At 33.8% G+C, this 144179-nt stretch overlaps 10 protein-coding genes, 1 long non-coding RNA gene and 2 pseudogenes across 24 annotated transcripts in view; 8 read left to right on the forward strand and 5 right to left on the reverse strand.

The window, feature by feature from the left end:
• The first annotated feature begins 5770 nt into the window (after positions 1-5770).
• On the forward strand, positions 5771-8252 carry LOC112711050 (uncharacterized). Its single transcript, XM_072203568.1, has 5 exons — positions 5771-5960; positions 6340-6527; positions 6612-6718; positions 6845-7332; positions 7429-8252. The coding sequence occupies exons 1-5, from the start codon at positions 5771-5773 to the stop codon at positions 8250-8252; spliced, it is 1797 nt and encodes a 598-aa protein (XP_072059669.1).
• Positions 8253-15165: 6913 nt separating this feature from the next.
• On the forward strand, positions 15166-16405 carry LOC112790707 (probable serine/threonine-protein kinase WNK11). Its single transcript, XM_025833242.3, has one exon. It carries the CDS (start codon positions 15284-15286, stop codon positions 15956-15958), a length of 675 nt encoding a protein of 224 aa, XP_025689027.2. The 5' UTR covers positions 15166-15283; the 3' UTR covers positions 15959-16405.
• A 1473-nt stretch (positions 16406-17878) lies between these two features.
• Positions 17879-27961, reverse strand: LOC112711057 (CBS domain-containing protein CBSX3, mitochondrial-like; annotated as a pseudogene).
• Positions 25575-25973, forward strand: LOC140175384 (uncharacterized). The gene has a single exon (XM_072203572.1). The coding sequence runs from the start codon at positions 25575-25577 to the stop codon at positions 25971-25973; it is 399 nt and encodes a 132-aa protein (XP_072059673.1).
• Positions 27962-28105: 144 nt separating the features above from the next.
• On the reverse strand, positions 28106-28667 carry LOC140175890 (uncharacterized). The gene is made up of 3 exons (XR_011866919.1): positions 28571-28667; positions 28440-28478; positions 28106-28167 (listed from the first exon to the last, which is right to left on the reverse strand). It is a non-coding gene; the product is annotated as an uncharacterized lncRNA (long non-coding RNA).
• A 557-nt stretch (positions 28668-29224) lies between these two features.
• LOC112790745 (26S rRNA (cytosine-C(5))-methyltransferase NOP2B-like) lies at positions 29225-37765 on the forward strand (annotated as a pseudogene).
• An 861-nt stretch (positions 37766-38626) lies between these two features.
• LOC112788926 (probable serine/threonine-protein kinase WNK11) lies at positions 38627-41491 on the reverse strand. The gene is made up of 3 exons (XM_025830990.2): positions 41142-41491; positions 39605-40108; positions 38627-39215 (listed from the first exon to the last, which is right to left on the reverse strand). The coding sequence occupies exons 2-3, from the start codon at positions 40106-40108 to the stop codon at positions 38817-38819; spliced, it is 903 nt and encodes a 300-aa protein (XP_025686775.1). The 5' UTR covers positions 41142-41491; the 3' UTR covers positions 38627-38816.
• Positions 41492-51886: 10395 nt separating this feature from the next.
• On the forward strand, positions 51887-59038 carry LOC112790755 (FRIGIDA-like protein 2). 3 transcript variants are annotated; one of them, XR_011881177.1, is made up of 4 exons: positions 51887-52820; positions 54517-54680; positions 54785-57707; positions 58239-59038. XR_011881177.1 is itself a non-coding variant. In XM_025833298.2 (3 exons), the coding sequence occupies exons 1-3, from the start codon at positions 52196-52198 to the stop codon at positions 55316-55318; spliced, it is 1323 nt and encodes a 440-aa protein (XP_025689083.1). In that variant the 5' UTR covers positions 51887-52195; the 3' UTR covers positions 55319-59038. The 3 variants fall into 3 exon arrangements, 1 of the variants encoding a protein (XP_025689083.1); XR_011881178.1 differs by having other exon boundaries at positions 58244-59038; XM_025833298.2 differs by having other exon boundaries at positions 54785-59038.
• Positions 59039-60169: 1131 nt separating this feature from the next.
• On the forward strand, positions 60170-64390 carry LOC112790769 (probable pectinesterase/pectinesterase inhibitor 39). Its single transcript, XM_025833316.3, has 2 exons — positions 60170-60545; positions 63468-64390. Exons 1-2 carry the CDS (start codon positions 60242-60244, stop codon positions 64154-64156), a joined length of 993 nt encoding a protein of 330 aa, XP_025689101.1. The 5' UTR covers positions 60170-60241; the 3' UTR covers positions 64157-64390.
• An 11222-nt stretch (positions 64391-75612) lies between these two features.
• LOC112790787 (ribulose bisphosphate carboxylase/oxygenase activase, chloroplastic) lies at positions 75613-81210 on the forward strand. Of its 7 annotated transcripts, none has more exons than XR_011881201.1 (11): positions 75613-76124; positions 76754-76763; positions 77132-77194; positions 77573-77686; positions 77883-77944; positions 78387-78441; positions 78554-78755; positions 78954-79082; positions 79179-79234; positions 80166-80258; positions 80342-81210. XR_011881201.1 is itself a non-coding variant. In XM_072235680.1 (11 exons), exons 1-11 carry the CDS (start codon positions 75666-75668, stop codon positions 80737-80739), a joined length of 1263 nt encoding a protein of 420 aa, XP_072091781.1. In that variant the 5' UTR covers positions 75615-75665; the 3' UTR covers positions 80740-81210. The 7 variants fall into 7 exon arrangements, 4 of the variants coding, with proteins under 4 accessions (XP_072091781.1, XP_025689144.1, XP_025689153.1 ...); XR_003196907.2 differs by having other exon boundaries at positions 80767-81210; XR_011881202.1 differs by having other exon boundaries at positions 80743-80855.
• Positions 81211-81487: 277 nt separating this feature from the next.
• On the reverse strand, positions 81488-89038 carry LOC112790773 (vacuolar cation/proton exchanger 3). Of its 2 annotated transcripts, none has more exons than XM_025833329.3 (12): positions 88539-89038; positions 88082-88440; positions 87932-87999; positions 87827-87855; positions 87269-87465; positions 86947-87159; positions 84791-84922; positions 83964-84080; positions 83835-83888; positions 83407-83523; positions 82436-82529; positions 81488-81803 (listed from the first exon to the last, which is right to left on the reverse strand). In XM_025833329.3, exons 2-12 carry the CDS (start codon positions 88436-88438, stop codon positions 81793-81795), a joined length of 1389 nt encoding a protein of 462 aa, XP_025689114.1. In that variant the 5' UTR covers positions 88439-88440; positions 88539-89038; the 3' UTR covers positions 81488-81792. The 2 variants fall into 2 exon arrangements, with proteins under 2 accessions (XP_025689114.1, XP_025689122.1); XM_025833337.3 differs by having other exon boundaries at positions 88082-88444.
• A 44377-nt stretch (positions 89039-133415) lies between these two features.
• Positions 133416-139496, forward strand: LOC112790801 (probable WRKY transcription factor 20). 3 transcript variants are annotated; one of them, XM_025833373.3, is made up of 6 exons: positions 133416-134078; positions 135495-135674; positions 135994-136543; positions 136651-136816; positions 136896-137054; positions 138701-139496. In XM_025833373.3, exons 1-6 carry the CDS (start codon positions 133815-133817, stop codon positions 139182-139184), a joined length of 1803 nt encoding a protein of 600 aa, XP_025689158.1. In that variant the 5' UTR covers positions 133416-133814; the 3' UTR covers positions 139185-139496. The 3 variants fall into 3 exon arrangements, with proteins under 3 accessions (XP_025689158.1, XP_072091764.1, XP_072091761.1); XM_072235663.1 differs by lacking the exon at positions 133416-134078 and adding an exon at positions 134793-135028; XM_072235660.1 differs by lacking the exon at positions 133416-134078 and adding an exon at positions 134854-135310.
• Positions 139497-142391: 2895 nt separating this feature from the next.
• LOC112790810 (scarecrow-like protein 21) overlaps positions 142392-144179 on the reverse strand; it is a 3464-nt gene continuing 1676 nt past the window's right edge. For all 3 annotated transcript variants that reach the window (XM_025833384.3, XM_025833392.3, XM_025833401.3), the window contains exon 2: positions 142392-144179. This exon is cut by the window's right edge and continues 259 nt beyond it. In XM_025833384.3, coding sequence (XP_025689169.1) covers positions 142631-144179 — 1549 coding nt within the window. In that variant the 3' untranslated portion in view covers positions 142392-142630.

Consider the following 144179-nt stretch of genomic DNA (forward strand, 5'->3'; position numbering starts at 1 on the left):
TATGTACATTGTTTTGCTCATAGATCACAATTAGCACTGGTGGCAGCTTCAAGAGAGGTACTTCAAATTCATGAAGTTTTTACTCAATTAAACTCTATTATCACTATTGTTAGTGCTTCTTCAAAAAGACATGACCAATTAATTACAAGAAGCTCAAGCAATTGAAAATGCAAACTTGGTCACTCAAAATGAATTAGAAACAGACAAAGTTGCGAATCAAGTAAGCACTTTACAAAGAGCTAGGGATACTCGATGGAGCTCTCACTTTAATCCTATTTGCAGTTTGGTAAAAATGTTTACTGCTACCAACATTGTTCTCAATAATATCATCAAAGACGGGACAACTTATGCACAAAAAGATGAGGCTTATGGTGTTTAATAAAATATTATTGTCATTTGAATTTGTTTTCACTTTGCACTTGATAAAAGAGATTATGGGAATCACTAATGTTCTTTTCCAAGCATTGCAACAACAATCTCAAGATATTCTTAATGCAATGTATATTGTTTCTACATCAAAGTTACTTTTTCAACAATTAAGAGATGGTGGATAGTGTAATTTTCTTGCAAATGTTAAAGATTTTTGTGAAAAGCATGAAATTGAAGTCCCTAATATGAGTGCACAATTGACTCTTAAATACAAGAGTTGAATAGTAGATTTAATGAGTAAACAATAGAGCTTTTGACTTTGAGTTGTGCTTTGGATCCTAAGGACAATTTCAAATCATTTAACATTGAAGAAATTAGCAAGTTAGTAGAGAAGTTTTATTCCTTTGACTTTTTTCTAATGAGCTAAATATTTTGAAATCTCAGTTGCAACATTATCAGTATGATATACCAAATCATTTGAAAGGCGTTGGTACATTTTCTGAATTGTGTAACAAGTTGCAAGAAACGGGAAAATCAAGAACTTATCACATGGTTGATAGATTAATACGTCTTGTTTTGACTCTACCAGTGTCTACAGCAACAACAGAAAGAGCTTTTTCAACAATGAAAATTGTTAAGACAAGACTCCGAAGTAAGATAGTTGATGAATTTTTTGCAGACAATTTGGCCATCTATATAGAAAAAGAATTAGCAGCTATTTTTGACACAAATTCAATAATAGATGATTTTGAAAATAGAAAAAAAGTTGAATAGCCTTTTCATGATACAAAATTGTAAGTGGTAACTTTTATATATTATTGTCTTACTTTGATTGAGATTATATATTTATTTTTTTTTTAATTTTATCATTAGAAATAGTAATATAAAATATTTTTAGTAAATTATTAAACACCGCTCCCCCTAAATAGTTAGTCTAGCTCCGCCCCTGGTCCAACCCATCCATCAGCATTCCTGCTCTATAAGGTGCAGTTAGGCAAAGTTATCACTTCAAACCCTCGTACAGAAAGGTCTGAATGGCGAAGCAAAAGGCAATTGCACAAATATACGATGATTGAGAGAAGTCATATAATAAGGTGTCAAAGTTGATGCAAGCATTGCAGAGTTGTTGTCCCGAGATAATATGTGAGTTGAGGGTCATACCGTACTATGATGGGCACCTTATGGTGCATGACTATAGTATGTTTGATAAGGTATTCTAGGTCTTTCCTGTCTGTGTGGAGGCTTTCAAGCATTGCATGTCATTCGTCTCTTTCAATGACGTGCATCTGTATAGCAAATATGGTAGTGTTTTGTTTATTGCAGTGGCATAAGATGGTAACAGCAATATCGGTCCTGTTGTAATTGTTGAATCTAAAATCATAGAATCCTGGTCTTTCTTCCTTACCAATTTGAGACGACATCTGACCCCACAAAAAGACTTATTGATTATTTCTGATAGATCCCAGGCGATCAAAACTGCACTGAGAGTCGATGATAGTAGTTGGCAGCCTCACAGAGCGTTCCATGCTTATTGTATCAGGCACATGACGGCAAACTTTATGTCTCGTTTTAAGTCTGTCGAGAGTAAGCGACATCTCATAAATGCTGCTTATAGTCCAAACAAAGTTGAATACAAATGATATATGAATGCCTTGAGAAGTTTGTCGCGAAAAATAGCAAATTTGATTGGTAGGTTCAACAAAAAGATATGGCTACGACAAACTAAATTTATCACGCTAAAGCGGGTTAATAGAATAACTAATAATTAATAATAATACTATGCATGACCAATAGATGTGAAAATTCTTGTTTTTAATAAGAAGTTGTAGTAGATAACGCATTATTTTCTTGCACTCATTGGTTGAGGGTTCAAATTGTTCTTTGGGTCAAGTTCAAGAAAGTTTTACCATAAGAGTCAAAATATCAAAACGTATGTTCAAATTTAAGGGAAAAGTTGAATTCAATATGTACAAATCCGCCCATTAGATTTTTGAAAAAGCGACATGTTTAAAAGCTACATGTCACGCCATCTATTTTATCGTCAATTTTTTATATTATCGACAACAAAATCGTTAATTTTTTCGTCAATTTTAATAGTGTTTCTCGCAGTAAATAGGAATTGCGCATAGAACTAGAAACAAAGATACTTGCATAAAGTATTATTAATGTAAATCTCATTAGATATCTATTATTTCTATTAAATGTCCAAAACCAGATTCACGGAAATATTAATTGTCAAAATATTATTAAGGTAAATCTTTTTAGATGTCTATTATTTCTATTAATTGTCCAAAACTTGAATCACGAAAATATTAATTGCCTATTTCCGCTAAAATATGATTCACGAAAATTTAATGAATGTTTATTATTTCTTTTAAGAGATATTCTCCACATCCAAACAATTTTGGCATCCAAGCAATTTTAGGTCACTCGTTTTTCCCGTTTTCTTCTTTCCTTATGCTTCTTCTCTTCTTCTTCTTCTTCTTCTTCTTCTTCTTCTTCTTCTTCTTCTTCTTCTTCTTCCCCGCGCTTCTTCTCACGCTCGTTTATGCACGAAGCGTCTTTTTCTTCTTCGCCTTCTTCCTCCTCCTCATTCTCCTCCTTCTTTTTCGCGTTCCTTCTTCTTCACGTACTTTCTCTTTATCGTCATTCTTTTGTTGTTATTACTGTTGTATATTTTTTGTCTTTTTCTCCTTCTCTCCCTGGTGAAAAAGCAGTAAAAAGTGAGGAGGAAGAGTTTTGAATTGTGCAGAACAGAAATGAACCGAACATGTTATTATAGTGAAACAATTGTTAGTACTAAATAAATTGAACATTATCCATTATATAGCTTTTTGCATAATGAACCGAACACGTACTCATGGTAAAACAATTGTATAGTACTGAGTAAACGAAACATAATCCATTATATAAAATCAAATTCAAACAGCTTTCTGGATAATGAACCAAATACATACTCATGGTGAAACAATTGTATTGTATTGAGTGACCGAAACATAATCCATTATATAAAATAAAATTCAAACAGCTTTCTGCATAATGAACCGAACACGTACTCATGGTGAAACAATTGTATAGTACTGAGTGAACGAAACATAATCCATTATATAAAATCAAATTCAAACAGCTTTTTGCATAATGAACCGAACACGTACTCATGGTGAAACGAAACATAATCCATTATATAAAATTAAATTCAAATAGCTTTATGCATAATGAACCGAACACGTACTCATGGTGAAACAATTGTATATACTGAGTGAACGAAACATAATCCATTATATAAAATCAAATTCAAACAGTTTCTGCATAATGAACCGAACACGTACTCATGGTGAAATAATTGTATAGTACTGAATGAACGAAACATAGTCCAATATATAAAATCAAATTTGAAACACCTCTGTCTATAATTTAGATATCATCAATTCAATAAAATTCAATTCAGATTCAGAACACTTGCGTCCATTCAATTCAATTCAATTTAGCAATTACATTCGATTCAATTCGATTGAAAAAATAATCCATTAGCAAAATATTGGTATTGTTGGTGATGACGACAACAAAAGAGGAGAAGAAGAAGAAGAGGAGGAGGAGGAGGAGGAGGAGGAGGAGGAGGAGGTTTACGTGAATTTGAAAGAAAAAGAAGATGACGTATGCGTGTATTTGAAAGAAGAAGAAGAAGCACAGGGGAGAAGAAGAAGCGCGGGGGAGGAGAAGAAGATAAAGTGCATGTAATGATGCTCTTTTAATGAGAGTGGTTTTTGTTGGTGTTGGACCTATTTGAATAAAAAAATACTTGGATGTGTAGCATAACCCTTCTTTTAATTACTAAATACTTTTTGGTTGTTATCCACAGTATTTCCGAGCTCGACTGGTTAAGGACTAATCTGTCGCAGATATGAGCTTCATTTAAAGGTTTGCAACTGGCTAATGGGTTGCTGCATGCACAAGACGAAATTTAAACCCCTCAATATTTGTTTAAACAGATGAGTGGGCTGACAGTTCACACTACAATTAAAATGTTTATATTTCGTATACAATCAATTACTTAATATGTAATTATAAACATATTTATATAATTATAAATTAATTATAAAGATTTTCATAATTTAAAAAAATACAATTTCAGAGAATATTTGAAATTTGATAGTAATTCAATCAAAACAAGCAAATTTTAGCTAGCTCCCTATCAATGATAAAAATCAACATAATTATGATTCATATATTTGATGTGTGCATTATTGTTTGTAGGTTTTATTTCTTAATAGACATTTGACTAATTACTAAATAAAGAAGGAGATGTATATGTTTTTTTAGTTTAATTTTAATACAGTGATAATGTAAAATATTTTGTATAGCCGTTTAATCACATTTATTATTTTGGATGATTATTCACATAATTAATTAAAAAAATAATTATTTTTGTTGATGTAGTGATACATTATTGGATGCATGTGTAAATTTATATTTTATTTATAATCACATTAATTAAGGTTGATACTTAAAAAAGCATAAAAGGGCTAATTTTTATCGATATGGAACCTACAGGGGAGCTTTTCACAGATATGGAAGTATGGGGGAATACACGCATATGTGGGATAGCTTTCTGACACTGTGAGGGTGGAGAAATCTCACCGTGAGATTTGTATGAGAAGGAGAAATGAAAATTTATGCTACATGAAATCGCACATTGCGATTTGTATGATAAGGAGAAATGAGATTTTCTGCAACTGAAATCGCACCCTCCGTTTAAAGTTGGGTGTGCTACAACGGTGCAACAAATCGCATGGTGCGAGTTGTAGGGGGTGGATGTTGGTAGGAACTCGCACCCTCCGTTTTGAGTGGGGATGAAGTTTATTCCAGGAAATTGAATAGGAAATCGCATGGTGCGATTTGAGTTGTAAATATTTAGCTGTGTCATGTTAACCTAGTCGATGGGTGCGAGTTCCTTAAAATGGTCCATATAAAAGCACGCAGTAAGGAAGTAGGTCACTCGCGTCTTCTTCTTCCCCAACTTGAACGGCCGCATACTCTTCTGTTTCTTCTTTCTTATTTCCTTATTATTATCTGGTGATTCAAAATTGAACTCTACTTGCCAAATCTATGTTCTTTTCTTTTTATATGTTTGAGAGAGATGAGTGACCGAGTATTATTAAAGGTGTATTATTTTGGTCAGATTTTACTACAAACTTCGGAAGGAGTAAAATTTATATGTGAAAAACCCTTAGATGTTGTTATTCCCTTTATCATCTCATTTGAAGAGCTGAAAGGGGTGATTTCTGAAGCCATTGATTCTGAGAGAGCAAGAAAGATATCATGTATTCTATACAGATATCCCATACAGGTATTTGGTGGATTCGTCCAGTTTCAAAGCAGATATGTGACGGACGAAGCGAGCATGCAAGAGATGTTTTCAATGTATATTGAAAACCGGGCTCAGATCTCCTTCATCGAGTTGTATATTGAGTTTGAACAATCTGAGGCCGACCGAAATATTCTACGAGAAGATTATAATACTGACAGCGAAGAAGAGTTCGAAAGTAACTACCAGTTTGTTGGTCCAGATGGAGATGGAGGTGAAGATCAAGGTGAAGGAGCTACGGCGCCAGATGTAACAGAGGTGGCAAATGCACTCGCAAACGATGAGCCGTTTGAGGAGCCATCATTCATGCGAGTTTTGGATTTGGAAGCCATGCATGTTCCGGAGTTTCCGGGATATATGACTGCAGGTAGGTAAAATTTACATGAGTTTGTAAATATCATTCGCAGTTAACGGTTAAAATCCAGTGAACCGGACCGGTTAGGTTTCGGTTCATGTCGTGCGACGGTCGAACCGGCCTTTATGGTCTAATTTTTACATGACTTGCTGGTGTTTTTGTTTTAATTAGAGTGACATAATAAGGTGTTGTCAGATTTGTAATATATGTCTCTTTATTTGATTTTTCCTATGCTGGTTGTCAAATGCAGAGATTCCTATTGTCGCAGATGGTGAGTTTGCCGTTGGTATGGAGTTCGGTTCGAGGGAAGCTGTTATTAAGGCGATAAAAGAGTATACCATACGACGAAGTGTAGACTACCGGGTGTATGAGTCTGAGCCGTTGACATTTTATGCCAAGTGTACGCAGTACGGATCAGGGTGTGATTGGCTTATCAGGGTTAGCATGATCAGCAGGAAGTACTGTTGGGTTATAAGGAGGTATAATGGTAGTCACACATGTACCCGAGCCATGATTTCACAGGACCATTCGAAGCTGGATTCTCTCACAATTGCAGAAGCGATAAAGCCATTGGTTGAGGCGGACCCGTCCTTAAAGGTAAAGTCGGTTATAGCAGAAGTGCAATCGAAGTTTAACTACACCATTAGTTATCGGAAAGCATGGCTGGCTAAGCAAAGGGCAGTAGAAAAAATATTTGGAGGTTGGGAAGCATCGTATGAAGCGTTGCCTATATGGTTTGAGGCCATGTGTCATAGGGAGCCGTCAGCTGTTGTCCATTTTGAGACTATGCCTGCTTATCAAGGGGATGAATTGGTGGGTGATATTCGAGTACTGCACCGAGTATTCTGGAGTTATTACCCCTGTATTAGGGCATTCAGACACTGTAAACCAGTTGTCCAGGTGGATGAGACTCACTTGTATGGAAAGTATAAGGGTTGTCTGCTAGTGGCAGTTTCACAAGATGGGAACAACAATATTGTCCCAATTGCGTTTGCTGTTGTGGAGGGAGAGACTTCTGATGCATGGCACTTTTTCCTAAGTAACCTTCGTCAACATGTTGTCACTCGGGATGGTATTGGTCTAATATCCGACCGACACGAATCCATCAATGCAGCTGTGGAGCGCAGTAATGGAGCTTGGTCACCTCCTAGAACTTTTCATATGTTTTGCATCAGGCATATTGAGTCAAACTTTCTGCGGAAATTCAAGGCACCGTACCTCCAAAAATTGGTCGTCAACATTGGTAACCATTTACTAAATTTAGTTATGTTATTAATAGATTCCACCATCACGCGATTTCTTTCGACAGCTAATTTTTTTTTTTTTTGCTTTCCTCCAGGATATTCAAGGACGGTGCGGGAGTACGAACTGCGATACCAGCGATTGCGGGAACGGGGCGAAGCGTATACAGACTGGTTAAACCGAATTCCTCGCGAGCAGTATGCATTGGCATTTGACGGTGGATACCGATGGGGGCACATGACGACGAATCTTGTGGAATGCATCAATTCAGTGTTGAAGGGTGCACGCAATCTGCCTATAACTGCTCTTGTGAAGGCAACATTCTACAGGCTAAACGAGTTGTTCACCCGAAAAAGAGCAGAGGCAGAAGCGCGGATTAGTGCGGGGCATGTGTTCTCAGATGTCGTGAGTTCGAAGTTGCATGCAAACCAGCTTGCATCGGGGAACATTCAGGTCAGTTGCTTTGACCGCCTGAATGAGGTCTTTGAGGTGCGTGAGATGCCAAGTGGAATGGAATTTGCAGTTGATCTACGAGGACTTCGATGTGACTGCGGTGAGTTCCAGGTGGATCGGATCCCTTGCAGACATGTGTTCGCTTGTTGTGCTAACCAACGACTGGATTGGAAACTATATGTCCATGATGTGTATAAGATGGACCAGATTCGGCGGGTGTACCGAGCAAGGTTTAGGCCACTAGGTAATCCTACAACATGGCCAGCTTACAATGGACCTCGGTTCGTACCGAATCCGTACCTTAGGCGCGTCACGAAAGGTCGCCCCAAGATGACTCGCTTCTTAAATGAGATGGACACGCGAATGTTACGTCGTCCTAGGCGATGTAGGCTATGTGGAGCTGAGGGACATACTCGTAGCAGATGCCGTCAGTCATCTGGTGCAAATGCCGGCGAAAATGCTCAGTAGATTCACAGTCTCAGATGATATGATATGCGTAGCATTATATAGCATGGCATAAGTTGACAATGTGATTTAAATTGACCTGATAAATCTAACATTGTATAATATCACTCGGAAACTCGTATTTATGTAACATTGCATGACGTTTTTATGTTGCTTTTATGTTAAATTAGTAACTATTTTTAACTTATAATAATTTGGTAAGTAATTAATATGTATTATATTAATATCTACTACAAGTATTTATTAATATGTATTATTTATTAATATCGACTACTTAACAACACCAAATATTATATATGCTCGAAAAATAAAGTTGCTATTTTTATTCATCTCTTTAATGGAGAACCATCAACCATGTGTTAAAGTATTAATGGAATCTAATTGAATAAGTAGAAAACCTAGTTGGAATCTCAGTAGCAGTTTGGATCAGAGAATGTGTATGTTCTATTTCACTTAAAGCTTTTAAAGATTGTTATGTTTATTTCTTATATGTATTTTTTAATTACTATATCCACGTATGTGTTGTGCATTCCATGAACTGACTTTAAACAAAAATTCCACTTAACTAATAAAAAATAAAAAATCGGATAAAAAAATTATTGAAGAAGGTAAGCTCGTCAACAAAACAAAATTATTATTAGCAAGATTAATTATGGTAGCATTATTAAAATTTAATTTACTTACTGAATTCAATAACTATATATACATATTCTTTCTAGATAGAGCCTATATAATAAATTATATTTTCCATATAAAAAAGAAGTGACTCCAGTAATTCTATTTAACACCTGTAGCATGTAGACACATGAAATATATTTCATAATAAATTCATGGATACTCTAAAGATACAATAGATATCTTAGCAGCCTCCAAGTCAGTAGTACCTAATGTCCAAAACAAGTTCAAATCTGGCTAAACAAAATCGAAATGCTTAAAACTTAAATAAATAAATTAGTACCTAATGTCCAAAACATATAAATTATTCTAAACATAGTCGACATGCTTAAAACTTAAATAAATACATTAGTACCTAATGTCCAAAACATACAATACACCACAACTACTTTCTAATTGACCACTTTACATCGTTCACCAATTTCTTGCATTTCTTGGCCGCCTTTTTGAAAACAGATGGAGTGTATCGATTAGCGCTACGACGTGGGGGATCAATCCTAAGGTTGTAACCTTTGGCTTGGTCATCCGGAGTGCGGGCCTGACCTGTTCACAATAATATATAAACAATTAAATATAGTACAGTAGGTTCTCAAGTCAACAAAGATACCACATATTATCCAAGAATACACAAACAAATATACCATTTATGACCACACAATAAATAACTACCCTATCATGTAAAGCAAAATACAAAAAATGAATACCATCATTACGGGACTCTTCGTCCTCATCGAACTCCTCTATTTCATCGTCCTCATCATCATCTTCGGCATCCGGGTTGTCCGCTATATACGCATCGGTCTCCTGCTGGAGTGTGTTATCATTTTCCTCAATGAGTCCCATGGAAACAACGTACGGATTTTGGCTATTAAAAACTCCGCGTCCACCGTCACTCCTACTAGAGTCAACAGATACAAATCCTCCAGATGCAACCGATGAAGTATGGCCTGGATACCTCGCATCCAACGAATGCCTCCCTGGCATTAACTCATTTTGATGGCCAAATTGAGACTGTCCTCCTTCTCCAGCCATAAGCCCAAGCAACTGGCTAAAAGAACCGCCTTCGCCTGGATCAAACTGTGACATACCCCAATGTTGTTGATGATGCGTAAATGATGGGTTGAAGTGTGACTGCGGTACATACTGGCCTGAGAACTGAGGTTGTTCTTGTGGAAGCGGATTCGTAGGTGGTACCTCAGGCGAATGTGGCTCCTGTTCATCATTGTCATCATCCATATCCTGACTACCCTCATCCATATCATGATTACCACCATCCAAATCCTGATTACCTTCATCATCCTCTTCACCCACAAGATTTGACAAACACAAGCGGTTCCCATATTCTCCTCGGTACCAATGCATATAAGTTTCCAACTGAGGCTGTGAAGGAATGGGAAGCTCGGAAAGAACGTGATGATACCTGTTGGTCCAATGCATCACCCACATGTAATGAGTAGGTGCCGTGGCCCAGTTAAAATTCTTAGGACCAGTGAGGACTTCTCCATGCGCCTTATCTAGATTCCGCACCTCCTCAGGCACTCCCTGAACGAGTCCGAATTGTCGCCTATACCTATCGGTAGCATGCCACTCAATACATTCAAATGATACCAAAGGCACTGTAGCGCTCCACACAACCGAGTGCATATAGATTTCAGCAGGAATTATGTTAGGATCCACACGATCCACAGCATACGCAACCCAGACAAACTGAAAAAAAAATAAAGGAAATTCATGACTACGCCCGACATAACAGTCATCATCATCTTTGGTTCATAAGATTTACACAGGCCCTAAATAGGAAAGTAATACTACTTTAATAAATACTCACCTCGCCTTCCTGAAGTTCATCAAAGGCCTTCCTAAAGTCAGCTAGCTTCATATATCTATATCGTCGGTCACCCCGCTCCCAGTTTCGCCACCTTATACGATACATTTAATGTTGATAATTGAGTTATAAATATAAATAAAGTGGTACATTTAAAAATTATATTACCTGTTTGCTAGCGGGAAACTGCGGGGCTCCCTAGGAACCGGCGATAGATATGGGAGCCGCATCCAAGCCCAACCGAGAAGAAGTGTTAGTGGGCCATCTATGCCTTTACAGTCAACTCGAGATGCCCGGCATAATGCCCTATAGAGGTGTGCTAGGCATGCAGATCCCCAACTGTATTGTATAATACTACCAAATTCACGTAGCAATGGAAGAAACTTCCAGTGCACACCTGCTGCACCTGATTTATCCCCAAACAAGATCGTCCCGATAAGCAACATAATGTGGCATTTGACATACCTCTGTATACCAACTTCATCAGTCAAGGGTAAATTTTCTTTAAGGTCCCGAAGCCAACTCAATTTAATGCAACTGCCTCTACACTCCGACTTACGCGGTGCAACTCCGAATTGATGCAAACACTCAGCCTCCAACGCTTCGAAACTACTCAATGTCATCCCTGTAACTGGAAGTCCGTCCGTTGGAAGACCAAGTATTAGAGCAACGTCTTCAAGAGTGACGGCACATTCACCAATGGGAAGGTGAAACGTATGTGTGTCGGGGTGCCACCTCTCGATTAAAGCATTCACCAATGCCTTTTGACATTGGACTACCCCAATCTGTGATGCATGGTAAAAGCCAGTAAGTCGTAGCTGCTCCTCTACCCTATCATTGTACCGATCCGGAGGAACAGGATGCTCACATGTCAACATTCTTAACTTCTGCAAAGTTCATAACAAAGTATTACTCAACTTCTTAACACTTACTAGGTTACTACTAAAATAAAAATATTTTATACCACAACAACTATTGATAATAATGATAACTAATACATAAATACCTAATCAAATCTCTCCACAGTAACACATTTATCTTGAATAATATGTAATAATACCCACTAACCACCTACTACTGCATATACCATTAGTTAACTAAAGATATTTCACTGAATTATAAAAAACATTTATAACAATCACTCTATGCCTAAATTCTTTTTGGAACATCATTCATACTAACTAATTAATAGTTTCCCAAACTAAGACTAACTCACAACAACAAGAACATTTACCTTCATTCATTACAATATACCTACTTAATAATTTAAATAGAATTATAAAAATTAAATTAAACCTATTTTCAAAATTAAATTAAACCGTTGGGGCTCCAATTTTTTTTTTAATTTCCTTATATTTATATTTAAACATAAACATAACTATAAAAATTAAATTAAACCTATTCTCAATATTAGTTACAATTATAACCGTTGGGGGTCCAATTTTTTTAATTTCCTTATATTTATATTTAAACATAAACATAACTATAATAATAATACAAAACATTCAAAATTCACATTCTAAAATTTCCGTGCTCTCTATAAAAAACGTCCCAAACTTACTAAATAATAACAATAATTTCACTAACAATAATACTTATATTCTAAAAATTAATTCCAAAAATTCTATAAATCTTAAAAAATACATATAAATCCTAAAAAATAGTAATAATCATTCTATCCTATGGATATTTCTAATTTGCACTTCTAATAACAACAATCATAACAAATAAATATTTTACATTAATACTTTTAAATAAAAAAATTTAAAAACCTTAAAAAAAAACTTACATAATCAGAGTGACTGAGATAATGCATGATATGAAGCTCAGGTCGATCAACATCTCTAGTTTTATTTTTTTGGGCATTCTTTCATGTATTGAAACATGCAGAAATGAGAGGAGGAAGATGAATAACAATGGGGGCTTCAGGTTTGAAAACGAAAGCTGGGAGAGTGATGTCTCGGAGGGTGAGAGAAGTTAATGCATGAGTGAGGGAGCTGTTATAAGGGCACCGAATTGGGGTGGCTCCTGCTACGCGACACGTGTCTTCGGTGGTGGCAATCGCACGGTCAGATTTGCTGGACGGAACTCGCACGGTGAGATTTGCTTAGTGGAACTCGCACGGTGCGAGTTGGGTGGTCACTGACACCACACTCTCGTCATTCCCCTCCCTCCCCCATAACGGCGTCTGTTAGAAGTTTCGGTACCATATTGAAATTAAAAAGCATAAAAGAAAGATATAAATTAGATCTATTAACATGGTTGACAATGAGTAGAATTTTAGTCTTTAAATATCAGTTTTCATATAATTCCAAAGAAGATATTTTTTCTTTTTAAAATAAATTGGTGGATACTTCAACAAGGGAGTCACTCAGATAAAGACGTTTAAAACGTCTTATTTTAAGGATATTTTTTAGTAATTAAAATTTAACACATATAATCGATTAAACCGTATTATTTTTGTCAAAATTAGGCCAGACAAATTAATTTGACCAAAAAAATAGTGAATCAAATCTTGAACTGGTCTAAATTAATATTATTTTTTATAAAATACGATTACAATATCCTTATTATAGAAAATGACTAAATACTCTTATTATATATATGAATTTTAAGAATCCTAAATTCTAACCCTTTGTTTCTCAGTTGTCATAGGGTTAGGATTTAGAATTTTCAAAATATATATATATATATATATATATATATATATATATATATATATAAAATAGGAATATTTTAGTCATTTTCTATAGTAAGGATATTTTATTTATTTTTTATAAAAAAGATATTAATTTAGACCGGTTTAGATTTGATTTATTATTTTTTTCAGTCAAATTAATTTATATGGCCTAATTTTGACAAAAATAACACGGTTTAATCGATTATATGTGTTAAAACTCAATTACTAGAAAATATCTTTAAAAAAAAGACGCTTTAGACGTTTTTATTTGAGTGACTCCCCTTCAACAATGATGTCTTCGTACAAAGATAACGGTATAATCATTTAGATGGATTGACATATTTAACTATATATGACTAAATTATTTAACAAATATGCATAATATTTGATTGAATATTTTGTTTTGTTTAACAAAATATTCTGTTATTTTAACGTTTTTGTCGCAATATGGACTTAATTATAAAATCTGAAATAGTATTGAAATCCAATTTAAAAAAAAATATATAAGGACTTAATTGAAAATTCGTTGAAACTATATAAGGATCGATAGAATAATTTAATTATAATATAATAATAAAAAATATTATTTATACATTAAAATTAATCATTAAAATTAGTCATTATATATATATAAATACATATTTTATTTAATTAATTTTTAATATATATTTTATATTTTAATATATATTTTACATTAGTAGTAACTCATTTTAATAGGTGATTCTAGTATACAATTGTAAAATTATACATGAAGGAAAGGTTAAAATTAGCCCATTAAGTATAAACTATTTTCTATGACAAGCTAAATTTATCACGCTTAAGTGGTTAATAGAATAACTATTAATTAATAATAATACTATGCATGACCAATAGGTATGAGAATTCTTGTTTTTAATAAGATACTGTAATAGACAACGCATTCTTTTCTTGAACTTATTGGTTGAGGGTTAAAATTGTTCTTTGGGTCAAGCTCAAAAAAGTTTTACCATAAGAGTCAAAATATAAAAAAGTATGTTCAAATCCAAGGAAAAAGTTGAATTGAATATGTGCAAATCCATATAGAGTTCCATTCAATATTAAATAAAGTACTACTACCATTTTAACTTATGCTCTTAGATTTCGATATAAATACTCAATTCACGTAGCCCATTTTTCATTGAGCTTTTGTCACAAATATCTCATTCTACTCATCACTTGGCACCTTCATTCTTTTTGCAGAGAAAGCAATTGGATTTTCATGGTAACAATCAGTGTGGGGTTCATATACTTAAAAATGTTCCAACACTCCAAAAATGCATACAACTTGAATTCTCTGTGCTAATCAATTTGCCTCCTATGTTAGATCACAAATACCATCCATGCCACCATTTCTTCTGTCTTAATTTCTTAACCAAAAAAATGAAGGAAAATAAAAATGTAGAGGCAATGTAGGAGTTGAGTATATCTTGTTTAAGTACTTTGTGTCTTTGTTTCTTTAGACAGTAATATTTTCTACTTTGTTTGTTGAACTTTTTTTTCATTTTTTAAAAAAATGTAGAATCTTTGTATGAAATGATGATGAATTGCTAGCCTTTTATTTCCAGAAAGAATGTTTTATCTTATTTCAATTTGATTTCATTTTGATGATGTTTGCAATCAATGTTTTGGTGGTAGATGCCTGGCGTTAAAGTTCATCCATCGTACGCAGAGTCAGAGACATTCATCGAGGTGGATCCGTCGGGAAGATACGTGAGGTACCCGGAGCTTCTAGGATCAGGTTCAGTGAAGAGAGTGTACAGAGCATTTGACAAAGAAGAGGGAATAGAAGTGGCCTGGAACCAAGTGAGGCTCAAGAACTTCAAGGATGACCCTGTCATGGTCGATAGGCTTCACTCCGAAATCATGTTGCTAAGAGGCTTCTCGAACGACCACATCATTTCGCTATTCGCATCCTGGAAGGATGACGTCAGCGACACTTTGAATTTCATCACGGAAGTGTGCAGCAGCGGCAGTCTGAGGGAGTACAGGAAGAGGCACAAGAATGTCTCTATGAAGGCTGTGAAGAAATGGTCAAAGCAGATTCTAGAAGGTTTGAATTATTTGCACACACACGATCCCTGCATCATCCACAGAGACCTCAACTGCAGTAATGTGTTTGTCAATGGAAATACGGGCCAGGTTAAGATCGGTGACTTGGGCTTGGCGGCGGTTGTGGGGAGGAGTCACTCGGCGCATTCGGTTCTGGGGACGCCGGAGTTCATGGCGCCGGAGTTGTACTCGGAGAAGTACACGGAGAAGGTGGACATATACTCGTTTGGGATGTGTGTGTTGGAGATGGTGACGAGAGAGATTCCGTACAGCGAGTGTGAGAGTGTTGTGAAGATATACAAGAAGGTGACGTCAGGCGTGAGGCCGCAGTCGCTGAATAAGATTAACAATTCCGACCTCAAGTCCTTCATTCACAAGTGCATCGCTTACCAGCCCTCTGCTAGACCTTCTGCTGCCCAGCTTCTTCACGACCCTTTCTTTCATGACCTTCATGAGTCATGACCAACATTTAAAATGCTAACTCTGCTTATTTATGTCCAACATGTATTATATGTGTTCTTTTCTTTCTGTCATAACATCGTTGGTGTCTTGAAAGGTTGGTTTTAGTCCCTTTTCTTTTAGGTTGATAAGTCAATCAGTCATAGGCTACAGCATGTAAATTGTTTTTATTCTTTTACACAATGTAAACTTGTAACATAGGGGCTCAAGATAGGTGAAATACAGAGCAGTTTTTTTAGGAGTTTTTTTTGTAAAGATTGTATTATTATTGGACGTGTTAATGTATCGGTTATCTTTTAATTTCTTAATAAATCAGAATAAAATTGATTATTTTATAACAATAATAATAAACCCAATTGTTATCAGATTCGGTCGAACCGATTAATTTATAAAATTCAATGGACTATGGTTTTTTTTTGTTTTCTTAATAAAAATCAGGAATATATTTGTCTTTTTATCAAAAAATTTAAACATGATTCAGTTCAAATTATGTAAATCGATCGGATCAAATCGGGTCTAATAATTATAATACAAACAATTAGGTTTATTATTGTTACTATAATAACCCGATTATGTTCTGGTTTATTAAAAAATAAATTATTAACCAATTTAATAAAGGTGTCAAATAATATCATGACATATGTAAACAGTCTTAAAAAAATATATTTAGTATTTTTATCAAAGCAGTCTCTTTTTTTTATTATTTAATGATCTTTCTTTGTGAATGGAAAGGATTTTTTTTCTACTAGCGGATTATTCTCCTCAAAACAAATGGAAATATTAAAACGTAAAATCTGCTCATCCTATTTGAGAAAAAAGAAAAAATGTAGTAAAAAAGTTTCATTAACGTTTGAGCAACGTGATATAAGTTTCCCAAACCAGCTTGGAGATAATAACATGAACATCGAATGAAAATTGGGCAAATAATGTGGCTCTTAAAGTAGAGCTAAGGTTAATGGTGAAAGAGTGGTCTGCAATCAGTCTCTGTTTTGTTAGGAGACTTTTGTGGAGTCAACTGTCTCCTGTGTTTGTGTTTTTTCTTGATAGAGTTACACTTTGACTTGGAAATTCGCCATCTCATGATTGGCACAGTTCCTATATTCTTCTATTTGTTCTTTTGTTTTTGTTTTAGACTTTTAGTTAGTTGGTAGCGTTATGTAATAATATTGAAAAACTTTGGCCAACAAAAAAAATAAAAATAAAAATATTATTTTCATAATTGACAAGATTATTCATTTGATTTAATATTTTGTATTAATATTTAGATAATTATTTAAAAAAGCATGCAAAAGCTAAGACAAAATTCGATCTCTCACCCTTTTTCTATTTTTTTTTAAATTTAGGCCATTCATGTAGCAATACAATTGCAAGGAAAAAAATTTACTGTACATAAAATTTGGTAATGAAAATTTGACAGATATATTTGCACCAATCTAAAATTGGCAAAATATGCATATAAAATCCAACTCTTTGAATTGCAAATAATAAAAGGGGTGTTTGTTTTGTTACGATAATAAATTTATACGTATTGATACGATAAAAATGTGGACAAATTGAAACACGACATGTGAATTATATTTTTCACGTCAGTAATAAATTTTTCTTTTTTAAAATATATATCATATCAATACTTTTATTAAATTATCCTTATATTTTAATAAAAATAAAAAAATATTTTTATTTAACTTTAAAAAAGACTTAAATACCTTTTTTTAATATTGGACAAAAACTATCCTAATCCTTATAATTTAGTTAAAATTAAATTAACTTTAGTTTTATATTTTTAAATCTAAAACAATTTAAAAATCAAAGTTTAAAACAAAAACATATATAAAAAATCAAAAGATAAAAAACAATGTTGATCTTGTTTAGAGTTATGAAAAAAGAAGAAGAAAGAGGAGGTGTCTCCATTAGTCCACTCCTCTATGCTCTTCTTTTTCTAAAGCTTTCTTCGTCTCGTCTCCATTCTGGTCTTCTTTTGCTCACTACCGTACGAACCACGTCTCCGACGAACACCATGCCCATCATTTCCTTATCATTGATCACAGGAATGTGTCTAATTCTGTTATCTGGAGAAGAAAAATGAAAGATGAATCTTATCTTAATTGTTCATTTTTATTTTGGACCAAAATAGTTGTCAGTTTAAAAAAAAATTAAGTGGCATTAATTATTGTTTTCCAATAATAACTCAATTAAATGAAGGAGTAAGGATGAGACAAGAATTAATGAGGACAATCTTGTACAATCAGTTAAATGAATCTAAATCTACAACTGTTTCAACCATTTCCTTAATTCATATGTGTAACTAGAATTGGACAAATATTTTGTATTAGAGGGGTAGATGACCAAAATCTTTTGCCAAATATTAAATCCCAGAATGATTCATGCATGATTGTTGACTATTCTGGGTAAATTAATATGTGCACTATGGTTATTTCACCAATTCTAGTTATATTATTCTAGTTTTGCAATTTTCAACCAAGTTATAACATTTTATATTCATTAACTTTTCTCATGAAGGATCATAGAGTACCTGTCATCAGTTCCATTGCCTTTAGAACTTTAGTCTCAGGTGTGACTGTGATGAGCTTGTTCTGCAGCCACCAAATCACAATTATAGTTGTTGCTACACATTTTAAATGAAAACAAATAAAGAAGGCTTTCATGGTTTGCACAAACTCTTGCATCCAAATCAATCTAATGCATGCATATTCCTATTCGGCAGGGGATCACTAATTAGATGATCCATAAAGTTCTAAAAAGTGTTAAATGAATAAAAGAAAAGGAAATATAGGGAGTAAATAGAGTATCTGTACAATGTGTACAATGGGAGTTTATGGATGTTCAGTACGATATCAGATGTTTATTATCCTTAGTATCCGGATGATTATTCTAGATAGTATGGGTGTATTGTGTTTGAAAAATTAGTAGTATTTTACACTGAATGTTCATTTTTTAACTTATATTGGGCCAAATAAATAGCTCATTGTACACATTGTACAAATATTCTATTGACTTCCTAGCGGGATTCATAAAATAAAGGAAAATTCTATGGCGCCTATCAATTGTTGCCTAACTTTTGCCTAACTTACTTTTTGTAGTAAGTTTAGAATTTTTAAAAATAATGTATTTTTATATCTTTTAAATTAAATATTAATTTTTAACTCTTTTTAGTAAATAGATATAACTTTTTAGACACCATAACATTCACCTAAAAGAAAATGTAAGTGCCAAAAACAAAAGATATTCCCCTAAATAATAAAGGACAACAACTTATACCTCCTCTGTCATGATATCTCCAACCTTAGTTAACTTGGATGATCTTCCCTGCACGATAATCTTTATGAGGTAATCTGGATAAGATGATGATAGAACTTGTTATATAAACAATCTAGTGACAACTTCAATTCACTTTTAATGTAGTATATTATTGGATGACATGAACTGTCTACATTCAAATACATATCAAAGTCTGTTAGGTTGCGTTTGATTTTGAGAACAGAATAAAATAAGAGACCAGAAATAAAAAAAATTTAGAATAAATAATAAAAAGTATAATTTACCTTATTTTTTTTCACACAAAATTTAGAAAGAAAAATAGGATATAAAAAATATAATTGTGAAAAATTAATAGTCATAATAATAAAAAATATCTCCGTTCAATGTCTTTGTATCCTTTTTATCAGAAAAGGACACAAAACACATTAATCCAGTATTTTAGAACACAATGTCTTTGGTCCATGTCTTTGTGCCACACACAATTTTGTCTCTGGGTGTCTATGTCTCAATGTTCTGTGTCTATAAGATAGTGTTTGGTTGATGTCCATGTCTTATTAAGACATGGACACAGTAACACATGTCTACTGTTTGGTTTGGTGATATACAGATCTTCGAAGGACACGGGAGGATACGGAGACACTAAATTTGTGTACCTCCAATTTGGTGAGGCATTGAGACACAACTTGTGAGACACTGATTTTTTACTCTTTTACCCTTATTAAGTTTTTAAAATTTGTCCTCTTATCTCTCCAAACCTTTCTTTTTTCTCTTCTTCTTTTAGATTCTACAACCAAATTTATCCTTCTATTTTTTTCAAGAAAAATTATATATTTAATATTTAAATGATAATTTAAGATGATATTAGAAGAAATAAAAAATATTAGAAAAAATAAAAATTTAATGGTGATGATATGTAGTGTTTGGGGTAATGGGTATACAGTGATGGTGATAAAACTTGTAGTTGAATAAAGGGTAATTCAGTCTTTTTTAAATATGTATGTCTTGTTCCTTATTTTTGCCAAACACAATACATAGACACAAATATTTTATATCCATGTCTTTAATATCTGTGTCTTTGTGTGTATGTCTCATCATATACATCAACCAAATAGAGCCTAAACAAACGCAGTCTTAGTGACTTGGGTATTATTGAGTGTCCATAGTCTCACATTGGATAATATAGAATGCTTGATGTTGTATTTAAGAAGTAATACTTCCCATTTAACAACTAGCCCTTAAGATGTGATTTTTCCCATTAACAACTAGCTTTTCAGGAAGTTAGAAGACTTAGATAGCTATACAGGAGAAAGCAATGGTTCAGAAAGTACTTTTCTGCTTTTTGTCTTTTCAACATTATTTACAAAGTCTCATTGTTTCCATATAGGTTTAACAGATTTTGTCCCATTTTATGAGCCATTTCTTGCATGAAATCCTGAAGAAAATGTGATATAAAACAAAAACAAGATGATATTTTTCTATTACTATTGAAAACAATAAAAAATCGTTTTGTAAAACCAAACAGATCCATAGTCCTCCCTTTATATGTTTGCTCCTAAAATCCAGCTTCATTTTCCACAATTTATATGAATTTTTCTTAGTGCATTAACAGTCACAATTTAATCACTCAAACAATAACTTCATTTTCCAATTGACTTCTGTTTATCAGGTCTCACAACAACCAATGCTCCCACATTGTGCTGGGTCATCTGCAACAAATGTAAAATTTAGTTAAAAAACACTAGCCCCTTACATATTCCAGATATCAGTAACAATTACAATGAGGATCGGATTCATGTACCGATTGAATCGCATCGTAAACAGAGTCGTTCGTCATGCACCAAAGCCAAGAGCCATCTGCACTTTTGCCCTTTGCCTCCAAGGATGTTAGAAATTGTGGTGCCTTCAAAGCCATGCTCCTCCATGCGTGCTGGAGCAGCATAGGACTTGAACCGTGCAGATTTTTTGAGAATTGCACTCTTGACAATGTTCCCAAGAGATGAAATCGCACGGAATCCTCTTAGCATTTTCTTCCAACTGCGAAGAAAACACCAAGAGTTACATTAATTCACCAATTAGGTAGCGTGTTGCATACCAATTTATCTGTGTACCGTAATGCCATACGTATATTTTCCAGATAATATTTTACAACCATTCCCGTACTAGAATGTAACTATGACACAGACAGATCATAGCGTACCCCTTAATGCTTTGTCATTTCAATATTTTCAGCTGTTTAAGCTTTATGCAATAGTCTAAACACTAACATCCATTTTATTTTCTTAAACAGATCTTATATCGTGACGCTAGAAATAAGAATAAAAAAATGTATTAGACAGAACAACAGGGAGACGAGAGTTATAAATTCAATCCTCATCAAATATAATGAATGAGTGAAAGAAAGAAACGATCGTTGAATTTAAAAAGAATAAAATTATACATACGAAAGAGATCTGATGAGAAAAGAAATAAGAATTACACACATAAGAATTGATTGATTTACACGTGCATAACAGAATCATGTAAGTATATATAAGCCTACTACATTCTTTCCATGTTTCAAAACTAAAACCAAGCATCACGGATTCCTTAAACATTCACAATGGTCCCACGTGAAATTAATATTACACAAAAAATTGGAAATGTGCAAAAACATGCAAGTTTTTAAGAGAGAAAATTATTACCTTAATTCTTAACTAAATAAATAAATAAAACCTTCCATTCAAGTTTTGTAAATGTAAATATTGTGTTGTAGCTAATTTTATATAACTTCCATGAAGTTAAACGAGAGTTAATTAAATTTTTAATGATGATAAAAATACAATAACAACACAATAACTAAAATAAAATAGGAACAAAGATCAAACAACTAAAGTAGGCAAAACATGAAGTGAATCAGCATAATCAATTCTAATAAAGACAGTTCTAAGTAAATAATAATGGCATAAAGACTATTTCTAAGAATGGATAAACAATAAGATTATTTTCCATTCCTCATAAAGGTAGTCTTGTAATTTTAAAGCATTTGTATCAGAAAAATGATACAAAAGTTATGTCAACTTGCATAACACACAACAGAATATTTTTAACCAATATCAATTGGAGATATAAGCAATTATATAAGCTTTTAAAATGAAAATAGAGGGAAAATTTTCACAAAAACTCACCTGAACATAGCTTCCTTGGGATGGAGGCATGATGAACACCATTCAAAAACTGTCAAACAAATTATTTCATCAAAGCCATAGCCATTAGTTTATGAACTGAATAAGTTCAAAAGGGTATGATAATTTTTAATAATAACAACATATAGTGACTTACAAAAGGAATTTGGATATAGTCGAATAACAAAAAGATAGTTACATATCATTGCCAAATCTCATAAATTGGTCTAAAACGTTAATAGACACTTCAAACTCAACTGACCACACGTTAATAAAACAGGGTTATCTCTTAATTCCAATGAACTAACACACAAAAAATATTTCCAAATAAAGTAACCAAAAGATGAAATTGACACAAAATCAATTCATAATCATTGCTAGCCAAGAAATTAGGAAGAGTTCAAGCCAATAAACACCCATCCCATCAAAAGTTGTATACAATTAAATCTTGAGAAGGGTCAATGATAGAGAGGCGCCTACTACTAACAGGTTTGGATTGTGTTACAAAAGGAGAGGTAAGTAGAGGTCAAGTAGAAGTGTTTTAGGAGTTGTTAGGATATCCAGCTGGCTGATAGGTTATTATAAATAGCTAGCTTATAGTGAAATTAGGGAGGATAGTTTTTCTGTTATGAATTCTGTTAGAAGTGGGAGAGAATCCCTCTCTTTGAGCTGGTAGTTCCAGCTGTGTAGAACCTTATAGGGAGAGCTAATTAGCCATCACAGTGTATCAATAAAGCTGATCATTCTGCTATTACTGGTCTTATCAACTGGTATCAAGAGCTTGAGGATCCCCACGCTGAATGGTGCAATCGAGATCAAGGAAAATGGAGTCACGATTTGACACAATTGAATCGCGCATGGAGGAGATGTTCCGATCGATGCAGGAGACGCTACAGCGCTTCGATTCCCGAATTGATGCGTTTGAAAATCACGCGCCTAATCGAAATTAGCGTGGTTCACTGGGATCGCACCTGGCCGCAGGCTCATCGGCCAGAAGCCGCGGCGCGCCGGAGCAATGGCGAAAGCTGGAACTTCCGATCTTCCGCGGAGACGATGCGGTGGTTTGGGTTGAACGCATGGAGCAATTCTTCTTGCTGCGCACAGTGCCAGAGGAGGAATGGCTCACGGTTGCCACCTTTGTAATGGAAGGAAGGGCATTCACGTGGTTCAGGTGGTGGGAGGCGACGTCGCCGGTGCTGCAGTGGCGGTTTTTCAGTGCGGCGCTGCTACGACATTTTCAAGGGGGAATATAGAGCTAAGCGGGCCAAGGGGGAATGCTTCCTCTGTGACGAACCATACACTGCAGATCACAATTGCAAGAATAGAGAGTTCAAGCTTTTAATCATGGAGCCAGACTTTGAAGCGGATTGGTTACAGCATGAGGCAGTTCTGGAAACAGGGGAACAGGAACAATTGGAGCTCAAATTCATGAGCTTGAGTGGACATCACAAGTCAATCAAAGCCTGGGCAGAGGTAAATGGCCGCCGTGTACGCGTTCTCATAGATTGTGGAGCTTCGAACAACTTCGCGACACCAGAGATTATCACCGAGTTGGGCCTGAGAATTGACAACACCCCTAAGTTCCAGGTCAGGGTAGCGGACAGTACCAATGCAGGGGGACAGGGAAGGTGTTTGGGTGTCACTCTCCAATTCAAGGAAGTGGCAATCAAGGAAGATTTCTTCATCTTCCCAACTAACGAAGCGGAATTTGTCCTGGGACTGGCGTGGCTAGATAAGTTGGGAGACGTTCTCGCAAACTTCAAAAAATCATGCCTTCGATTTTGGAATGGGGACAGCATGGTTACATTGCAGGGGGACCCGGAGCTGTGCTATGGAGGTATGCACCTTCAATCTGCAGTTTTGTCCATTCAAGAAGGGGGAGAAGGATTTATGGTCCAGCTATGGCCTATGACTTTGCAAGCGGCTACGGTATCGCAGATGCCGCAGGTAATCGAATCAGTGTTAGCTTCTCATGCTAAGGTGTTTCACACATTACCGGGGCTGCCACCACATCGCTGCCATGATCATGCCATTCCACTGATAGAAGGAGCTTCAGTTCCGAATATAAGACCTTATCGTTACTCGCACCATCAGAAAGCAGTAATTGAACTAATGGTACGAGAAATGCTGGCCTCATGGATAATTCGGCCAAGCTCCAGCCCCTACGCGAGTCCGATATTGTTGGTGAAGAAAAAGGACGGCAGCTGGAGATTTTTTGTCGATTATAGGGCGTTAAATGGTATTACGGTGCCGGATAAATTTCCTATTCCCGTCATTGATGAGCTACTCGATGAATTGGCGGGAGCTACAGTTTTCTCTAAGTTGGATTTAAAGTCGGGGTACCACCAAATTCGGATGAGGGATCAAGACATCCACAAGACCGCCTTCCGCACTCATGAGGGCCATTATGAGTTTCTAGTCATGCCCTTCGACTTGACAACGCCCCTAGCTCCTTCCAAGCCTTGATGAATGACATTCTTAAGCCTCTATTGCGGAAATTTGTCTTAGTCTTTTTCGATGATATCCTCATCTACAGTTAGGATATGGCTAGCCATACCCTTCATCTCCAACAAGTTTTCCAGATTTTAGTGGAGAACCAGCTGGTGTTGAATGAGAAGAAATGCACATTCGCAGTGAGCTCGGTGGAGCACTTGGGCCACATTATCTCGGCACAAGGGGTCTCGGCGGATCCTAACAAAACCACAGCGATGCTAGAGTGGCCGGTGCCTACGGACCAGCGAGCTTTACGGGGATTCTTGGGCCTTACCGGCTATTATAGGCGATTTGTGCAAGGATATGGAGTAATTGCCAAGCCGATAACGGAGTTGACAAAGTGAAATGCGTTTGAATGGAATGACAAGGCACAGGAGGCTTTCGAGAGATTGAAGAGGCTGATGGCAGACCTACCGACTCTAGCAGTTCCGGATTTCAATCAGGACTTTGTTTTGGAAACGGATGCATCGAGTGAGGGGTTGGGTGCGGTGCTATCCCAGCAAGGCAGACCAATAGCATTCCTAAGCCAAGCACTATCTCCAAGGGCCCGACAAAAATCTGCATATGAGAGGGAGTTGATGGCCATTGTCTTCGCTGTCCAAAAGTGGCGGCATTACTTGTTGGGTCGCCATTTTATTGTTCTCACAGATTAGCGAAGTCTGAAGTTCCTCACGGACCGACGACTCATGGACCCAACTTACTTGAAGTGGACCATTAAATTGTTAGGCTTGGATTTTGAGATCCGATACCGGCCAGGCCTTGAGAATAAGGCAGCAGATGCGTTGTCACGGCAAATGATGGCAAGGGCGATTTCAGTAGTACATATGAACCTCTGGGAAACGGTGGAAGAGGAGGTGGCTCACGACCAAGAGCTACAAAAGATTGTGGTCGCCTTGCAGCAGGGGCTGGATGACTATCCGGTGTATTCCCTACACAAGGGTTGGCTGTTTTATCAAGGGAGAGCAGTGTTGCCTGCAAATTCTTCTCAGATCCCACTTTTGCTGGCTGAGTCTCATGACAGCGGGGCGGGTGGACATTCAGGCTTCTTTCGAACCTATAAGCGGCTGGCAGCGGCGGTTCATTAGCGCGGCATGAGGCAACGGGTCAGGGATTATGTTGCGGGCTGCCACACTTGCCAGCGAAACAAGCATGCAACAATGAAACCGGCGGGACTGTTGCAGCCACTACCAATTCCGGAGCGAGTTTGGGAGCACATTACGATGGATTTTGTGGCGGCATTGCCAAAATCCAAAGGTATGGACACCATCCTAGTAGTGGTCGATCGGTTAACTAAATATGCTCACTTCATCCCCTTAGCTCATCCATTTTCAGCCAAGGAGGTGGCATTAGCCTTTATTAAAGAGGTCGTTAAACTGCACGGGTTCCCAAAGTCAATCATATCGGATAGGGATAGGGTGTTCATGAGTAAGTTTTGGTCCGAATTGTTCCAAGCAGCAGGGACAAAATTGAAGTACAGCACGACATTTCATCCGCAAACCGATGGCCAAACTGAGGTGGTGAATCGCTGTTTGGAGACTTATTTGTGGTGCTTTGTGGGGGGCTACCCAAAGAAATGGTTGGAGTGGCTACCATGGGCGGAGTTTTGGTTTAATACCTCCTACAATGCCTCAGCCCAAACAACTCCATTTCAAGCACTTTATGGGGTGCCGACACCTATTCTTTTCCGGGGAGAGATGTTTCCCTCACATGTTGAGGAGGTGGCAGCATTGACTGCAGCCAGGGATGCGGTGTTGGCAGAGTTGAAGATGCACTTGGTGCATGCTCAGCAGCGGATGAAACAAGCAGCGGATAGGCATCGAAGAGATGTCGAGTTCAAGCCGGTTGAGTGGGTTTATTTGAAAATGCAACCTTATCGGATGCGGACACTGGCGCGGAAGGTAAATGAAAAGCTAAGCCCTCGGTACTATGGACCGTTTGAAGTGGTTGAGAGGATAGGGGCAGTGCCATACAGGTTAGCCATGCCTCAAGGGTGTAGACTTCACCCGGTCTTCCATGTTAGCAAGTTGAAAAAGTCTATCCCGCCGCAACAGCAGGTACAGACGCTTCCACCAGGGCTGGTTGAGGATGGTGAGCTGGTGATGCAGCCATCCCAGATTGTGGCGTCGCGAACCGCAGAGGATCGGGCCTTGGAGTATTTGGTGCGCTGGGTGGGCCTATCTCCTTGTGAGGACAGCTGGGAGCGAGCGGCGACATTGCGGGCCACCTTTCCGGAGCTCCACCTTGGGGAGAAGGTGGTTGTCCAAGGGGGGAGTATTGATAGAGAGGCGCCTACTACTAACAGGTTTGGATTGTGTTACAAAAGGAGAGGTAAGTAGAGGTCAAGTAGAAGTATTTTAGGAGTTGTTAGGATATCCAGCTGGCTAATAGGTTATTATAAATAGCTAGCTTATAGTGAAATTAGGAAGGATAGTTTTTCTGTTATGAATTCTGTTAGAAGTGGGAGAGAATCCCTCTCTCTGAGCTGGTAGTTCCAACTGTGTAGAACCTTCTAGGGAGAGCTAATTGGCCATCACAGTGTATCAATAAAGCTGATCATTCTGCTATTACTGGTCCTATCAGTCAACTTTAGAGGAATTAGAAAGAGAAGACATGATGGATTTTAGTCTAATAATTGTTTTAAATCTATGATTCATTTAATATGATAATTGTTTTAATCAACAGAAAATAATTCAAAAGCAATACTTTGAGCTAAATCAACATATGAAGGACTAAATATCAACAGAAAATAATTAATATTATGTAATAATTCAAACCACACGAAAGCCTAAGACTGAAAATATTAGTCCCAAAAAAAAAGCATAGTTAATAACAAAATCAATACATTCATCACAACATTTTTTTCCAGGTCTTCAATAACATAATCTACTTTTCTGCTCTTCAACAATTTATTGGAAGTAACTCAACAACAGAATATAGTGTTGAAGATCACTGTGTCTCACCTGTTGAATTAGTTCTCTTCTCCAAAGCTTTGTTCGAACATCAAAAAAATACTAACTGTACTGCTAGCTACACATTAACAGATATGCCAAAGTATTCAAAGATTGAAAACACCTGTGCAAATATAGAAATATAAAGACAGAAAGGTATTCATCAAATAGAAAGAAATATTACATTCTGATTTACAAACTGTACTTATACCATTTCTGAAAGAAATCATACATTCTTTTGCCAAAAATGATTTCTCAAAGAAGAAGTATACCTACCGAGAGTCCATGCTTCTTCCGCCTTGGCCGATTCTTTTCCCTTCCGCAAGAAGACCTGCAGTTGAAGAAATAGCTGAACTAACATAGCTATTAAAATATTTCCTTTTTCTTTACTCTGAACAATAAAGAAAAAATATTTAGCTGTGGAAAAATATCTAATAAGAAAAGCAAAACACAATTTCTTAGAACTCTGCTCTGTGCTTTGTTCGTTGCTATGAACAGCAAAACTTAAAGTTTAATAAGAACAAAAATACACAGTTTCATAAGAATACCTGTAAATAAACACTGTTAAAAAATGTAAAGACCTCAGAAATTTAAAAAACTTACCATAAGTTTAGCAAGATGTAGGACTCTGTTTTCAATTATCTGCTCCTTGAGGCCAAAAATGAAAGCTATTAGTTCAGAAAAAAATAAGACTACAGTTGGTGAGAGAAAGAGGAAGAGGAAGAGGAGTGAACATTGGTGATGAGCTCCTTATGGGACTCTTTTATCTCCTTGAGTGTTAGTGCTGACTACGAACTTTGCGGGTTTTTCGGCGAGCTTCTGCTCCTTCCACAGCTGACCAATGAAGGCAAACGAAAGGCTTCATCTGCGCCGCCATGCTCCCGTACCTCATTGGAAACCGAACAGCACCCCATCTGCCGTCACCAGCGCCCTTCCCTTGTCAAAAGGACTATAATCATGTAGTTAGGAGGAGCTTTTGGCTGTCCAAGTCTCTCAGTATAACTTAAATTCATCATGAGCTAAGCCACTATGAGTTAAGGTCAAAGTGTTTGGAGGACTGATCTTCAGGTGCAACCCCTGAACTGCCTTCCTCATAGTTCGAATTCGAGCTGTTTACCGGGTAAGGTTCACCGCCGGAACTGCTACCCTCAGGCTTGGGATTTGGGTTGTTTACTTGGTAAGGTCCTCTAGCAATGACCCTGGCAACAATTCAAAGCACAACTTAAAGACTCATCTCATAGTTGATGATGATTAATAGAAACCAATTTCACTCTATAAAATTGCTAATTTATAGAGGGATAAAAAAATAATTTAATTATTTAACCCAAAAATAAATATGGTAAATACAAATCTAATTCCTAAAAGTTACCTTTCTTTTCTCTTCTCAAGGAATTTTTACAAGTGAAGCTCTCCTTGGATACCTCATATCTACTTACACAGAAGTTGAAATCCATATTAGTGTATCAACACAGAGAACATGATTGAGAAAAATAAAGGTGTTTTTGGTTTGTATTCTCATTTTCAGTTTTCATTTTTAGCATTTCTTGAAGGAAAAAGAGAAAAACAGAAGGTGTAAATAGAAAATTTTGAAAATAAAAACGCGAATCAAACAAAGAGCTCAAGCTATGGGAGGTAACTGATCATTCTCAGATTCGACGGAAAATAAACCTACTTTTTGCTTCTTCTTTATTTCCAATTATCATATTTGCTAAAGAACAAAAATCGCAGAAATTAAAATTTTCCACACACCTCTAATATTTGACTTAAATAGATTAATATATATATATATTAAATAGATGTATATAAACAAATAAACACACAACCCTAGCATGTTCAGTCCACTTACCCATTCCCACTAGCAACGACGCACACCCTCAACAGTCACCCCTAAACCCCTCATTCTTGACCTGTTCTCTCCGGCCTGCCGTCACTTCAGCGTTGTTCTTCTTTGCTGGCTAGGTTCTCTAACTTCTGAGTGCTCTGCTCCGCCTGCTTCTGCTCTAACGCCTCCTTTTAGCGCCTCTGCTCTGCTGCCTCCTCGACTCCGCTGGTATGCTCCACCTCTCCGCCTCTGCTTCCCCCTCCTCTTATTCTCGCTGTTCGTTAAATGCTAATGTTGCTTCTGCTATAAGTGAAATTCTACTATCACTGTGTTACTTTGCAGATGGTTGATCAAATTAGGCTAGCCTTTTAATTTTATTTAAGGCTGCTATGTTCAATTTTACTGATGATATATCCTAATGCATAGGTCTTTTCAAACTACTGCATTCTGTCTTTCTGCTAAACCCTAAACCTTAGCCTAGTTTAATTTTTTTCTCGGCGAAGAAGAGAAAACATTCTCAACCTCCGAATCAGAATCTCTGATACACTCTGCATACGTAGATTATGGCTCCGGCAACTGCAACAAAGAAGAAAGTTTCGAAGAAGCAGAGCAATGCAAAGCCACCAAAAGAAGCCATGAAAAAGAAGAGCAAGCTTTTAACCCCCAAGCATGATTCCAGTGCTTCAGAATCCGAATATGAAGAAGAAGAGATTCTGCAGCAGCCACAGAATAAAGATGAAGCACCTGGTGACTTTGACGTCAATTCGGGTTCTGAATCGGAGCTATCTTCCGATGGTGATGGTGATGATCCCTTAGTTGATGATTTCCTCCAAGGATCTGATGACGAAGCCGAAGGTGCTAGTTTATTTGCGTGTGCATTTTTTGTTGTTTATGTCTTGTTTTTAAACTTTTTTTTCCTTTTGGTTTCTTGTTTGTTATTTGTTTGTTGTTTGTTATGCAGAGAAAGACTCCGCTTCTGATTCAGGTTCGGGTTTGGATGTTGACTCGGATGACTATGACATTGAAGAGAAGTCGAGAATCATTGATGAGGAAAGGAAGAAGGAAGAAGAAGATGCCGAGGCTGAAATGCAACTCAACATCAAAGAGGAGTCTGATGAGTTTAGATTACCAACCCAAGAGGTTGGTTTGTTGGTTTCTTTATTATTATTATTTGAAATTTTATTGATCCCTTGGCAGTTATGCTTAGCTTTCTAAATTAATTGGTGGTAGTTCTGGTAAAAGTAGTTATTTTAGTTCTTTGGTACTTTTAGGAACTTGAGGAGGAGAATCTATGTCCGCCTGATCTTTCCAATCTACAGAGGAGGATTAAAGAGAGTGAGTTGACTTCCATTGGACTATGCTTGACTGTCTTCATGATTCATTCAATGCGCTACCTTGTTTGGTTAGTGTTGTGATTGTGTTGGATGTTTGTTTTCCTAGTTGTTCGTGTTCTTTCAAATTTTAAGGCCTTGAAGCAAGAAGGGTCAACGAGGAAGGATTATGTTGAACAGCTTAAGAAAGATATATGTTCATACTATGGCTACAATGAGTTTCTAATTGGTGCTTTAGTGGAGGTTGGGATGAATTTCTATATTATTCTTAGACAATACTGCTGCATTTGTGAAGGGTTAGCATGAGAAATTATAATTTTGTTTTTCTCAGATGTTTCCCGCTGTTGAACTTATGGAACTAATTGAAGCCTTTGAAAAGCCCAGGCCCATTTGTCTGAGGACTAATACTTTGAAGGTAACATATTCACTCTCAATGTTCTATGTTTAAATGTTATTATTGATTGCGTTTATGTATTTTTTGTGCTCCTCTGTACAATCAGACGCGCAGACGGGATTTGGCAGATGTTTTAATAAATAGAGGAGTAAATCTAGATCCTTTAAGCAAGTGGTCAAAGGTATGAATTCTTGTTTTAATTTATGACTTAATGTTTCTCGTACTCCTCTTTTGGTGAAGAAAATACAAGTAACAATTTAAATTTATGACAGGTTGGACTTGTTGTGTATGATTCTCAAGTACCAATTGGTGCCACTCCGGAGTATATGGCTGGTTTCTACATGGTGCGTAGTTTTCCTATTACCATTTTCCCTTTTTGCGTTTAGTTTACTATTGCATGATGTGCATACTTAGGTCAAGTTATTAAATTGTTTGCAGCTTCAAAGTGCAAGCTCCTTTCTACCTGTGATGGCCTTAGCTCCTCAAGAGAAGGAAAGGGTTGTTGATATGGCGTAAGTAATAATTATTGGTGTACACATTATATAAAATCTTTGTATGAAAAATGTTAGTAGGGTACTATATTGACAACTTACATTAATTCTGAAACTTGTGCAAATGTTTCAACCACATGTTCTTAGACAAATAGAGCTGAAATGAAAGACATGGTTTATTTCCGATTTGTATATTCATTGTTTTACCTTTATTTGTTATAACATAAAATTCCAAAGCGGAAATTGCATTGATGTGATTGTTGTGCAAATATACACATGATGAACATCTATCTCCAAGTACAGAAATACATATGTTAGCTCAAATTTTCACTCTATTTACATTATGTCACAGACAAAATGGAGGAAACAAAAAAAAATTTGGTAATGCCATACATTTCTAAATTTTAAACTGTACGATTGAAAGCATATCTGTGTTGCAATGATATATCTTTGCCTCAATTGTTGACTTTGTTTTGGATCCTCATTGTTGTTATCACTGAGTATGAAGAATTGAAGATGACACTTATCTGTTGTTATGGTCCTATAGCTATATTCTGTCTTTAGAATGAGCAACTAGGACCAGGAAAATTCTTATGGATGCCTTAGAATTGCTATGTGCCACTTTTAATAGCTAAATTACAAGATTGAGTGCTTTACCTATAGCTATATTTATACATATTGATTTACACATTTTTCCAATTGAATAATCAGCTACTAGGAAAAACAAACCTGTCAAAGTTCAATAATCAAATCTGTAATAGATGAATAATCGAGCTTGTTTATAGTAGTATAATATTTTTTTATGAGATGCCAAATACATGTTTCTATATGCAGTGGCTGATTAGTGGTGAACATGTAGCATGATTGTATTTTCAAATAGATTCTTGAAAAATGATATACTTGAAAGCCTGAATATAAGCACTTCTTGATTTCAATAGCGATGCATAACCCACTTTGCTTGCAATACTTATGTCATAATTCTGAAGCTAGTTTATGCTCTATGCAGGGCTGCACCTGGAGGTAAAACGACTTATGTCGCTGCTCTTATGAAGAATACAGGTGTCTATTAAAATTCATGAATCTTTTTTGTAGTTTCCTAATTCCTGTGCATTTTGGGCTGTGTAATTTTTATTTTTTGCATTAAACAAGTAACTTGTTTCTTCATGTATTGGTATTTTCTCTATGTGTATTAAACCTGGTTGGGATGATCTGACTATTTGCAATATTAAGTAATGACCAAGAAAGAGGAACCATATATTTTTATAAAATTTAAAGTGGTTGAGTTGCTTATGCTCCATTAAGGCTGCTATTTGCCGGCTCATTAAGCATTAGAGAACTTACTGCATCGATAATGAACTTCCCTAACAAGTTGACACTAAACATCATGAGGTGTTAATTTGTTGAATGTTTATGCATGTATGTATGCTCTTTCCGTTGTTTTTGAGTTGGTATCCCCTAGTTTGTTTTATCTAGTAATTTGAATAACTGAATAAAATTGACCATGCTTTGTATTATGTTAGATCCTCTAATTTCTGGTTTCAAATTATTTTTTGGTCATAATATATTTTTTTATTACAGGAATTGTTTTTGCAAATGAAATGAAGGTACCGCGGCTTAAGTCACTTACTGCAAACTTGCACCGAATGGGTGTGTCAAACACTGTAGTCTGCAATTACGATGGAAGAGAGGTTAGCATCTTCTCTCTGATCAATTATTGTTTATAATTTCTTACCAAAAGATTTTGAAGTTTGATGTCTTCACTGCTACTAAATTGTCTTGTTTGGTTTTGCATTTTTTTTTTACTGCATCTGGCTTGTGTGATGGCATGCATAATTTAGTATTTTGGAAAATATTGTATGGCTATGGAGTTTTGTTCAATATAAAGCAATACGTACTTTCTGTTATAGTTGTTGCTGTTCATTTTCCTTTTATTGTAGATGTCTGTCTTGATCAAACTCTTCCAAAGAGGAGAATGAATGATTTCATGTATAATCATCATATCAACCATGCATGCTAACATCTATTCTGCATTTCTATTGTTTATTTCAGCTTCCAAAGGTGTTGGGTGTCAATGCTGTTGACAGAGTATTATTGGATGCTCCTTGCAGTGGAACTGGGGTAAGAAGCTGGGGATTTATTTGTGATTTCTTTGTGTGCTTCTCTTTTTTCCTCTAGAAACTAGAAATGGAATTGGAATATTTTCTGCCGACAGGTTATATCCAAGGATGAATCAGTTAAAACCTCCAAAAGCTTGGAAGACATACAGAAATGCGCGCATCTGCAGAAGGTAACTTTTCTTCTTTACCCCTTTCCCCTTCTTCGTCTTCCTCTTTTTCAGAGGGAAAGGGATGAAAAGAAGGTTTTGAAGAATAAAATGGAGGTTTAATTATTCTGTTAGTCCTTGTAGTTTCACCAAATTTTCAATTAGATCCCTATACTTTTTTTCTTTTCAATTGAGTCCCTCAACTATTTTTTTTCAATTAGGTCTCCCTTGACAGCAAACGTTAAAAAACATTAAGAAAGAATAAATTTACTATTATACCTATCCTTTACACTTTGAATCTCTCATACTCAGTAGAGATCTAATCAAGGATCTAACCAATTCTGTTATTTCCAAAATGTGAACCTTATTTTTCTAGAATTTTCAAAGATGAATTATTCATTGTTTTATCAGAGTGTGACTGAGATAGCAATTGCTGAGAGATTGTTTGTAACAGGTGCTTTTGATGAATTAAAGCTTTGCTTCAGTTATAGTTGTCAACAATAATTAGCTCAGAACAAAAACAACAACAATCCGCCCATGTTAACAACAATAAACAATCCAAAAAATTAGCTCAAAAAACAATTAACTCAGAAAAACAAGAATCAACAATCAAGAAAAAACAACAATTAGCTCACAAAATTAAAACTGAAGAAGCAGTGGAGGGATGGAGGTTTATCGGCGGTGAGGAGGAGTGAGCTTGGAGATAGAGAGAGCTTGAACAGAGAGAGATGTCGAGGAGAGGACGAACATCAATGACGCAGGAAGAGAACTGCGACGCAGCGCCGGCAAAAAAATAACTAGTGCGAGCGGCAGGGAGGGAGAAGTCCGCAACAGATCTGAGGCGTGCCGATGAGAGTCAAAAGTGAATGAAACTGATTAGTCAATGTATGGCATGCTAATATGGGTGAGGGTGGGTTTAGGGTTTTCTAAAAGAGGAACGATGAAGAGGGTCAAGGACCTTCAACAGGTGATGACGGCACCCACGGTTTGTCTCCGTGGGCGACGACAGCACCCTCTACCCGAGGAGAAGAGTTTGGCAATGAGTTTGAAGCGGGATGGTGGCTGGGTTCGTCGATGAGTTCAGTGCACAAAGTGACAATGGAGGGAGTGAAGGAAATGACTTTTGTCTGAGTGTGAGAACGGTGAGAAGGAGGCTAATTTTGTCTCTATGAAGAAAGAAGGGGAGAGACAATTAAGGATTAAGAAAAAATTAGGGTATCTTCAATTTCAGAACGGAATATTCTGTTAAATCAAATGTTTTTGTCTCAGTAGGGATTTAATTAAAAATAAATAAATGGTTCAGGGACCCAATTGAAAGGAAAAAAAGTAGAGTTAATTGAAAAATTTGACAAAATTATAGGGACTAATAGAGTAATTAAACCTAAGATGGACTTCACATTACACCTCAAAATTCAGAACACACAAATACCCCCTAAAGATTTTTTTTGTTATAGAGATTCATGAATTGTGAATAGTGCGAGAGAAATGGTCTATCCCACATTCTCATTACATCAATAACTAATGTTTTTAACAGTCTTCCTTTTTCTTCACTTTTCTACTTAATTTTGGATTGAAAGATTCAGATGGTGCATGTGTCAAACTGTGATCACTATGAATGATTACTTCTCCCCTATACTTTGAAGTTGATTTTTGTCTTTTGGATAGAAATAGTTGAAATTAAATGAAATAGACTGGCACTATTAAACTTACAGCGTCAAATATTTCTTCATTTTTGGTCACTATAAGTAATTCTACACATTGTAATATTATACTTTTTTAATCATTATTGAATAGATTCCTTTGTTTTTTAGGAACTCATTCTTGCTGCCATTGATATGGTGGATGCTAATTCAAAATCTGGGGATACATTGTTTATTCCACTTGTTCGATCATGGTTGCCGAGGTTAGTTTTTCATTTGCAAATAGTAACTTTCTGTGCTAGTGTTTCCTGTTCTATATATCTCTGAAAGTTCTCTTGGTAAATCTTCAGAATGAAGCAGTTATTGACTATGCACTCAAGAAGAGGGATGTTAAGCTGGTTCCCTGTGGACTTGACTTTGGGCGCCCAGGGTAATGATTATGTTCCTTATCTCTGTAGGTTTGACTATAAAAAATTGTGTTTTGTGACCTTCGCTTTCCATCAGATTCATAAGATTCAGGGAGCAACGGTTTCACCCTTCTTTAGAAAAGACAAGGCGGTTCTATCCTCATGTACACAATATGGATGGGTTCTTTGTTGCAAAGGTATATAGGTTGTTGCTATCTTTAGAAATTGCTTTAAAGTCCATTTACACATCCAACAAATTGTATTTGTACAAATCTTTCTGCCATAAAATTGTCGGACATTTTGGTGTTACAAAATTGCAGAAAGTTTATAGATTGATGATATCCTTGGCACATTATACAATATGTTGACAAATTGTGAGGAGTTCTTACTATTAATAAAAATTGTTGATTATTTATGCTTGTTTAATTTGATTGGTGAATATTTTGATTGATACTTAAATGCTTGTTTATGTTTTTTCTAGAATCAGTTGACCATGGAACTTATTGAGTTGAACATTTTTAAAATAATATTTGTACTTTAATTTTAAACTTTACCTATGGGAGTGTGGAGCTGCTGTTGTTAAAATGTACAATTCTTTTTCTCACCTTACTTCATTTCCAACCATTTGTTGTGCTAAATTAAGATTAAAAATTAGATACAGACATGCATTTATTCCCTTGAGCTTTGTTATGTCGTGTGTTTTTTATTTTCTCTAAATATGCGTCTTGCAGTTGAAAAAAATGAGCAGCAAAAAGCCAGGTTCAAAACCATCAGAACCATCTGAAGAGGAGGAAGAACAATCCAAGCTTGAGAAGGAAGAAGTGGAGGATGAGAAGCCGAGTAATGATGTTAGAGAAAATGGCAAAGAATCTTATGAATCTAAATCCAAAAAGACAAAGAAAAGGAAGTTTCCATCTAAACCAATTAACGGCATAAAAGAAAATGGGAAAGTAACTTCTGGATCTGGACCGATAAAGAGGCAGAAAAGGAAATTTCCGTCTAAGGAGGAAATTTCAAATTCAAGGTTAAAAGTTTTCTCCATGCTTGATTTCTCTCTTTTCCTTCCATATCAATCTTACTAATATAGCTGTATCTTGAATATAAATGTGACACTTTAGTAATATGATTGTCTTCCGCTGGAATCCTAAGCTTTTGGTGATGCCTGCAGGGAGGAGAAGAGACGTGCGTTGAGAGAAAACAAGCGCAAAACCGGTAAGCGACAGAGCCAAAAATGAGGAATGACCATTGGCATCAAACTGACTCACACTTAATGAAATGGAAGAGCTGTAGTGATTGCCTGCTACAAAAAGTTTGTCCTGGAATCAGTTCTATGCGGTAATCACACAGCGCAATTTTGTTTGGTTTTAGTTATTTAAGGTAGCATCTAAACATAGCTAGAAACCAGAAAAGAAATGTGTACCTTTTTGAATTAATCATGAGATTTGATTCTAAATACTGTCATCATATCCATTGTACTGTGCTAGTTATCCTTTTTAAGACACTAGCCAAATGTTATAATATTGATAATGTTTTCATAGTTATACCTTTAATGGTTATTGGCGATCAAGTATTTTGTTGTTAGTGTTCCCCTTGGTGGGGTGTGTCAGGAACTTTCTCAAAATTAGGATTTATTTGATGTATAGAGAAGAAAGAATTGATTTGATTTAGAAATTTCATGAATTTGTTTAATTGTTCTATTTGTTTAGAATCATTTTTTCCACAACATATGCTTAAGTTTCTCAACTTACTCTACTTTTTCTCTTATTTAAATTTGTCGTGATGAAATAAAAAAATTTCACCAATTAAAAAACTCTAACCCTATTATTTAGTCTTCTCTATTCACCTCCAAAACTCCCACAGCATCATAGGCTGTTCTCTTCCACAGTCTCAACTCTCTCTAGTTTTCATTTAATGTTAAAGGCTATATCTTATTTTTTTTTAGAATGGAAATTGTATTCTAAGATTTTATTTTATGGACTATAATTTACTATGTTGTATTTGTGGATTTATAATCTTGGATAAGATATGTTTGTGTGTTTGTAATAGTATTTTTTAGTTTGTTTTTTATTTTTTGATATTTTTTATTATAATTTTCATATGAATGTTAAACATAAGGGGATGGGAAATGAGGCCCACGGAAAATACGGGAAACGCGGAAAATGGGATGGGGACAATTATTCTCCCACGACGGGAATTGGGACGGGGATGGGGATTAATTCTGGGGCAGGGACGGGAAGCAGGGAGACATCCTCCGTCCCGCCCCACCCTGTCTGTCCCGCCCCACCCTGTCCAATTGACATCCCTATTTATTAATTTTCTCTTAAATCGCTTTTATTTTCTATTTTCTTTATTATTAAAAAATAATATTTCCAAGAAGACTTAATGGTAACACCTAAACATATTATCTCTTAAACTCAAATCACAGTGTACCACTATACCATATTAGCCAAACATCATTCTAATTGTATAACTAACTAATAAATATAGATAAATTTTATCGTGTGATTTTCTACCAAAAAAAAAAAATTAAAGATAATGCAATTAAGAAGTATTTCCTGAAAATAACATGCGAATATGAATTCCAAACTCAAATAAGACACATAATAGACTAACTGCTAAACTGTGTAGTCGATCACACCATAACAAGAACTTTGAAATCTGAGTCTTCACAATTAAGCTCATGAAAGAAAGGATCCTTGAGAAGCTGAGCAGCAGAAGGTCTTGCCCTTGGCTTAGCAATGCACCTCTCAATGAATGCCTTAACTTGTGCATCCTTAATCTTGTTCAGTGACTGAGGCCTCACACCTGAACACACTTTCTTGTACACCTTCACAACATTGTCACACTCACTATATGGAATCTCTATTGTCACCATTTCTAACACACACATCCCAAATGAGTATATGTCCACCATTTCCGTGTACTTCTCCTCGTATAACTCCGGCGCCATGAATTCCGGCGTCCCAAGTACCGAATGCGCCGAGTGGCTCCTCCCCACAATTGTTGCCAACCCCAAGTCACCAATCTTAACCTGGTTGGTCCATTTTAGTGAATAATACTAATTTTGAATTCATATTAAAATTTTTACACTATAATTTTCTATCTCTTAAAAAAATATTAAAATAATGAATTTGGATCCTCTAAATTTTAAATTTGTATTTTAGAGGATAAAGTGTGATCTTCTACCGTTGAATGTTTTCTCTTTTATATTTATTCTTGGTCTCACAGATAAAATAAATGGTGAGAAATTACACTTTACTCTCTCTAAAGGAAAATTCAAACTTTAGAGAATCCAAATTCTAAAATAATATCTAAAAGAGAGACTATTGATTAGACTTGCGACTTGACATGACAATAGTGTCAATCAAAACCTCAGTAGTAATATTTTTTATGTACACATGGCGTTTTCGAATAACATACCTGGCCAGTATTTCCATTGACAAAGACATTACTGCAGTTGAGGTCTCTATGGATGATGCAAGGATGATGAGTATGCAAATAATTCAAACCTTCAAGAATCTGCTTAGACCATTTCTTGAGAGCCTTCAAGGAAACATGTTTGTGCCTCCTCCTGTATTCCCTCAGATTTCCACTGCTACATACCTCAGTGATGAAATTGAGTGTGTTGTTCATGTCATCCTCCCAGAAGGCGAAAAGCGAAATGATGTGTTCATTGGAAATGCTTTTGAGCAATGTGACTTCAGAGTAAAGCCTATCCACCATGGAAGGATCATCATCACTCAAGTTCCCAAGCTTCACTTGGTTCCAAGCCACTTCTGTTCCCTCTTCTTTATCAAATGCTCTGTACACAATCTTGGAAGCACCATTTATTCCTAGTGTCTCACTGTATCTGCCATATCTTCCAGTTGGATCAACTTCAACAAATGGTTCTTTGTCTGAGGGACCACTGTTTATAATTGGCATCTACCACCAAAACATATTATGGATCAAAATTAGAACTAATAACATCCATAAAGAAAGAGGAAGTATAGGGAGCCAATGGAGTATATATACAATATGTACAATGGGGATATAGGGATGTTCGATTCAATAGAATATCAGATGTTTATTATTTCTGGTACTCCGGATGGTTATTTTGGATAGTATGAGTATATTGTGTTTGAGAAATTAGTAGTATTTTATCCTGAATGTTTATTTTTTAATTCATATTGGACCAAGTAAATAGTCTATTGTACACATTGTACAAATACTCTATTAGCTCCTAGCGAGATTCATAAGGAAATAAAAATGTTATATATGCAAATATTTTTGTATAAATATACGAGTAGTTAATTTGGCAACTGATTTTTAGTGTGTCCTAGCATGATTGTAAAAAAATAATATAGTATAAGAAATTGACAAGAGAATGAGACTAATATGATTTAAGTATGTACCAAAATAGAAATTACTATTTTAATGATAATTAAGAAAATAATTTAATGATAGCGTGGAAATAAAAAATGATCTGTAATATCAAATGGAATTAAGATAAAATCATTACATGATGTGTCTGGATATTATACTATTCAAATAAAATTTTAATATATTCTAACAAAAACATTGTTGAAACAAATTTAAGTGATATGCTAACTAATTATGGTTTAAATGACATAATTTTTTTATACTCGCTTATGAGATTGCGAGTTCGAGTCTTCCCATTTATAATTAAAAAAAAATTAAGTGGTATTGTATAAATATATGTTTTGATATGCTTTTAATATCTTCCCCATCATGATAAATATCCTAAAACGATACTTGCATTCATACTTCATGAACATTAACAATAAATCGTTCTCGGTAATACTAGAAAAAAAATCCGTCCAAACTTATTTATTATAATATACATTAAATAAAGTAAAAAATAATAAATTTTAGCGATTTTTGACTAAAAAATTTTGTTTTTCGAAATTTTTTGTATAGAATATAATGCAGAATAAAACAAGATAATGATCTTTACCGGGAGGAGAAAACAATTGCTTCCTCTGAAGAAACAGAGAAGCCTAAGAAGCCGCTACTGAATCATGAGACACAAATCAAGGAATAAGGGGCAACTATATATCTATAGAAATCAAGAGGGTGGGTTAAAATAGTAATTTACTTAGATTCGAAAGTTTAACGGTTTTATAAAGGGTGGTTATCAGTTGTCACACTCAATATTTATTGTTACACTTTTTGTAGCTTTGGTTTTGATATTTTCACAATGTCCTTAGAAAAAGTTGTTTCAAAAATCAAATTTGTTATCAATGAAAAAAGTATTGTTCACAATAATCTTTAAAAGATTGTGTCAATTTGATAACTGAATAATTCAACGTCCCCATTTAGTTTTTAAAAAGTATTAATACGAGTCAAATTAGTATTTCTGTTAATTTATGTATCACTATTAATTATGATATGTGATATTTAAGATTAATTTTTTTGGTTATGGCATTGAGAGGAGAGAAGATAGAGACATGAGTTGAAAAGTGAGTTTCACACAAATATTGAATAGAAGTAAATCAGACAGTCTCATTTACATGTTTCAAACCTTTAAAATTCATTGAATTGAAATTGGAGGATTCAATTTCAGTACCTTAACTTAAATGATTTTTACATTTAAAATTAACACTCCAACAACTTACAACATAAAAAAACATCACTATAAATTTAATATAAAAAATAAAAAATAAACCTTTAACGGTCACATATTAATAAAAAATTAAGAGAATAACACTTCTTTTAAAATCACTAAACCCATAATCATATACAAATTAAAGTGTGAATTACAGTAAGTCACTACGATTTACGGTTTATGAAAATAAACAAGGAAGAGTCATTGCAATTTAATTGAAATGGAAGAAAATATTATCAATATTATCAATTACACCTAGCCATATTTCCATGGTTTGCCATGGCATATTACACCCCATTTCTTCACTACTCAAACAAACGGATTAGCAGGAAACTAGTCAGCAAATAAGTTCGGTTCAAGACAAAAATATTATCAATATTATCAATTAAATTGTGATTCAATTAAATTGATAATATTCATCATGTTATTGGTTAACCGTCAAATTATTTGACGGTTAACCAATAACATGATGAATATTATCATTTTAATTGAATCACAATAAAATATGATGAATATTATCCATATCAAGTTTTATCAATAAAATTAAACATCAATAAGTATGTAATTGAAAAATGTTTATGTATAGAGTAAAGACCCAATTTAACTTTATTCTATTTTTGTAAAAGACAAAGGCTTCCTTATAAAAGGAAATATTTTGGCTCTAACATTATTATTTTGATACGATATGAATTCTCGTTAAATAAATCCTCAGATAGTAACGAAAATTAATTTTTTAAGAGTTTTATTTATAACAGAGGGATCTTAACTCTCACAAAAATTCATTCAAATAATTACTATCACTATTTTTTTATCGTTATTATAACTTTTATTTCTACTATTTCTATTGTACAATACTATTATTATCTGACCTTCTTTATTGTTATTACTAACAACAACAATACTAACATCATCAACATTATCATTCTTTTCTCATTTTTATGTGATGCTATATTTCTTCTTTAAAAGATTTTTATACTATAATTATTTTTTCTTCTTATATCATCATTTCTAACAATGGTGTTTCTCCATTTGACCACTAGCGATCAAAATTTTTTACAAAAATAATAAACTTATTAATAATTTTTTAGGTTTAAAATCCCACTGAATATAAATAAAACACTTCAAAATTAATTTATATTACTATTTGATAGATTTTTTTATGAAGACTTCATAATATCTCAAAATAATAATGTTAGAGGTTGAAGTTTCTTTTTTTTTTTTAAGAAAACACGTTGTCTTTTGTAAAAACTGACCGGAATTATATTAGGTTTTTACTCTGATGTATATATATTTGAACAAATATATTAAGTTGATTTTCAAGTATATAAAAATATAGATCAAACAAGCGATGTAGATCACCCATCTCCTTTTCCGTGAAGTAGTTTACAAGACCTAAAATTCTATGTCTTCGAATGTATCCAAAAGTCTGGCTACTGTGAAAAGAGATGCTAAATAATTTAATTCAGAAGTTTTTTGCAACATATTTGTTACAAAAAGGGAGTTAGAGCAAAATATTAACATAGTCCAAATTTTTTTGGAGTATTGTGATGACCCTCGTTTGAGAAAAGAAGAAAAGTGACTTCAACAAGAGATAAATTCTGTCCTCTTAAGAGAGGAGATTTACTAGTACAAAAAATATAGGAAAATGGGTCAAGTTCGGAGGCAGAAATGCAAGCTTCTTTCACCTTCAAACCATTGTCAGAAGGAAAAGAAATAAGATCCACAACTTTATGTTAGAAGATTGAACTTGGTCGAATGACGAAGGTTCCCTAATAAAGGAAGCTAATAATTTTTTTAGAAACTTTTTTATTCTAGAGAGGAAGTGGATTTTGGCAGTCTTGACAGGGTTCTCCTGCTGCAGCTTAGTCAAGAGGCTTGCAAATTTCTCTCTAAACCAGTTTCAATTGAGGAGGTGAGGAGGACTGTTATGGAGATGAACTCTTTTAAAGCTCCTGGACAAGATGTCTTCCAAGCTATTTTTCTTTAAGAATTACAGAGACGTAGTTGGACAGGATGTTTGGAAGATTGTGTGTAAAATTTTTGAAGGAGAAGTATTAGAAGCTTCTTTTTTTGAGACCTTTATTGTTCTAATCCCGAAATTGGACAGGTCAACAATCATGAAAGAATTTAGGCCTATAAACCTATGTAATATCATATACAAAATTTTCACTAAGGTCCTTATTAATCGTTTTTGCCCTTTTCTTATGGAGGTAATTGGTCCCCTTCAAGGGAGATTTATTACGGGGAGAGAAACGAGCGAGAATATCATCATTGCGGAAGAGATTCTTAATTTTATGGGCAAGACCAAGTCCAAGAAAGGTATTGTTGCTTTTAAAATTGACTTAGAGAAGGTATATGATAAGATGGATTGGAGATTTCTCCAATATACTCTTATAGGTTTTGGCTTTTCTCAGAACATAACTAGCCTGATCATGAGGTACGTATGCTCTTCTTCTCTTTCAACCCTAAAGAATGGTGATTGGTGAGAGGTTACAGAACTTTAATCCTCAGAGCGGGCTGAGGCAAGGTGACCCTCTGTTTACGTACCTCTTCGTTATGTGTATGAAAATATTGACGTGCCTTATCTCTCACTATGTTTCTAATGGCTCTTGGGCCCTATTATCATCTCCAAAAGGGGGCTTAGGATTTCACATCTTATGTTTGTTGACGACCTTCTCTTTTTCTGCAAAGCAACAAGGTTGTAGGTTGAAATGATCATACAGGTTCTTGATCTCTTTACAAAGGTCTCCAGATTAAAAGTTAATTTGGCTAAATCTAAGGCTCAATGCTCTAAGCATATTACATAGTCGAGGAACGAGGCCTTGTCAGGAGTTTCTCAGGTTCACTTAACTTAGAACCTGGGCAGATATTTGAGAGTGAACACTGGCCATGATAGAGCAGCAAAAAAGATGGTGCAGAAGGTTATTAACAAGGTCCAAGGGAGGTTAGTTAGCTGAAAAAGTAGACTGCTTAATAAGGCAGGAAGGTTATGTTTGATTAAGTCGGTGTTGACTTCCATTCCAGTATATAATATGCAAGTAGCCTTCTTTCCCTCTTATACTTTTGAAAAAATTGATTCGATGATGCGGCAATTCCTTTGAAAGGGTCAGATTGATGGGAGGGGACTACCCCTTGTGAATTGGACTAAGGTTGTGGCTCCGAGAAAATATGGAGGCCTAAAGGTGAGAGACTCTAAGTGTGTTAACATTGCCCTTCTGAAAAAATTTGTTTGAAAACTTTTTCACTGCAAAAAGAAATTATAGGTACAACTCCTGACTAACAAGTATCTGTCTACTGGAAAAGATTTTGTGGATATTATTGGGGCTTCTTATGTTTAGAAAAGTGTGATAAAGACGTTCAAAAGCTTGAAAGATGGCTTTGCGTGGTGTTGTGATACTTCGGATCAGTCATTGTGGTTTGACCAATGGGTTTCTTTGGGTAAGCTTGCAGACTTATTTCCTTATGTTCATATAACTGACCTTCACCTTTCTCTTGATGATGTTATTTACAATAGTTGATGGGATCTTAGTAAGCTTTATTCTCCTCTTCTTCATCATATCCGTTTATTCCTGATTGAGTTGTCTGTTCCTGGTAACATCCATTATGGTGGGTTTGGGCTGATGTCTCAACAAAAGAGTACTCTTTTAGAAGTGGATATATTTGGCTAGCGAATAGGAAATTCCAATAGGATGAAAGCGAAGACTGAAATTGGTTATGGAAGACTTTCATACCGGAGAAGATCAAGTTGTTCTGGCTTTCTCTTCATAATGTTGTCCCTATTGACACGTTCCGATTCAAGCGCAAGTTAACATCTAGTGATATTTGTAAGAGGTGTAGTATCCATTTTGAATCAATTTTGCATTATTTTAGAGATTGTGATGTGGCCAAAGCAGTTTGGAATATCCTCGACTCTACGTTCATTGAGACTAGAGGATCGTCCGATTTAGCTCCTTGGCTTAAACAGGGCATATCGAGCAAGGACTGCATCTTTGTATCAGGAATATGGTGGATATGGAGGCATCGATGTCATGAAGTTTTTAACTCGGATGAAGCTTGATCCGATAAGAAAGTGGCGATGCCAACTAGAAATATGAGCTTTGATCTTAGAAACTTTCATTAGAACTGATTTATCTATTCAGATATTAAGTAAAAATTTAAGTGGAGCATCCACCCAATGGCACTCTCAAGGTCTGCTGTGATGTTAGTGTTTTTTAGGGAGTCCTGGTTTTGGTTGTGTTCTGAGGGATAATAGAGTGAGATGGGTGCTGAGCCGTTCAGGTGCTCTTTTTTCTTGTCTATTTATTGTTGTGAGCTGTTGGTATTTTGGCAGGGGCTAATGTTAGCTTGAAAATCTAATTGCACGAGTGTTATTTGTGAAACAGACTCACTTGATGCTTATCTTATGTTGAGTAACATAACCAGCCATAAAACAAATGATAAGGAGAAGGATATTGTGTTATATTAAAGCTCCAAGATCTTTTATCCAAAGACGGAGAGGTTCAGTTCCATCTGATTCGAAGAGAAGCTAACAGTGTCACTAATTAATACAGGAGACTATTGGTTCTAGCTAATTTGGCTTAGCTTGTGTTTTGTTTTTTTTTTTTTTTATCTTTTCAGTTAACCAAAAAATCTAAACTCGTGTGTGTATGTACTGTACAACATTAATTATAAAAGATGTGGATCCTTACCTAGTTCAGTTCATAGGCCGGTCTATCACGTGAACCTAGGTTCCATGCATGGAATCAAAGGACATAGATACAAGAAAAAACTTGTGAATATGAACAAGTTGGCTTCTGCAATTAAGCATGCATATATGTGCAATATGTAATGTAACAAAAAAAAAAACATATAAATATGTGGAACATGTGAAATCCTTGCCATTGGTGGTTTCAGCACACGGCTTTCCCTATTGGCTATTGCTAATACTCATCTTTTCATGAGAAGAATGGTATAAGCTTCAGACTTTGAGTTGTTGTTGCTATTATTTATGATAAAAAAATATCTCGCCTGAAAATTGTTTTGGGGTAATTCATGTGAAGATTAGGTCACATGTTGACATATTGAATTATTTAGTATCTTTTCAATGCCTTTTCCACCAAATGTTTTTGTGTGTGTAAGAATAATGTGACTTTGTGTCCTTTCTGCTTTGAAATTTCAATCTCAAAGGAAAATGAGTATTCCTTATCGGTTGGTTACATTGATTATTCGTTTGTGTTAGGGTCATTCATCATGTATATCATGCATGTAACTCTCAGATTGATTTCTAACAATTTTTTTTCAGAAGTATAAATTTAGGATTTGGATCTTCTAAAGTTTGAATTTCGCTTTAGAAAGTAAAGTGTGATCTTTTATCTTTGAATAATTTCTCTTTCATATTTATTTTTGGTCCAACCCATAAAATCAATGGTGAAAGATCACACTTTACTCTCTAAAGTGAAATTCAAATTTTAGAGGATCTAAATCCATAAATTTAATCCTTCCTATTTATGAGCTAAAGAGACTAACATAAAAAAATTTTAAAAATTTCAGTTAATATTTATTTTGGTCTCTAAAATTAAGATTTGGTCTCAATATTTTTGTATAGTTATTCTTTATTATTCTATAAAATATTATATATAATATCAAGAATTTTATACATATATAAACTTAGATTTTTTATATTTGGCAATTTTTTTGTTTTGACTCATGTTATATTTGCATGAGATTATAAGATTTTGATTGATACTATACTTTTAATTTATACGTTATTTTATTATATATAATTTGATTATTTTAGTTGAATCATAATTGAAATTCTAAACTATTTTACCAGTAATATAGCGGTTTATTGAACGATTCAATTTTTAGAACCTTAATTATAGTGGTACTTAATTGAACTTTGTTATTAAAAACATTTTTACCCAAGCATTTCCAGAAACATTATTCTTACGCAAATATAGAGTGTCTGCCGTGCGATTTATATTGGTTTTGAAGGAAAAATTATTTCGATTTAAAATATATAATTTGTTGTGGTTTATATTAGATCAGTTTAATTTTATTTTTAAATTCAATCTAGTTCGATCCAAATTATTGCGATTTAGATTGGAATTATTCTGTTTTTGAAAAAAAATATAAATATATTTTTACTAAAAAATAAAAGAAATTTTAGGTTGATAAAATAAATAAATAAATAAATGTTATATTCCCAAAAAATACTTACTAAATAATAATAATACATGAATAAAATAAAAATGTATAATAAATTGAGCATATCAATGATATTATATATAAAATTTAAATTTATAATAAAATAATAATATTATATCTCATTTTACAATTTAGATTAAATTGGTTTCTTTTTAAAATGTAAATCCAAAATTTGATCTAATCATTTGCCAAAAAAAAATCTAATCTAATTCAAATTAATGAGTTTTGATGATTTTCAATTTAGAATAGATTGGATGAACCAATTTATTTGGATTCATTTAACTTTGAACATCTATACAGGGCTTATAACAGGATAAGGTAAAAAAAAAAAAAAAAGTAAGATTTAGACTTTTCCTAACCTTATTTGCAAATTTAAAAATTTTCTAAAATTCAACTTTTTTACCCACTGAAAAAGAATCTTTTAACTCATTATCTGCGTTCTAAAATTCTTAATCCAACCTTATTTGCAACAAAATCATTTTTTCAAATATAATATTTAATATTTCATAAACATACTAATAAAATAAAAAATACAAAATCAAATTTATTAAAATTGAAAGCAACAAAATAATAATAAAATTTACGTTATAATTACAAATAATATAATTATCAATCTATGATCAAGTTCTTTTTTATTAAAATTAAAAAAACACAAACAACAATAAAATCCTGGTCACTTTTTTTCCAATTCTAATTTGTTGTAACAACATTATCACTCTTCTCTAAACATGTACATATATATATATATATATATATATATATATATATATATATATATATATATATATATATATATATATATATTAGGAGTGTGAATGTTTGGATAAGATTTATTATAAACCCGCATCCCCGCGACAAATTTGTCGTTTCGCTCTCAATTCGATTAGCTACGAATCGAGTTGTCAATTCTAGCCAAATATATTGGGTCGGATTGTACGGATCGTATAGTTCGTTGGATTAGTATTATGAGTTCTATCCATACACAAATTTCATCGATTTGAGGTAGTCTAGTGGTTAATTTATTAATTGTTTAAATAAGTGTTAGAAATTTGAATCTCATCTTATATATACAGCAATTCATGAGTCAATAACAAATTCGAATTCAGATCAATGACAAATTAATTATTGGCCGATAAAACTAATGCATGAGAAACCAATAGAAAAAAAAAATTCCCTTCATCGTTGCTCTCTCTCGTACTAAATTAAAGTGACAATTCAACTCGCTTGCTGTTAACATGAAATTTGCAAATTTTAGGGCCATTTGTGATAAGGGAAAAAAGGATAAACAAAAGACAAAAATTCAAATAAATAAAAAGATACATTAAAATTGAATTAAAAACAAAAAGAAATAGATTAAAATTGAATAAAAATATAATCACTTTATTTTCTACTCAATTTCTTGACGCATTAAGAAAGAGATTCTTTAATCTAATTTATTCACATCATAGTTTTGGAATTAAATGAAGGAACTCCTCAACGTCTATTCAATTCTCCATACAACAAAAGAGGGACTCACTCTACCTCACTTGTCTACATAATGGTTTCATCATGAAACAAAAAAAAAGGAGAGTTTTCACATCTCTAATCACTAAAGATGTGTTTGGTAAACGTGTTGGGTAGGAGAGAAGTGCGTTTGAACTTCTTAAAAGTTTTACTTTTAATGTTTGGTAATTTTTGTCTTTTTGAACGCAGAAATGATTCTGCCCTTGAACTCAGAGAAGCTAAAATTTGTAGCTTATGCGTTTCACATTCATGGTTGCTTATCACCTTTGGAAAATTAGGTGAAAATTTTATTTCTTCTTTACCAACCATACTCTTCATTTTCTTCTGTATAAAGGATACCAATAACTATCCTTTACAGTAGTTATTTGTAGTTCTACAATAGTTCTTTGTAGTTCTTCTTGTTTCTTCATAGTTCTTAGTTACAACTTTTTTTTTCATCAAAATAGTTCAAATTTGTTTCAATTACTAGCAAATTGAATATTTTAATTTTTTTATCATTTTTAATACTTATTTTCATATTTTAATTTTTATATATTTTTTATTTTATTTTTTATTATATTTTTGTTTATATGATAAATATTTTTATATTATTTGTGTAGTGCTCTTTTATTCATACGACAAATGTTGTTGACTTTTTTATGATATTTTTATTATTTGTTGTTCATGTAAATTTTTTTCTATCCTTTCCTACATTGTATTTATGTTATGTATGAAATTTTTTATTTTTTATTTAATTTTATTATATTTTTTGTTCATATGATATATGTTGTTGGTTTTATAGAATTTTTATTATTTCTTATCTGTATGATTTTTTTTTCTATTCTTTGATTTACTCTATTTTTGTTTTGTATTAATTTTTTATTTATTCTGACTTTGTAAAATTTGTAATTATAATTATTATATACTATGTTTATTATCAAAATTTTGTATAATATAAATTATGATCTTATAAAAAGGACAAAATAAATAAAAAATTAATTATAAGTAATAATAGAGTCATAAATAATTAAAATTTATAATCCAAAATCATACTAAATTAAAGAGTAATGAGAGTACTAAAAAAATTATAGAATATTTTTTTTTTGTTTGATATTATAAAATTTATAATACTCTCTTTCATATTTTCATTTTTTATTGTATTTATTTTATTTATATGATAAATATTTTTTATATTATTTTTGTTAGTCTTCCGATTTTGCATGTATATAAAAAAAATTATTTAAATTGATGTCTCTTTTAGTAATTTTTAATCTAAAAGTGATTTTGAGTAGTATAATCCAAACAATATTTATTTTACTATAATCAATTTTGATATAAAGATTGCCAAACATAAACCAGGTTAACCTAAACTTACTTTTCATCAAAATCAATTTTATGCTAACTCCTGTTTGCAAACTGAAATCCAAATACACACTAAATGACTACTACTATAATTTATGAGGTATTTATAACTTCTTATTAGGTTAAAATAAAATAAAGAAAAATCCTAAGCAGATAACATAAAGTCTAGTTTAGTAACTAAGTAAACGAAATCAAAATACATCAAACTAAATTGAATATTCTAAAAATATAAATTAATAACTTTTAAATAATATTTAATATTTTTATATTGCTAACATTCGAAACACTTATCATTATAATCCTCTTCACAGAACATTCGTCATCGAATCTTATGTTGAAAAATTAGTGTATGAAAAGAACAGATATAACAAAGATGATTTTTGTTTTTTTTTTTGTATGATATATTTTTTTATTTTTTATTTTTTTAAATAATAAAATCAAGAAGATGACAAAACATTAATAAAACACAAACAAAAAAGATAAGGACGACAACAACATAAAAAAAAAGATGTGAGACACATTGAAATTTTATATTTTAGGACACAAGAAGAATAAATATAGATTAATAAAAATTAATCTAATACCTGAAATCTCATACTAAATAATATAGAATAGAGGATAAACAAAAAACAAGAACTCAAATTAAATAAAAAGATATATTAAAATTAAAACAAAAAATAAAGAAGATAGATTAAATACAAAAAAATATCAAAAAATTCTCAATCTAACTTATTTATTTTATAATTTAAAAACTAAATCGAATAAATTTCTCAATTTTTTATCCAAATCTTCAATACAATAAGAGAAATTTACTCAATTTTATTTATCTATATCATAATTTTATTATAAAACAAATAAAATTTTACACCTTTAATTATTGAATGCGACTATTATAATTATGAGATTTTTATAATATTTTATTAGATTAAATAAAAAACCTAAATTCATAATATAAAAATCTAATTAAATAACTAAATATTAAAATATATTAAATTAAATAAAATATTTTAAAAATACAAACTAATAATTTTTAAATAATATTTCTAAATAATTTTTGGTTTGGTGAACATTTGAAGGTGGTATGAAATTGGGTTTTCACTTTTTAGTGAAATCAATCCACAAGAGTGACCCAACTCGCTGATTCCATCCCCAGCCGGCGGTAATCCTGCGATCACTCCTTTAAGCACTCCCAATGGTCGCTGAATAGTGAGTCAGCACAAAGAAACCGAACCTCACAGAAAGCCTTCCAAGACCTTCTCTCTCTCTCTCTCGGCGTCACCATCACCAAAGACACAACGTTTCCGCCGTTAGAAACTAACGGCCTCTTTTCAGCCGACGTGTTCCCGCAAACCTACGCCGTTGCTCGGCCGATCATGTCTTCCGCGTCGCCGCCTCCATCAACCCCAGCCAAAGACGCGAACCTTCCGCAGCTAGAAACTTACCAACACTTTTCAGCCTGTGTGTTCCCTCAAAACTACGTCGTTTCGGGCTCGGTTATGCCGAGGTACGCGCTAAGCGTACTGTGCGAGAAGATGGACGGTGTAGGGTTGAGGAATTACCTTTTTGCCCATTTCAAGGACCGGATTAAGGTCCAGGCTGAGCTCCCAGGGGCGCTTCGATGCGCACCAGAACCTGGTAAGATGGTTCTAGAAGCTCTTCAAGGGTTCCACGGTGGTAGTGGGTTTAATGATGCGGAATTGAAGAAGGTGAGGAAGTGTTGCTTGATGCTGATGAAGCAGCTGAGGATCGCGAATGCGTGGTTGAGCTCAAAGACGAGGGAGAAGGCGTTGGAGGCGGCGAGGGAGTGGAAAGAAAGGTTGGTGGCCATAGATAGCGGCAATACTCTGGTTGCGTTGGGTTTTCTTCACTTGGTTGCAGCATTTGGTTTGGTTTCTGAGTTTATTTTGGATGAGCTTGTGGATTGCTCGTTGGGTGCTACGATTCATGAGGAGTTTCCGGAGCTGTGCCGGATCACCGGTTTGGCTGATAGAGTTCCTGGTAAGGCTGTTGGTTTATAATATTTGAGAATTTGATGTTCTATGCCATACTAATTGTTAGTGCCTTGGTTTATAATTTAGGATTTAGGGATAAAGATTTATGATTTAGGGTATAGATTTGAAGTTAGACAAAATAATTTTAAAAAAATTGACCGATGTTAGCTGAAAATAGTGTTATCTTGCTGTATTCCTGGTATTAATGTGTTACCATGTATTTGTTTTGCTTCCTAGAGCTTCTGACATGCATTCCTTCACCATTGGTTGGGTGTGAAACTTATATCGAATAGGTCTTGGACGAAATGATTGGACTTAAGGCCATAGTTTGGGTTGAGGGGTAGATGTTTTGCATATAAACATGGTGCAAAATACAAATGGTCTCTCCCTTGGGCTAATAGTAATAGCACCATTACTCATATACCTCTTCCATGCTAAGGGGAATGTTTTCTTAGTTGTTGTCTGGAAATCATATATTACTTGTTATATTGCCTATTAATCTCGTCCATCTCAACATATCTGGGTCTGTAACAGATTTTGTACATGGCACTAACATTTCTCTTCAATATATTGACCTTGATATGTTAATGTTTTCAACATTATCATCACAAGGTATATGTCTTCCCCTTTGCATGGTATTAGCATTGTCCATGATTTTAACTTACATTTAAAGATAACACCATTCTGATGGGGAAAAAAAAACTCGAAAATTTCTGTTACCTGCTTCATGCACACTCTATACCTTGTTTCCTATTAATTATTCAGCAGTTTTCTTAATTAAGTTTATATGGGTTACCAATTCAAGTTAATATTTCTTAACTTTAATCTTGAAGTGCATATGACTATACCATCTTAGAATACTAATTGCTTCAATTGATTTATGCATTTTGTAAAGCTCCATCGTACAAAGTAACTGTTGAAGATCTTTTTATTCCATTGGTGGAGCAACTAATTAGAGCTTCTGATAAAACTTCTTGGGTCCCTTTCTTCACCATTGGAAATTGGAAATGGAGTCTTGCACTGCTATTAACACTTTGCAGTGTAAGCAAGGTTTGATAAGGTTAATCAATGGGAGGTTTTCCTAATCCTCTGCCATTTAATGAAATCAGTTGGATAACTAGATTCATATTGTATATAAAAAAAAAGGAGTGAGAATGCAACCATAAAGCATAATCTGAGAGATGCCCAAAAAAAAAATTCCAAGTATTTGTCAATGAATGTAAAATCACTTAATTTTAATAAACTCGTTCATTTCCAAATTGATTTTGTGCAGAGCACTACTAACCTGCACAGAATGGTTAGGAGATTATCTTTTACACAAGCACATGGTCATGCTTACTTCCTAGAAGAGGTACTAACAGGGCAAGTAATTAGTTGAAAAATATAGTTTATTTTAATTTAAATCTTGTTATTCTATATTAGTATAGATTGACGTACACATGCATGCAGGGATAAAATGGTATTATTGTCTTGGATAAGCATGCACACAATCACACCAACACACACACACACACACACACACACACACACAGGTATCTTACTAGCGGTGCAAGTAATAAAGGGGAAAGTAATTTTGTTCAACCTATATCATGGCATTCTAGTTTTACATTGCTTTATAGATAAATTAACTCATGATTATAGGCATAATTCTAGTGTTACCCCAGACTATTATTAATAAGCCATTGCTTCTTTGTGCTTTGCAGATATTGTTCAGAAACTGATAAACAGGGGCAAACATATTCTGGCTGTCAAGTATGTTTTTGAGTTTAATCTTGTTGATAAGATCTCACCGGTTGCCATTTTGAAAGATTGTGTTGAGGAGTCTAAGGAACTTTCCAAAAGACTTACAGAGGAGGGAAAGACTCTGGTATGTCTTTGTGTGGGTGCACGCCCTACCACTCTTGATTGATAACCTAATTCATTCATAGTACCACTGCCCATATTTACTGAAAAATTGAGCTATCTTTTCAGATTGAGACTACAGCTAGAGAAATTCATGCACTGAAGTCTGTTATTAAGACTATTGAGTATCATAAACTCGAATCTGAATATCCGCGAGCTATAGTTGATCAGCGTATAGAGGAAGTGAGGAGGCACAAGTCAATGATAAAGAAGAAGTTAAAAATGAAGCGCCGCGCATGTGCACAGGCTTCTACTGCAAAGCTTCTGCTGCATCAACAACAACATCAGCCGCAGCAGCCACAGAGAAAGATGCAGATGCAGAGGCAGCAGCAAAGCGAATTTAAGCGCCCTCGAACTCAAACACCGAATGCAGTTGGTCATTCGGCTATCCAGAAAAATAATGTTAATGAAGGTGATTTAACAACGCACCAATACCAGTACTGTTGTGAAGAACCTCTTGTTCATTCATCAGTATGTTTATTTCAAGAACATCTAAATCCTTACATGAATTCAACAGCTGTGCAATTTGGCATGGTAGATCTTTCAGGTGGGCCTTATGGTAATATTCAATATTACCAACCTTATTACTCTCCTCAATGGTAAATCACTTGTCAATTTTGAATAAACTACCATTGCTACCCACGAAAGTTGAAAACACTAACACATATATCCATAGAAAAAGAAAATTAGGACCTGATAATATCCCGATTGAGGTTTGGAAGGGTCTTGGGGGAAAAGGCATCAACTGGTTAACCAAGCTTTTTAATGAGATTTTAAGGTCAAAGAAGATGCCTGATGAGTGGAGAAAGAGCACGTTGGTACCTATCTACAAGAATAAGGGGGATATACAAAGTTGCGGAAATTATAGAGGGATTAAGCTTATGAGTCATACTATGAAGTTATGGGAAAGGGTGATAGAACGGAGGTTGAGAAAAGAGACACAAGTAACAGAGAACCAATTTGGATTTATGCCAGACAGATCTACCACTGAAGCGATATACCTATTAAGAAGGATGATGGAGAGGTATCGTAGTAATAAAAGGGATCTACACATGGTGTTTATTGATTTGGAAAAAGCGTATGATAGGGTACCAAGGGAGGTCTTATGGAAGGTTTTAGAAAAGAGGAGAGTAAGGATCGCATATATTCGGGCAATTAAAGACATGTATGATGGGCCACAACTAGTGTGAAGACTCAAGGTGGTGTGACAGAGAAATTTCCTATTGGTATAGGATTACACCAGGGATCATCCTTAAGTCCATACCTTTTCACATTAGTCTTGGAAGTACTCACAGAGCACATCCAAGAGCCTGTGCCATGGTGCATGCTTTTTGCCGATGATATCGTCCTTATGGGAGAGTCAAGGGAAGACCTAAATAAGAAGTTGGAGTTATGGAGAGAAGCTCTAGAAGTGTATGGTCTGTGCATAAGCCGTAGCAAGACGGAATATATGGAATGTAAGTTCAGTCTGAGAAGGGAAAACTCCAATATAGAGGTGAAAATTGGAGAGAACACCTTACGAAAAGTTAAAAGTTTTAAGTATCTTGGGTGCATCATACAGGATAATGGAGAGATTGAACATGATGTAAATCATAGGATCCAAGCAGGTTGGTCAAAATGGCGGAGTGCATCTGGTTTTATATGCGACAAAAAAGTGCCTTTAAAACTTAAAGGTAAATTCTATCGCACCGCTATAAGACCGGCTATGCTGTATGGTACGGAGTGTTGGGCGGTTAAAGGAGAGCACGAACATAAGCTGAGTGTGGCAGAGATGAAGATGTTGAGATGGATGAGTGGTCACACGCGATTGGATAAAATAAGGAATGAAGATATAAGGGAGAGAGTTGGAGTAGCACCCATTGTGGAAAAGATGGTTGAATCGCGTCTCAGGTGGTTTGGACATGTGAGAAGAAGACCGATAGAACATCCAGTCAGGAGGGTGGATGAGATGGAAGATGGACAAAGGGCGAAAGGCAGAGGAAGACCTAAGAAGACCATCCATGAGGTGGTCAAACGAGATCTACATGTAAACGGTCTCTCTGTAGACATGATACATGACAGAGCACAATGGCGTCGTTTGATTCATGTAGCCGACCCCACTTAGTGGGACAAGGCTTTGTTGTTGTTGTTGTTGTTGTACCCATAAAACATGGGTTTTGTATAACATAATCATCCAAACACTAAAAAATCAGCTGAAAACTCCAAATTACTCTTATCATCACCACTACTACCATCATGCCCCCTCTCTCTCTCTTCGCATTCCCTTTTTCATTTTTCTCATTCCCACCCCTCTTCACAATGGACTTCCGCCACCGACCTCCCCCAACGCTATCGCAACGGCCAAGAGACTCGCAATCACAACCACTACACTTTACCCTCCACCTCCTAAGGCCTCCGATGCCTTCCCACTCCCGATCTGCTTCGCCGAGAAGCAAACCCCATCTCTGCCTCCAAAAACCTTGTACTTGCTGGACTGCTTGAAGCACTGTCGCGCGACCACCATCAGCTATAGCGACTTCAATTCACCAACCATCAGCATTGCCACGCGACATCCATCAGCCACAACGAGCCGACGTTGCAGAGCGCGAGGACGCGGTCTCTGACGGGGATTGGATTCTGTGGCTTCGCAAGAAGATTGGAGGAGAATTTTATCCACTGGTGGTTGTTGTCGTCGTGACTTTAACACCTAGTTCTGCAATGGTACCCTTCAAACCTTCATCTCTTCTCTCATTTTTTGTTGCCCCCTTCATCATTGTTGTTGATGTTGTTGGAGAATGTGGAAAGGAGCAGAGACGAAATGTTGGACTTGCACCCAGATTGAATTTGTGGTGTTGGATCCGTTTCTTCTGCAATGATGTGGTTGCGATGACTCAATTGGTTTTTGGTTCTTCTCCATTTGATGTGTTCTACTACTGTTGTTGGTGCCTCTGTTGTAACAACACGCATGTTTCAGAGAATAATGTGATGAACTGATGATGCAGATGATGACAAGGTAATTTGAGATTTTTAGGTGATTTTTCGGTGTTTGGATAATTTTGTTGTGCGGAACTGTTTTATGGGTACAAATAGTAATTTCCTTCTTTTAAGGGTAGATGTGTCAGCATTTTCAACTTTCATAGATAGAAATTATAATTTACTCTACTAAGAAATTGTTTGGTTTTTACTCTATTAAAACTACTTCTAGGTTAACTAAGCTCCATCTTTGTTGGTTTGGGGTTAGCAATCGTAATTTGATAGGATTTGGAATGCTAAACAGTTACGTGATTTTAGTTTCAATCAAGAATCTCTCTAGCAGGAGTTATTTACTGATTTATGTTAAAATGTACATATGTAATAGATAAATCAATTGAGAGAAAAAATTACACAAATGTCCTAAAGTGAAATTGGATACATGCATGTTTTGTTTGCATATTTATGCAAATCGAATCAATTGAATAGGTTGTTCAAAAATCTAGAAACTCTATCTTACTCTAAGAATAGGTTGTTCAAAAATCTAAACGAGCTACCTTTATTGAGATCAAAGAGAAGGTTCAGAGGAGGGTACAAGGTTGGTAGCGCAACCCTACAGAGTCTCATATCAGAAATCCATTCCATTCTAAATCAGTATTGGTGGGGAGAACATGGTAATGAGAGGCGTATGGCATGGGTGAGCTGGGATACTGTGACTAGACCAAAGGCTGAAGGAGAGCTGGGGCTCAAAGATCTCAAAGGAGTCAATTGGCAGGTAGGCCCCGAAACCACAATCAGCATTCTTCACTAACCATGGCTCCCTTTCACATTGGCCAGGAGCAAGCTCACATCCTCCAGAATCACAGGCTTTTCTAGGTTAAGGACCTGCAAACCCAACACAGAATGGAATCAGACACTGATTGAACAAGTCTTTCCTCTTGAAACAAGTCTCAAAATTCAATCAATCAAAATAGGAGATGAAGATAAAATTCAATGGGCCCTCAATAGTTGAAAGTGTTATGACGTAGCATCAGGATACCAAATCACATACCAGCAAAGGGTTCCGCCAGAGTCAGCAGCCTCTTCCACCGAAGCTCAAACCAGTATCTCTGAGCTTTCTTTCTTCAAACATTTCGTTTCTTTCCCTTTCTAAGCAACTTTACTCTTTTCGTTTTATTCTAGCAAGATTGTTTAATGCTAGAAAGTTTTTTGAGAGATCCCCAATCTTTCATTATTGTTGTTCGGGAATGGATTCTCTCCGTTGTGAAACAAAATTGAGAGTGTAAAGTGTGATTTTTAACTTTTTAGTATTTTTTTCTTATATTTATTTTTATCCCACTTATAAAATTAATGATGAAAAATCACATTTTACTTTTTTTAATTGTTAAAAAAAATTGAGAGAATTTATTCCCATTATTGTTCTATCCTATGACTCGGACCCATGCCACAGCTTTTTTTTTTGTTACTATTAAATAAATTCCTTATCTTTGAAGAAAAAAAAAACATAAATATTCTTTTTTAATTATACTAGCAGTGATTGTAAATGTATAATAAAATATGTTCTTCCACAATTACGTTGTCAGTGACCATAAAATTGAGATAAAAAAAAATTGTTTCTTACTTCGCAGAAAATAAGTATAAAATTTTGAGATAATGTACAAAAATATAAATCTTCTAAAATGAAGTAAAATAAAAAATAAAAAATAATTAATTTGTCAAATATTTTAAAAAATTAATAAAGCGCTCAACCACCCCCTCCCCCAAAGAAAAAATAACGAGAACCAATAGAACTATAGAAGATAGAAAAATTCACCTTAAGCATAAAACCATTCTTTTGAAAACTTACAGGAGTGGTCGATCAAACTGATTTAACCAAAAACTAGAGTTTAATTTTAATTTAATCTTTAAACAAACCATTTTTATCTAAGAACCGATGAATCGAAGAATAAAAAAGTTGACCGTAAACTAGTGAATTGGATTTAAGATGTAGGTTCTAAATCCTAAATCCTAATTATATACAATTTTTTGGATAGATTGTTTGTCTAAGCTTTATATAAAAGAAATAAAAAAATTAATATTTTTCGAATAATTTAAGAAATAAATAAATAAATAAATGTATACGTAACTTGTATCATCATGGAACTTGCGAATATTTTTGCTATCTCTAGTTTGTAACTAATAATAACTTGAGGGGTTTTTTTTTTCATGGTATTTTCTAGGCCAAAAGATTAAGAATTAAACTGTAGCGGATTTGAGTTTTATTTAAAGGTCTGTCGTTGGTCAATAAATTATTGCATGTACAAGATAAAATTCGAATGCCCAATACTTAAACGGTTGAGTAAATTGATTATTCGACCAATCCAAGTTGGTTACTTGAGGTGTTTAATTAACTCGGTTTGTTAATTATTTTTTTTATATGATTATATCAAAGCAAACACATCAATTGGAGTTTCACAAGTCAACGTGGCTTTACTTTGCTTTTATCGAAGCAGCAGGTATATATAAGGGACACATTCAAGATCAGAGCCATAGGTAGGAGAAAACAAATTATATTTAAAAAAAAAAGTTTAGAGTTGGATGGAGTCAGTAGGCAAAAGTAATAGGGAAATAGTTGTGGTGGTGACGATGTTTCTTTCAGTTTGTTTAGTGTGTTATTGCGATGGCAGTGTAATCGTATCGAAAGATGGGAACGGAGATTACAAAAGTGTGAGTGAAGCAATTAAGAATGCTCCAAAGTTGAGTGAAAGTGTTTACACCATTCATGTTCGAGCTGGTACTTATGAAGAGTATGTTGTTATTCATCATGACAAGACCAATATTAAGCTTGTTGGAGATGGTCCTCGCCACACTAAATTAGTTGCTTACCAAGGTTCCACCATAGGTATGTATTTTCATTTTATTTTTTTTATTTATTTATTTGCTCCCATCATTTCAACTTCAACAATTATTTAAAAAAAAAAAAAAAGATAAAAATTACTCATGATAGAATAGATTAGAATGAAGACTTAAAATTCAAATCAAACATGCATGAAAGAGTAACTACTAATTATGATACTACATTGTTTCCTTCCTTTTTTTTCTTCTTCTTCTCCTTATTCAGCTCTATGCTTACTATTTGTAATATTTTAATACAGTGGGAGCATATGTGATGATTCACCTAAAAAATCAATATGTAAATAAGACGGTGAAAATTTACATATAACTGGTTTTGTGTGAAGTTAATATTTAAAAATTATTAAATAATTTAATAAATTTAATTAAATCATCATTTAATAATTTTTAATTATCAATTTTATATAAAAATGATTGTACATAAATATTCAATTTGAATTTTGTGGTACAAATTGATGTGCGTACTGTCACTTAGGATTATTCAAATATATAAAATCCCCTATTGAAGTTCTTAGTATTTGATTTTTGGTATATATATATATATATATATATAATGTCTAATTTTTAATATACAATATACACAGTATTTTTAGATGCTTATACACGGACGAACTCATACTAGTAGAGAGAGTGACCTAGAAGAGAATCTGAATGCAATCAATGCATTAAACAATTTTTGCATGAAAAAAATGGCAGTCAGAGAGTAAAAAATATATGGCAAATTCTAGTATGTATATATTTTTAGCAATTATAATAATTATATAAGTATTGTTAAAATTAAAAATGTTTTTTAATAGTTTGATAATACGGTTTTTAGTAATATTTTTTTAAAGGCAATGCTAAATAATAAAAAAATGTTACCTTAATTTAAATATAATTATACTAGGTGTACACAAAATTAATCAATAAAATCAATTACTAACATAAAATATATATTAAATATAAATATATATTAAAAATAAATTAAACAATATATATATATATATTGATATTCATTTGAATAGTTTATTTTAATGTATAAATACTTTTTAAAATTTTAATAATATTTTTTGAAGTATTATAACTACTGTAATTAACCACCGTATACGCATACTAGAACGAGGATAAGGTGCGTCTGCAAGGCCTAGTTTGATTTTAGGGTTTTGTGATAATAAGTAATTCAATTAACTCCTCTTCTTTTAATCTTGAGTTTTTAAAGCCTTAATTTTTTGGTAACAATAAAAAGATAATGTAGGTCTAATGGAGGTATAAATGCTAAGGGTAATTTGGAGGGATGTTATACCCGCCTACCAAAAGTTTAAAGAATATTGAGATGATCATTTTAATTTTAAAATATAAAAAATTATAATTATAATTTTAATAATACTTATATAGTTATCTTAATTACTGTATTATAGTCCTATTAGAATCTATCAATTGACATTTATATTGCAATCTAATCTATCTATATACACAAAAGTTAATAAGCTATTCATACAGGTGGAAATTCAGATAAAGTCGACTTCATGTGAAGTTAATACTTCAAAATCGTTAGATAATTTAACTGATTTGATTAAATTTTCATCCAACGACTTTTAGGTATCAATTTCACGTAAACTCGACTTCATTCAAGGTATAGAAAACAAGTACATGCAACCCCAACTTAACAACTACCGTTAGACTAAGGAATTAACCTAACAACGATAACCTTTTCTTTTTTGTATTTTAAATTTGGGTAGTTGACAACCTACCACACAAATAATTGTAACCTACTTCGTCTTATCAGATATTGGTTGCCAACTTGCTAGCTGCTGAATTATTGATCGATCTACTTATATAGTAACTATACTTCTACAGTGATCTATATATATAGTGGCATCATCATGGTTAATAGACTTTAAAGTAGTATGGTTTCCATTATGTAAAAGTTAGAGCTTAATTTTGATATATGTTGATAATGTAAAATTTTTTATGTAGTCTTACCATTATATTTGTTTTTTGAATAATTATTGATATTATAATAAAAATAATTATTTTTAATAATGTGATATTATGTAATTAAATACACGTATAAAATTATTTTACACGTGTAGTACATCAAAATTAAATTTGTAAAATTTTATGTCTATAATAAACACATTTTTTTATCTTAAAAAAGAAAAGATTTGTGGACTTTAACTAATAATGTTCAAAAATAAAAAGAAATTAAAAAACAAAAAATTGAAAACCCTTTTTAGTCCTGAATTCTCATATATAAAATGTTTACATAATTTTGAATAAATTATTTTATTAATTTATATAATTTTATTAATTTTTTATTATTTAAAGTTTTTAATTAAATTTTTATATTAGATAAAAAAACAATCAACTAGTAACTAATCACCTTGGAGTTTACTCTTCTTTCTTGACAAAAGGAAGAAAACACGTTTTATTATGTATTTATAGAGTCGTAATTAACAGATTTTTAGTTAGCATATAACTAATTCTTATACTAATTATATAAAATCCAATCATTTATATGTATATTGGTTTTGTCATTTTAATATAAATATGAATTTAATTTTAATGTATTGACAATGTAAAACATTTTATTCTGTCATATAATTATATCTATTTTTTTATGATCATTCATATTGTTAATGTAAAAGATAGTTATTTTTATTGACATGCGTAAAATTATTTTATATTACACAATACATTAATATAACGCGTAAAAATAACTATCTTTCACATGAAACTGCGTATATAATCATCCAAAAGAACCAACATGATTTTTGGATAAAAGGTTTTAATTAAACTCATATTTAAATATATTATTTTATAAAAAAATGTTAAGTGAACAAATAACTTTTTTAACCACTAACCAAATTTTCTTTGCACTAAACTCTTAAAAGAGAAAAATGATTGAGTTGGCGTATGTAACTATGATCAGATATTCATGGAGAAGGGTTCATGGCGGAAAGCATAGCATTTGTGAACTCAGCGGGTCTAAAAGCAAGCGGAGCAGTAGCCGTACGCAACGAAGCAAACAACACCGTCTTCTACCGATGTTCCATCGACGGTTACCAGGACACTCTATGGGCAGTTTCCGGCCGGCAGTTCTACAAGAACTGCGACATCTACGGCACCGTCGACTTCATCTACGGCGCCGCCGCCGCCGTCTTCCAGGACTGCATGCTCTACGCCAGATACCGTGATCACGTGACATTCACCGCTCAGTCACGTGACGATCCAAATGACAATAACTCCGCCTTCACTTTCCAGAGATGCAACTTCACGATGTCTCCAGAAGATTCCATTTCGCATGCTAAGTCGGAGGTGCATGCGACTTTGGGCCGGCCATGGAGGCCGTACTCGACGGTGGCTATACTGCAGTGCTTTATTGACTCTATTGTTGGGCCCGCGGGCTGGGAAGAGATGCCAGGGCAGCCCACTGATAGGGTTACGTATGTGGAGTATGGGAATGTTGGGCCTGGAGCTGGTACGGACGGGAGAGTGAAGTGGCCTGGTGTTAGAGTGCTTCATCGACCAGCTGAAGCACAACGTTTCACTGCTTCCCATCTCTTGGATGCTGACTCCTGGATTCCATCCACTGGTGTTCCTTATGACAATGGATTCTAGTTAGTTAGTTAGTTAATTCTATTTTCTTTTACTACCCGCTTTTCTGTTCTTTCCTTCTCGTTTTGTATGTGCCTTTAATTATTTGTGCTTAATTATCTTCTCAACTGTAATATTAGTGTTTGCTATATTTACCCTTTTAATTCATCAGATCAATTGTGGATTTTATTGTGTGTTCGACAAAGAGCCAAACAATTAAAATGATTTTGTTTATATATATATATATATTTCATTGTATTTTTCGACTTGCAAGAGAATGACTAATCTATTGCGATATTAAACTCTATTTAAGGTATTTATATATTTTATAAATTAAAAATGTTAATCATGGCAAAAGTACTTAAGAAAAAAAAATACTTTTTTTTATATACCGACTCACTAGCTACTTAGCCTGGTTTAAAATAAGTAAAGTCCAACCAACAGATATTATCTGGATCAACACCTACCCAATCTCATAAAGGTCGGGAACGACGATGTTATACAAGCTTTACTTACCCGAATCAGTAATTAATCCCTACAATCTTTTTTACTCATCTAAAAAGGAGATCTCAACAACTTTCCTAACAAAAAGGAATGGTTATCCAGGCCACTATTAAAAATGAAATTACTCTAAAAAGTTGTTATTAACCTTACATATATAGCTATAAATATTCTGACACCCTCAGATATACTTCGAATCCAATCTACTAAAAACTAGTCTAAAATTTTTGCTAACTTAAGTATCGGAGTCCCTCGTAAATACCACCCCCACTTTCATCAAGACGTCGAATGACGACACCATAGCCGCAAAAGACATCGGACGAATCACCCAAAAGCATTCGAAATTCATGTTCAAACAAAAAACAATCCAATTTTAAGTAAACTTCAGAAGAACTCCTAATTCCAAAAGTATCGATTTTTGTTATTTCTATATAATTATTGTCAAGTATAGTTGTCTACTAATATAATCTTACAAGTAGCATTTCTCTTTTATGAAACTATAATCCCATCTTTTGAAGGTTGATATAATAACAGAAATTGTTGTAGGCTAGTGCGGTTTTCATACAGCATGTAAATGATCAGAAATTGCTATAGACAGTCACAGATTATGTTAATATATTCTCTAAGGTAATTCGCTGCATCCTGTAGCGAATTATACACATGTTTATAAATGGTATATGAGCAACAAGTATATTCTCTCTTATGTTGGGGTATATAGAATTTGTTTTGGTTTTTCGCTGGATCCTTTATTCGGGTAGGCCAAGAACTAATTCATCGTTATGACTAATCTATCGTCATGCACAAGATGAAATTTAAATCTTCAATACGAATTAATGAACTAATAACTAGACTAACTTAACTTAATTAATTTGTGACATGAATTAAAATTAAGTTATTTATTAAATTTTTTTATAATGGACTTACTACTTTAAACAAAAATAAAATAAATAAAATAAAAAAGTTCTAATCTAATCTACAAAATAAATTATTTTATTTCTATATTATTTATTTAGTTGGTACTTTTTTTTTTAATTTTTTTAAATTTAATTGTTAGGATTAATTTTTTTAATCCACATAGAAGTTAAGAATTTTACTAATAACATTGTGATATTAATAGCAGTAACATATTTAACTTAATCCTGAATAAGCTCCAAATTAAATAATTAACATATTTCATTTTGTCAAGTATTATATTTTCTTACATCTTAATATAAAAAAATAGAGAAATATTGATTTGATTGTTATATCAAAATAAAACCATTTAAAAAGTTTATACGATTTTTTTATCAAAATAAAACTATTTATAATAGGGATTTTTTTATATGTTACCACTTTATTTTTATTATTAAATTTATATTTAACATTGTGTGTGGTATAAAGTCTTAATTTTAATTCTATTTTTTTCACTTGTGATTTTGTTTTTATATAGCTTGCTATTTTTTTATAGTACAAGTTCTAGACCCCAACAAAATATACATGACACACATTTCACATTTATTTTCTATTTTCACATACCATATCTTACACAATAAAATACTGAACACTAACTGGAATTTTTTTTATTTAAATTAAATAAATATAGTATGTATCGAAATAAATAAACGTTGAAGAATTTACCAAAATACATCGTCAGTAATATTTCAGACACAGAGGGTCTTTGGCCAAAATGGCCACATCTCGGGTGCATTGACCCCGTTCTATGATACGGCATCTGCGAGTCATATCTCGGGTGCAACCGTGTTATGAACATAAGCATATATCGGATACACTGCATCCGAGATACGCATGTGTTTTTATTTGGGTCAGTGCATCCGAGATATGCGCGATGTTACGGGCCCATTTTTTATATATAACATTACAATATTTTCGCAAAAAAGCATATACCAAAATGGATAAACAAGTACAGTCATACATGACTTATGCACTAAAAAGAGTCATATATTTGCTGGAGATCTAAACATAAGTAATGAGAAAAATACATAATAATAATGGTAACTAACGCCGTTCGGCGACAGGATCCAAATGGTGTCCAGTCCAACATCCAGGAAGACGAGACACCCTGAGAGGACGGTATGGACGAGGACGAGCAACTGGTTGGCTGGCAGTGGATGGTAGCCGCTGGTGTGGTGGTGGAGGAGCTGTTACAATCATGAGAGGAGGCGTAGGAGGTGGTGGCCAGACAGAACCGGACAAAGGTGGTGGTGGTAGAGATGGAGCTGATAGTAGGGTGATAGAGTAGAACCAGACTGGTGTGGTGGTAGAAGAGGAGCCTGGTAACACCTTGGAGGAGCTGAACCATACTGTGTGGATACACCGCTCGATGTCCCAGTTGGTATCCTCTCTCCGGTGGTGATAACGGCTGGCCAAGTCATCCCTCGCATCACCAGTCGCCCCAATGATTTGGAACATTTCATCGATGTTTATCTCAACATTGGATCCAATGTCGAACTGGGGCTAGTCCCAAGCAGTGACATCAGCGGAGTGGTGACTGGGGATGGAGGTACCCAGCATAAGCCTCGTAGCCACGTCAGCCTCATGGTCAGTGAACAATGCATCGGACGACTGCCCTACATGTGCATCCGGAATGTCAACTTCAGGTATATATACTCATGTCATGCGTACTCAACCTCTGGACATCATCGCGAGGTTGCCTCTTCACCCGTCACCTTTGATCTGGGACATCCCATGGTAACTGTATTTCATCTTTGTGACTAGGGGCTGCATGGAGGATATCAGTCGGTGGGACTGCTGCTCTGGAATTGGCCAGGATGTCATCACCGGAGAGATGTATGACTCTGTAATATTGCTGCCACCAGGCAAAGTACTCCTGTGTCGGGCGAAGGTCTGGATGACCATCGATGGTAACCAAGTGTTGTTCTTGGTAATGGCCTCTGAATAGGTCGCACCACTCACGGTGCTGGTCTGGCCGCCAGGTGTCATCTCCCCTGGTCGTCTTGAAAAGGTGCTCATCGACGTTCACTGGGTCTGCTGGCCTGTGCTGCTTCCCCCTAGCTGCCTCTTCACTCTGTCAACGTGATGGAACTCGACAAAGTGAAAGCAAACGATAGGGACGACAACCTTTCATGTATAAAGCTCTGCGTCACCCATGAGCCCGTCCGGCGTAATTTGACGTAGCTCTTCATCGTTGTACGGTGTACATCAAAATTGTTGACATAACATTTAAGGACATTCATTAATTAAAAAATATACCAATGCATGAAAAAAAATACATAAATCAGACTCTATCATACCTGCTTAAATGTCAGTGTATCGATATCACAACGCAAACTCAGCATCCTGCCATCATGACGATCTCTGCTCTGCTGCCCTAACCCTGCCAACCTATATAGATCAAAGATAGTCTTACAGAATTTCATTAATTATATTCTAACCTATATTACGTGTCTATTACATGGTAAGTTACAAATTAATTACAACATACACATACCTGGAAGCAAGTGGGAACCTGACGACATCGTAACCCGTCGAACTAAAATACGGGAACCTATGGTAAATCCACGATATAAGAAGCGGTATACACCCTGTAATGTCCATCACATCACGTGATGCTGCGATGCACAGCGAGTGATAAGTATGACAGAGCAGTGCAGACCCCATGACAACTGGCTGTATCGATCGAAATCCTCCAGCAGCGGTAGCCATCTTAACGCACAAGTGTAGCCGACTTGTCCGTGAATAGAAAGCCCCCAATCAGCATCATCAAGTAGCATCGGGCATACTGACGGAGAGTCTCCGAGGCTGCCCCATTAGGAATATGTGCCACTCGGTTCTTGAGCCACGTCATCCTGACCGCAAACCCCTATTTCCCTCCCTCCGACTGTGGCAGCGGCCTGGCGCCCAATAAATCCTCAACCCACTCCCATGTCAGGTGTCCGTGACTCTCCAGTAGTGTGCAGTCCAATGTGGTAGGCAACATCCTGAAGTGTAATGCTAGCCTCACCCCACGGAAGGTGGAACGTATGGGTTTCTGGCCTCCACCGCTCGACAAATGCAGAGATCAAAGAATTGTCAAACATAAAATCCCTCAAATCTACTGCATGCCTAAATCCATCCTCCCTTATATAGGACAATAGGATGGGTGGCGACAGGAGACCGAGTGTCACACGGCGTGGCAAAAGTAACCGTGATCTTTGCAATTTCTAAAACAGATAACTAATACATATTAATTACATCTAAACCATTAATTGTCCCTAAACATTACTAAAACTTATAACACACCTACATAAGCATTTACATTATATGTAACAGATACTTATATTCTAAGTCACTAAAGACTAAGAATCTAAACCTATTACTAACTAACAATAAAAAAGGTTAAACTACTAACCTCAGAGTCCAACACTCCAACTACGTGCCAAGTGTTATTCAGTCTATTGATGTCTCCTTCGCAGACATATTGTCGATGGGCCATATTGACAAGCGGATAAATGTCGGTCAAGAATTACCAAAAAGTTTTTTTCCAAATCAACGTCGCAAAGTATAGTCTCAACCGACGAGATTTTCGCTAGTCAAAGTTAAAATGTGTGTCACAAATAAAATCAATAACCGGGAGTAGATTTCCGAGTCGTTTTTCCTAGGAGTTGACACAAGATACACATCATTGGTTAGGATTTCCTTGGGATTTTTGAAGTTGAGAGCAAGAAAAATAAATAACTAGAAATTAGAACAATAAATAACTAGCAAGAATTGACAATTAATCAATATAAAAGGTCTTGGTTAGGGGTGAGAATCGGAATTTCTATCCTCATTGTCTTTCCCAAGTGTGATGGTAAAGGCTCATCGCTCTTACTTAGTTAACCTCTAACAATTGAAGGAAAGTCAAGTGAATACAATTAACTTTAGCTCACAAGTCCTAGTCACTTCATGAGAGAGACTAGAGTTTGTGAGATTCAAGCTAATTAGCAATCTTCAATTACCAATCAACACTTAGTATAACAATTCAAGAGGCTCCAATTACTTAACCCCAAACCAAGCAAGGAAATCTACTACATGATCATAGATGACATTTCCTCAAACACTTAGTGAGCAAAGATAAAAGACATGATGAAAGCGAGAAAATAATCTAATTCAAGTTACCACTAACAATTATCAACAATAACAAAACAAGCAATAACAATGAATATGGAAATAACTCAATGCATTAATAAAATTCAAGATTAACAAGATTCAAATATGAGTTTAAGATAACCAAATTGAAAATATTACTAAAGGAATTAAAGAAGAAAACTATAAGGAAAATAACTAAGAGTGAAGGTAGTAGCAGTTTCTCTCAAGATCCAATTGAAAGTAAACTAAGAAAACCAAAATCCTAGAGAAAAGTAAGAGTTTCTCTCCCTAGAATTCAAAAACTAATCAAAAAACTAAAATTAAAGTGAAAAGTGTCTGTCCCCGCTCCATCCTCAGCCTCTTGTCTTCATTTTCGGGCTTGAAACTGGGCCAAAAGCAGCCCAAAAATTGTCCCCAGCGTATTCCCTTTACTGAGGCACGTGACACTCGCCACGCATACGCGTCGGGACCAGCTTCTCCAAACTTCAATTTCTTGTGTTCTTTCCTCTTTAGCATGCTTTCTCTCCATCCTCCATGCCATTCCAGCCCTATAACCCTGAGATCACTCAACAAATGCATCACAACATCGAATGGTAATATGAGAGGATTAAAAATTAGTAATTTAAAGGCCTAGGAAGCATGTTTTCAATCATAGCACAAAATTTGGAAGAAAACTTAAAAACATGCAAATCATATGGATAAGTGTGAGTAAAGTTGATAAAATCCACCCGATTCGATCCAAAATAACTCATAAAATAGTGGTTCATCAAATCTCCCCACACTTAAACGTTAGCATGTCCTCATGCTAAACTCAAGAGAACCAAAAGAGTGAAGGAAAAATGGTAGGACTTATGCAATGCAACCTATCTATATGAATGCAACTACATGCTAAATGCTTCTACCTACTTGGTTGAAAGTAGATCAACCTCCAAGAATATATGAACAAGTAGGGCTAGATCATGTGATGATTCATGAATTCCACTAATTCAAATCTCAAGAATGAAGTTCAAATAGTACTGCAAGAAGAAAGCTCATGAAAGTCGGGAACACGGATTGATCATCGAACCCTCACCGGAAGTGTATGCACTCTAATCACTCTAGTGTTCGAGGGTCGATTCTCTCGATTTTCTACTAATCCTGCTTTCTAAAGGTTGCTCTTCTTCTACCAATCAACAAAAATTTTATGCATGAATACACAAAACTAGTGATCCTGCGGACCGGGCTCCCGACCAAAACAAGCGATACAGTTCTCCTCCAAAACTGGTGACTGTTGTCTATTCTACCTGTGACGGGCTCCCCATTAACCGGGATGCCAAGTATATGTGTCACGTCTTCCAGCATCACTGTTACTTCGCCGACTGGAAGGTGAAACGTGTGGGTTTTTGGCCTCCATCATTCCACCAATGCACTCAAGAGTGCAGAATGGTCTCTCATTTCGCCTACTCGCGAAACGTGTTGAAACCCAGTCAATGCTAGAGTCACTGCACTACCTCGTTAAAAGTCTCTGGCGAATCCAATTTTCTATAGACAACAAATTCCTAATAGTCTGCAAAAAGAAAAATGATAATTATTAATATTACTTCATAATTATAATTAGTGTTAACAATAACATTAATAAAAGTATTAATGACAACCAGCGACAACAATAACTATCACAATAATAATCATAATAATAAATTCTAAATAATAACAATTAATAACTTATTCAAACAACAACAACAACAACAACGTAGTAGTAATAATAATAATAATAAAATTTTTAAAAATAATACTCTGTTAATAATCTATTAATTATTATAGTTATTATTATATTAAAAAATAATAATAATAACAAGAGAATGATAATTTATTAAATAGTATTATTATCTTAATAAATAATAATAATAATAATAATAATAATAATAATAAAATTAACAATAAAATTATTAGTTAAAATATAAATAAAGAACATAGAAATAAATATATTTATTCATCATAAAATAAAAAAAATACTTACCTATTGAGAATGATCCAGATATTTAATAATGTATTTCTCAGATAAGGTAAAATTACGAACTATTTTTTCTTCCTCCCTCACTGAAACCCTAAATCTTCACTGTGTTCTTCCTCCCACACTTACCCCTTTCACCCCTCAATGTCAATCCTTTCACTCTCAAAACACCCTCACCACCATAGTATAAGTCAAATGGTAACTTCTTCACGACCTGCGTTTTGCTTTTAAAGACGCGCTGCATCACTCTCTTCAACACGTGTCATGCATGGAGGGGGAAGGTTGTCAATCGCAACTTGCGATTTGCATGTCCGGCTTGCCAAACACAACCTGCGTTTATAATTTTTAAGCTGGTCAAAGTAGTAGGTTATGTCTGCATGCAAGAGGTAGGGACACGTTTCGAGACTTTCTTCTCGTTCCCTGCCAAACGCAAGCTACGTTTTGCAATTGCATGCAGCTTTTATGTTTTTTGTTCAAGTCAAAAAATAACCTGAATTTTGCAGGTTACTGACTATAACAGATCCACATATATAGATTACACACCATGCAACAATATATCTGGAGATCACCATTTTTACTTCCATTAATTAATTAATTTCTGCTTACCTAAGAATAATGTTTTTCTTTAAACAATAATTAATGGGGAGAATTTTTATATCCTTTTCTATGGATTTTTTAAATGTATTTTAACATCTTTATAAAGTAGTCACTTTGCTGGCAATATCTACAATTTTTTATTTAATAATTTATATAATAATAAAAAAATTATTTTTATTATTTTTCAAATTTGTTAATAAAATAAAAATTATATAAAATTATTTAATAATTCTCGATTATCAATTGAAGATACTTCCAAGGATAAGCACGTGAGTTTTTAGGAATTTTTTATTTTAATAAATAAAAATTAAATGTATTAATTACCGATTTAAATAATTTTAAAAATTATTACCAAAATTCGTCGCCTTTCCTTATTTCGTTTACACTGTGAACGAGATGGGTGTAAATGAGATACGTGTAAAGTCATCTCGTCCACATTGTAAACGAAATATGGCTTGGTGACGGCTATATATATAACTTGTTTACAACATTTGACTGGGCGCTAGTTTGAACTTTTCAACTACTTTCTCCTCCCTTCTACCCATTTCTAAGCATATAATTGATACTTATGACGATGGCGCACCCAACTGGTAACGACAGAGACATCAACAGGCTGAACGAGATTTTGCATTACGACAGGGCAGCCGACTTTGCGGTTAGTTTTAATTTATTGTATTTTAAAAAAATCCTATATAGATAAATGTGTGTATGTAGCTATGGTTATGGTAGTAGTGAAGAAGTAGAATATAGTTTATATAGTTAGTATGCAATAGGGTACTGGTAGAAATTTAAAACTCTTTTTTATTTCACTTGTCTTATGTTGTTACTAGATAACTATTAGTTTGGAACACTATCTAATTTACCCTTTTTAATTTTATAATTAAATTTTTTTTATATCAAATATAATAAAACTTACAGAATAAGATTTTGTAAAAAATATGCAACTAAATTTGTTATTATTTCCGCAATCACTCGTATGTGATGCGCACGATGGCAGAAATGGGCAAGTATCGTGTACCCTTCAAGACGGCATTGATGCATTTGGATAGATTTGTAGTCATGTGACCAAACCGCCTACCACTGTTGCAGTGTTGGAGCCATATCTCTTTGTTGAAATGACCAGCCCAGTCCGCCATCGACAGGAACACTCCCCTCAAGGCCTCTTTGGACTGTAAGCGGCTTTTATAAGATATTTCTTGCCCTCGGCTGACTTAAAACGAGTCATGAAGTTAGCGGCCATGTGTCTAATGCAGTAAGCGTGGAACGCCCTCGGAGGATGCCAACCACTATCATCGGCACTGAATGCAGCCATGATGGCCTGCGATCTGTCGAAGATAACAAGCAGACCTTCCCGTGGGGTGACATAGCGTCTCAGATTAGTTAAGAAGAACGACCACGACTCGGTACTCTCAGACTCCATAATGACAAAAGCAATAGGTAGGATATTGTTGTTGCCATCTTGTGTCACCACTATAAGCAACACCCTACCGTATCTGCCATACAGATGCGTGCTATCGACGGAAACAAACGGCCCTCAATGCTTGAATGTCTCAACACAGGAAGGAAACACCCCAAATACTTTATTGAACATGCTGCAGTTGCATACCAATCGGTGCCCATCGTAGTACGATACGGCCCGTAGCTCACAAAGAGTCCCAGGGAAGCAACTCTGCAGCGCCTGAAGTAGCTTCGGTACCTTGTTGTATGACTCCTCCTAATTCTCGTAGATCTGAGCAATTGCCTTCTGTTTTGCCATCCAAACCTTTCTGTAGGAGGATTTGAAGTGACAGCCCTGCTGGACCGTACCTTGTAGGACAGGGATATTGACAGAGGGGTTGGACTGTATCAACGGCAAGATGACCTTACAGATGAGACTGCTATCCAACTGTCGATGGTCCTGAGACATGGTGGGTGCTAAACAACTGTGAACACCTCCCTCCGAACCTCTCTGACAGAATAAAATAGCGATGTTTAGGTGGTATGCATTGAAACTCTGTAATCTGTAAAAACCATAAATGACTAAGTACAGTTCAATAAATCTTGAACTCACCAGTATCCGAGGTTCTGTCGTAAGGCAATACGGAGATTCCATGGACAACCATTTCCAACTTAACGGCGTTGCATATGGTACTTTAGTCGATCGGATTTCGATCACCCGGTACTCTGCACTCAGGCAAATACTGTGATTTTTCACACCCTGCATCATTGCATCTCGGCATTTGAATCTGTGGCCGACCCGAAACTCTACCCCACCTTCTAGATTGTAATCCTCCTTCCCCGTGCTGGAAAACGGAGTTCTCTCATGTATGGCGTCCAGATCCAACATGTGACTTGGTACATCGGATAGCGCTGGAATTGGGTTGGGGGGAGGGGGGAGGCAAAAATAGCGCACAGCTGCCTGAACGGGCGTCTCTGGTACAGACTCCTTGTCATCACCCCCTCGGAAGAATCACTGTCGTCACTATCGGCAACATACTCCTCGTCAGAGTCTTCCTTACCCACCTCTATATCCTCCACTGGAATGGCGACATGAATAGGTGGTGGTGCGAGAGGTCGGTCGTCCTGTACGTAGGTCGAGTGAACAAAACTACCGCCACCAACATCTCCAAACTCGGCAGAAAGCTCCATCACTTGCTCCGCGCATGATTCTCCCATGGATGTCGAACATCAGTCGCACATGCTCGTCCCCTATAATCCGAAATAGTCGAAACCGGAACATTTCATTATCCAGCGATGCCAGCAACCTATAACCCACCCTTCCAACCTCCCTCATTTTGGTGCCTCCAAGGTTGCTCAATATCAAACTCTTCAACTCGGACAACAAACTCACACGTTGAGTATGCAACAGAATCGAATTCTCACACTCAAATATCACCCCATTGTCGCCATTTCTCATACGACAATTGGGGTAAACACACATAATCTATGTATACGCTATTACTGGCCATTATTGCCTTCCTTTTGTGAAAAAACGGAATAGAAGAAGATTTGAAATGAATATGGAGAATCCCAAGTGTTAGACATCCTTTTATAGCTGTTGAAAAATTGTTTACACATATCTCGTTTACACGGTGAACGAGATGACTTTATACGTATAAACGAGATATACACGTATTACGTTTACGTATCTTATCTCGTTTATACTCTAAACGAGATACGAGTAAAATAATCTTATTTATACAGTAAACAAAGTAAAATAAAGCAACGAATTTCGATAATAATTTTTAAAATTATTTAAATTCGTAATTAATTCATTTAATTTATTTATTAAAATAAAAAATCCGAGTTCTTGAGAGTAGTTTCGCAAGTTGGTTTCATAAGAATTAGTGGAGTAGCAGGCAAATAGTAACGAGTGGATAGGGATAAGATCGAGGAGGGATGCCACGTGGCATTGAAGAACTTCTTGTGCAGAATGAAATGAATGAGTCTCCAATTATGTGCAAATGTGCAATGGCTGCTATTCCATCAGGATGGTGTGCGGCCCACACAAGCATCCGCATCGAGAAGAAGCGGTTACCTTTCTTGAGAGTGGGAGCAAAACTGTGTGTGCGGTGCTGCAGTGATGGCAGTGAGAAGGAGGAGGAGAAGAAGAAGAGGCTGTCTGAGCAGTCTTCGTGGGAAGCAAAAGACGCACAAGGCAGAGACTATCTTTACAGGCTCGGCAAAGAGGCCGATAACATGAACATCGCCGTCGGCCAACGTGCCGGCGTCATCGACTCCCTCTTCGTCGGCGATTTTCTCGGCAAGGACTCCGACATTGTCTTTGATTATCGCCAAAAGGCCACCAGGTCCTTTGAGTACCTTCAGGGCGATTATTACATTGCTCCTCTCTTCATGGTAACTAACCAACTAACCGCCATTTTCAGTAAAGATCCTCTAAAACGAAGATTCACTCTAGACTTTAGATCTCTGAATTCAATGTCAAGTTCTATTTTTAGAACCTTGCTTTAGAGATCACGTACTTCACCAAATGTATTTGTTTATAAATATTTTTAACTAATTTTCAATGTATATTCTGTATTTTAACATGAATTTTGTACGAATCACTGATTCGATGGTTGATATTTTGTGATCACGGAGCATGGTTCTCTAAACATAAATGAAAGAAAAGATAGAAACATCGAATTTGATTTGCATTGGCCTTTTCATTTTCAATATTTCATTTATGTTTTCACTTAGTGTTCACAAAATTAAAACATTGAAAATGGAAAAACCAACCAACGAAGCCTTTAAGATTTTTCTTGTTCATATTCTCATGAGTACATACCATACCCCCTTAGTAGTAGATAAAATAATGGATAAAAAATGATATATACATATTAAATCAGCTACGGTATATTTTAGTATAAATACTAACCTTAGACAAGCCAAATTGTCATCCCTTCACTTCATCGTTGATTGGTTTCCTTTTTTATATATTGGATGGTATTTAATTTTTTCAGGTTCTCTTGACTTTCTTTTGACAGGACAAAGTTGGTAAGTTCTCTGAAACTGGGTCTTCATCAACAAACTCTCATTACTCATTCATTTTGAAGCAATATAAGACAGATTGGTACACCATTTATTTTTCTCTTTCCTACAAGTGATTCAGACTTGAAAATAGTCAATACTCAATAGTACTATTACTATTATGATTTATATGAATATATCTTCTTCATGCTGGAATCCGTGAGATAAGTGTATATTTTGTTTAAAGGAAATTTACACTTAGTTGCTTGCAATAACTCAAGTGTTTATGACTTTATGATGATTGCTCCTCCACTATTAAATTTTTCTAATTTTGAAGTGATAATTGTACCCAAAGATGGACATTATTGTAACATTTGTTTTTCCTATGTATGCAGTATGTCACATTGTGAAGAACTACCTTGCTCATCTCCTCAATACTAAAGTTCCTTTGATTCTAGGTATATAACAAACTAAAAAAATACAAATCAATCTTCCTGTTAACTTATGTAAAATGCGAAATAAAGTAAAACAATATTGGCTACACAGTTTCTTTTTTGGGATTTGTAGTCAGTTTGTGCTGCTAGTGAAGGTACCAAATTTTAAACTGGCAGATATTTGGAACAAAGAGATTATTATCTTTTCCTTAAAAAAGAAAAACTTTCTTTTCTTGGGAATGTGATATTGATATTCCCTAGCTTGATTATTTAGTCTAGTATTAGTTCACACTACTCAACTCAAACTGAATCAGGGTGAAAAGGTAAAACATATGTATAAAAGAGAGTGATTTCCTCATTCTATTTTAAATTCACCTGCATTTTTTTTTCACATTCTTTCAGGTATCTGGGGAGGAAAAGGGCAAGGGAAATCATTTCAAACAGAACTTATATTTCAGGCCATGGGAATTGAACCTGTAATTATGTCTGCTGGGGAACTAGAATCAGAGAGGGCTGGTAAGTTGTTTCTTTTACACAGTTTTTCATTCATTAATAATTTCTTATTCCAAACACTACATATTTGAAGAACTACCTGAAAATTCTAGATAATATTTATTTTTCATTATTTCTTACCTTTAGTAGAATATGTATAATTATGAATACATATACATGTACAGTTTCTTTGAATTCACCATCCTACTTTTCTTAACAGGAGAGCCAGGAAAGCTGATTCGTGAACGCTATAGAACGGCATCTCAAGTGGTCCAGAATCAAGTTAGGAGTTTTAAAGTTTTCAGTATGTCTTGGTTTTTTATGATAAATTTTTCTTTATAAATTATACTTTATACTTTATGTGATCGATTATGGAACATTTGGCATTGGAAAGATAATGTTCTATTTTCTTTCAAAAGAAGTTGAATGCTATGATTGTATCTTCCGAGGTAATGTGGAATTGTTGCATTAAGCCTTCATGTTTAACATATGCTGATGTTATGCACAATCAATTGAATGTAAATAACAAAGAAAGGAAGCTGAACATGACTCACTGAAGTCTGATATGTCCAGTCCAATGCTCTGCTAATTTGGCTAAAATAGTCTTAAATTGTTTATTCCAGTTTTACCTCATAGCTCTAGCTGCACTATAAAATTGGAAAAAAGTTGTTGCAATTCTTTAATCTGCTGATGCAATCTACTATTGTGTTTGTGCCTGATACAGGGAAAAATGAGCTGCTTGATGATCAATGATATTGATGCTGGCCTCGGTAGATTTGGTAATATAATATTCTCTCATTTTTGTTCATTACAGTTTGATGGTTTCCATAGTGTTGCAGTTGTTTGGCAGAAGTGTTAGCTAGTGAACATAATTTTCTTGTTTTCGTATAGGGAATACTCAAATGACAGTCAATAATCAAATCGTTGTTGGGACACTTATGAATCTATCAGACAATCCTACAAGAGTAAGTATTGGCCAAGATTGGCGAGAATCGGACGTCACCAACAGAATTCCAATCATTGTGACAGGGAATGATTTTTCAACTATTTATGCTCCACTGATACGTGATGGCAGGATGGATAAGTTCTATTGGTAAGTTTTCATCCTTCATATTCTAGGATTATTGTACTTATCATTCATGAATTTCATTAAAGTTCTGATTTTTGAGGGTTAGTATTAAGTTTTATATTGGTTTTCCAGGTAGATATTTTGATGTTTGACATGATTGTTAAAGCTACATATTTTAACCATGTAATGCTCCCTAAGATGTTCTATGTGAATGTGGAACAGGCAACCTAACCATGAAGATATTGTGAATATCGTTCATAGAATGTATGAAAAAGATGGCATACCTAAGGATGAAGTAATAAGGATTGTGAACACATTTCCTAATCAAGGTGAAATTTATCTGCATCTCATGTAGGTCCTAAAACGTTTTGACATTTCTGTTGACAACTCCATTTCTGATAACTCACTTTGACATTGTTTTTTTTTAAACGATATGGTAATTGACAGCATTGGACTTCTATGGAGCTTTAAGATCACGTACATATGACAGATCTATTTTAAAGGTATTCAGATTCCCAAATTTGTATTAAGATACTGACTTTCCATTTCAAAGTACCAAAATTCAATTACCTTTCTCCTTTACTACAACAAACGAAGTCTTATCCCACTATCCTCTTTATTATTCCATTAGATGTTAATGGTATATAGGCTTTAGATGCAATGAAACAAATGATTAGTTGAAGTTTCCTACATTGACAAAATTAATACAGCAAAATTTGTCAATTCCCTCCTTTTGGTAACTTATGAGTTAAACAATCCTTGGTTCCCCAATCTGTGTTACGAATATGGATAAAGATCTGAATTTAGAACCCTTAATTTGTGTGAAGGCATATCTATTTAGCACCTCACATCTACTTTTTATTTTAAGCAAATGACTGTATTACAAATTAGTAGTGCAGGTATGTGAAAAAGAGTTGTATAGTTGAGAGGTAATGAGATAGTTCCCTGTTGCTTAAAGGCATCATCAAGTCATAATCAAGTCTCTCAGACTTTGTTGGTTTGATACTAGTTCCTCCTTCCAAAGAGGAGTTCGATGTTTGTATTAACAGGATGCAAATACAGAAACGCGAGTACAAGAATCTATTTTCTTTGTCTCGTTGTTTCTCTATGTGTCTGGAGACAGTTTCTAAACAATAGAACCCTTTATTGAAATATTTTCATCTAAAAACATGAGTTCATGACAATGCTTATGTCCATATGACCTTGGATTGAACTTTAGTTGTGAACACTGGGAGTAACAAGTATTAGAGTCCTGACCATTTTGGTCATAAACCTTGTGTTTATGAATCCTAAGCTCATATGCAGCAAATAGCAGTAAATTAGAGATGTCCATGCTCTTTTCACTTTTCTCCTCCTCCTTGGTTCTTTTTTTTTTTTTTGGTCCCCACAAAATCACTATTAATTAACAGACACACATTTCTGGTGAAATTTCAGTGGATTGAAGATATTGGAGGCATTGAAAATTTTGGAAAGAAATTTCTCAAGAGAAAAAAGGACCAGAGTCTTCCTGTATTTATTCCTCCAGAGGTAAATTAATAAGACCCTTGAACCTCATGAAATGTCCTGCTTATGCTTGTAAGGCTGATGGATATTCGTTTTTTTTTTATCAGATAAGCATTTGATGAAATATTGCTTATGTTCATTTTTCTGTTAAAAATGATACAACATAGCCAAAATTAAGTAGGTAATGGATTTTCTGGGATCTAATGATTTTATAACTAATATTGTATCTCTTGCTATTACTCTTTTTTTTTTTGTCTTTTTTTGTGACTATCTCTTTCTATTACTCAGATAAGTGAGATCAATTCTTTCACTGACAATATTTTCTTGCTATTCCTATCATTTGTTAAATAGAGTTCCACATAGATAATATTATTCTTCAAAAAGGGAAAAAAGTGGATAATGTTTTTGGAGTCAGACAGGAGTTATCTGCTTGAATATCTTAGCATTGTATTCCTCTCTCTAGACATTGTTTTGCTTAATGCAAACGAATGCAAAGGGAAACTGACAGGTTTTCGGTGTTTGGATGGAATAGCAAACAATGGAGGCTTTAGTTGAGTCAGGTTATTCTCTGATCAAAGAACAACAGTTAATAATGGAAACTAAACTTTCAAAGGAATACATGAAGAATATACAAGAATAATATAGAAGATGCCGATGTGATGCAACAGTGCAACTCATCAAGAATGATGAATGGATCTGTCTGAAACCCTTCTGAAGTTGCAATGATAATAACTCTGATCTGATCAGTGTATTTATCTCTACCAAATTCTGTTTTTGTAACTAGTATAACAATGATAAATGTTTAGTTTATATAAAGAGATTGATGAAATATGTTCATCTTCTGACTTTCTCCCCTGGTTACCTATCTTTGGTAAATAAACAACTATTTCTTTTGGGGAGAAAAATACAGTATGTATTTCAAGTTCTTCAAGAAACTTTTTTTTTAATGATTTAACTAGCCATCTTGGATTACCAATACCAAAAGTGTTGTAAACTGATAAAATATTTTGCTGTGATTCATAATTTTCATCGTGATTAAACAAGACTACACAACCAATTTGAATTAGTCAAGTAGTCAATTCACTTGTCCACTTAAACAAGTATTGAGAGTTCGAATTTTGCTTTGCAATAACTCATTAACTAGTAGCAGACTCTTAATAGAGTTCAGATCCACAACGAATTAGTCTTTGGCATGTTGAACTTAGAGATACCGTGAGCAACCAAGCAACCAAGCAAAATCGAGACTACACTGGTTTGAAGAATTTCTTTTTTCTTTTCCTTGGTAAATGAATGACAGATATGGGGGACATTAAAAGGAAAAAAAAAAACAGTACAGTAATCCATCTTTTTCAAAATCAATATAATACACGGCTGAAAATTTTTCAGCTCAGGACAACAATGATCGCCGTCACTAAAGTTATTCTTTTTCCCCACGCCATGGTGATGGTGAATGAATGAAGCTTCAGAATCCATTTGAATACATTGCTGCGTGTTAAGGAAGTGGAAAACAAAGATAACGTGGACTGTAGTCCCTACACACTTGTCCATCGTTATGGTACTAGTCATCACCTGTAACAGATTCCACAACAAAACCTCAGAAGCAACATTAAGATTTTTTTTCAATTCTATAAATAATTGTGTTCAGAATTTTATTGTTTTAGCAATTATACCCTTGTTCAATGTAACTCATTTTAAAAATAACTGTCGCTTTCACATTTTAAGTTCACTGAAAAGTAAATGTATCTAGATAATGGGATTGTCTAAATACATTAGTTTTTCAATGAATCCAAAACAACAATTGTTTTGAAACGGAGAGAATAATGCAAAAGATTATGGGTTAATACACGTTGGTGTAAGTTTTGATAGGTCAAAATAATACCGTAGGTAACAAATGTGCTTGAAATGAGTCCTAGTGTTCAAGCACATTTGTTACCTACGAAACTGTTTTGACCTATCAAAACCTCCGGAAACCAAAAATAACCCACTTTGTACCTATAAGGACGAAAATGAGAATCAACACCAATTTTGCAAAATACTTTTCGATCATTTTCTTTGCTTAAAACTTGACAGTTAGTTGATACACGAGGAAGAAACAATAATGCCAACTTGGCAGTAGCAACAAAGTAGAGCTTGTACAAGCTTTCAGCTCCATTATATAACTAACTACTATGAATTATGAATATATCTTTCAGTAAACTCACCAGTTTTAGGGTCTACATGTACGAAGAAACTGGCAGCGACAATAAGATAGCATAATATAAGCATCAAGCCTTTAAAATAGTTTGAGGTTCCTTCCTGCAAAAAGTAAAAGTAGTAAAATATGAATTATTTGCATAAAATATGAATAATAGAGAGAAAAACACACTTGCAGTGCACCACATACTGAAACCTCAGTTCATACTCCAAGGGCAATTTGTTGATGTTCCACGATTTACTAACAAAATAGTTATGATTTATGCAATTAAACTTGTTCTTGCTTTATTTAGTTACAGGGCACAAAACAAAAATGTCAAAGCGTTTGTGAAATTCCGTTGCACAAAACATAGATTTTTTTAGGTATTACTTTTGTGGTGTTGACTAATTCTTGATTTAGGTTTACCATGGAACAATTATGCCAGAAGCTTCATATGTATATTTTGGATTTGGATTCTCTAAAATGAGGAATCCTTAAACGTTCCTTACTAAGGAGTGTTATACTCCTTGCTAATTAAACAAATATTAGCTCTCTATTCAGTATATTTTATATCAATGGTTCATATTTATGATTTACAGTTTAGAGTATAGGATTTAGGGTGTTTTATTTTTTGTTTCTCTCTTTTTAACTTTAATAGAAAGTTAATTTTCATTTACTTTTTCTAGAGCGCATTAGCATTTGTGGTCTCACTAAATGGTCCAAAAGAGGTCATCCCCTCCCTTACAAACATTATCACTTAAGAAGATTTCCAATTTCGTAATTTTCTATATACAAATAACAAATTATTGAATTGGTTCAGAATTTTCCCAAAACCAATCTATCTCTATCCAGTCATATTGGTTTTTCACTCAACTGCAGTAATTTAGACACTGAATCCTGTCATAACTAAACAACACGAGAAAATTAATCTCCAATTATGGCTATAAAATACGGAAACAAAACAGCACAATTCATAAGGGAAAATAAGGAGGTGCATACCTGCATCATAAATGCAACTACCAGCACCGTGATAAAAAGTGTGGCGGTCTCAAAGAGTTGAAAATTCAAGTCCATTTCTTTTCCCATACACCATCCAACAACCACACAGAATGGGATCTACAAATTTAAGAGAATAAGAATCATCAACCTTTTCTCCTATGATGATCATGCTTGTTGGGAAAATGTTAATAACTGAAAAAACATGTTCCTATGAGATGAAGTAATCTAGGTTAGTCTGAGCCATTTAATAACAGGACCGTGTCTGAGCCACAACTTAGTGGTTAGTCTCTAGGATGACTCATTCGAGCTTCGACTCCCATATCCCTCCCCTAAATACCTTCTTGAACCAAGAGTAACTCCTAACTTTACTATCTTTAGTTTATAAAAGAATAAATAAATACACATTTTTTTAAAGTACAGGGCCATACCACAAACATAGATATCTGTGTAGATGATCCAACAGCAACTCCAATGGTGATATCCTGCAGAGAGATTGAATACATTAGCAATTAAACAGTACCCTCAGATAAAGAGTAGGGGCTCCAAAAGCCACTTACAAGTTTGTCCTTCATGGCAAACATGATAGCACTTGCATGTTCTGCAGCATTGCCAACAATTGGGAGCAAGATGACACTGATAAATGCCATCGACATATTTAATGACTCAGATGCTCCCTGAAAGAGACAAAAGACGATATATCAAACACAATTGATGATGCAATGGTTGTGGACAAGAACAAACCGAAGTTATTTATTGTCGACAAAGACAGGTAGGACACTGTTCTTCAGAGAATCAAGTCAATTTTTGTTCTACTTCAAACTTCCTGTCTGTTTCAATTCCCGTTATGTTTTCAAATCATTCTTGTTATAAATTCTGGTGTTCATTGTTCAGTGATGTGGAGCTGGTCATGTACTACATTTGCACTTGACCTATGTTTAAAAACGAATCAGGGTATCTTCACTTGCATTGCTATGTAAAAGTAATTTCCCAGATACAATTGAAACTAGGCCCAACAAAATACAAATAGTGACCTTATTCCAACTTTGAACTTTTGTCGGTACAAATAAGAGTATAAAGTCTCTGTTTTATATCATGATTATATAAAGACTTATTAATGAGAAAAATAAACCTCCTTCTACCTGTTCATATCATCACCAAGAATTTAATAATTCGATTCAGGTTAAACCAAGAGTTGCATTGACAAGGTTAAGAACAAGGATATGCTGTATCATCTGAATTTCAACATTAAAGAATAAAACGAAATATAAATTAAGAAGAAACTATAAAGATCCCATTTCAACATTAGAAGAGAAAAGAAGCTTCAAGGGTAGATGGATGCTGAAGCATAATGATCAAGAAATTCGGGAAGATTTTAAAGCTATACCTCTATGGCGTCTACAAGGTACCCGGACAATAAAGATACCCATGCCGTCAAGATAGCAAGCCAGACTATTGCTTCCGCTTGAGTTAATTCAAGTTCTTCCTCCTCATCTGAATTTTCACCACTAACTCCTTCCTAATCACAAAATATGGAGATTAGACATAGAGGGGTCAATTTTATGCAAGAAAAACGTGTAAAACAGCAAAAGGGCCATTGAACATACATAAAAACTTTATAACCACATTCACTTATTTTCTTTCTAATGTCAAAATATAAAATTCTAATCACCTAAAAGCAACAATTAATCCCCTGCGAAAAAAATGAAAAAACAAAGAAAGCAGAGAAAGAATGGTTTTTCTTATAATGAATGCTGCAAAAGAAATAATCCGCTTACACAGTTACACTGAAATCAACCAACACGCAAAGCTAGATAACTCAACTATGCACATCTTAAGTGATAAACGTGATTTTATGAAAGAGACCAGAACCATTATTGTCTATATCTAATCCTCTGTGACAAAGGGGACAACATTTTTTATTAATATTAGCTAACACTTTGAGCCAACACCTTATTTTTATACTATTAGGAATTAAGATTTAGAATTTAAAGTTTAAAATTTCGTATTTAGAGTTTAGAATTGGCCAAATATTGGCCAAAAATGATAAATTTGTTGGTCATGTAGCATTGCTACACTTATACATTGCTGGTAGAATGGTGGCATTTTTTCAATTAAAAAATAGTCATATACCACCAATTCTTGGTTACGTTAAATAATGTGAACATTAAAAAAAATAGAATAAAAATATGGTTTATCGTTAATGTGTGGAATAGTAATCAAAATGTGAGATTAGTCAAGATGACAACTTCTTTAATCTATCATCTTGGGTTTCATCAAAAGTAGGAGTGGCTAAATTCTTTTGTTTTATTTAAGAAAAATAAAGCATACTCTAATCTTCTCTCCAATCCTCTTTATATATAGGTATATAAATTCGAATGGAACTTATTGCACATATATGAGGTATGAGAAATGCTAATCTTAACCTCATTGAGTGAACATTTGCATCACTCACTCATTTTGTTTTACTATAATATCCCTTTCATCTTCTCTCCATGTTAATGATGATGATGATGAATTGATGATATTGATATATAGGGTTATGGATATTTCTCTCTCCTATTAATTATTTGTGGTGTAATTAAATTATTTAATTATATCATATATTATTTATTTAACTGCTTAGTAAAAATTATATACCAAAATCTTATATTACTAGTATCTAGACAAATTTAGATTTTTCTATTATTATATTTTTATAAAAGGTTAAAATGATAATAATCCACTTACAGAAAACAAAATTGAAAAAATAATAATATAATAATCTAATTTTAGAAACACACATTCCTTTAAGTGTTTTGTTTTTTATGGGGAAAAAACTAACATAATAACTTTTTATAATGGAATTAGTATTTGAAAAAATAATTTATAAAGTTAGCAATTACTAGGAGAGAGAAATTTATTTAGTACAATGGATTGAAGTACTACAATGGATATCTTCATTAACATGATTAAAAAATAAACAAATTGAAGCAACATTTGAGTCCAACAAAAAGAGTGAAAGTTGCTAAAAAGTAAAAAGTTAGCATTGCTCTATATAAAGGATTTTTGTCTATCTAAAAACTGTAGATAAGAAAAACATGTGTTATCAAAGAAAAACTAAACATAACCAATGAAAAGAATATACTGTCAAACTAAATCTTGTATAGAGACCGAGATTAGAGAGACAAGGAGAGGAGGGGAAGAGGTGGGAGGGCCCTGGATTCATCACCGCTAGGTGCTAGTTAACACACACACAGTAAAAATCCATTCATCTCCTCCAAAAATGTGAGATATCAGAGATTTAAACATCTAATGTTTGCTATGCAGAGGAAACTTAAGGGATGACAAAATAATGAATAATCATACACCACTAACCTAAGAGGGCATCCCGGTGCACAAGTATCCCGCGTTAACGCAGGGTCCGGGAAAAGGATACACCCAAAGGGCATAATATACGCAGCTTAACCTGATAATTACATCAGTGGCTGTTTCTATAACCACTAACCCAAGAGATACAAAGAAACAAAAAAGAAAAACTAAACCGGCCACAAAAGAACATACCTCATCCACAGGACTATAAAGATTGGGCTGGCTCTTAAGTTGAAAAAAAAGGTAGCTGGCATACGCGACTAGCATTACACAGCTGCTAAATCTTGATAGAGATAACACCGACTTCCCAAGGTGAACCTCTGAATGAGTAAAGTGAAGCACCGCCGGGAAAAGTATGCCCATCACAGCCATCAACAGCAACCCGGAATTGACAACAGCAGCGGCCTGTTCCAAAGGCCAACTACAACGTGAACTCTGTGACATCAGGAGGACACAAACACAAAGAAACAATTGCTGCAAGCAATAATTTCAGTCAGATCATGATGATATCTACCTTATTGAAAACCTGCACCTTTTTGTAGTGGACAATCCCACCGGTAAAGAATGCACATCCAAGAACTAGGAGCATATTCGACAAGATTGAGCCCAGTAACGATTGTTGAACAACCCTAATCATGTCGTTTTTCAATGCAAAGATTGATATAATCATTTCGGTTGCATTGCCAAATGTGGCATTGAGCAGACCCCCAACTGCACACACACCAACAAAAATTCAGTTCAATTGACACAAAAAAAAATAAAAATAAAGGAATTAAGCAATAACATTTTTTTTATCAACAAATTAAGCAATAACTAGAACAGGACAAATGAGAAAGAAAAAAAAAAGCAGAAATTTATTAAACAAAATATGTACAACATAGTTATTGACCAAAACCATCTCCCGATTAAATTGATCTACAATATTCAGCCTTAGATTATACTCCCTCAATTCCAAAAATCTGGTACATTCATAACTGGATACATTTTGATACACCGAATGGTTGATGTACCAATTTTTCAAAATAATAAATATTTCAGAATGGAACAAAGGAAAAGATTTGAAGTAATATACCTGTTGGTCCCGTGTAGAATGCAAGTTGCCTACGTAAGAGTAAATAGGCGCGAGCGTTAGTTATAGTTATAGTAAGGTAATACAAGATCAAAGGAAGAAACGTACTCAGTAACATAACCCAAACGTTCTGCCAAAGGAGCAATACCCAACAAGCTGAAGAAGAACACCCATCCCTATTACGAGATTACAAAGATTGATGTGAATGGCAATGGAATATAAAGAGTGGATCGAAAAAAGGAAGGAAATTAAGCATACATGTTTTCCGGTGAGGTAATGGAGGGCAATGGCGAGTGGACCAAAGGGGAGGAGTAGGTTGATCTTGGCTTTGATTAAGACTACATAAAGACTCCTGATTCGTGTGATCCGCAAAAGCCTGAATACAGAAGATTTGGGTAAATCTGGAGAGAGCACGGCCGCCGTGGTGGTCTCGAAACTGAAAGCATGACTGTTGCGATTACTGTGATTGTGATGATTACCATGACTGTGACTGTGACTGTGACCGTGATGAGTTAGTCCTCCTTTCGTCGGCGAAGACGAAGAGGAGGTAAAGGAAGTTTCCTCCTTCAACGGAATCTCCTCTTCTTCGTCGAAATCTGGAGACTCCATCCGCATACCTATCTACATCAAAGTTGGAAAGTTAAATAAAACTGCCTGCTCCAACCAACATCGTAGATCCAAAAACAAAAGCATGAAAGTGCGAATTGCAAATTACTTCCACTTGTGCGAGTATAACCGATTGAAGATATATAGCAGCTAGCAGCGCCAGCTAAGGATCCAGCTCCGGCGAAGTCGAATCGGTGTCGGTGGAGCCCACACCGCGGCAAGGCAGGGAGGAAGGGCAGTGGACTGTTGTACCAGATACAGCTCACTCAAAGGGGAGCAAGAAAATATTTGTATTTATTTATTTATTATTATTATGTGTTGCGATTTTGGAGAGCAGGGGACTAGAAGAAGAAAAGAAATGGAAGAGGAAGAAGTGGAGGAGGAGGAGGAGAAAAGAAAAGGAAAATAAAGAGAAATAGAGCAGATTTTATTTGCTTGATAGATAGATACTAGAGGTTAATTTTGGGTAATTTTTTTGTTTGAAATTTCTTTGCTACTATTGTTGTTGTGGCTTGGCTTGGCGTTCGATGGCCGGCAAGTTGGCGAATGGAGAGTCACGACTAGGAAGCTTCTTGGAAGCTACCAAACCTCTTTCTTTGTTCTTACTTCATCTTTATTTCGATCCCCTCGTATATCTATAATCCTATAATTAATGCACTATATTATTATTATTAATTCATTTGGATTTAATACAATACATGTGGATGTAGATCCTAAATTTGTAATGCTAAATTACCAAAACACATATCTCGCGCGAGTACTTTACATCTTCCTTCTTTCCGCATTTGTCTTTTCAATTTAATTAATTTCGGATCCCCACAATTAAATGTCTAATGTCTAAATCTATCTAATTTGCAAACCGCTCGCTGGCTCGCAGCATGTCTTTTGCTAAATTTGTTTATTACCGTGTCATTCCAGAGGTCATAATATGCAATAAATAAAAATACGTTCTTTTCCTGCCTTTCCGAAATAAAATATCATTTTAATAATTTGAATTGGTTATTGTTGAGGAAAAAGTATTATTATTGTTGTTGTTGTTTAGCAATGAATCTATATTAATAGGGAAAATATAGGTAACTAATAACATTATTGAATAATGTGAATTAATAGAGTTAACAAAATAAATTTAATAAGTAGCATTAAATTAGGGTGTAAGAAATTGATGTTCATTTTTGTTTAAAAAAATTAAATATTTTTTGAAGAAATAATATATTAATTATTGAATATATATTTATTTACAAAGATAAGATAGTAAGACATAAATAAAAAAACACAAAATTGTGTTTGGTAGGTAAAACATAGACAATTTGTATATTTCATGTCCTTCCTGTCAAAAATATACAGAAACACAATTTATTATTAGTTCTATTTATATTCAGTTTATTATAAAATAAAATATAAAAATATTAAATTTTATATCCCTATTTCGTATATCTTATTTTTAGGTTTTATTTTATTCTGTCGTTAAAATTAAATACAATCTTGAAAAATAAACTAATTGTTTCATAAAAAGATTATGTGTATATTAAAATTTAGTTATTAAATTAATTATTATGTATTTTATATATTTTTATATTCATATTTTTTTAATATATGTTTATAGTAGTTAATTTTTATTGTATACTAATTTGGTTGACTATTTTATATGCATTAATTGTTTCATATGAGTTTTCGTCTCAAGTTTTTTTTTTTTTTCTATAAAGAAATTTCTCTTTTTTTTTTTCAAGGGATGTTAAAATTGCAATTGACAAACCACAAACTCATTTAAAGAAAAAATGGAGAAAATTCATTCACCTTCATAATCTACCTATAGTGTCGTGGTGTGCATATTTGTCTATTTGAATTTCTGATTTTGATAAAACAACTAATACTTTAGTACAAATAATAATGTATTGATACAAATGGACCATAACTACTTAACTAGCACATCACTGAAAGCTTGCACTGGGCATGTTTATCATCCATGCATATAAATTATAAAGAAATTGACGCATTATTACGCTATTTGTAGTCTTATCATCAACTCATCAAAGATTGATGTTTCTTCTAAGAAAATTAATTTTGGAGGTTGACATGAAAGGATTGAATTCTACGCTTATGACCAACGTTTAAAGTTAAATTGTTGCTCAAAAATATATTATCTACCAAGATAAAAAAATTCATTTGAATTATTTTTTTCTAATAAAAATGCTTTAAATTTTGTTATTGACGAAAATAATGTTAAATTATTTTATAATATGATAAAAATATACATTTGTGAACTGAGACATTTTACTTTAACAAAAATTAACGATACAGCAAATGGAGTCTTTTATGTGACAAACGAGACTCTAACATTTGCAAGTGAGTCATGTTACATTTTTTCAATAATAGAGCAACTCTTACAATTGATATTTTTTTACACATTTTTAAACTATTTGAGAATATTTTAGTCCATAACTAAATTCGAGAACAATGTTATTAGTGCTAAAATAATTTGAGTATATTTTTAATAATTTATCTATTTACCAAATTTTATTCTTTTTAAGGAGTTTTTTGTTTTCGAAAACCAAAAATTGTGAAATTTTTTATTTGGTCCTAAAATTGTGAACTTTTGTAAGCAATCAGTTCACTTCCAATCTTTTAACGCCCACGAACTGAGTTGATGGATCATATGAATATCTCCATTGTCCACAAGCTAATGATTCGTCTAGCACAACACTTTTTTTTTTTCAGAAAAAAAAAATTGTATACCATGTTGACAAAAATGTACCACATTTTTATTTTCATACTTCAGAGTACTTTATTTGCAAGACCTAAGTAAAAAACTAAACAAAACAAAAAAAACATGGGAGAAATGAGATTTATGATAATTTGTTTTGCTTGGATTGCACATGAATATTACTTATGTATATTGTAAAGTTACTAACAAAATAATCAAATTGAGTTGTTTGTGATTAATTCACTAGTCTATTTAAGTTGCGGAAATTACGTAGAAAAAATGTGTAAAGCAGAAATCGTTAGAGAATGTAACGATTTCTGAAAAATATATACCGTTGTTGGGTACAACAATTTATGAGGAAATAATGAGTAGCATAATCTCTGCATCCTATAGCAGATTATGTATCATTCAATTAAACTTATACATTTTGTTATACGACTATTTATGATTGATTATAGTTGTAATCTTTTTTATATTCACAGAACATAAAAATTAATTCTTTCCTTAAACACTCTCAAAAAATCATAAAAATAGTTTTTAATATTATTAAAAAATAATTTTAAATATGTTTTCTATACATATTTATTGTTGCTTCTAGAATAAAAATAAAATTTTTAAATTTTACCACGATAACTTTTTGTAAGAATAAATTATTTGAATAAATTAAATTTCAAAATTTTTAAAATAACATATTTACAAAGATAATTTTCAAAAATGAATTAAATTTTTTTAAAACAAAAAATTGAATATTGTGCTCTTATTGTCTAGAATAAAAGACTATTATACTCTCTATTTTTTCAAGTAAATAAAGGTGATTGTTATTAACATATTGTGCTTAAAAAATGATGTTTAATTTGCTAAAAAAATAAAAAATTAATATTTAATTTAAAAGAATAAAAATAAATAAATTTTTAAAATTTGCTATAAAAAAAAGTTAGACAAAAATTAGACACCACTTCATAAGCACCATATAATTAGCTATAAATAAAAAATAAAAAAAGTAAAATAATGCACCACCATGCAACACAACCTTCTATTCTTAGTTAATGGTTTTTTTTCTTATTTGATAAATAATCATATTATTATTTTAGCGGTCAAATATTAATTATATTATAACTATCTTTAATCTTGTCAAAAAATATTGATACATGTCTAATTATTAAATTTCATATTTTTTAATTTTTTTAATAACAGATTAATTTCAGACCCTTCTAATAACTCTACCTTGGCATATCCAAAAGATTTGGATAACAATAATGTACAAATAATCCATGTATATATAATCCACTACAGGGTGTCAGGGATTATGCTACCCATTATTTCCTCATAAACTGCTATATCCAGCAGTAATTACACATTTTTCTACGTGATTTACACTATCTTATCTCGAATTACGTACAAGTTAAAAATCGCTATCGCGTTTACATAAATATAGAAAAATTGTAAATATGTCTGTTGTTTTAGAAAGTTATAGTCTAGTAAATTTGGAGTTCAATTAATTTATTTAAATAACTTGCCCTAAAAAATACTAAAAGAGTATATTTTAATGGAGTAAATAGCTAAAAGTGGTCTTTAAATAATTTCAAATCACACAATTCAGTCCTCAATATATTTGTATTATTTAGATGATTTTAAAAATTACTTTTGTGGAATAGATTAGTCTCTTTGTAACTTTTAATCAAATTTGATGATAAGATAATTAAGTGTTTAAAAAAATACACTCTTAAAACAAATTACTCATCTTTCAAAACAACAGAAGGATCAACATTACAAGAAAAATGCTAAATACTGTTGGATTTTTCGTCGGAAAAATGAACAAAATTCGACAGTAATTAAGTTATCGGATTTACTGTTGGAAGTAATTAGATAGTATAAACATCGCCGGTAAATGTTTATCGTTGGATTTTTTTCATCCGACGGTAATTTCCGTTAGATTTAGCGATGAAATATAGTTAGCAAGAAAATGGAATCTGTTGGATGTTACTGTCGAAACTTTTTTGACAGTAATGTTGGCACCATAGCATACGTCTCCGCGCCATCTTACTGGTAGATTAATTCGACGATAATACCGACGAAAATGTTTTTAATTTTTTTTTTAAAAATTGACTGGGTTGTTAACGATAGTCTTTTTTATTTTTTTAATAATCTTTTTCTCGTCCATCTATAATGTACCCTGATAATTAATAATTGAAACTGTGCTTTAAACCTGATCTGAAATATCAAACATATAAATTAAAAATACAGAATGAAGGTAATTGAAATATGTGAAACAATGCTAACTATATTACAATCTTCGCAAAATTTGGTCAAGAAATACATATCATAGAACTATGTTTACATTAACCCTATTTCGATTCATCATCTTCTTCCTTTGGTTTACCATCCTCCTCTTTCTGGGGTATTTTTCTGATCATCGAACTCGTCTTCCTCTTCTTCGTCGCCATCGACCCCGTCTTCTTCTTGAAGATCGTCGTCCTCTGGTGGAAGTTCATCAGCATCTATTCCAAGGTTAATGATGTCATCATTCATAACAGCAGACCTAAGGGTGATCAACTCACCGGTATCAACCACCGTTTTTTAAGAAGTTGGGTCATCAATTTGATTAGCTTCTTGATCCTCTGTCCTATCATCAAACTTGATGCGGCCTCTTGGCTTAGTCTTGACCACAACTACCCAACTAGACTTGCATGAACCCAGATAAGGCAAATAGTATACCTGTCGTGTATTTTGAGGTAGAATAAAAAGATCATAGTGCCTATATTTTCTGGTTACATTAGCTTCAGTGTTAATCGTAGTCCTTGTACTTTTATGTTCTTTGTCGTGAACTTGGATCATACCATTCATATTTAAACACGCATACCTTGTACGCAGTGCGACAAAAATACTCTAATTGAATTATATTGTGCAACACACTAAACCAATCAAAATGACCACCGCCTAAATTTACACGAATCTAAACTCTGGTATTATCTATTTTCTTTCCAATTGACCACTATAAAGAATGGAACTGATATCCATTAACATTGTATATCGGGTAGCTAGTGCCCTTATTCATTGGGCCCCAACTAAGTGCAACTAGTACCGAAACTGTTGTGTCAGTTAGATGCACGCTGACGTATTCTCTAAACCAACGTGAAAAATTGTTCAATAAGGGATTAGGATTTGCTTCTTGGAATAACCTATATGATAGAATAGGATAAAGAAGTTTTGATTAGATTAAGAAGTTAGTATCTTAGTGATTGCAACATTTACGGAGACTTAAAAAACTCACATAAGGTAGGGTGAAATTTGGTCACAGTTAAGCAACACATGCAGATGTGTGGCATCAATTTCCTTTTACTCTAGCCAGTAGTCACTGCCCACACCCATTGCAGCTCCTTCTAGAGCAAATATTGGGTATGTTATTCCAGTTGACGAGGATTCTTCCCTCTCATCGTTCCTTACAACCCTTGTTCTAAGTGACTCAACATGAGACTGAAAATAGAATGAGCAAAATGTGGATGTTTTTATAGGTAGGAATGCTTCACAGATGCTGACCTCAATCCAAATTCTATTCTTCATGGTGCCCTCAATTTCGTTGTATTTCTCTTGATTAGCATTTCAAGTTATTTCTTCCATGTTTAGATCTTTCATCACCTGAACCCTCATTGATTGACAATTGGACCTATTCAAATTAGAGGCAAATCGGTTAACTACCTACTCATCCATTTTTTTGTGTTCCATCCACATCCAATACCAATCCATGAACCCGTTATGGTAGAGGTGAAATGTAACACCCTATCACACAGAGTCTTATACTTAAGTCATAAAGCTGAGGTAGCAAGGTATTACGACCTCTAAAATAAAATATATAAATAATAATAGTTGAAAAGAATTTTAACTAGAAGCCTGTGAAGAAAAGTCGTAATGCTCATGTGGATGATAAATGTAAACCAGATAGGATAAGAGTAAAATGGCAAAGACATATATACATACTAGAAGATTTTCAAGGATACAGATAAAAAAGCTCCTGACTCAGCTCGCGAAGTTTAAACCGGCCAGAGTATATATATATATATATATATATATATATATATATATATATATAAACCTAAAAGTAAGACAAAACACAAAATTGATAACCTATTTCTCCGAGCCAACCTCTAAGAGGGACAAATATAAAATACAAGGTGGAGAATCTAAATACATATATAAGTATAAAATAAAATACGCCCCTAAGTCCCAAGAGTTCTTCGCTTCATCTGAGTCTCCAGAATACAGGGTGGTGCTTCTCAACCTGCATCTGCAAAACAACAATATTGTATAGGATGAGAACCGAAAGTTCTCAGTATTGTTAAGGTGCTCGCACATATAATAAATAAGGTCACAGGAAAGCCAAAGGCAATTCTAGAACGCCGACACTCAGATATGATATAATCTTAAAGGAACAAACTAAATCATAAATTCGGTTATAATTCTCTAAGGTGTCCAAGTCAAAGTATAACCCTAACGCTGCAATTTACTTTCTGTCTCCTTTAACTCTAACCCTTGATTTCACTTTCACATAACATAATATTCTATATATTTTACCGCTTACTATTAAATCATTGTTAACCAACCCTTACCACTGAGCCAACCATTCATGGTCTATGGCCCAAATCAAACCAGCTCGGCCTCCGGCCCAAATAAACTCAACTCGACCTCTGGCCCATTTCAAAATAAAACATCATTATTATCAGTCCACCATCAAAGTACTCAAAAAGAAGGACAATCACAAACACAAGCAAATACAAGGCAAACATATTTAAAGAACAGTTATAGCAAGTATCACAGTTACCAGTTATACACAATTTATCAGTTAGGCAAACCAAAAAAGTATGCACATCCAAACAAAGCAAACAAATGCAACATGATGCACGCCTTTCCTACTGGCCGTGAACTCACAGGTCGGTTATTTTGCCAGAACCCAACATATCTGGTAGCTAACCAAAACATTTGTCTCTAGGTTGTGCATCTCTAGGAGGATCATAAACGAAGGAGAGTGCCTTTCCACATCAAAGGAGTTTGCCTTTCTACCTTCTTCTGGAAGATATACGAAAGAGAGTGTCTTTCCATATAGAAGGAGCGTGTCTTTCCACCTTGCAACCAATGAAGAATGTGGGAGAACAATACGAAGGAGAGTGCCTTTTCACCTTCCCCACATCCCCATCACGATAAGAGAGGGAACTTCCGTCCTCAACTTACCATCCGAATACATTTTCAAATTAACAAGCAAGTGGGACCACACCCAAACCTTGCCCTCTCTACCGTTCTGGCCACACACACATCTCGACCATTCCGGCCTCACACAGTCATCCTCAATCTCATCATTAACATCTCAATTTAGTTACTTTAAACCATCCTTCACTTCCAAGTTGCTTCACCTTCTTAGCTCAAATCCTCTTAACTATCCTTACAACTCAGTTCTAGGATCATAGATGTAAAATAGAGGTTTAGAGGTTCGAAAGCATGTTAAAATATAAAAAATCTCATTTGATGAAAATTGGGGTCACACGTACGTGTGGGTACGCATTTTGACCAAGACGCGTACGCATGCGAACCAGGTAGAATCGACTGGACGCGTATGAGGAATTTTGCGTACGCAAAAATCCTGGGTCACGCGTATGCGTGGACGTACATTTTATAAAAAATTTAACTAAGTCAGAAAAGCTTCATAATTTTAATTTTGGATCCCAAACTTCCGACGCGCATAACTTTTTCGTTTTAAATCATTTTTCATCCGATCTTTGAATGGCGTAAACTTCACGGACCCCACTTTCTTATGAAATAAAGTTGAAATCATTTGGGAGTCCGAAAGCCGAGTTATAACTCGGCAAAGTTTGGCTAAACACAAAGTTTACACAAAATCTCAAAACCTCAGTTTTCCTTTAAAACTCAATTCAAACTCAACATATATACACCAAAATTATCAACACAATATATCCTCTCCATCACCACAACAACCTTCACATCCTACCATTCTTCAATCTTAACAATTCCATGCCTCAACTTCCCAAATACATCAACAAGATCATTATTCACCAATATATATATATATATATATATATATATATATATATATATATATATATATATATATATATATATATATATATATATATATCATTATGTCAATTACCATCAACTCATCACTTAGCATTTTATCATCATAAATAGCAATCAACATCAAGGGTGTTAATCATTGAACATGCTCATACGTTCCAACATATCCTATGGTCATCTAGCCTAAATTTTCACGACACATTACATATTATATACGAGAAACCAAAACCATACATTGGCCGATTTCTACCTAAGCTCAAACACCTCAATTCAAGCCTCCAAGGTTTCAAATCAAGTGCTATAGGTTCCAGCCACCAAAAGCTCCAATTCAAGTATACCACTTCACCAATTTGACTTCAATTTCACATATATACAACCTAATGCCATATAATTACATATACATACAAATCTTCAATACCCTAATCTCATGAAATTGACAAATTAAAAGAAAAGTAATGATTCCTTATCTTACCCATGGATTCAATGGATAAAATCCAACAATTATCCACCGCTAGAGTATCCCTAAACCATCAAAATCACCAAAATCACTCAATACTCACACTAAACGTGAATTCAGAAAGGGAAAAGAAACTGGGTGTAATATACAGAGTTTCTTCCCATTTTGTTCAAATAGAAATAAAGAGGACTCCAAGACAAACGTGTGGCCGCTGATGGCTCGTCAATTGAAACTCCGGATTGAAAGTTACGTGGATTTGAAGTTGGATTGAAATTGGAACCTAGGGTTTTCTCCCTCCAACCTCTCTTTCAGCATTTGTGAGCATAATGAGGGAAGAAAATGCTGATGGTGGGTTTTATATAATGGGCCTTGGGCCCAGTTCAACCGATTCGGCCTGTTCGGCTAAATTTTGGGCCAAATCCTTTAAAATTGGTGTCAAAATTCTTATTTTAATTAGTTATATCTCACTAAATCATAAAATTCTATTTTCTAATTTATTTGATTAATAATTAATTTATTAACTAATTATTCACTAATTACTCGGGATTTACATGAAACGTTATGTCTGCAGGTCCTAACCACTTAATCAGCTGATACTTTTGACACGGACACTTAGATACCCCTTCAAATCTAAACGCTTCCGTGCTAAAGACATGCGCGACAATACATCAACTCTCTCAAAAAATTCAGGTTTTAAACCCCCGGCCACCGTTATCCCTCTCATACATTCATAGATGGTGACTTAGAATCATATTAAAATACACACCCTAGAATTCAATAAATAAAACAAATTAATAAATTTTTTAGAAAATTTGGCAGTGTACCCTATAGTTAGAACCTTTCACCAAATACAAATATCATTTTTTGACAAAACAAACATGTTTTACACAATTTAAACATTAATTCGGCAAAAATCCTCCTTAATTCAGAGACATCCGTCAAATAAATATAACCGTTTTCACAGAGGAAACAGCTGCAAGGATAAATTACAATATACACACATTCAATAAAATATCAAATCCTAACTATTCTAGTGTGCAACCCCTCATACCTCTACAATTTTTCAGCAAACAAGGGTTTCGAGAAGGCGCTACTATGCAACCTTTTCCCACTTCCGTCCTAAAACTCTATCCTAAGAAAGTAAGTCAAATGTAAAATTTAAACAATTTATTATATTTAGAGATAGAAAATCCACCTGAAATATTACTGCACATACAAAAAAAAAAGCAAACTCTAACTGATCTCAGAGAAAATAGCACTGTCCTAATAAAAAGGACAACGTATTAAATTCACAAGCTGAAATTAAATCAAAAACTAATTTGAAAGAATAAGTAAAACTCATTATTCCAATTAATTGAAATATAATTATAATTTCACCAAACTAACAAGAGGCCCGACAAAAATAAGTGACATAAGTTTAATGCAATTGAAAGAAACTCATTCACTAAACTTAACTAAAATCTTCCAACAACTCAAGCACTCTTAATCTCACCTTACTTAACCTACCCTAACATTATTTGATTTTTACATCCATTAAATTAACACAACAAATCCTAATCACACACTTCATTAAACAAATTTAACCACTAAGTTAACCTAAACCCTAGCAAAATGCTAAAGTCACAAATTAATATGTAAAAATAAAATAACCATACCAACAATAAATCCGATGATAGTGGCTGCAAGGTCTCTTTAATGTGGTGGTGACAGAGGTAGCAGTGACAGTGACGTGAACCGCAACCACGGCGGAAAACGTGGCAGGGACATCAACAACAATAGAATCGACGACGACATATAGCGGTGGCTTCAGTGGGTACTCTAGGCGATAGCGACGATGATGACGAGGTCTTGACGAGCTCCCAGCAGTGGTGACAATGACAGTTTGACGGCAACAGAGAGAGAAGACGAGAAGAGAGAGAGAGAGAGAGAGAGAGAGAGAGAGAGAGAGAGAGCGTTCGGATAAGTGAGGGGGAAGAGTTCTGCGTTTAAATTTTAACCCAATTTTACCATCGGATTTTTTCGACGATAAATTACCAAAACAATGTGTTTTATTAAATAGTTATACCGGCGGAATATACCCCCAAAAAAACCGACGATAACATTGGCGTCGTTGATTTATATTTTCGCGTCAATAATTACTATCGGCTTTAGTGGCAGAAAATCTTTTCCGATGGTAACATTTTATGGCGACGAATTTCTCCTCCTTTTCGTTAAAAAATCTAACGGTAAATCCGCCGGTACAAGTCGAAGCTAAATCTAACAGTAATTTCGACGGTACTCAGCATTTTTCTTGTAGTGCAATCTATCCGATGAAAATAATTCTCAAAGGCTTATAAAAAACAAAAATATGTTAAGATCAAAGTGTCTAACATATACTTTTTTTGGATCAATTTGGGTGTTTATTATATTGTGATGTGTGGGATTATAACTGAGTTGTTCACAAACAATAGCTTTATAAAAAAATTTGCACCTAACACAACATCGTAACGCATAAGATGTATGGCATACGATAATACATGTTTCACAAAATATTTGAGATCATCCCATCCATTTTCCCAACTAAGCTCTTTTACAATTTGCATTGTTGGTAATTGTATCTTTGTTGGCACTGACACTGTTGGCATAAGTGGTATTTTTAGGCAAGGTGGTGGGAATTGAATTCCTTCACATTAAAGGTAGGTTGAACATTGATACATGATAGGAATGGCGATGAGTATCTATGGGGGGCGGAGTCCTTTCCCCTACTTTTCCGTCCTCATTTAGCAAATTGTCTTCTATCCCCACCTCATCTCCGTTACAGGTCCTCATTTATTCTCCCGCGGAAAAGGCAAATACCCGCAGGTATACGTGGATATTAAATTTTAAAAATAAAAAAAATAAAATCACAATAAAATTTCATACAATTCAACTAAAATGTACCAAATTAAAGACAATTCAAACACATTTAACATAATAATATAAACTCAAAATCTTCCATATACAAATTAAAATAAAATGAAATAAAAACGTTAACAACTCTTGATCGATGATCATAGCTCGGTGATAGTACTCCCTTCTTATAATAATACAAATTTGAATAATTAGTTGGTGTAAATTTAGATATTATGCACATCATTAATTTATTTCTAAATAAAAAAATTAAACATATAGGAATATAGGAATTTAGGGTTTCACGTTAACTTGTGTGTGTGTGTGTGTCCCCATGGAGCGGGTTCCTCAATTCCCGCCCTCGTCCCTGTGGAAATTTCGCAGGTCCTGATTTTGCTTTCCGTTGCAAGTTTTTCCCGTGAATTCGAGTTTTTTCGCCATCCCTAATATATGATGAGTTTAAATGTTGGGATAACAATCTTTTAAGCATATTTCCAAATTGGAAATTAATGTCATGAAGTATAATGCCTTCACATGGGTTCAATTTGCTGCACTTCAAGTTTACTAAGTAAGCATTTGTTTAGGCTCCGTTTGGTTTGTGTATGTATTGAGACATAGACATTAAGACATATACACTTGAGACATAGATATAAAATATTTGTGTTTGTCTATAGTGTTTGGAAATAATAGACATGACATTAGTATAGTGTCTAATATTATGTTTGGTTGCAAAACACAAGAACACTACATAAATAAAAATGACTATTTTATCCTCATCAATTAAATTAAAAAGTAATTAATATTTGAAAAAAAAAAACTAAAATGAGAACCCTTCTTTTCGGAGTTTCTCGTCACTTATCCCTACCTCCAAAAAACTTCCTTCTCCTTAGTTGTTCTCCTCCTTCGTGGATGGCCATTGGCCACCTTAGAGAGAATGGTGATGAGCTTCTGCACCAGAGTGGGAGCTTCCACGACACATGCATGTACGACTCTGTCATCGGATAATATGGATGATGTGAGGGTTATGATGAGGAAGAGCATGGATGACCCTGGCATTGTCATTTGGTTGTGGAAGGTAAACGTCTTCATCTTGCACGCCAGCCGCATCTACCTTAAACTCTCTACTCCATCTCCGTATCTAGTGCTTGTCTCCTCGTGTGGCTCTGCCCATGTTTTTGTTTGTTGCAAATTCCTCTTCTCCGCTGTGCATGTTTTCAGTTTCCATGGAGGCCAGGTATAATGTCCTTCTTCCCATCAATTTCTTGCTCTTTCAATTTTCAATTGAGAATCAGTTGAGGAAAGTTGCTTAACCTTTTTTGTTATGATGAGAAAATCAAGATTGGTGACATTGAATGAATGTTGATTGTGTTAGATTGCTAACATATATGTAGGTATGGATGTATGTCTTGTATGTGAAAATGATGATTTTCTTCAAAGAAAGGAATAACGTTGTAATTTCATTCCTTTGAGAGTTAATTATGAAGTTTCCTTGTTAAAAGACACTATCAAAATGGGGTGAAGAGGCGTAGGATGTTTGGACTTTGGAGCATTGGAGTGCTTTGGTGGTTTAGACTAGAGCTTTTATCCCCCCCCCCCTTTATACAATGCAATTAAATTCCAATTGAGTTTATGTTATTGTATCAAAGAATTGAATTCTAGTACTCCAATTGAAGTTTGAACATTAGTTGAGTAATTGGAGTTCGACCTCTGTTTAGTACAGTTCTCATATTTTAAACACATTGTCCAATTGCTCAAGGAAAAGAATCAAACTTTAGTTGAGTAATTGGAGTTGATATTTGTTTGGTACTGTATAATATGCATGAGATGCGAATTTGGTGTAGACCATTTTACCTCTAAGAGGTAAGATTCTGAATATTGAAAGGAGGGATGAAGCTACAATGTACAAAAATGATATTATCCAATTTCTAATTCTTGGCCTTGGAGTAAAGGTTAAAACTTGTCTTATTTCATTCATTCATTATTGAATTTGGACAACTTGTGAGCCAAAGTATTTTTTATATCAAATTTCCGCCATTTCAGATGAGCGTGACTCCAAGAATACATAAGGAGCAAACATAAGGAGCAAGCTTGGAAGAAGCAAATAATAAAGCTACAAGTTGTGAGGACAAAGTGCTAGTATTTGTTGATGGTTCTTGGGATATCATAGACTTTTTTCACTTGTATTTCTGTTTTTATCTTAGTTGGCAATATATTTATACAATGAAGCATGACAACTAATAGCATAAGAGTTATATTGGTATAGTTTTGCTTAATACACAGTTATTTGTCGAGTTCTTCACTTGTAATGAAATCCTATGTATAGAAAATTCAATGGAAAGTGTTTTGTTTGATATTATTTTGGTTTATTGTTTCCTTTTAGCTAACAGTATTTGGTGTAGTGTACATTTAATTTATATTTGTTCGCACAAATATAATAAAGTGCAAAATTTTAAAACCAAAGCTGTAAAAATTAGCATGCATAAGCCCTAAGGCTTATACAATTTTTTTTTATCTTTCACAATTATAAAAATGCACAATATTAGAGTTTAAGATAATAATTATATAAATCAACAAAGAGAATGCAGAATTTGATTGTAAATATGCAAAAGTAAATAATTTAAAGGACAAAATTCCACAATACAATTAAAAATCAACACATAGAGCAACCCAATTTGATTGCAATAATGCATAATTGCACAATATAGAGTGAAAATTTGCATAATATAATTAATAAACACCTTATTACAACAATAATGCATAACTTAAGTGCATGAACGAAAAATCAACACATAGGCTTGTAGATTACAACTGAAAGTCAATTCATGTATAAATTAGGTGCAAATATAGCTATTGTATTTTAATAATGTAGCAATTACTTAAACCCTTGTAAATTTTAGCAAAGTACCATACTATGTTAAGCAATAGACCCTAATAAGCTAACAACTAAGACCACCAACTACACCAATAATAATTAAAAGTTATTCATTAATGCTCCCTTCTCCTCGTCCAAACTCCAAAAGGTTGCCTTCAATTCTGAACTCTGCACAAATTTCTTTGCAACTTGCACGATCTCCATTGGGTAATTCGCTCTCAGCAGCAGCTAAATCCTCCATGTCAACATTCTCGCCGCCTAATCCCAAGCCACCAGCAGTGACTGTAGCAAATGTAGAGCCCAGAGTAACATCTTCTTCAGCATCTTTTTCACTGTATGCTTTAACACCGGTAGCTTTATCCTTACCAAAAATATTGCCAAGACGTTCAAATAAGGGAAATGGCTTGCTTAGAGTGTAGAGTGTGACATTGCGACCCTATACCGTAAACAAAGTCGACATTAATAAATGTAGCAAAAGAGGATTTTCAGGGCCGCTGACTCAGGGCCACGGGACCGACGACGACGACTACCACATGGATCTGTAGTTATTAGTTTTCATTTTATTATTTCATTGTATTTATTTGATGTACTTGACTTTTAATTTATTTGAACATTGTATTATTTATTTTAAATAAAAGTTTTTCATTATTTATGAATGGACCACTAATTGTGTGAAAAAACTTAAATTTAAACTTAAAATTGACCATTTATTTCAAATTAAAAAAATTGACATTACTGTTGAAATTACCGTAGGAATAATCCAACGGTAATAGTGCGCAAAACAACATTTTTTGACGCCAACAATACCATCGGAAGAATTCGCCGGTAACCAATTGGTTTTCCAAGTTGATAATTCATCGTAAAATCTGACAGTAAACATTTACTGGCAAAGTTTATACCGTCTGATTGTTTTTTGACAGTAAATTCAACGATAATTAAATTACCGTTAAATTTTATTCGTTTTTTCAACATTAAATTTAACGGTATTTAGCATTTTTCTTGTAGTGTTAAGGACATAGTGGTCCTCAATCCTAAGCGAGTGTTTATTCTCATACTCAGAAATATCAGTTGAAGCTAAGACAGTGCCATCAATTTGCATTGTATTTTTTTTTCTCACGATATCCCTCAACCCGATAAGTTAAGGACTAATCCATCGCAGATCTGAACTCCATTTAAGAGTCTGTTTGTCGCTGGCCAATGAGTTGCTGCATGTACAAGATAGGGTTTGAACTTCCGACACTTGTTTAAGCGAACGAGCAAGCTGACCACTCGACCAACCAAAGTTGGTTAATCAATTTGCATTGTTATCCTCCCCTGAAACTTCCATGGCCCGTTGAAAAACATTGGGCCAACCAAGAATCTCCCCGATGCATCCATGAAAGCCTGGGTCGAGTCCGTTACGCCAAAATCCATAACATTGTCTATTTTCTTGCCTGGAAGAAGCACGTGATGATCATGTTCTATGTCTTGACCCCGCATGATGGCTTGGTTGCTTTTTCTCTTTTTTGGTGGCGTTTAAGCAATAACATTTACATAACATGCCAATACAAAGTACATAATATAAGAACTAGTATAATAGCTCTATTTGTAGTGGCCATTTGTTTTTTTTATCATTGTTCTATGTGCTTTTGAAATTTTGAGGTTACTCTTCCGTATTTAATAGTGAATATCATATTTTTTTGTTTCTCTAAGCAGTTGAATTCATCTCTGTTAAGGAAGATTATCTGTTAAATTTTGTTATGTAATCAGATTCAACTATATTTAAAAATTGGTGGAGCTCTTCGTTCTTTCCTCCAAAATAGTCAATTTCCTACTTATAAGTTATAAAAAAACAATTAGTTTAGATGGTCTAAATTTATTTTATTTAACATTTATTTATTATCGTGTGTATTAAATAAAATTTAAAATAATAAATTTTAACTATTTTTTACTAATATTTTTTTTTGTTACAAAATGTTTTTAAAAGAAAATATAATTAACCAACTTTAACATGTCAATTACTCAATTTTCAAGTTTATCAATTTCAACCGTAAAAATGATTTTTAACATATATATGGCAACGGTAGTTATTATATAATGTATACGTAAACAGTGGTAGTTGTGTCTTTTTTGTTCGACATCTTGTATTTTAAAAAGTAAAAAAAAAATGATTGAAGTTTGAGTGGCGAAAGCTAGTGTATTTTAGATAAAGTAGGGAGTGCACTCCTTAAAAGTTAACCTACTATCAAAAGTTATCAGGTAAATTTAATTTATTTATTATTGTCATTATCTTTTTTATCATGGGCTGAACAAACAAACCAGCACTAACAAAAAAACTAATTCCTCTGTTACTCTGTTATTGTCGATGTGATGTCTTCAAATATTTTCACTGTTTTATTTTCTGACAGGTGCTTCCACTATCGTTTTAGCTAGCTATAGATTTTGACGCTCTTGAACCCACCCTATTCCACTTCTACCATAAATGACAATCAAAGTCCGAAAAATTGCTGCCATAGAAAAAGAAGACGCATATCTGTCGACACTGCTGGTTAGCTAACTCCAAACACAAAACGGATTCTGTAGAAGAACCCCGGTTTCCATGAAGGCGCATGATTCTCAGATGAAGACACAGTCAAAGCACAAAATACATGGCAGTTACAACAAGTCCATTATCTTTTATTTCAAATTAACCTCAACGTGTACGTAATAGACTAAAAAATTAAAATACAATTATATTTAAACAATTATTTGTATTATTTTTTATTAATTTATTCAAAAAATAATTAAATTCTGAAGCTAATTAGTATAAAATATTACAGATATAAAACAAAAAAAAATTTTATTTGTATAAAAATGAGCCTAATAAATAATTATTCTATTTAATATATAATTAAGAGTATTTCTTTCTTTGCCAACAAATTATAGTTCAAATGACATAATCTCTTTATATTCACCTGAGAATTGGTAAAAAAATACTTCTTTCCTTTATTAACTTTTTTAAACATTAATTATTTATTTTACATGCAATATACAAATAAATAAATATAATATTTATTGAGTAGAAGCAATTACACAAAAAATTTTGTTGTCATAGTATTTGAACGAAAGAAAAAAAATGTTATTTTAAGAAAAAATAATAATATATTTTTAATAATATTCTTAATACAAAATAATAAATTTTAATATTTTTTTAAATAATATATATTAACAAAAATAATATAATTATCCCAAATAATATATTATAAATATAGTAAAATAACATATTTTAATAAAAAAATTGTTAATAAAAAATTATATAAATATTTTTTTTACATGAATTTTTGTTTCGCACAAAATAAAATTATTATATATTTGTTTGCTTTTTATGTTGTATAAATATTTTTTTAATTAAATTTATATAGTATTAAATCTTTTATCATTCTGTTCATGTTTAATGTTTTAATTTTGTTTCACACGAAATAAAATTATATATATATATATATATATAATACAAAATTTTTTATCATTGTATTTATATTTAATATTAAAATTTTATTTCACATAAAATAAAATTTATTTAAATTTTAATATTATATATATATATAACACAAATTTTTTTTATCATTGCGTTTATATTTAATATTATATTTTATTTCACACAAAACAAAATTTATTTAAATTTTAATATTATATACATAATATATATTTAATATTATTTTTTTAAGATTCTAATATATCTTTTTTTGGATTTAGTACATGAATTTTTAACTTATTTTTTATGTATTATTTATTTTAATTCTAAAATCCAATAACTTTTTTTTGTACAGACATATTATTTTTAATATTTATATACTAATTTTTTATTTTGAACTTTATTCCAATATCCGAGACTTGCCAAAAAAATCTAAAATTTGTAAGAAAAATAATTAACCTGATTAACAGGTTACTTTTTTAAATCCAGACCATTCAAATAAAATATAATAAATAAAGAGTTTAGATTTAACGAATTCACAAGATGTGCAGCACTCCATACTTAGCAAAGAGCGTTTAAGGATGAGCCAATTTGAGTTGAATTAATTAAATTATCCGTCTAAAAACATTGTTGATGAGAAAATAATGTGGCACTTATCTATTTATATTTACCCATTGGTCAAGAAATACAAAGAAGAAAAGTATGCTTAATTTTGTTTAAAATTTATTTTTATTTTTTTATAGATATCATATTTTCTGGTAATATATATATATATATATATATATATATATATATATATATATATATATATATATATATATATCATGTTTATTAAACAAAATAATTCAATACACGCATATAAATACATCTATAATCTATTAATGTTTGATTTAAAGGGTTGTAAATGTAGTGGCACTCCACTAACGGGCTTTGACAATGTCAAAGACTCAAAGGTTGCGATTTGTAAGACGTGTTTATTATTAAAGTGAATACCCCATCCGGTCCTGACAATTATTTCGAAAGGATAACGAGACCCTTACAAAAATTCAGGTGCAGTCAACTTCACATGAATTTTCACCTTATTATTATTCCAATATTTTTTAGCTTTTTGTAACTCCTACTTTACTCCACTACTAAACTTTGTTTACTGATTAAAAAAAAAAAAGAAAGAAAGAAATGACCGTCCATAGAGAACCCATATGTCTTCTTAACCATTCTTAACAACTTCGTGATCAATAAATAAGTGGTTCAAGAGTTCGTTGACAATTTATTAGTATTATTAATTTGGTCTTTTCAAATATCTTTGCATAGCTTATCCTTGTAAACTCATTATATTCGCATTCCTTATTGTAACTGAAATTGAAGTGATACCTGATTCCGAAGGGAAGATAATAGGGGAAAAAAATGTTGCTCCATTCAGATGCAATAATTAAGTGTCGAATTCAATGTCCAAAGTTTACAGTTAAGTTGTGTTTTAACTCTCAAATCTCAACCTTACCAAAGTCTCCTATAACAAAAAGATTTGTAAGAACTCGTTTGGGCTCAACTGTCAATTGCGATACACTAATTACACCACTAATAATAGAGTTTTTGGCGCTTTTTATCCTAATCTGTCATTTTTTCGCAAATTTATTATTGAATTGGTATTCTTTTTAGATTTTTTTAATCTGTATGTTATTACCTTGTCACAATGACATTTTTCCATGTCACTATTAGAATTTAGATTTTGTAAATTTTAAATTTTTATTTTAAAGAATAAATGTGATCTCTCACTTTTAAATATTTTTTTATGTTTTTTATATTACCTATAAAATAAATAATGAGAGATCATATTTTATTCTCTAAAATAAAAATTTAAAATTTAGAGGATCTAAATCTTTAATATAAAGACTGTAAATAAAATATGTTTTTAGAGTTAAACATTCTAGCACATGTATTAAAATAATGATAAATAGTTAAGAGTTAATAATTAATAAAATAAATATTTATGAGATTTTAGAGTTAAACATTCTAGCACATGTATTAAAATAATGATAAATAGTTAAGAGTTAATAATTAATAAAATAAATATTTATGAGATTAGTTAGTAATATATACCTTAGTTCTTGTATAAAAAATAACAATAAAATATGTAATATCAATTCTTATGTTATCTCCTCTAAAATTTAACAAGCTGCAGTAACGTGTCAATAATTAAAATATTATTTCAATAATATAATTAATTAATTATATTATTAAAGTGTTGGTGGGTCCCCAATATCAAGTGGGGCCCACGCAACTTAAAAAAAAAAGAAATAAAGGAAAGAAAGTGGCATAAGCCACGAGAGGGGAGTGAGAGAAAATTCATTCATTTTTGAATGAAAGGAAAAAACGAAGCCAGCTTCGGCGTCGAGAGAAGAAGGAAATTTGGGGGAAAAGGGCAAGCCAACCTTGATCATATTGACTTGGTAAACTTGTTCCATTTCTTATGAAATTTTAGTATGTTATTCCTGGTGTAGAGATGAACATTAGGATATAACTTGCTTGTGGTATTGCCTTCTCTTTTGCCTAATTTGAGATACCCACTTTTGTGGAGGGTTTATGTTGATTCCACCAGCTTTGGTGATGTATTTTGTTGATTGTTGAGATGCCCTAGTGTCACTAGGAAGACTGTTTGTGTACCCATTATTCTGATAGTGGAAGATTTTTCTGGACTAGGTCCCGTGGGTTTTTTGTCCCTCTTTTGGGGGTTTTCCCACGTTAAAATTCTGGTGTCTGCTTATTTAATTTTTGCCATTATATTTGCTGCTTGGAGTATCTTTGGTGTTGCCCATTTAATTGCACAAGTTGTGGGAAAATTATTTTTGGTGCTTCAGCTGTTAGACAGGTTCTTGGTTTAAACCTGTGTTGAGTTTTCCCAACAAAGTGGTATCCAGAGCTTTGGTTGTTTATTTCTGTGCTGATTAAATGGAGGAAAATACTCATGGACCGAATATGGTCAAATTGAATTCCCAAAATTATTCAATTTGGAAGACCCTCATGGAAGATATGCTGTATAGCAAGGACTTGTATGATCCTGTGGAGGGAGATAAATCCAAAGGTACTAAATCCGATGCTGAATGGAAGAAGCTGAATCGGAAGGCAGTTGCTTTGATGAGGCAATGGCTTGATCTTAGTGTGTATCCACATGTTGACACCGAAACGAATGCTGAGAAGATGTGGAAGAAATTGAAGGAGTTATATGAGAGAAAGAATGTGCAAAACAAAGCATTCTTGATTAGGAAGCTTGTCAATATGAAGTATGTTGAAGGTAAATCAATGCCGGAGCACTTGAGTATTTTTCAGGAGACGGTGAACCAACTGACAAATAATGAAATCACTTTGAATGATGAGTTGCAAGCCCTGTTGTTGTTGAGCTCTTTGCCTGATAGTTGGGAAGTTCTGGTTGTGACACTGACTAACTCAGCTCCAAATGGGAAGTTGACGTTAGCAATGGTTAAAGAGAGCATGTTGAATGAAGAAGCCAGAAGAAGAGAGCGAGGTTTGACTAATGCCTCCTCACAATCAGAAGCACTTGTTTCAGAGTCACGGGGGAGAAGTCAAAGTAGAAAACCTCACAGTTCTGACAGGTCAGAGAGTCGAAGCAAGTCAAGAGGAAAGTACAAGCCAAGAAAGGAGTTCATTTGTCACCATTGTGGCAAGCCGGGGCATATCAAGAGGTATTGTAGGTTCTTGAAAAGAGAACAATCAAGGGGAAGAAACGAAGACAAAGGTAAAGATAGTGATAAAGAAACTGCTGCTATTGTTTATGAAGATGTTCTTATCACATATGATGAAAATTATGTGAATCTTGTCTGTGATGATTCCACTTGGATTATGGACTCTGGTGCCTCATGTCATGTCACTCCGAGGCGTGAATTTTTCACTTCCTATACTGCTGGAAATTTTGGCAAGATCAAATTGGGAGATAAAGGAGTGTGTGATATCATTGGTATGGGTGATATGTGGCTTGAAACCAACATGGGATGCAAGTTGCAGTTGAAGAATGTTAGGCATGCGCCAGATATGCGGTTCAATCTCATTTCAGTGAAGGCATTGGATCAAGAAGGATATTGCACTTCCTTTGGTAGTGGAAAATGCAAGATTACCAAAGGAGCTCTCATTGTTGCTAAAGAAGACAATAGTCTCACTACTCTCTACCGATTGCAAGCAAAGTTGTGCAAAGAAGAGATGAATGTAGCTGATGATTCCTCTTCTGATTTGTGGCATATACGTCTTGGTCACTTGAGCGAGAAAGGACTAAGCGTCTTGGCCAAGAAGCACTCACTTCCAGTGAAAGGTACAACTTTAAATACTTGCACTCATTGTTTTGTTGGAAAGCATGCTAGAGTATCATTTCATAATTCTGGACCTCATAGGAGATCACATGTTCTAGATTTAGTTCACACTGATGTTTGCACTATGGATGCTAAGACACTAGGTGGTGCATCATATTTTGTTACTTTTATTGATGATTATTCTCGAAAAGTGTGGGCTTTTGTTTTGAAATCTAAAGACCAGGTGCTCGGTATCTTCAAACACTTTCATGCAAGTGTTGAAAGAGAAACAGGAAGGAAATTAAAATGTGTTCGAGCAGATAATGGTGGTGAATACAGGGGTCCATTTGAAGAATATTGTAAAGGACATGGGATCAAGCTTGAGAAGACGGTTCCTAAGACTCCTCAACATAATGGAGTTGCAGAGAGAATGAATCGCACTATCAATGATAGAGTCAGGTGTATGCTCTATCATGCAAAGTTGCCTAAATCCTTTTGGGGTGAAGCAATGAGGACTGCAGTAGATTTGATCAACCTTTCTCCTTCAGTTCCACTAAATGGTGATGTTCCAGAGAAAGTTTGGAGAGGGAAAGATGTCTCCTATAGTCACTTGAGAGTGTTTGGCTGCAGGGCTTTTGTTCACATTCCAAGAGATGAAAGGTCTAAACTTGATGGGAAGTCAAAGCAGTGTATCTTCATGGGTTATGGTCATGAAGACTTTGGTTACAGATTATGGGATCCGGTGAGCAAGAAGATAATTAGAAGCCGAGATGTGATTTTTCTTGAAGACCAAACTATTGAAGATCTTGAGAAGACAGATAAGCCAACAGTAACTGTTAGACGTTCTGTTGATGATGAACCTGGTCCTTCCACTAGACCTCCTATTGATGGGGGAGATGTACAAGTTGATAATGATGGTGATGATTTGCATGATGAACCTACACCTCAACCTGAGGTGCCAGATGTTGAAGTTCCACCTGAACCACCAGTTGAGCCTGAATTGAAAAGATCTACTAGAGAGCGTCATCCTTCTCAAAAATACTCTCCTCATGAGTATGTGATGAACACTGAGACTGGGGAGCCAGAGAGCTACCAGGAAGCTATGTCCGATGAGCATAAGGAAGATTGGTTGAAGGCCATGCAAGAAGAAATGAAATCCTTGCATGAGAATCATACTTTTGAATTGGTGAAGTTGCCGAAGGGTAAGAGAGCATTCAAGAATAAATGGGTGTTCAAATTGAAAGCGGATGAAAGTGTCTCACGGCCAAGGTACAAAGCTCGATTGGTTGTGAAAGGCTTTGAGCAAAAGAAAGGTATTGATTTTGAGGAGATTTTCTCTCCAGTTGTGAAGATGTCCTCCATTCGAGTTGTGCTTGGATTGGCGGCTAGCTTGAATTTAGAGGTTGAGCAGCTTGATGTGAAGACTGCATTCCTTCACGGTGACATAGATAAAGAAATCTATATGGAGCAACCAGAGGGTTTCGAGGTTAAAGGAAATGAGCACCTTGTATGCAAGTTGAAGAAGAGCTTATATGGGTTAAAGCAAGCGCCAAGGCAGTGGTACACAAAGTTTGATTCCTTCATGGAAGGTCATGGGTACAGTAAGACTTCTTCTGATCATTGTGTCTATGTTAAGAAATTCTCTGATGGTGATTTTATAATTCTCTTGCTTTATGTTGATGACATGTTGATTGTTGGTCATGACACTAAGAATATTGAAAGTCTTAAGAAAGACTTGAACAGATCCTTTGCTATGAAGGATTTGGGTCCTGCAAAGAAAATCCTTGGCATGAGTATCACTCGTGACAGGAAGAATGGAAAACTGTGGTTGTCACAACAGAAGTACATTGAGAAGGTTTTAGAGAGGTTTAGCATGAGTAATTCCAAACCTGTTAGTACTCCACTTGCTAGTCATTTCAAGCTGAGTTCGCAGCAATGTCCTACAAATGAGAAAGAGAAAGCGGAAATGAAGAAGATTCCATATGCATCTGCAGTTGGCAGTTTGATGTATGCTATGGTTTGCACTAGGCCAGATATTGCTCATGCAGTTGGAGTTGTTAGTCGGTTTCTCTCTAATCCTGGCAAGGAACACTGGCAAGCAGTGAAGTGGATTCTCAGATACCTTAATGGTACTGCCAGAGTTTGTTTATGCTTTGGGAGTGGCCAACCTGTGTTGGATGGTTACACAGATGCAGATATGGCTGGGGATCTTGATTCAAGGAAGTCTACTTCTGGTTATATGATGACTTTTGCAGGGGGAGCTGTGTCGTGGCAATCTCGACTTCAGAAATGTGTTGCTTTGTCTACTACAGAGGCAGAATACATTGCTGTTGTTGAAGCTTCTAAGGAACTCTTGTGGATGAAGAAATTCCTACAAGAGTTAGGCATCAATCAAGAGAAGTTTGTGTTATTTTGTGACAGTCAGAGTGCTATCCATCTCAGCAAGAATCCGACGTTTCATTCTAGATCGAAGCATATAGAGGTGAGGTATCATTGGATACGTCAAGCGCTTGAGATGAAGTCATATGCACTTGAGAAGATCCATACTGATGATAATGGTTCAGATATGATGACTAAGAGTTTACCTGCAGTGAAGTTTGATTCCTGCAAAGAGAAGGCGGGCTTGGTGGAGCAGCCTGTCCCCACTTGAATTGGTGAGGGGGAGATTTGTTGGTGGGTCCCCAATATCAAGTGGGGCCCACGCAACTTAAAAAAAAAGAAATAAAGGAAAGAAAGTGGCATAAGCCACGAGAGGGGAGTGAGAGAAAATTCATTCATTTTTGAATGAAAGGAAAAAACGAAGCCAGCTTCGGCGTCGAGAGAAGAAGGAAATTTGGGGGAAAAGGGCAAGCCAACCTTGATCATATTGACTTGGTAAACTTGCTCCATTTCTTATGAAATTTTAGTATGTTATTCCTGGTGTAGAGATGAACATTAGGATATAACTTGCTTGTGGTATTGCCTTCTCTTTTGCCTGATTTGAGATACCCACTTTTGTGGAGGGTTTATGTTGATTCCACCAGCTTTGGTGATGTATTTTGTTGATTGTTGAGATGCCCTAGTGTCACTAGGAAGACTGTTTGTGTACCCATTATTCTGATAGTGGAAGATTTTTCTGGACTAGGTCCCGTGGGTTTTTTGTCCCTCTTTTGGGGGTTTTCCCACGTTAAAATTCTGGTGTCTGCTTATTTAATTTTTGCCATTATATTTGCTGCTTGGAGTATCTTTGGTGTTGCCCATTTAATTGCACAAGTTGTGGGAAAATTATTTTTGGTGCTTCAGCTGTTAGACAGGTTCTTGGTTTAAACCTGTGTTGAGTTTTCCCAACATAAAGTAATACTAATTTTTAATTAAAATTTACTTCATATTCGGTAATTAATATGAATAAATTAATTATTTATTAGTATTAATACAATTAATATTAAAATAATATTTTATTCCATGACACATCAGTAGAGGCATTAATATGGTAACTGGTAAGAGAGTTTTACAATAACGGCACATTTCCGTTTTGGTCTTTTGTGTTGAAGGCATGTCTTGTTTTAGTGTTTTTGTTCTAAAAGCACTAAGGTTAGGTTTGTTTTTTAGAAATTGAAACTGACACTAAAAAATTGAGGTTGGACTGAATATTATTGTGTTTGATAATCAGAAAATTAAAATAAAATATTAGTTTTAGAATACAAATTTTTTTAGTCTCTTCAATGTATCTCTAGAAAATAAAAAATAAGACTAAATTTTTTAAAGATGAAAACCAAAATTTTAATAATATTTATTTTTAAAAATACTTTTATTTATTAACTTTAGAATTATAAATCTATTCCTCAATCTTTATATTTATCTTAAAACAAGCATGATATTGAGACATATTTGAATAAAGTACATTTTTTCTGTTTTGCAAGAGATATTATATTCATTAATCTTCAAATAACACTGTTTCACTCGTTTTTTGATCGATTTCGACAGGTGACATCGAAACGAGCTTATATCAAAATCTCAATTATCGGAGAGGAGATATGATTCATCTGAAAAAGAATGAGCTCGATCCAAGAATTACTTAATTACAATATCAAAGTGTCAAAATTACTAGTGGTGGACTTGTGGCAAACAATAAAGGATTAAATTATTGAATAAAGAAAACAATGAAAGTGTAAAAAAGTAAAATAACAACAAAATTCAAAGAAAATAAACAAAACTGGATCAAATAAATAAAAGAAAGTAAGTAAAAAATTGACTTCTAATACTCACATGCACTTGCACTCCATATGCTTCCGTTTTGCATTGCAGAGACTAGGAATTTTATGAGTTTATATGATGATCTAGTATTTTTTATTGAAGTTCCAAACTTTTCTGAGTTTCTATTATTTATAGACTATGGAGATTGACTGATCATGAAGTATGTTGTCCACTATCTTATTTCCTCATTTTTCTCAACCATGACCTTATTTTGACTATAAAGAATCTTGATCCCTAAGTTCGGACACCCATGTCTTCCTTATTCTTCAAGTCCCATGTTTGTTCAACTTGTTCCTCTGATTTCGCGCCCATATTTTCCACTCAGTTTGAGGCTCGAGTAACAAGTCTTGTCGATCAAGAAAAGACAATAACTACTTTTTAACTTCGACGCTTTTGTACTATTTTTTTCATCTTTAGATTATCCGTTTTTGCTTCTGTAGTCAAAATGTTCTATTATCGAGAAAAACCCATTTTTTGTACCAACAAACACATAGACACACAAACTCTATATTATTGCTTGTGATTGAGGAGCCTATCAAAAGTAGTATTAAATTATTTGAATCTAACCCCTTTCTTGGAACCAACTTGGGTAGTTTAGCCTTGGCTTTCAACTTGGAGAAAGGGATTTGATTTGAAGTCCTACAGCTATCATCACTCAAATTAATCTTTGTATGGTGAAGAGTAACTTAGAGTTGGTGGTGCATGTCACACCACTTTAACACTTTTTTCACTTTCAATTTCAAACCTTGGTACCTAGCTCTAGAAAATCATATATCCAAAAAGCATCATCTTTATTTTATTTCTGGACGGATGATAAGAGAAGGGACTAGTATTTTGAAAAAATGAAAAAGAATCATTTTGTTGTGAAATCTATGTCCAATAGTTGCAACAATTCCTTGACAAAATCATCCACCACACTACTTTTAAAAGTTTATAAAAGTTAAGTCCACATAATAAAGTCTCTCTCATCACATCTCTCACCAGATTATCATATCATGGATAACATTCCTTACATCTAATGTACTTACAGGCATCACTTTATATTATTATAATCATCTATCTTTCAAGATAATTGCAGTTAATTTTTATTATAGAAATTTCTAATAATATGTAATGAATTTGACCCGCTAATCAAGAAGCATATATTGGACCAATTATATGTAGCTTTTTTTTATTAATATTGTTTATTTTTCTTTACATTATTGTTGTCTTAAAGGTTAATTTTAAGAATATAATAATAAATTTTTTTTTCAAATTTTTTCTGTTTTGATAGATTAAAAATATAAAATAAAAATATTTTTTCAATAAATTTTAATAAAATATTTTTTATATGCTATTTTTGAAATGTATTCTTAAGATATATGTTAATAAAATTCATATTTATTATATTCTAAGTACTAGATATTTTACTTAGTTTTTAAAGTATTAGATAATATTTTTCTAAGTAATTTTTATGCAAACTAGAATACTACAACAATTTAGTAGTTAGCAGCGGTTCTATAGTAATATTGCGACGATTTTTCACTATCGCTAAACATTTTGCGGTGGTTAAATAACCGCTCCAAAATAGGTCACAGGAAAACAGTTAGCAGCAGTTTTCATTAACCACTGGAATAACCGTCGCAAAATCCGCATTTGATTTTGCGGCGGTTTTACCCGTTGCCATAGTTGGCAACAAAAATTCCTTTCATTTTAGCGGCGGTTTGTGACCGTCACTAAATAACATGGATGTAAAAATAACATATGTTTTGCAGCAGTTAAAAGTCGCCACCAAATTCATTTTTCCCGTTTCTTTTTTGTTATTTTGCCTCTTTTATTTTATCTTCTTTTTTTCTTTAATTTATTAAAAATTAATTAAATAAAGGAACTTTTAATCAAATAAAAAATACCATAAAGAACATAAATATATATATATATATGCAAAAATAATATATATAATAAAATTGTCATGAGTGCATCATTTCTTATAAATTAAAATCAGGTAATGTTAGGAAAATTAACATTAAACACTAAACAAATTAAATTCAATAGTATCTATTTCAGTTAACTCAAACTCATTATTTTTGCTGCAGGTCATGATTGCCAGAAGAAGACGGCCTTGTGCACGATGAAGTTGGTGTACTCTCCAAAGAATCCAACTCTGCAGCAACCTCAGGTGGCAAATTGTCTCTTTGTTGTTGGATTAGATATCTCAAAAGATTCTTTATCGTCTGTCTCTTCGCCTTCTCTTCTGCTGCATCAACCTTTAATTCTGCAATCATCCTTTGATAATCTTTAATTTGCACACCAGAATCTGACTGTTATGCAGTAATGTTACCAAAAACTTGGGTGGGACATGGTCCAACACCTAAGGCACGAATTCGTCCTAAGTGCTCCTTTCCAAGAATTTGTGCAAGCAAATCATTTTGTGAAAGCTGTTTGGAGGATTCATCTTGGCTCTCAATATTCGCAATAGCCTCCTACATATATACCAAAATTCGGGTTATAATGATTTAAAATTAGCATGATAAATACAATAAGAGAAGTAAAAATTTTTAAAACATTACTTACACCAACAATACGCGCATCGACATGGATATATGAGCTATTTTTTTATGAACCGTGATCCACAACTCTCCTCTACTAATGGGCTTTCTTCGTATTTTTTCCTATAAAATTGATGTCGACACAATCATATAAATAACAACACTATATTTAGGAAAATAAAGCAAAATCTTAAAGCAAATAATTAGGGATAAGTACTTTTTTCGTACCCAAGGTCTGGGGTCGAAATCAAAATCGTCCCCGACCTTTTTTTATTAAAATCATCCTCAACGTTCAAAAATGCTTTAAAATCATCCTTTCCCGAATTTTTGGACCAAAATACCCTCATCATCATCATTCTTCTATTCACCTTCCACATCCCACCACCTCCACTGCCACCAACATTACCACCACAACCACCACCACCACCACCAACACCACCAAACAGCAACAACACCATACCACCACAACCACCATCAACAGCAACAACACCATACCACCACAACCAGCATCAAGCCCCTCACTGTAACCCCTCACCCCTCACCCCACTCCCCACCCCCACACCGTAACCCCCCACCCTCACCCCCTCATCGTAACCCCTGACCCTCTCACCCCACTCCCTCACCGTAACCCCCCAACCCCTCACCCCCTCACCCCCTCACTGTAACCCCCCACTCCCTCACCGTAACCCCCCACCCCCTCACCCCACTCCCTCACCGTAACCCCCACCCCCTTTCTCATGTCCCTCTCTTCATGGTCATCATCATCATCATCAACATATTTCATCAACAACAACAAATTTTATCAAAAATTCAGAAATTCAAATTTCAGCAACAACAAATTTCATCAAGAAGAAGAAGAAGAAGAAGAAGAAAAAGAAGAAGGGCGGTGTGGTGCGGCAGGACGGTAGGGCGGCGGTGCGGCGGTATGGAGAAGAAGAAGAAGAAGAAGAAGAAGAAGAAGAAGAAGAAGAAGAAGAAGAAGAAGAAGATGGTCGTGCGGTGGTGCGGCAAGACGGTAGGGCGGCGGTGTGGTGTGGTGCGGCAAGACGGCAAAGCAGCAGGGCAGGGCGGCAGTTCCCCTTCTCTCCCCCTCCTCCCCCCTTTTTCTCGCGGCCTCCCCCCTTTCTTTCTCTCCCCAGTCCCCAGTCCCCACCCCCTTTTCTTCTTTTTTTATTTATTTATTTTATTTTATAATTTTTTAATAATGAAGGATAATTTGGTAAAAAAAATAAAATTGAAGTAAAAAAGGACGATTTTATAACGTTGAGGATGATTTTAATAAGAAAAAAGGTCGGGGACGATTTTGATTTCGACCCCAGACCTTGGGAACGAAAAAAGTACTTATCCCCAAATAATTATTTACTACCTCTTCGTCTTTTCGTCTTGCCAATATTTTGGAGTCCCGAGTATGTGTGTAAATTTGTTTCGAACGATTTAAAGCATTTTGTTTATACTTTTTCTATGAATAAATAACGAAACAAATACAAATGAGACTGGGATGAATATTATAAAATTTAAAGAGAGTTTTACATAGACATACAAATGTTTTAGGGGAAATAATATAAAATACCATTTGTTACCTTTGTTCTTCCTTCAAACGATATTCAAGAAACCATTTCCAATGATTTTCTTCTATTTCTGATGGATGATGCTTAACATTTTTCTCAAGAGTCTTTGTTTCATTGTAAAACTTATGATACAAGTTGTGTCTTGTATCCTTCCAGTTCTTTCCTATTCTTTGTATAATTTCTCACTTTATTTTTCCTCCAGCGTCATCCTCATAGTGAAAGACTCGCTACAATTATTTATTATTGTCAGTAACCAAAACCAATCAACAAGCATAAGACCATGGTAATGTGAAGAATTCAATAACAAAAAAAGACTACTTTAAAATGAAAAAGTATAAGAATTTAAGAATCTAGATAGCATTTAGTTGCAATTACAGATAAGATAGAAATGCTTATTTAATTAATAATTAGTCGCAATTACATATAAGTACTCCAAAAAATATTAACACAAATATCTAATAATTAGTCCTGATAAAATTATAGTAATTCAAATATACTTAATAATTTTATTAACTTAAAACTAACTCAATTAGTAGGAGTCCAAATAATACTTCTTTAAAACACTTATTTCATATCATTTTAATTTCCAAATAACTAAAATATGTAAATAAAAAATACAAATTTTTTATAATAGACCGTTGTTCTTTATTTTATTATTCCATTTATGTGTAATTACTTTTAATTTTCCTACATGTTATTATTTTTATTTTTAATTAAGCTGCATAAATAGTGGGATATTTAAGACTTTTTGGAGTTTAATTTAATTAATAATCAATAATATTTAACTTAAAATATAAATACTTTTGACCATGTATTATGACACGTAATAAATAATTTACATAAAAATAATAAATTAACAAAATATTTAATAAAAAAACTAGTTACACAATTATACATTTAGAATACATCAATAAAATTTTAAATAATATTAATTTAAGAAACATAAAAAGATTATTATCATACTATTGGACAATGTGTTTTATTAAAATATTATTGGTCACATTTGTTCTAAATTAAATAGTATTAAGTGAAGGTGAGATATTTTAAATATTATGTTTATGTGTCTATGCTAATTTTATAGTGACTCGTATTCGCTAAAGTTAATTAAAGTAATAAAGAAAATTTGGGCTCGTTTTGATGAATGGCATTTTTTATAAATTTGTTTCCTCGTCATTTGTATGTCACCATTAATTAGTTCAATATATTTTTTTATTATAATAGATATCAAAGCTAGATTTCAAAGTCACGGAGTAGTGTAGAATATATGCAAGAATTGAACAATGTTTTAGACTTTACATTCGCCAATGCATCGTCCGATGGTATGATAAAGTGTCCACGTCCTCGATGTGGACTTCAACTTATGCAAATAAGAGAAGATGCATACAACAATCTGTTGATAAGGCTCTTTTTCCCTGGATATATGATTTGGTTACGTCATAGTGAGAAGCTAGTTGAAGAGAGATCGACGAGTAGATGAAAATCCTATATTCTAAGTGAATCTAATGCATCAAATGGGGCATTTAATTTTACAATGCAACATGGGAGTGAGGACACAATAATAATTGAACATGTCGAAGATGATGAAGAGGAGTTGTTACTGATATGAAGGTCCAAGTCGCGAGGCGCGAGATTTTAACCATCTACTTGTAGACAGAGAGCAGGAATTATATCGTAGATGCTTAAAGTACTCTGAATTATTGTTCTTCGTGAAACTTTATCATATTAAGTGTATGTGCGGTGTGACGAGTGACAAGGCAATATCCATGTGAGTGCAGCAAGACATCAACTGGCATGTTATAGCATAAAGAGGCGCATAATAACGATAGTTTGTTGAGGCATCCAAGGGATGCTGAAAAGCATGGAGAAATTTTGATGCAAAGTATATTAACTTTTCCAAAGGTCCACCCAGCATTCGCTTAGCCTTAGCGAGCTATGGATTTAATCATTTTGGGAATATGAGCACAAAGTATTCCATCTAATTCTTATCTTGTACAATCTTTCTCCCAGACTTTGCATGAAACAGACTTCTTTCCTTCTATCCATGATTATTCCTGGTCTCAAAATATCAGGTAACGACATAGTGTGTGTTTGGATTTCAGTTTGTAAACGGGAGTTTGCATAAAATTAATTTTGCAAATTTGATTTTGATGAAAGGTAAGTTTGTGTTAAAGTGATTTATGTTTGGTAATCTTTACATCAAAATGGACTATAATAAAGTAAATATTATTTGGATGAAAAAGTATGAGAAGCCAATGGAATATTTGTACAATGTGTACAATGGAGGTATATAGAATATTAGAGATATAATCATTAGTGTTACCTCTTCCCATCAGCTGGAGCTTTTGGGATGAGTGGTATCATGACATGGTATTAGAGCGCTAGATTCGAAAGATTAAGAGTTCGATCCTTGGTGAGCCTCAAAATCAGTTTAAACTTTTGGGAAGATGTTTATTAACTCAATAGCCCATTGTACACATTGTACAAATAGTCCATTGTCTCCCTAGCGGGATCCTTTAAAATTTATTATCAAAATAGGTCACATGATATTCTCTAATTACAATATTAAGGATCTCTCTCTTTTTCCCTTTCTCCATCTCACTTCCTCTTTTATCCACTTTATCTCTCTTATATATTATTACTAATCTATTATATGTAATATATCGATTATATATTACCAATTTTATAATCAAAGTATACACATGACAGTCTCTAATTATAATTAAATTAAAATCTTTTCCTTCAAAATCGAGGAGGTTTCTCCTATCTCCCTCCTCCATTTTCTATGTTCCTCCTTCACCCACCTATTTCTTTTATTTATTGTCCTTAATTACTAATTATTAATTTAACAACCTAAATATATTACATAATATTTTTTCAGTTCAATTGAAATTAAAATCTATTATATATTATTAATTTGATAATCAAAATGTACTACATAGCATTCTTTCTCATTGCAAGTGAAATAAAATATTTTTCTCTAAAATTAAGGAGTTTGATCTCTCTTCCTTCTGCACTCACTTTATCTTTCTTGGCTTTTTAATTAATATACCATAACTTTTAAAATTTATTACTAAAATGTTACTCTTTTTAAATTATTTATTCAAATATGATTTTTTCACAGTAGAACTTATTTTTCGGTATCTGACAAGAAAATGTTTACTTGAGAAGTACTTCTAACAAAGAAAACGCTAACTCGTCAATTATCACTACAACACTTCCGGTATTTAGTGGCAGTTATACAGTAACATTGCGGCGGTCTTTCACCACCGCTAAACATTTTGCGGCGGATAAATGACCACTCCAAGATAGGTCGCGTGCAAATAGTTAGTGGCAGTTTTTGCCAACCATAAGGATAACTGCTACAAAATTAACGTTTGATTTGCAGCGATTTTACCCGCTGCCATAGTTAGTATGAAAACTACCTTTCATTTTAGCGGCGGTTACAAACCTTCGCTAAATAGCACGTACGTAAAATGGCATACGTTTTGCGGTAGTAATTTAATGTTCTCTCATAAAGCACATTTAGAAAAAAAACAAAGCAAAGATTACAGGTTCAAATAAGGTCATAATCCAAGATAGACAGTGTTGTGCATGTGAAATTTCCTCGGTGGTTCAAGGATGAGGTTGATAGAATATTAAATTGACTAACGTCTTTTTAGCCTAGAATTTGTACTTTATGAAATCCAATCTTCATATTAAGGATGAATGTTATATGTTGCCAGGTTCTAATGAAAAGTATGCAGCATTCGAAAGAAATGAAGTTGTTTGCATACAGTCCCGTGTTTCAGGCAAGACGTTTTAGGGCGTACAGCGTCAACGGGTACAAGTTTAGGACTATCACGAAGGAAGACGGGCTGAAAATAAAAAATAGTAGAGTTTATGTCTCTTCTAGTACAAGAAGTTCTGCAAGCATGCGTGATAATAGAGTGATTGTTGGTAGTGTTCCATATCATGGAAAAATTGTGGACATAATTGAATTGAATTATAGCTGTCATTTCACAGTGGTATTGTTCAAATATATTTAGGCTGATACAACTACCAGCTGAGGCATCAAACAAGACCATTTGGGCCTTACCAGCGTTAGTTTCTCTCGTCCAATACACACCGGTGATCGAGAAGACGATGGACCGTACATATTGGCATCAGAAGCTCATCTCTTATATTATGTGGATAATGAACTAGATAAAGAATGAAGTGTAGTGGGGTTCATGTGAAACCACGAGGCTTGTATGGCATGGTAGAAGAGAATGAAGAAGCTGAAGTTGAGTTTTCTCCACAGCCAGGGTTGAACATATCAACAGCAGATGATATTGGAGATTTACAACTGGTAAGGGATGATAATCTAGAAGACCCCACAGACAATGTTTCTGAGAATTTTGATGATGTTGCATAATGGAAGTATGAAAAAAGTGAACGTCATTTAAAGAGGATCTTTGTGTGATTAATAAGTTTAATAAAGTTAATGATGTATGTAGTTTGCTAGTTACAATACTATCTGAATTTTTGTATTTCAATTAAGTCTAGATATAATTGTTGGTTTTAATGAATAAAAGCGGTTTCCTGTTTCTTGCAATGTTTTTGTTATAGCAAATGTTAGTATCTAATAAAGTATTAATGTCGTTATTGTTGTTGTTCTTAATGTCATGGTGATGATAATCATGATATCTAATAATCATTATCATTTTCAATATATTGTTATGACTAATAAATATTAGTGAACATAAAATGATGGTGTAACAGGACAAATGAAAACGAAAGACTTTTCACCATATTGTGCAAGCACAATATTCGCTAAAGAAATTGTTATGCCCTCTCCATTCTCGTCATTCGAACATACAATTTCTGTTGCTAGAGACAAATGATTTTGTAAAGTGGATGTGAGGTGTTGGTTGGAAGCTATATCATGACGATCTTGTTCTAACTAATACTTAGAAACGGCAAACGAATATACTATGCATGTTTGTTCTTTAGGCATACCCTTAAACACTTGCTTTAAAGTTTAAAGTATATTTGAATAATATATATTTTAAGTTGATATATGCTAACAAATTTGCAGCAATCGTATTTGTTATGTTAACATTCAAATTTGTAGGAACTTTATGAATGGGGATCAATGTACGAAGAGAAATTTGGGTATATCTTTGTGACATGTGCATTTTTAATATAGAAAGTGCATCATAGGCTTTACCAAAACTATCATGAATTATATGTCTTTTATTATGTAGACACGCTTTACAAATAAGTATGCTGTTGAGTTGGATATTGCTTCAAAAGAGGAAATAAAGTATATAGAATTGCATATTACAGAATTTCTTTTCAAGAAATTTGCCCAAACAACCAACAAGGGAGATGGTAATTGTTGTTTATTTTTTTTTAGTTTTAAAATTGTATTAGCATATTATCGTACATTTTTTTCTTAATTACTATCTAATGACCTGGGAGTTTTCATTTTCTTCTGAGTAGACTTAGATTGTTGTATGCATGTTGATATTTTCAGTATCAACTAGATGGGACAGAGACTAATCCAGAAGACAATTTAATTGGTATCTACTCCGTTGAAATTGTCATTCTCAGGCAGTTTGATCTCAATAAGGTTAGGGAAAAAGACAATGAAACTTTAGATAACCAACAAAGACAACATGATGTACATGCTGCAAAAAGGGGCTTCAATCTGAACAAAAAACCATGGTTTGGAGATGAATTATCAGATCCTGTATCACGTGAAGGCAGTAGATTCTTGATAGAGTATTTTTGGCCAAGTCAATATGATGTTGAAGAAAAATTTTGACCTTTTATTTTAACACTTAGGTTGATTACCTTTATTTAATGGTTTGGGTCGCAGACTCACAGTATTACGTATTTGTCTACTTTAAGAATTTCAATCTTTATGTTTGATTGAACTTTGTTTTAATTTTATAAATTCAGACGATGACTTATTTTTTCTTTTACATTTATGCTTGAATGCAAACTTGAAAGATCTTATAGTAAATGAGGAAATCCAATTTGTAAATTTGTTCACATGATTAGTCAAAATATATTTTTGTAAGTGATTAATTTTTGTTACGTAAAGCAAATCCAAAAATAGTGTAACGATTAAAGTAACAATGATTAAAACGTAATTCTAATAAAAAAGTAGTGAGAACGTAAGTAGATCATACTCGGTTATTTTTTTAAAATAAATCAAGTTAGACGTATTTTGCAGCGGATAGAATAAAACCGTCACAAATAGTTTATCGTGTATTACCCGCCACTGTAACTACCACAATATGTCTAACTGCCGTAAAATGCTAAACTATTACCAGCCGTCCTCTTATCCGTCATAATTGTGGCGGTTTTTTGAAATCGCCGCTATCTGCCAATTTTTGTGTAGTGTATTCACTATACAAAAGGTGATAAAGTCTACGTATATCTCATATTTTTTCTCTCATTTGATAAGTTTTTTTAATATTTATTACAAAAATATTAGATATTATTAATTTTAAGTTATAATAAAAATTAAATATTGAGATATAATTTATTTAAAAAAATATAATCTCATAATATTATTGCAAAAAAATATTAATATATATAAAATAACACATTTTAAAAAAATAATAATAGAAGTTTTAGTATTAATTTCCTGATTATAGACCTACATTAATCATCAACGTTTGAGTTCCTATATATAACTTCTTTGAGATTAATGACCTTTGACCATGTTTGGTCCAATCTAATCTAGTAATCTTTAATATTATTTTCTACAAGTATTCATTTCCTGATTATAGACCTACATTAATCATCAAGGTTTGAGTTCCTATATATAACTTCCTTGAGAGTAATGACTTTTGACCAAGTTTGGTCGTCCAATCTAATCTAGTAATATTTAATATTATTTTCTACAAGTATTCATTTCCTGATTATAGACCTACACTAATTATCAAGGTTTGAGTTTCTATATATAATTTCCTTGAGAGTAATGACTTTTGACCATGTTTGGTCGTCTAATCTAATCTAGTAATTTTTAATATTATTTTCTACAAATTTTCTCTAGTGTCTTGTCAAATTGAATATTGGAAAGCAGTCAAATCACCTTGTTAATGTTCTTCCATGCATTTTAAGTGCATGGACTTGGTATTAATGTATATGGGTGAATTTTTTTCTCGAGCTTAATTTAAGTCAAACATGTAACGTATTTTGCGTTTTAGTCCTTTAATACATATTATATAAATATTCTATTAACTCTTCGTACCTTTTCAATTTTAAAAATGGTGACATATAAATTAAAAAACCAAAAGAGATAAAGTTAGTGGATCAGAGGAGGGACAGAGAACCCCTTAGCTTTGGATATGTTTATCATATAATATGCATAGTATGATTATAAACTAATGTATGATGTATGTCTTGAACTACTTTTATTTATTTATTTTATCATATATTGCTAGTAAATTTAGTTGTCAATTTGTTTTTAAATAAACATTTGAATTCTTAATTATATTGTAATATATATTGTACAGGTTTAGATTTAAAATTAGAATTCATGGACAAGTAGAATGAAGACAATGAAAAAAATGCAATGATAAATAGGAGTGTTCAAAATCGATTCAGACCGAACTAAACCGACCAACCGAGCTGAAAAACTGAAAATCGAACAAATCAAAAACCGAAAAAACCGAAAAAAATGTATTTTGTTATTTTTGTTACGGTTCGGTTCGGTTTTCGGTTCTAACATTGAAAACCCTAACCGAACCGGGAAGATAAAAAACCCTAAAAAAAACCAAGCCCACCCCACCACCAAATGCACGTAACCTAGCCTACCCCCCAGCAATCCCCAAGCCCCACCTCCAAACGAAGAACTAAACCTAGCCGCTCTCTCCCTAGGTCTCAGCACAGCCTCGCTCTCTGCACCTCTCAGCGCCGGCGAGGGACCGTTCCTCCCACCACCTCGCCGAGCCGCGACTTTCCTCACATCGCCGCCCTTCCACTGCTCCCAGGACCTCCTCGCGGACAGAGCAGCCCAGTACACAGCCATCCACAGCCAGATCCCAGCGCCCAGATGCCCAGGACCTCCCTCGCAAGTCGCAAGTCGCACCCAGTAGTCAAGTACTCCAGTAGCACAGAGAACCCGACACCCAGCAACATCCTCGCAAGTCGGACCCAGCACCACCCACTCACCCAACGGACACAGAGCACTGTTTCAAGTCAGATATGTAGCCCGAGCAACTGAGTCAGGTATGTAACTTGACTGGAATTGATGTTCTGTTTCTTGTTCATTACTTCATCTCCAATTGCTTCAACTGCTTCTGGTGTTTGTTTTGTGTTGTTGAATTATTGAAACTGCCCCTGTTGTGTTTTGTTTTGCTGTTCTGTTGAGTGTTGAATTACCGAATTACTTTTGAAGTGATTTAGTATGTTTCGGAGCTTCTGGATCTTTATAGGGTTAGATTGAAATCAGTATGCTCAGCTAAATTTGAATAATAAGAACAGAATTTTGATTTTGTACGGTATGAATTACTTTTGTTGGTATTGTTGCTGGTTGTTTAATGAATTTCTAAATTTGTTTACCGTGGATAGATTGTGTGGAGAATAGCATTCTACTCCAAGTTATATGTGTTGTTAGAGTTTATTGTAATAATTGTTAAGAGTTTTTCTAATAATATATCTATTTTTTCAACCTGGTGATGAGCAAGCTTTCCATGAATCAGGTCATGTTGTTACAGGCTGGTTCTTAAAACATTTTACATAAGTGTGTGTGTTTTATACAGGGCTAAAAAGTCAATGCAGATGTTAAGATTTACATGTGTATATGAGAGATTTGATTCTTTATTTGTGCATGCCCTTAATTATTTGGTTGTTTATTTATATATCATGCTAATTATGAGTGTAGATTATATCATGTTAAGATCAGCAGTATGTCACTATACTTTCAACTATAATGCAGAAAAATTCAGCTTAAAACATTAAAATACAAAAATTGAAACATAAGTATTTAAGAAATGCATATTATAAAGCAAGATTTGTTACCTAAAGTTAACTCAAACTCATGCAGCCTATATCAAAAATATCCCTTTAGACCCAGACTCTAAATCATCCAACTTGATATAAGGACAGAAAGTTTTATATGAGCTTGCTTGAATTTGATATTTTTTGTGTTGAGCACTTGAATCCTTTTCTGATTGAATGTACTAACTAAATTTGAAGGTGCATTTGAAAGGAGATATTATTAGTTTAAATTTATTCTGCATTCTATTTCATCTGCATTATTACTATTAAAAATAATTGTCTTGTTAACAAAGGTACCATTGTAAAAGATATCATCTCCTCAATCTGTGTTAATCACTGGTGCTATATTATTATTATTATTATTATTATTATTATTATTATTATTATTATTATTATTATTATTATTATTATTATTATTATTATTATTATTATTATTATTATTTGCCTTTTGATTTCAGGTTGATTTGTTAAAAGATGTTTTGCAGTTTTGCAGGAGAGAACACCAAAACATGATTGTCTTTTGCTGAAAATTTATTTTTATCTTTTATTGTATAGACTATTAAACTTTTAATAATTTTAATTGTGGTATTATAATTTCTTTTATCGTTGAATTTCATTGTATTAAGACTTTTTTTACTCTTGTGGATGTAGTTTTACTTTTATATGTTATGGCTTTGTGAAATAGAATGACATTTTTTTAATCGATTGAAAAAACCGAACAAATCAAACCGAATTTAATTGGTTTGGTTTGGTTCGGATGATCTCGATAAAAAAATAGAACCAAACCGAACCGCAGTTAAATTAAACGATTGGATCGGATGACTTTTCTCTAAAAAACTGAACCAAACCGCACCGTAAACACCCCTAATGATAAAGCTAAATTACTTTCCATTATAAAAGATGATTTAATGGAAGTTGATGAAGTATGCACATTGATTGGTGAATATAAAATTAAATATATTTGCAAAGATCCACATAGAACTAGTGAAAAAACTGGTCATTTATGGGTTTAAAAAATTTTGGAAGGTCATCCTTCAATGTTATAAAATATTTTGAATGGAAAAACATGTTTTTATTCAGTTGTGTGCAGAGTTGATTGAACATGGTTTGAAGAGCACTAAACAAATGGGAGTGTAAGAAATGGTTGTGATGTTCTTAAATATGGTTGGTCATAAAATTGACAATAGGATGATACAAAAAAGGTTTCAACATTCAGGAGAGACGGTGAATAGGCATTTTAAGCAAGTATTACTTGTTTGCTTGAAGTTAACATTCAAATACACAAAGCCATTAGATCCTATATTTCGAAAAGTTCAAACCAAAATACAAAATGATCAACGATATTGGCTATTTTTTAAAAATGCTATAGGAATCATTGAATGTACTCATATTCCATGTGTGTTTAGCTAAAATGAACAAGCCAAATTTATCGGAAGGAAAGGATTTCTAACACAAAATGTGATGACAGTGTGTGATTGGAACATATGTTTTATATTTGCATTACCAGGATGGGAAGACAAACTTCCTAATACTTGTGTTTTGTAAGATGTAATCTCAATGCCTAGTATGAATTTTTCATATCTTTTCACAGGTATAATTTTTTCTCATAATTATAAAATATTTATATTTTTAAAATTTATTATTGATATGACAAAAATATTCTTTTTTTTAGGTAAATATTATTGAATAGATTCAATATATCTAACACCAGTTGGATATATTGGTCCATATAGATATGAATGCTATCATCTTCCAAATTTTGGACGTTCATCTGGATTTGCAAATGGTAATGAAGTGTTTAAGGTGAAGTTCAAAATAGATTTACAATTTTGAGTCGTATGCCAAAGTTTAAAATAGAAACTTAAGTTCAAATAGTTAGTGTAACAATAACTATTCATAATTTTATTCGACAAAATTCTGAAACAGATTTTGAGTTCACACGGTATAAAGATGAAAATATTATTGAAGATAAAGATGATAATCAAATTGATGATAGTCTATCCCCAAATTTATCTGTTACCTCTTCTTCAGAAGTATAAAGATGAAAATATTATTGAAGATAAAGATGATAATCAAATTGATGATAGTCTATCCCCAAATTTATCTGTTACCTCTTCTTCAGAAATGAACATTTTTAGTACATAGATCAAATCTTGATACTTTTGCAATTAATCTGGATTAACATTCTAATCAAACAAACAAATAAACCGGTCAAACTTGAATTGGACCGGTTGGCCTGCAGCACGCGCATCACACAAATACTTGAATGATTTGCTGGTTATTGAGTTCGAACTTGGGACCTTCAATATATAAAAGAGCCTTCAACAACTAAGACAAGTTTAGTCTTTGTATTATATGGTGCCTCTTTATAATTATATTACAAACTATTAGATATATCCTAATTAATAATTTTATATATTTACTCTTTTAGTCATACTATTTTAAGATATTTTTTATTCTTTTATATTTTTATTTTAATGAGTATTGTTCATATTAATTTAATTTTTTATTTTATATTTGTCCTTTCTTAAATTAATTTTTTTTAATTATATATAATTATTAAAATAAATATTAAACTTTGTTAAATATCTATAAATTAAAAAAATAAGCAAATTTTTTTTATTAATTATAACATATTTTTGTTATTAATAATTATATGACATCTATTAATATTAATATTAATATTAATATTTTTTAACATATATTTGAATAATGTAATAGATACTAATTAATTAATAAATTAGAAAATAAGTTAATTTAATATAAAAAATTATTATGAAAAATGTAAAATTTATATAATTATTTAATTATGACCGAGTCAACCGGTTCAACCTGTGATTCACCAATTGAACCAGTGACCCGATAGTCTAACCAGGTCGATTGCCGGTTTGGTTCTCATAACTATGCATTCAAGTATTAAATTAAGAAGTGCGACTCTTCTCAACTCATCCAGACATAGCTCTCTCTCTCTCTCTCTCTCTCTCTCTCTCTCTCTCTCTCTCTCTCTCTCTCTCTCTCTCTCTCTCCAAGTATTAAATTAAGAAGGGCAGTATTTCACGACTCTTTCAAAGATAATACTTTCTCTCTCTCTTTCTCTCTAAATTAAGTGCAGCTCTTCACAATTCTTCCATACACAGTCTCTTTCTCTATCTGTCTGTCTATGTGAATAATAGAAAAGATGCAATTTAAGAACTGCCGTTGCCACTACCATATCAACAGCGATGGCCGTCCCCCGTACCTCTACCACTTTTCTCCCACTTTTCTTTCCACTTCAAGTTTTTTTCTCTGTGTTCTTTCTATCTCTTTTTCCTTTTTTTTCTCTAGCCTCTCCTTTTTTTTTTCTATTTTAGTGTCTTTTCTGGTTCTTCCTTTTTTCATCCTCTTCTTCTCAATCCATCTCTCTCTCTCTCTACCTGTTTTATTTTGTTTAATATTCTGAACTAGATTAATTTCTTGGTTCAAGTTTTGATAACCTTCTTATAATGTTTTATTCTCTTTTTATGGTGCTTTTGGTTCCCTTTATGGTTAATTTTAGTACGATAGTGCAGATCTATTTAGATTTAGGAAGAAAATACTTTGAGAGAGATTTTTTGTCAGTAAAAATATTTTTAGATTGACAAATAAGTAGATCTATTTCAAAAAGAAAAAACATCTTACTATGTTACAACAAATTTGTGTAATTTCAAAAAAGCAAGAGATTTAGATTTATTTTTATTTTTTTATTAAAATTTTTTGTAATCAAATACTATACTTCATCTCATTTTATTGTTCAACATAAAATATATATGCTTTTCTAGAGATAAAATTGATGATTTTTTTTATGCAATTTATAAGTATCATTTGATTATTTCTATGAACTAAATTTTTTTTTTAGTAAAAAAATCTTAAATTAAAAATTTAATCTTAATATGTAGTCAAAATTTTATATGCACATCTAATTAAGAAGTACAGTTCTTCACGACTCATCCAGATATAGTGCTCTCTCTTCAAGTATTAAATTAAGAAGTGCATCTCTTCACGACTCTTTCAAAGACAATACTCTCTCTTTCTCTCTAAATTAAGAAGTGCAACTCTTCACGATTCTTCCAGACACAGTCTCTCTCTATCTGTGCATGTGTGTGAATAACAGAAAAAATGCAATTTGAGGACTGCTGATACCACTACTATATTGTCTCTCTCTATCTGTGCATGTGTGTGAATAACAGAAAAAATGCAATTTGAGGACTGCTGATACCACTACTATATCAGTAGAATTGGCCGTCATCTACCTCCACCACTTTTCTCTCACTTTTCTTTCCACTTCAAGTCTTTTTCTCTCTTTTTTCTTTTTTTCTCTCTGGCCTCTCCTTCCTTTTTTTTTCTATTCTAGTATCTTTTTCGATTCTTCCTTTTTTCATCTTCTTCTTCTCAATCCATCTCTCTCTTTCTCTACTCGTTTTATTTTGTTTATTGTTCTTACCTAGATTGATTTCTAGGTTCAATTTTAATAACCCTTTTATAATATTTTACTCTTTTTTTATGATGCGTTTGGTTTTTTTTATGATTAATTTTAATACGATAGTGTAGATCTATTTAGATTTGGGAAAAAATACTTTAAAAAAAAAACTTTTTTGTCCATATAAATATTTTCATATTAAAAAATAAATAGATTTATTTCGAGAAAAAGAGACCTCTTACTATATTGTAGCAAGTTTGTGTAGCTTTAAAAAAAATAGAAGATTCAGATTCATTTTTATTTTTTTATTAAAATTTTTTATAATCAAATATTGTGTTTTATCTCATTTTATTGTTCAACATAAAATATATATTTTCTTTTCTATAGATAAAATTGATATTCTTTTATACAATTTATAAATATCATTTGATTATCTTTATGAACTAAAATATTTTTCTTAAATTAAAAATTTAATCTTGATATATAGTCAAAATTTTATATGCACATCTAATTATATATTATCACCTATGTATTGCATAAATGAGAACAGATTTAGCTGAACGCAATATTTTACAACTATTGATACATACAAATTAAACTCAAATGAATTCATCACATTTGAACATGAACTCAAAGCACAGACAGCGTTTAAAATGACAAGCTATTTAGACAGAACAGAGTCACAGCCTCACAGGAACACAAGCTACTAACACGGAACAGAGAGATCCAATGTTACAAGTCAACTGCGTTTCACCCTCTGACAGAACCTTCAAAAACACACACACAAAAAGCACGCACCAAAAACACAACCCAGGGAGACGCTCTCTTACGTAGTTACCATTTTGCCCTTCCGCTTTTGCCTCCTTTCGTACTTCTTTGACTCGACTACTGAAATCCCAAACACAAACAAAAACACACTCTCTCTTTCTCTCTCCACCACAATGGACTCCGCCCAAGAAAACTCACTCACGGAGCTCCGGCAAAGCAGTTCCGGCAACGCCGCGGAATTGCAATCGGAGGATCCGAATCGATATTTTCCACAGCCTGATGCCGGAGCCACATCGTCCGCCAACGCCGGCGGTGCAAGGTACAAGCTGATGTCTCCGGCAAAGCTCCCGATCTCGAGGTCCCCGTGCGTCACGATTCCTCCGGGACTCAGTCCGACGTCATTTCTCGAATCTCCGGTGCTGCTTTCCAACATGAAGGTCAGTGAAGCTTCGCTTCTTATTCATTTTTTTTCTAGGGTTTTGTTTTTGGCATAGTAGATGATGAAGGTTAAGTTTTTTTATGTAACCGGTTTATCAGTAAACGAATTAGGAGGAAAAAAAAAAGATTAAGTGAATTCATTAATGAAATGTATTTTTCCTCCTCTTTAGTTGATTTATAATTTTCTACTCAATTTGGTCAGAGATGGCATTTTCTTAACTTGACCTAAGTGAAGTTCACTCAGTGTGAGTGGCATACCTAAAATATGTTTATTTCTCTATAATTTTCTTGCAAAATGCTCTCACCATCCAAACGCAGCATCTCTGGGCTATTTATTATTCTTTCTTAGGAATATCTTTTTAATGTTTTTTTGGGGCTCTTAAGTGATGTGATTTAATTGTTGATGAGTTGAAGATGCTGTTTGTTTCACGAAAATAAATATTCGAAATTCCAGTGTTAGTGCTTATACTTGTCTAATCTGGTGACATTTTGAATTGGGCCTTTTTCTGTCTTCTGTTTCACTTGGTAGATTTTATTATTGGGTAGCTTGTGTTTTCGGGACCGTGAGATTCTGATACTTGCTCTTATAGAATTATGTATTCGTTGCTTTATGCTCAGTACGGTATTCTCTTGGAATATGACTTTCAATTAGGAAACTATCAATCACTAAACATTATCTCTCTTTTTTATTTATTTTCTTCATTTTTTTAGTGTGGTGCTGTTTTTTCACATCATGAGTCTCTTTTTTCGTATTGATGTTACCCCTTTTCCTTTGTTTTAGTTTTTGATAACTCCCTTCTTTTGCCATTTATGTATATGGAACAACCGCATATATATGTCACAAAGATTGTGTGTCAAGATTTTTCTTTTCTTTTGTATCCGCACATGATTGCTGGATGTTAATTATCTGGGCGGTCATAATTTGTGCAGAATCCTTTGCAAGATTCATGTGAGAATGGGTTTCCCGATTTGTGTGTATAAATAACTTGCACAGATGATGTAGTGTGCTGTCTTTTGTCCTAGAGACACCAACAAACAATAAGCGGATGTCATGAGGAGAAACTTATGAACTTCGCTTATGGTCAGTTGTAGTTGGGTCTTTTTGTGTATGCAGCTGACAAATATGCTCCATTGTGGAGTTGACCCCAACAAATTTATATTGTCTATTGTTGTTACTGGTATGCTTGATCCATTGAGTAGTGTTTAGGGTCTTAGGCTTAAGGCTTCCCAGGTATTCGGAAACTTAGTGGTGTTGTTCTTTTCTTCTTTTTCCCTTGCTTTTGCTTTGTTTAGCTGATGACTCATTTTTTTTACTATATACTAATTTCTGTATTTGATTTTTATGATTAGTCTTAATTCTGCAATTGCTGCAGACAGGGGGCTGTAGGTAATAATAGTTTTTGTATGCCTTGCAGGTTGAACCTTCACCAACTACAGGTTCCCTTTCTAAGCTTCATCAAACAGGGCATGGTTCTGTGACTTCTGCTGCTGTATCTACTACATTTCCTGTAACCACTGTATGCTTCAATACCAGTACTGTTGATGACAGAACATCGAGCTTCTTTGAGTTCAAAGCACACAATAGATCAAATATGGTAATGAATTACTTGATGTTGCTAAAACTGGGGATATCTTATTGATAATGTGGACACATGAACTAAGCATTGTTGTTTGTTTATCCTAACGTGTTCTGTGTTATCAATATATCATGATTAATTAAATATCTTGCTGTTACTCATTAGTGATGCCAATCTAAATAAATTCCTTAAGTCTTTCACCATCTTAACCATTTTTTTTTCATTGTTTTGGTGGAAGAGTTAGTTGGAAACAGATTTGTAGTTCATGTCTCAATACTACTGTTTTGAAGATTTCTGGTTGCAAGTGCTTACCTTGTACTATGAACTTATTTTTAAGGTTAATGCGGACTTCAACAACCATGTAAATGAAAAATCTACTCAAATAGATGTTCAAGGAAAAGCCCCATGTTTCCCCTCGTCACCATCAGTTAAAAGTGAGATAGCAGTAACTTCAAATGAATTAAGTCTATCATCACCTGTTCAAATGGTTAGTTCAGGAGCTAGTTCTCATGTTGAAGTCGATATGGATGAATTTAACCACGGGGGCAGCACAGCCAGTGGGCTTCAAGCATCACAAGTTGAGAGTAAGAGCAATGGACTTTCGGTTGCATCTGACAGAGTATCTGATGACGGATATAACTGGAGAAAATATGGGCAAAAACTTGTTAAAGGAAGTGAATTTCCACGAAGTTATTACAAATGTACACATCCCAACTGTGAAGTGAAGAAACTATTTGAACGTTCTCATGATGGGCAAATCACTGAGATAATTTACAAGGGAACACATGATCATCCTAAACCTCAACCAAACCGCCGATACTCTGCTGGAAGTATTATGTCAATGCAAGATGAGAGATCTGATAAGGTTTCTTTTGCTGGTCGAGATGGTAATGCAGGCTAGAAGCTTCTCATTGATCCAAGTTTGTTGTTAATTATTTTTTAAGTAACTAATGTGGCACCCTGCCCCCTCTTTTTTTTATCTTTTGAATTGTAGACAAGGTATCCAATATATATGGCCAGGTCTCTCATGTTGCTGAGCCCGGCAGTACTCCAGAGCTGTCACCTGGAGCAGCAAGTGGTGATAGTCCAGAGGGTGCAGGGCTTGCATCAAATAAGATTAATGATGAGCTTGATGATGATGATCCTTTCTCCAAACGAAGGTTTGACAATTTAGACCAAAACTCTAGGCTTTTCTACTTAACGTGTTTCCTTGCTGATTGAAAGTTTTGTTTTGAGCAGAAAAATGGATCTTGGATGTGCTGATATCACTCCTGTAGTTAAGCCTATCCGGGAGCCAAGGGTTGTTGTACAAACTCTGAGTGAGGTTGATATATTGGATGATGGATACCGTTGGCGTAAGTATGGGCAGAAGGTTGTGAGAGGCAATCCAAATCCTAGGTATGCCCCTACGTTGATGATACAATTGAAGCTAAATTGATCATAAACTATTTAAAATGTGTCCTTCATCAATCCCTTTTTGTTATTTCATATATATTATTGCAGTATTTTGCAAGGTTGATGATGCTTTGTGGTTCTAGTATAGCAAACAGTTGTATGTTGCATTATATAATGGTACATATTCTAAAACCTAACATGAGCTTAAGCAAGGATTGGGAATTGGAATTTCTTTCTCTTTGTTGAGCCAAAATTTTGGTGTATAGAATTTCAAATTAAGAACTTCTATCCTATTTCAGCTAAAAGTTACTTGAAATGCTTTTTGGTTTAACTGGCAGAACTTCCATAATTTAGTTTACTTTAATACTGCAAAAAGATACTTACAAGTTGCGGTTGATGAGGATCCGATCTCAGATACCATAAAACTTAGTGTGTTGATCTAACAGTTTTCAGATGTTGGGATAGCACCTAGTGTAGAACGATAGAACTCTGCTTTTTGGTGGCTAAATTAGGTGTAGAGAAGACTTGAGCAAACCCCAGTAAGAAGAGTAGATTAACCCAATAGCTAAAGGGGTTTTTTTTTTTTTTGGGGGGGGGGGGGGATGAGACAAACTTAAGTCAAAACTATCGAGAGTTTGATTATCATTGTTGTCTTGTTGATCTCAATTGTTTAAGAGAGGCCTTCCTATGTAATTTGGTCTAATTTTGAATTGAGAAATGCTCAAGGGCCAGCAAAATTTATTGTTTTTTGCCAGCATTTTTAGCCATCAGCCCAATTTCTTTAGTCTAGTCATCTAACAACATACTTTTAGCTCACACTTTTAAACATTGCTGGCTAACTGCCGGGGAAAAAACAATAAATTCTGCTAGCCCTCTGGTATTCCACTTTTGAATTTACTGCACTGTGCTTTGGAAATGTTCTTTTGTTATATGGTATGTTTCATATACACTAATACAAATTATGCACTAGTATGAGTCTAGTTCAGAATCTGAACAAAGGGGTTGGCAGGGTTGCCGAATGTATACTTTTAACTGAAATTCTTTATCATACATTTCAAATGGAGTTCAAGCACCTGGGTAAAGTTTTAGATAAGGCGACAACTAATATTGTAGAGAGATTGATGCTTTTCTACTCGACGTCAACTCAAACACTAGAATTTTAATAGTTTTTTGCCAAAACAACGGTTCTTAGTGCAAAATATTTATGATAATCTCTACCTGTATGTCAAGACATCTGGTTAGATTTATTATGGATTTGGTGTAGTTGGCCCCAATGTTGCAGCTAATTCTTGCTGGTGATGCCATCTTTTGGAATCATTTGGCTCAGAAGTTGCTATCAGTTTTGGTGTGATAATCTGTAGAAATCAAGAATGGAAGAGTGGTTGCTATTGCCACCACCCTCATTCATCACATTCCTTATATTTTATGGAAATGGAAATATTAGTAACGAAGTTGTCCTTACTGTAGATTGTACAATCTAAAATTGTTGCTCCTAGGGTTTCCACTTTAATTTAATCATAACTTGGTGTACCTAGATCTCAATAACCTTAGCTTGCCTTATGCTCATTTTATATACTTGACAAATTTCTACCTGATTGTATTTTATTTTTCCTGTATAATGTTATTTATATGCTTACTTTATAATTCAGGAGTTACTACAAATGCACCAATGCTGGTTGCCCTGTTAGAAAGCATGTGGAGCGAGCATCTCATGATCCGAAAGCAGTAATAACCACATATGAAGGTAAGCACAATCATGATGTACCAACTGCAAAGAATAGTAGCCATGACATGGCAGGACAAGCTGCATCCATTGGACAGGCAAGAATTAGGCCAGAAGAAAGCGATACGATTAGCCTTGATCTTGGGATGGGCCTTAACCAAGCTGCGGAAAATGGCTCAAGTGGGCAAGGGAGAGTGCCACTTTCTGAATTTGGAGGCAGCCAAACTCACACAAGCAATTCCAGTTTCAAGTTTGTCCATGCTACCTCAGCTCCAGTATACTTCGGTGTTCTAAATAACGGTTCAATTCCATCATATGGTTCTAGAGAAAATCTGAGTGATAGTACATCTTTGAACCACTCTACTTATCCCTGCCCGCAGAACATGGGAAGAATACTAACGGGTCCGTAGTATTGTTAAATTACTAAAAAAGAACAAAATAATTTGAGGATCATTTTGCTTTCTTCTTTTTGGCGGGTAAAGCTTAAAGGTAAAGCATCTCATTCTCTGTCTGAAAATGCCAGATAGTTCTTTAGTGTTTATATCACTATTTGTAGTTGTAGCTGCATCCCTTCTGCTATATCTAATTGTTGTTTGTATAATTATATACGAATTCTTCTGTACAAATATGAAGCTGATATCAAAGTTGCTTCAACAAAAACCCTTGTAAAAGTGCTTGAATTCAACTATTTATAAGAAGTATCTTTTAGCCCGTTTCTGAAATTCTAAATGTAATAACATCACAAGCTCTTTTATGTTTGAAAATGCAGATATTCTGTGTTTATATCAGTACTATTGTGAGAGCTGCTCCTTAGTGGAACTTTGTAGCTGTTTGATTAAATGTTGTATGTATAATTATATTATATACAAATTCTTCTGTACGAATATGAAGCTGATGTCAAAGTTCCATCCAGGACCCTTGTAAGCGTGTTTTAATTCAACCATTTATAAGCATAATTTAGCCTGTTTCTGAAATTTTGGTAATCACAACCTCTATTTCTCTCTACCTTCAATATAAGTAATGTAATCTGCATTTCTGATTTTTTTTTTTTGGGGGGTGGTTTTTGTGTACGATGATATTGAAGTTGGATGTTTCATGAATGTGTGATTTTCTCATCCTATTTTATGCATACCCGAGTGAGGAACACACTGAAAAGTTTATGTAGATTGGAGCCAGAACCAGGAACCAGGTGAAACCTGGTGCAACTCAGATACTTTTGTGAAAGTAGGTGATATGTCTTAATATTTAATAATGATGAATTCAGTTTGGTGTGTTTTCCCGTTTTGCACTTATGAAGTAAAGGATATGAGTATGACTAGTATTTTACAGAGCCATAGAGGTTTACTTTCTTCCGTTTAAAGATTTAACACAGTTCTATCCCGTTGAAAAGGACATGGAATCTATCATACCTGATTGAGCTTGTGATTTTGAAGGGGAGATTTTTAGTATTTAATAATTAATATTGGTAGGTATGCTTCATATATCTGGAAAACTAATAATTATAAAGTAGATTTCATGGTCCACATCTAAATCTAATTGTTCTTAGCTACATTTATAAATAATTTTTTGGTTTTTCATGGTATCCTCTAGTCCGACAAGTCAAGGATTAATCTGCCACAGATCTAAATCCTATTTAAGGGTATGCTGTTGATCAATGGGTGGTTATATACACAAAGCAGGATTTGAACTTTTGCAAATGAGTGAGCTGACTACTCGACCAGTTCATATTGGTTAGCTACATTTATAATCTAATGCCGTGCATTATATATAAAATATATAAAACTTCCTGATAGAACGTATTAATTGGCGAGGAAGAAGGGCCTTATGGGCTACAAACGTGTACCTGATGGAAAATTCCAACATCTGGTATTTGGTTATTGTTTAGAGTTCATAGAAGATGCATTTTCTATCGTTCATTAGAGCTGTGACACACACACAATCTTTAAGACACGAATTTTTACTATTTTTGCCACAAGTTAATTTTCAATATTCTAAGTTTACTTTCCTTATATCATTATCTTCCTTATGTAATCACAATATCATGATCTGGCCAAGCTTGTCATGTGCCAGTAATTTATCATTGGATACAATTGCAATGTAACGAAAAATAATTTGGAGATTTTATTTATTTTACTTTTGTATACTAAATCGATATATCTATCTCTACCACTAAATAAAATGTGAGATCCACATGAAGTATGTTGATTAAGCGTAAGCCAGCTTAAATAAATATATATACTTAAAATATTTCTAAATAATTTATTCTTTTAAATATATTATGATTTCGAAAGAAAAAAACACTTGTTTGTGTTGAAGATTTTAACACACTCGAAATTAGGAGTGGCAGCATGCGTGCAAAAGGTCTTTATTATTGAAACAAGATCATCAATGATTTATATAAAAACAATTTCATTTTAGTAATATATAAATACAACATTATATCATATTTTATTTATATTTGTTTTATTAATTTAAGCAAGATTTTTTATATAAAATTAAACATTTAATGAGACGATTGTTTTATTTATATTTGTTTTATGAGACGATTGTGTTATTTGTTATTAAATTATGTAATAATATTATATATTTTGTAAAATTACCTGCGGGTTGACCGTGGGTAGCGTTAGCGTTGAGTTGTTCTTAGCCCGCGAATAAAATAAGATAGGGTTGAATTGTAAAACCGTAATTTCGATTTGAGGACTTGCAATGATAACCAGGATAATTATATGGTGGATACTACAATGAAAATTTTATAATTGTCTTAATGTGAAAATGTTTTTTTTTGTCCCTTGGATGATAGATTGGATGGTTAGATTTTAATATATATAAAAGTGTTGTCTTTGTTTAAAGTGTGGCTAAATAAATAAGTCACACTTTTAAACAAAGCATCTTCATGAAAAGATGTTTTTACCATCTTCATTTGAGTAGTTACCTAATTATATTACCTCAGTTATATGCCTCTTTCCATCTCTTCTTTGGTACAATTCAGTCCAAGATAAACATTCTATAATCATGAACAACAGGAGCTGGATCTCATAGAAGTGATTCATATTTCCTATGTAGTGAATCTTTGTTTGAATTCCAGCTGTAAAAGGTATCCATATCTAATTCCAAAAGTTCACATGTGCTCTTGTTATAAAAGAGAAATATCTTCTATTCATATATATATATATACACGGTTTGCCACATCAACAAATGTTGATAGTTAAACAAATAAATGTTGACAGTGATAAAGAATGTATGGTTCAGAGCAAGAGATTGTGACTTCAAGTCATACCATCAAGATATAAAGTGTTGAAAATATAAGAGTTGATGGTACTCTAGGTCATTAAGAGGTTGGTCAGAAGGAAAATGCTAGCCACTAGCCATATCCATCAAAACATTGTCATCCATTTTTTTTAAGGGAAAAGGGTGTGTTTAATACCAGGGTAAAGATAAATGTTAACATTTCATGAAAACAATTGTACCAAACACACCTTATAGAGGAAAATAATCCATGTCTCTTACCATATCACTAATGAGTTTAGTATGGTATTAAGCATTCACCAAAATATCTCAACTTTCAGAAAAATGGATCAAACAAAGCATAAGAGTAAAGAATGTGAGAAGGGCTGTAGTTTCAGGATATTTGCTAGATATGCAGTTGTGAATTGTGTGATGAAATGTCTTTGTAGGTACAAGCAGTAACTGTTCTCTTTATACTTTGTTAGCATAATAGTCCTTGCTGTTACTTGTATTGCTAACATAAAATCTAGGATGCCATTTAACAAAACAGTAACTTCACTATGAAATTAGAAAACATAAACCTAGTTATAAGTCTGCAATGAAAAAAGTTTACCAAATGCTATTAGAGTTTTCATCTCCAAGCACAAGAGACAATAAGAACCTGATTCATCCAACCAAGATAAAGTGTGCCATCTCTCTCTTCTAGAGTGTAATGTCCAGGGTAGCTTTCTAAAAGGGTCTTGATTGAAGCATTAACAAAGGAGCTCAGCGGATAAGGCGCGAATCCGGCATCCGTGAAACGCCGTCTCCACTTGTTCAGAAGCTCGTGCCGTTCGACTCTTTCTTCCCCTTCACATGCTACTAAGTTGACAACTTCTCTAGCCAAGCAGTGCTGCTCAACATTGATCCTCTCCTTGTGCTCCCTTGGCAGGACAGCATCAATCGATTCGAAAACAGCCAAGTAGTAGTTCAATGTCACCATGAAACGCGGCAAGAATTGAGCATTATTAGTACTAAACTCTTGCTCAACTAGAGTCACTACCTTGGGAGACAAGTTCTTTGCCAATCTCAACAACCGGTCGCGAGGATTTAGACTGGTAACACTTTCATCCGGAACATGGTGCAGCATAATGGCAAAATTCACTGCCACAGCTTCATTAGTTCGAAGTTCAAGATCTTCTAGTTGCACCTCAGAAGCAGGAACTCTAACAGCATGGAACTCAAAAGGTACATTACATGACTGTGCAAGTGCTGATAGCCTTTTCCCTACAATGTCAAGTCCCCCTCCCCGGGCATAAGCCGAAAAGGAGTCATCAACAGCTGTTATTCTGATACTAGGAGGCCCTCCCGGCCGGCGAGCAAGAGCCTGCATTAGGCTTACCCACTGAGTTCCCTGGCTAATCTGAAAATCAATTATGTGAACATGACTTTCCTCCTTCATAGCTTCAGCAATTGCTCCATTCGCCGACATATACCCAAACTTGAAGTATGGACATATTTCATAGAGTACATGCATGTAGGAAAGGAGTTCGTTGCCGGTCGGCTCGCTGCATTTTAAGGCCTTGTAGATTTTGCTTCCTGTGCAAGCCATCCTTGCAATAAGAGACTCCAACATGTATGCTCCTAATCGTTGCAGAGGATCCCCTGAAATCGAAACCATTTTTCGCAACTCTGATATCAGCCAATCAGTAGTCTCCATATCGTTCTCTGCCATTGATTTTGCACAAGTATAAAGCATCTCCTTTAAATCACCTCTGGATATGATCTCCATTGTTTTCTTCCACTTCTCTGCAGCCACCAAAAAGGAATCAGGTTCTTCTGGTTCCGGAACCACAATATCATACATATTTAGTGTACTTGTATCAGGTCCCAGCATAGCAGTTTCAAGCTCTCTTATCTTATCCCTCAGATCATCAAAGTCATGTGTCAAGCAAGAATTTATCTCCGGCGAGCCATTAGTAGTTTCGAGAGAATGTTGTGGCCTCAAGACATGTGATTTCGGTTCTAGCTTTGACACCGGGCTACCATTAGGCGAAAAATTGGCTGTAGATGCAGAATTTTGGCCCGGGATATTACTTGTTGAAGCAGATTCAAGGGTGCAATATGGATCCGAAATCTTGACCAATGGGTAGGTTGCTTGGTTGCTGTTATCAGAGGAAGAGTAGTTTTCTAGGTTCTCA

This window comes from Arachis hypogaea, chromosome 1, assembly GCF_003086295.3.
Source record: "Arachis hypogaea cultivar Tifrunner chromosome 1, arahy.Tifrunner.gnm2.J5K5, whole genome shotgun sequence".
Classification (NCBI taxonomy): domain Eukaryota; kingdom Viridiplantae; phylum Streptophyta; class Magnoliopsida; order Fabales; family Fabaceae; genus Arachis; species Arachis hypogaea.

Bases quoted from the DNA above. Each gene is read 5' to 3' on its own strand.
- LOC112790773 (XM_025833329.3), bottom strand. From the start codon at position 88,438: ATGCGGATGGAGTCTCCAGATTTCGACGAAGAAGAGGAGATTCCGTTG. The intron at 88,000-88,081 runs GTATGCTTAATT...ATCTCGTAATAG, and splicing joins ATTACCTCACCGGAAAACAT to GGATGGGTGTTCTTCTTCAG. The intron at 83,524-83,834 runs GTATGGCCCTGT...TTAAATTTGTAG, and splicing joins CACAGATATCTATGTTTGTG to ATCCCATTCTGTGTGGTTGT.
- LOC112790707 (XM_025833242.3), top strand. From the start codon at position 15,284: ATGGTCGATAGGCTTCACTCCGAAATCATGTTGCTAAGAGGCTTCTCG.
- LOC112790801 (XM_025833373.3), top strand. From the start codon at position 133,815: ATGGACTCCGCCCAAGAAAACTCACTCACGGAGCTCCGGCAAAGCAGT. The intron at 136,817-136,895 runs GTTTGACAATTT...TGTTTTGAGCAG, and splicing joins GATCCTTTCTCCAAACGAAG to AAAAATGGATCTTGGATGTG. The intron at 137,055-138,700 runs GTATGCCCCTAC...TTTATAATTCAG, and splicing joins AGAGGCAATCCAAATCCTAG to GAGTTACTACAAATGCACCA.
- LOC112790787 (XM_025833348.2), top strand. From the start codon at position 75,666: ATGCCACGTGGCATTGAAGAACTTCTTGTGCAGAATGAAATGAATGAG. The intron at 77,687-77,882 runs GTAAGTTGTTTC...TTTTCTTAACAG, and splicing joins ACTAGAATCAGAGAGGGCTG to GAGAGCCAGGAAAGCTGATT. The intron at 80,259-80,766 runs GTAAATTAATAA...TGGATGGAATAG, and splicing joins CTGTATTTATTCCTCCAGAG to CAAACAATGGAGGCTTTAGT.
- LOC112711050 (XM_072203568.1), top strand. From the start codon at position 5,771: ATGCAAGAGATGTTTTCAATGTATATTGAAAACCGGGCTCAGATCTCC. The intron at 6,719-6,844 runs GTTTAACTACAC...CATGTGTCATAG, and splicing joins ATAGCAGAAGTGCAATCGAA to GGAGCCGTCAGCTGTTGTCC. The intron at 7,333-7,428 runs GTAACCATTTAC...GCTTTCCTCCAG, and splicing joins AAAATTGGTCGTCAACATTG to GATATTCAAGGACGGTGCGG.
- LOC112788926 (XM_025830990.2), bottom strand. From the start codon at position 40,108: ATGCCAATTATAAACAGTGGTCCCTCAGACAAAGAACCATTTGTTGAA. The intron at 39,216-39,604 runs GTATGTTATTCG...TGGACCAACCAG, and splicing joins TCAATGGAAATACTGGCCAG to GTTAAGATTGGTGACTTGGG.
- LOC140175384 (XM_072203572.1), top strand. From the start codon at position 25,575: ATGGACCCAACTTACTTGAAGTGGACCATTAAATTGTTAGGCTTGGAT.
- LOC112790769 (XM_025833316.3), top strand. From the start codon at position 60,242: ATGGAGTCAGTAGGCAAAAGTAATAGGGAAATAGTTGTGGTGGTGACG. The intron at 60,546-63,467 runs GTATGTATTTTC...AACTATGATCAG, and splicing joins TTACCAAGGTTCCACCATAG to ATATTCATGGAGAAGGGTTC.
- LOC112790755 (XM_025833298.2), top strand. From the start codon at position 52,196: ATGTCTTCCGCGTCGCCGCCTCCATCAACCCCAGCCAAAGACGCGAAC. The intron at 52,821-54,516 runs GTAAGGCTGTTG...TGTGCTTTGCAG, and splicing joins TTTGGCTGATAGAGTTCCTG to ATATTGTTCAGAAACTGATA. The intron at 54,681-54,784 runs GTATGTCTTTGT...CTATCTTTTCAG, and splicing joins CAGAGGAGGGAAAGACTCTG to ATTGAGACTACAGCTAGAGA.